The sequence below is a fragment of the Zalophus californianus genome, chromosome 4 (genome assembly GCF_009762305.2).
Source record: "Zalophus californianus isolate mZalCal1 chromosome 4, mZalCal1.pri.v2, whole genome shotgun sequence".
Taxonomy (NCBI): Eukaryota; Metazoa; Chordata; class Mammalia; order Carnivora; family Otariidae; genus Zalophus; species Zalophus californianus.
In genome coordinates, this window is record NC_045598.1 from 100,940,204 (window position 1) to 101,084,382 (window position 144,179).

General features: G+C 44.3%; 3 protein-coding genes and 2 long non-coding RNA genes across 9 annotated transcripts; 3 read left to right on the forward strand and 2 right to left on the reverse strand.

Moving 5' to 3' along the window:
* Positions 1–12,594: 12,594 nt before the first annotated feature.
* Positions 12,595–45,281, forward strand: HAO2 (hydroxyacid oxidase 2). 2 transcript variants are annotated; one of them, XM_027570644.2, is made up of 8 exons: positions 12,595–12,728; positions 22,713–22,851; positions 24,758–24,909; positions 26,733–27,016; positions 28,368–28,577; positions 32,791–32,949; positions 33,314–33,383; positions 45,148–45,281. In XM_027570644.2, the coding sequence occupies exons 1-8, from the start codon at positions 12,638–12,640 to the stop codon at positions 45,201–45,203; spliced, it is 1,161 nt and encodes a 386-aa protein (XP_027426445.2). In that variant the 5' UTR covers positions 12,595–12,637; the 3' UTR covers positions 45,204–45,281. The 2 variants fall into 2 exon arrangements, with proteins under 2 accessions (XP_027426445.2, XP_027426454.2); XM_027570653.2 differs by lacking the exons at positions 32,791–32,949; positions 33,314–33,383; positions 45,148–45,281 and adding an exon at positions 32,040–32,176.
* A 33-nt stretch (positions 45,282–45,314) lies between these two features.
* LOC113909478 lies at positions 45,315–70,823 on the reverse strand. Its single transcript, XR_003515749.2, has 3 exons — positions 68,338–70,823; positions 49,348–49,443; positions 45,315–45,437 (listed from the first exon to the last, which is right to left on the reverse strand). It is a non-coding gene; the product is annotated as an uncharacterized LOC113909478 (long non-coding RNA).
* HSD3B2 (hydroxy-delta-5-steroid dehydrogenase, 3 beta- and steroid delta-isomerase 2) lies at positions 66,571–74,395 on the forward strand. 2 transcript variants are annotated; one of them, XM_027570665.1, is made up of 4 exons: positions 66,571–66,725; positions 66,851–67,068; positions 70,830–70,994; positions 73,169–74,393. In XM_027570665.1, the coding sequence occupies exons 2-4, from the start codon at positions 66,924–66,926 to the stop codon at positions 73,978–73,980; spliced, it is 1,122 nt and encodes a 373-aa protein (XP_027426466.1). In that variant the 5' UTR covers positions 66,571–66,725; positions 66,851–66,923; the 3' UTR covers positions 73,981–74,393. The 2 variants fall into 2 exon arrangements, with proteins under 2 accessions (XP_027426466.1, XP_027426478.1); XM_027570677.1 differs by having other exon boundaries at positions 66,575–66,725; positions 66,897–67,068; positions 73,169–74,395.
* A 13,248-nt stretch (positions 74,396–87,643) lies between these two features.
* ZNF697 (zinc finger protein 697) lies at positions 87,644–115,969 on the reverse strand. Of its 3 annotated transcripts, XM_027567868.2 has the most exons (3): positions 115,833–115,969; positions 93,797–94,077; positions 87,644–92,394 (listed from the first exon to the last, which is right to left on the reverse strand). In XM_027567868.2, exons 2-3 carry the CDS (start codon positions 94,038–94,040, stop codon positions 90,968–90,970), a joined length of 1,671 nt encoding a protein of 556 aa, XP_027423669.2. In that variant the 5' UTR covers positions 94,041–94,077; positions 115,833–115,969; the 3' UTR covers positions 87,644–90,967. The 3 variants fall into 3 exon arrangements, with proteins under 3 accessions (XP_027423669.2, XP_027423683.2, XP_027423675.2); XM_027567882.2 differs by lacking the exons at positions 93,797–94,077; positions 115,833–115,969 and adding an exon at positions 93,615–93,789; XM_027567874.2 differs by lacking the exons at positions 93,797–94,077; positions 115,833–115,969 and adding an exon at positions 93,373–93,574.
* LOC113908021 lies at positions 92,424–96,880 on the forward strand. The gene is made up of 3 exons (XR_003515341.2): positions 92,424–92,867; positions 93,541–93,655; positions 94,045–96,880. It is a non-coding gene; the product is annotated as an uncharacterized LOC113908021 (long non-coding RNA).
* Positions 115,970–144,179: the final 28,210 nt, after the last annotated feature.

The following is a 144,179-nucleotide window of genomic DNA, read 5'->3' on the forward strand; positions in this document are numbered from 1 at the left end:
ATGAATAGACAGAAAAATATGCTTCAAGTGAAAACAAGACAAAACATCAGAAAAAGGACCTTAAAGAAATAGAAATAAGAAATCTACCTGATAGAGGTCAAAGTAATGGTCATAACAATGCTCACTGAACTCAGGAGAAGAAAGAATAAACACAGTCAGAACTTGAAAAAGGAGAAAGAAAAGATTGGAGAATACCAAACAGAAATTGCAGAGCTGAAGAATATAATCGCTGAACTGAAAACTATGCTACAGTAGTTCAACAGCAAAATGCTGTTGGATGAAGCAGAAGAATGGATTAATGACCTGGAAAACAGGGCAGTGGACATCACCTAAACAGGGCAGGAAAAAGAAAAAAGAATTTTAAATTTTTTTTAAGATTTTATTTATTTGAGAGAGGGAATGAGATAGAGAGAGCATGAGAGGGGGGAGGGTCAGAGGGAGAAGCAGACTCCCCGATGAGCAGGGAGCCCGATGTGGGCCTTGATCCCTGAACTCCAGGATCATGACCTGAGCCGAAGGCAGTCGCCCAACCAACTGAGCCACCCAGGCGCCCAGAAAAAATAATTTTAAAAAGCAAAGATAGCTTAAGGGATATATGTGAACCTTATGGTAACCACAAAGCAAAAATCCATAGTAGATACACAAAAGACGGTGAGAAAGAAATTTAAACATAACACTAAAGGAAATCACCAAACCACAAGGGAAGAGAGCAACAGAAGAAGAAAGGAACAGAGAGGAACTACAACTACAACCAGAAAACAAACAAAATGGCAATAAGTACATACCTATCAAAAATTACTTTAAATGTAAATGCACTAAATTCTCTGGTCAAAGGACAGAGAATGACTAAATGGATAAAAAAAAAAAAAAACCAACCTACATGTTGCCTACAAGAGACTTGCTTCAGATCTAAGGACACACACAGACTGGAAGTAAAGGGGTAGAAAAAGATGTTCCATGCAAATGGAAGTGAAAAGAAAGCTGGTGTAGCAGTAATTATATCAACCAAAATAAACGTTAAAACAAAGGCTGTAAGAATAAATAAAGAAGGGCATTATATGATTGAAAAAAAGTCAATCTTGGGGTGCCTGGGTTGTTCAGTCATTAAACATCTGCCTTTGGCTCAGGTCATGATCCCAGGGTCCTGGGATTGAGCCCTGCATCAGGAAGCCTGCTACGCACCCTGCTTGTGTTCCCTCTCTTGCTGTGTCTCTGTCAAACAAATAAATAAAATCTTAAAAAAAAAAAGTCAATCCAAAAAGTATATATAACACTTGTAAATATATGCACCCAACACAGAAGCACCTAAATATATAAAGTGAATATTAACAGACCTAAAGGGAGAAATTGACAGCAATACAATAATAGTAGGGGACCTTAATACCCTACTTTCATCAATAGATGGATCATCCAGACAGAAAACCAAAAATGAAGCATCAACCATCCGAAATTTTAGACCAGATGGACTTAATAGATATATACAGAAAATTTCATCCCAAAGCAGCAGAATACACATTTTTCTCAAGTGCATGTAGAACATTCTCCAGGATAGATCACATGTTAGGCCATATAACACAACTCAATAAATTCAAGAAGATTGAAATCATATCAAGCATCCTTTCTGACCACAATGGTGTAAAGCCAGAAATCAATTACAGAAAGAAAACTGGAAAAAAATGGCAATTACATGAAGATTAAACAACATGCTACTGAAGAACCATTAGGTCAACAAAAAAAATCAAAGGAGAAAGTTTAAAAATACCCAGAGACAAATGAAAATGGAAATTCAACAGTACAAAATCTATGGGATGCAGCAAAAGCAGTTTTAAGAGGGAAGTTTATAGCAATATAGGCCTACATCAAGAAACAAGAAAAATCTCAAATAAACAATCTAACTATACACCTAAGGGAACCAAAAAAAAAAAGAAGAAACAAAGCTCAAAGTTAATAGGAGAAAGGAAATAATAAAGATCAGAGTGACATAAATGAAATAGAGACTAAAAAACAATTAGAAAAGTCAATGAAACTAAGAACTGGTTCTCTGAAAAGATAAAGCTTTTCTCTGAAAAGGAAAATTGACAAACTTTTAACTAGACTCACCATGTAAAAAAAAGAGAGGGGTTAAGTAAATAAAATAAAAAATGAAAGAGGAAAAGTTACAATTGGTATCACAGGAATACAAAGGCTCATAAGAGACTACTACAAACAATTATATGCCAAACAAATTGGACAATCTAGAAGAAATAGATACATTCCTAGAAACATACAATCTTCCAAGACTGAATCAGGAAGAAATAGAAAATCTGAATAGACTGATTATTAGTAAAGAGATTGAAGCAGTAATCAAAAATATCCCAAAAAAACAAAGTCCAGGACCAGAATTCACCAGGTGAATTCTAACAGATATTCAAAGAAGATTTAATACCTATCATTCTCGAACTCTTCCAAAAAATTAAAGAGGAGAAATGTTTCCAAAATTCAGTTTACAAGGCCAGTATTACCCTGATATCAAAACCAGACAAGGAGAGCACAAAAAAAGAAAATTACAGGCCAATATCCCTGATGAATATAGATGGAAAAAATCCTCAACAAAAATATTAGCAAACCGAAATCCATAATACATTAAAAGGATAATATATCATGATCAAGTGGGATTTATTCCAGAGATGCAAGGATGGTTCAACACCCACAAAGTGATCAACATGATATACCACATTAACACAATGAAGGATAAAAACTATATGATCATCTCAATACATGCAGAAAATGCATTCAACAAAACTCAACATCCATTTATGATAAAAACTCTCAACAATGTGGGTATAGAAGGGAATGTTCCTTAATATAATAAAGTCCATACATGACAAACCCACAGCTGACATCATAGTGGTGAAAAGCTGAAAGCTTTTCCTCTAAGGTCAGGAACAAGACAAGAATACCCACTTTCACCACTTTTATTTAACATAGTATTGAAAGTCCTACTAGCCATAGCAATTAGGCAAGAAAAAGAATAAAAGTCATCTAAATTAGAAAGGCAGAAGTAAAACTGTCACTATTTGCAGATGACACAATACTATACACAGAAAATCTTAAAGACTTTACCAAAAAATGATTAGAACTAATAAATGAATTCAGTAAAGTTGCAGGATACAAAATCAATATACAGAAATTTGTTGCATTTCTATACACTAGTAATTAACTATCAGAAAGAGAAATTTAAAAAAAAATCAATCCCATTTACAATTGCATCAAAAAGAATAAAATACCTAGAAACAAATTTAACCAAGAAGGTAAAAGACCTGTATACTGAAAACTATAAAGCATTGATGAAAGAAATTGAAGAAGGTACAAATAAGTGGAAAGATCTTCCATGTTCATGGATTAGAAGACATTGTTAAAATGTCTGTCTTACCCAAAGCAATCTATAGATTCAATGCAACTCCTATCAATATCCTAATGGCATTTTTCACAGAATTAGAACAAATAATTCTAAAATTTCTATGGCGCTGCAGAAGACCCCAAATAGCCAAAGCAATCTTGAGAAAGAAGAACAAAGCTAAAAGTATCATGCTCCCTGATTTCAAACTATACTATGAAGCTATAGTAATCAAAACATTGGCATTGGCATAAAAACAGACAAACAGACCGTTGGAATAGGATACAGAGCCCAGAAACAAGCCCACACAAATATGGTAAGTTAATTTAAGACAAAGGGGTCAAGAATATACAATGGGGAAAGGACAATTTCTTCGGTAAATGATGTTGAGAAAACTGGACAGCTACATGCAAAAGAATGAAACTAGACCACTATCCATACACCATACACAAAAATTAATTCAAAATGGATTAAAGACTTGAAGGTAAAACCTCAAACCATAAAATCTGTAGAAGGAAACAAAGTGGTGATCTCCTTGACATTGGTCTGAGCAATGTTTTTTGGATAACTCCAAAAGCAAAGGAAATCAAAAGAAAACATTTTAAAATGAGACTATACCAAACTAAACAGCTCTTGCACAGTGAATGAAAGTATCAACAAAACAAAAAAGAACCTACTGAATGAGAGAAGATATTTGCAAATCATATAACCAATTAGGGGTTAATATCCAAAATATATAAAGAACTCATACAACCCAATAACAAAAGCAAACAAACCTGATTAAAAAATGGGCAAAGGATCTAAATAGACATTTTTCCAAAGAACACATGTAGATTGCCGACAGGCACATGAGAAGATGTTTAACATCACTAATTATCTATCACAGAAACACAAATCAAAATCACAATGAGTTATCACCTCACACCTGTTAAAAGGGCTATAATCAAAAAGAAAAGAAATAAGTGTTAGGGAGGATGTGGAGAAAAGGGAATCCTTATATAACATTGGTGGGAATGTAAATTGGTACAGCCACTATGGAAAACTGTATGGAGATTCCTCAAAAAATTAAGAATAGAACTACCATATGATTCAGCAATTCCACTTTTGGGTATTTATCTGAAGAAAATGAAAACACTAATTCAAAAAGATATATGCACCAGCATATATATGCAGCATTATTTACAATAGCCAAGATATGGAAACAACCAAGGTGTCCATCAATGGGTGAATGGATAAAGAAAATGGATAAAGAAATTGTGGTATATGTTCATAATGGAATATTACTCAGCCTTTAAAAAGAAGGAAATCTTGCCATTTGTAACAATATGGATAGACCTTGAGAATATTATGCTAAGCAAAATAAGTCAGTCCAAATACCGTGTGATTTCCACTTATATGTGGAATCTAAAAAAACAAAACATATGAACAAACAAAACAAAACAAAAACAAACTCATAGATACAGAAAAGAGAATGGTGGTTTTGGGGGGAAGGAGATTGAGGGGGAGTTAAATGGATGAAGGGGTTCAATTATATGGTGATGGATGGTAACTCTACTTAAGGTGATCACTTCGTAGTGTATACATATATCAAATTATAGTGTTGTAATTGTGTCTGAAACATATAATGTTATATACCAATTTTACATCAATAAAAATAATTTAAATATAAAACAAAACCTAGGGGGAAAAGCTATTTGGTATCTAAAAGTTAAGCTATTCAAAGGGTTATAAAAAACAATGTCTATAAATATTGCATGTCAATTCTACCTCAATAAACAAACAAAAAAAACAAAAGAAGAAAACCCCAATGTCTATAAAATATCAATTTCATTTTATTGTTCTCCAATCACTTGTGTATTGGGTCTTTATAAGCAAGAGAGTGAGAATGTTTAGAATGTGTTTAATTCCACTGAATTTGAACACTAAACACAAAGTACTAAGATCTTGGTATTAAACTGAGGTCTGGCTCTTCCTAGCTGTACACCCTTGAGTCAGCTTCTTATCCTTTCTGAGCCTTAGTTTCCTCAGCTGTAAAACCCATAACCCCTACCACAAAATGTTGTTCTGGAACTCAAAAGGCACAATCCCTGTGAGATTTGAATGAGGTGCTCCTTCTCTGACCGCACTGATGGATTCTCTCCCAGAGTACCTTGTTTATTATTTGGAATTGGTAGGGTCTGACTGCCTTGCTTACTCTGCTAATAAAAAGTATTAAAATAGCTATAATTAAAAGGAAATCACATGGGAGATGTATTAAACCAGTAGATTTCCATGGTCTTTGAACATTTCTCTCACTGCCCAGTTCCGCATGTCTTCCACCTGACTCGTGGGCTAAAGAAGCAAACATCTTCATGCTGCAGCTTCCACTGCCCCAGCTGCCCCCACCATACCGACCTTCCCACCAGGCAGAGGGCCTCCTTCCTCTTTTTTTCCTGAACTGTCTGCCCCCAGTTCTTTTTACTGTGTGCTTGCCCCTCCCCTCTATCCTGAAATCCACAGTCCTTATGGAGAGCAGGGGCCTTGATAACCTCAGTTGTCTTTCTGCGGTCACCACCTTTTGTCCCTCCTCTGGTGGAAAGGGACTCCTTTGGACCCCTTTTCATCTCTGCATCTTAGGAAACCCCTGGCCCCAATCAGTTAACTCATCTTATTCTCTTATGGCAAATTCTCCTCCCCCCATTGTGCACCCACCCATTCCCAATGCTATTGTACCTTCTAGTACCAGGTCCAACTTCAACTACCTCTCTGAGGGTCGTGTTCTCATTTACATATATTTAAATAACATGTAAGTCACACATGTGGGAGTTACATATGTATTATATGTAATACATACACATGTACATATATAAATCCAACATAGCACTTGACACTTTGGAGGCCTTTGATTTTGCCTCTGTCTCATATTCCCTATCTACCTGTTCAGTACAGTAGCCATCGGTCACATACGGCTATTTAAATTGTAATTAATTCATGTTGAGTAAAATTTAGAATTCAGTTCTTCAGTCACACTAGCCACATTTCAATGCTCAGTAGCCACATGTGGCTGGTGGCCCTCTGGGAACATCACTAATGTTCTATTGGGCAGCATCCCTCCATCTCATTTGTCCGGTCTTTCTGTGTCTCTCCATATTATTATCACATCCTTAGGAACCCAGAGGGATCTACTTTCACTTCTAGAAAGTACTCATTCTTGTTCGACTCCGTTCAGCAAAACCCAAGATGAAGATCGGTCACAGCACAGGCAAGGCCTTATCCCAGGTTCTGGCTGGCACAGAATGGAGAAGGCTGTTTTCCAGCAGTGAGAAGGAACTCCAGTTCACTGTTCCCCCTCACCGAGCTTCAGCCCCCGGCCTCTGCACGGGTGCTTGATACTCTGAGTGAACAGCAGCGATGACATGTTTAATGAAAGGTAAATATTTACGGTCAGTCTCCAGCAGATGTGCTCTGTGGGTGGGTGTGAGGACAGTTGGGTCAGCAAGGTCATCTGCGTAGATGCTGGGATCCCATCGTGGTCACCCTGTTTGTCACTTGCTATGCTGCTGTATGCCGAAACTTGACCCTGTTGCTCTGAAATCAGAACAGGTAGGGAACCAAGCAGTCGAGATGCTGTGAGCAGACATCCAACGCCCGGGGACAGCAGTGTGCTTGGACCTGGAACAACATTCCTTGCGCTGCTTTTGGAAACTCCCAGAGCTGCACAGAAAGAGCCATCCAGTCTCCTGGGCTGCAGCTGGCATCTAGTGGAAAGACAGGGAAGCCGCTGCTGTGCAAAAGTACTTGGCCCTCACACAGGGAGAGCCCCATCCAGACCTCACCCTACACTGTGGGGTTTGCATTCGACACCCCTGCTCTAACCAGAGCTCTTGCCAGCAAACGGAGAAGCCATAAGAATGGAAAGATGTCGCTCCAGCTCACCCAGACAGCACCCACAGTATTGGTTCTCAGCACTATCAGACCCAACGCCCTCTTTATGTGATATATAGTTCTTGCCCCCCCCACCATCCTATAATTAACTTCATAGATAAAATATACCTACCTATGCACATTATTATAAAAAATCAATATAATGTCCTAACTGTAATATAAAGGGGAAACATAGTAGCATGTGACTTTTCAAAATGTGTTTCCACGGGTATATATTCATGCATGAACAAACTAGAACATATAATTGGGTCACATGCTTGCACCTACGTAGAAGGATTGTGAACTTAAGAGAAGTAAGAACATCAGAAGCCACTCTCTACAAGAAATGCGGGAAAGTAAAAGAGCAAAAATACAGGTGCACACTAGAATAAAACCTTGTACTCTGATAAATCCTAGCAGACCAACCTGGTTATTTGTATCTAATAAGATAAAAGAAAATCACTTTCATGGAAGAGAAAAGGATACGGGTTTCCCATTGGGATCAGTGAAGAATGAAAATGGGACACCAATTTCGGGAGGGAAGACACAAGGGATGATCAAGAATTCAGCAGAAGCCGGAACTCAGGAAGAACCAGAAAGAGATGCAGGTGCTGAGAATCCACGGAAGCACGGAGGGGAGGGCTGAGAATCCCCCACTCATGGAAGGTGGGAGCCAAAGCAGGCTTATCTGCTGTGTAGTGTTCAAAAGAGGGTGGCCCCAGGTGACCCGGGTTACCTATCACAGCCCAGTCACTGTTGCTGTCACCTTGTGAGCTTTATCAGCGGGACGTGGTGCCTAGTTCAACAAAGGTGGGCTGTCGATTGAGTGGCTCTGCCATTTGAAAAAACTGCCATCTGGTTAGGGGCATCCTTGTGTGTCCCAAACCAGTAGCCTGCCTAACAATGAGGCTCCCATTTACTGAGCACCCATGGTGATAGGTGCTTTACACACATTACCTGATTCTTGTAACAACCTTGTAAGGTATTCTCTTGTTACCTTCACTTTACAGGGATGAAAACCCAAATTTGGAAAGTTAAGTAAATAACACAGCCAAGGGGCACCTGGATGCCTCGGTCAGTTAAAGGGTTAAAGCGTCTGCCTTCGGCTCAGGTCATGATCCCAGGGTGCTGGGATCGAGCCCCGCATCGGGCTCCCTGCTCAGCGGGAAGCCTGCTTCTCCCTCTCCCACTCCCCCTGCTTGTGTTTCCTCTCTCTCTCTGTCTCTCTCTGCAAATAAATGAATAAAATCTTAAAAAAAAAAAAAAAAAGTAACACAGTCAAGCTTTTGGTAGGATGTGGCAGTCAGGATTTGAATGCAGCTGTATCTCATTTGAATCTCACACCCACCGTAGCAGGAAGGAGGGGAGAAATAAGAATTATTGTTCCCACTTGGTTTTGCGTGACCTGACGCCAAGAGAAGTGACATGACTCACCAAATGCCACCTAGCTGGCCTGCCATGTCCCTATCCTGACAGCAAAGTCTCTATCTTCCACAGCACTTAACATATTATCTTGGGATCTTTACTTCATATCTTATTTTAGGGATCTCAGAAATCAGCCGCAATCTTCAGCAAATTAAAGTCAACTCTACGGGCAGGATATGAGCATGGTAAATCATCAACTGTTTCATAACAGACCAGAAATTTAAATGTCATTTAGGGCATTTAGTTAAGATCTGTGCTCAGTATGGGAACAATTAGCTAACGGACTGCAAATAAATTTCTCTGATTACCCAGGAATGGTATAGTGACTTGTTGTAAAGGCACTCTTCAATTTGAGGGTGATCTGGCCTGAACATCTGTCATCAAATCGGTTGTTGGGTTTGATCCTGCATGGTGGGCTGAGCTGTATTGCCTTCCTCCTTTATTGCTCCTTGGACATCCTTCCTAATTTTGCATGCTGTGTCTAAGGTCCCAGTGAGGGGAAACCCCTTTTTCTAACAAGGGTACTAAAGTATGAAGCATCTCCGAGGAAAAGAACACTCAGAAATCTGTTTCTGAGACCCATTGTTATGGTTCTTTGAACCGTTCTAAGTGGTGACTATGTGCTAACAGAACAAACTTAGGCCAAGCCAAAGAACTAAAACTTTCGTACTCTGGGCTTGGGAATGTGAAATGGTATGACCACTTGGAAGAAGTTTTTCTAACAAAGGTAAAAATATAACTACTCTGTTACTCAGCAGTTTTACTTTTGGGCATCTATCCAAGAGAAATAAAAATGTGTTCACAAAAAGAATAGTAGAGTGGGGCACCTCAGTCGGAAGAGCATGTGACTCTTGATCTCGGGTTTTGAGTTCAATCCCCATGTTGGGTGTAGAGCTTACTTAAAAATAAAATATTTAAAAAAAAGACTTGTGTAGAAAAGTTCATAGCACTTCTATTCATAGTAACCCCCAAACTGGTTAACAACCCAAATGCCCACCTACAGGGTAATGAATAAACAAATTTGAGTTCTGCTAACATAATAGAACAACACTAAGCAATGAAAAAAGGATAAACTACTCATACAAGCAGCAACATAGATGAATCTCAAAAGCATTTTGTTGAGTGAAAGAAGCTAAACATGCATAAATAATCATTTAATGGATTCCCATAAATTAAAGTTCTAGAACAGGCAAAACTAAGCCACAGTGATAGAAATCAGAGCAGAAATCATTGCTGTGGGTGGGAGGGCACTGACTGGGAAGAAACAGGAAAATTTCTGTGGTGGAAATATCCAACAACTTGACTGTGTCAGAGGTTATACCAGTTTTGTCAAAATCCATCAAACTGTACATTTAAAGTGAGTTTGTTTTATTATGTGTAAATTATACTAGAACTTAAAAAAGTGAAACCTAAGACGGTTTCAGCAACTGGGAGACCATAACTGTGTCTTATTTCTGCTCCTGCCTTCTCTTGCATTTCTTTTCTCATGCCTCAGACTTTTGAGTGACCAAGAATCATACAGTGGAAATAATTAGGGTTGAGAGCCTGGGGCGATGGGGTAGAACTGTAGCTTAATGTTTAAAATTATAGTCAACCCATGATTCTAGGAAGTAGATCCGGTTTGTGGATCAAATAGGCTTGAGAACAACCAATGCTTGCTGCCACCTCCCAGCAAAGTATAGGAATGCCAGGCAGCACGATCACAGAGCCTGAATTTCCCTACTTCAAGGAATGAACCTTGAGTGCACACAGAATACTTCCAAGGAAAGAAGACTTGCAAATTCAGTGTATCAAGGGGAAAGAAGAAGGGCAGTTTCAGGCAGCTGCTTTCCAGAGGCACCAAAAACTCTTCTTACCCCTAGTGGTATGGCAGGCGTGGTGGGTCCATTTGAGCCCAAGGTAGCTCACTCAGCATTCACAATGGCGGACTCCAGTGAGAGTCAGCGGTGTGGTGGTATGTGGGCAAGGAGCTGGAGGGCTGTTCGGAATCTTGGGACTTAATAAAGCTGACTGTATCAACAGAATGTGTGATCACTTGGAATTTGGCCCCTGAATCTACTCATGTCATTGCAAGTTCAGAAATGTGAACCTCAGTCAGCAGTCCAGAAACCAAAGATATCCTGACCTTTGCATTAAATTGGCCCTACTCTTCCGGTGCCACCCATAGGAGAAAGGAAAAAGAGGAGGGTGAAGTGGGTAAAAATGGGAATGAATGAGGCTGGCTGCATGCTATGCCTGTTTCTTTGAGCATTCAGGTTGTATCACTTGTTTCCTAACTCTACAACAAACTATCATCCTGTGCCCATTGTGTGCCAGGCCCTACGCTGGGCAGTGGGATTCTAGAGTCAATACAACATGGTTTCTGGTCTCAAGGAACTCAAAATTCTGCAAAAGCCACCACCATAATGGACCCCCTGGAGTAGAGTGTGACAAGTTTCACACACACATACACACACACACATGAGTCAGCTCTGTCTGGTAGACTGGGGAAGGCTTCATGGATGGGTAGACACATCAATTCAGTGTTACAGACAAGTAGGAGCAATGAGAATATTCCAGAAAGAAGGAACAGCAAGTACAAGGCAGAGGCATGAAAACAATGTGTTTTGGTGCAAGTAGAGGCAAACGTTAGTCACCTTGGAAGAGAGGATGCTCCTTAGCTCAGTGATCAGATTCAAAATGTTCCCAAAACACTGTAGTAGATTCAAACTTGAGAATCTACTTTCAACCAGATTCAAGCTATGAATCGAGTTATGAGACCTATATGTTGTATCTATTACGAGACCCTTAAAAGCATTCACTGATTTACTTCTCATTAAAGTGTGGGAAATGTTATAGAAAACTGAAATATAGAGAAATTAAGTGGCCACAGATTTGAGCTCAGGCATTATGCTCCAGGGGCTGGGCTCCTAACCCCTACAACTAATGTCCCCTGGAAGGGAAGGACACGATCCAAGATTGGAAAATGGCAATGGAAAGTCTGGATCAGGGGACAGTGAGCAGGCCAGGTGTTGGGGGAGCTGACCGTGGGCATGGCCTAGAGGCTGATGGTGGAGTGAAAATTGCTGTGGAATTTCCAGATCCCAGAGTATGGGCCCTTTGAAAAGCATTTCTGAGGTCACACTGCCATCTAGTGGTAACACAACAGGTAGCAATTACTCTCCAAGCAAAAGCAGTATAGAGTAGCCAGTGGGGAAGATATAACAAATCCGCAGCAAAGTGATATTTTTGCTCCAACCACAGATCCTAAAAGATAGACAAATCCCACTCCCGTGGTCCACAGAATTGCCTACAATCTTCACATGCCACCGAATGGTGGCTGCAGGCTAGAGTCAAATCCCTACTCTGCTCCTTAGGGAAGAAAGGGCAAGTTAAATAACTTCATTTTCTCTTCTGAAAAGATGCGGAAAATAATATCTGCCCATATGGCTGCAGGTGACGATCGAGTAAAATAATGCAGGCAATATGTCAGGCCCATTGTAAGCACTTAATAAATGTTCATTTTTGTTACACTACTAAGGAGATGTGACAAGAGCTGGGGCATGCCCAGAGGGAAGGACCCGGACAAATGATTTTTAAATTATTGACATTTTAAATTATTTTAAATTATTCAGTGAACAACCCCAGACAATCCTTTCCTTTACAACACAGATGCTTTTGTAATTCTCCACCTGAAATCACCTGCTCCCTTTCTGAAACCATCTTTGACGAATTGGGAAACTATATGGCTTGGGAGCATAGAAGCAACTATTTTAGTTTGGAGTTTAATTGTGTAATCAAACTCACTCAAATTTGAGATGACTTTGCAAAACCCACAAAGTTCATTTCAAGATTAACCTTGTGCTGACCTAGTTGCTCATTTACTTCCAAGCTGGAAAATTAACTTATTACCTTGAATTGCTTCTGAACTCAAGGAGTTGTGGGTAGTGACCTATGTCTCCTGCCACATCCAGCGGTAAGCCAGGTTTCCAACAGCTGCCTCTGGACACCACTCTCCCCAGGGACTGGAAGACGCTAGCATCAGGTTTGTTCCTTGGTATCTTCTGTGCGCTTGAAAGGGGGAAGCAGATCAAACGGCAAGAGGTCTAGAAGAGAGGCGGGAGACTGTGTGGGCGTTAGAGGTGCTGATCGTGAGTTTTCAAGGGGAGCGATGTGGCCAAAAGGGGCTGTATAGAGACAGGTCAAGGGACACTGGGGGGACTGGCAAAGGAAGGTTTTGCTTTAAAGACACTACAGAGAAGGTTATGCCTAGCGAAGTTAAGTCTTAGAAACCACTCAATGGAATATTTATGGGTGTCCGTCAGAGGGAAAAGCCCCAGCCCTCGGGAATGTACACTGTAACTTGACCATTGCTTCCTGATTACTGGCAGAAGAAACCAGTGACATGGTTATCACTTCCAAAAGGCAGAGAAGTCAACTTTTCTCAAACAATTGGACTGGGGTAGTTTCTTTGAGAAATAAGCTTGCACGGAACTAGGTACCAATTCCCTCCAATGCAGAGCCTTCTGGGATTGCGACTGGGTCAGACCGAATCTGCAGATCAATCTGGAGGAAACTGCCCAAGAACCATGATTGAGTCAGTGTGGTATTGGTAAAAAGATAGACAAATAGATCAGTGGAGCAAAATAGAGAGTCTTGAAATAGAATCAAAGGAGAAATGACTTTCTGCGTTCTCCTATCTCCAAACAGGAAGCAAAAGTCCCCAAACTTTACTCTTAACCACTAGGCTATTCTGCATTTTATAGGATCCTTTCATTTGTACAAGATCTCTAAGATAGTCACTTCCTCACTTTATGGGTAAGCTGAGAATTGGAGCTTGTCTAAACCAGATGGAGTAGAACATCATCTATGGATATTACCTGAGAAGCAATGGGAATATTCCTAAATCCCCTGATAACTTCCCCCAGGAAAGGACTCCTGTTAACTCTATGCCGTAGCAACTAACAGAGAATGAGCTATTAAAGTCTGTCTTCTTTGACTATAAGCTTCTTGAGAGCAGAGATTGACATCCTAAAAGGTTTTTTTTTTTTTTATATCTTTATTGTTCGGCACAATGCCTAGTTATGTATGTATTAGTTAGGTTTGGCTGTGCTGTAGTAGAGAATAAACCCTGAGGTCTTCGTGAGTTAATACATGAGTATTTATTTTTTTGTTCAGACAAGATCAGCTGATCTCCAGGGCTACTCCTGTCCGAATGGTGATTCAGGGACCAAAGCTGCCTTTATCTTACAGCTATGGCTTCCGGGGAGCACGGCCTCTACTTCGTTGTAGCCAAAAGAAGAGGAAGATGAAGGGCCGCACATCAGTTCTTAAATTCCTGGCCCAGGATTTAACACGTTATTCCCCCCCCTAGCCCACTGGCCAGAACGAGTTGCAGAGCCCTGCCTATCTCTTAGCAACTGGGAGATGTCAGGGAGCTTATGAGGAGCAGTAAAGTTCTCTGACTTCCTGGCTCACTGTGTGTACTCGGTAAATCGTGTTGGATAAACTAACCAGTAGACCTGACACAGGGTCTAAATTATGCTAGCACAGAACTGAAGCAACTTGTAACCTCCAGAGCCTCAGATGAGAATGCACATGTCATCGACAAGGGGAATAATGCACAGGAAGCTACCATTTATTGAGGACTACTCTACATGAGGCCCTGTTCTAGGAACTTTACATGGGCTATAGTGTTTAGTCCTCACAAGGGCCCTATAGGATCCTTAATATTCTTCCATTACGAACCACTTTTTCACAAAACCATGGTGAGCAAGTAGCAGAGCTGAGGTTGGAGCCAAGTGGGCCAAGTTACAAAGCTTAGGAGAGTCTATCTTCTTGACTTCACGGACTCCCTCAGCTATTAATGCCTTAGGGAACATTATTAGCCACTGAAAGCAATACCCTTCAGAAAGACAGTCGGAGTCACTGCCCTAGCGAGAGGTGCTAGGAGGAAGGCAAAGAGAGACAGGGCTCCATTCCATAGCTGGTCTTCCGCATTTCCAACGGCTCTCTGCCTTTTCTCATCTCTCTCCTGCTACCTCCTCCTAGGGACTACCACTCTCAGACAGAAATGCCCCTGTAAGACCTAAAGTCAGTGGTGAGAAGAATAGAGTTCAGAGCTTGTTCTGAACATTCATGTAGTTTGCGATGTCTGTTTCACACACGCCGTCTGTTTGAGCAAATGAAGAGGCAGGAGCAGTGATCTCCACCTGGAACATCTTTCCCAAAAGCCTAGATTGTGTGAGAATTGGCCAAGCTCACTTTATGCGGCTCTCCCAACCTGTAAAACAGAGACCCGAATGTGTCCTAATGCACCACTAAGTACTCCATCCCAGCTCAACTATGTCCACAGCAAGTCAGAAGGATTCCTGGTCAGCTTTGCTATTTTCATCTTGTGCACACAGATAATTCACCTGGCTTCTCTGGGTTTTAATTTTTTCATCTATAAAATGGGATTGTTGCACATCTACTCTCTGATCACTGTCTCCCTGGGTTATTGTGGGCATCTAATGGAATAATATATGGAAGACTGCTTTTAGATTGCTAGATTGTTTACCTGCTTAACTGGTTATTGTTTATGACCAGCCAAATAATGAAATTTTCTTACTTTCTGATTGAGTTGCAGCTTGTTGAGGGAACTTGTCGAGCAAAGCTACATATGCCCATGGCCCTTAAATGCCAACTCTCTCATTCTAGAAACCACACTTGGCTGTACACATTTGCTTTTTTTTATGATGCTTAAGAGCCAGGCCATGGAAGGCAGAACATATTACCACATGTGTGATGTGGGGCAAAGTATTAATTAACTAATCTCTCTGAACTTCAGTTTTCTCACATGTGAAATGGGGATAATGACATTTGTGTTTGGGAATTATTATAAGGGTTGAAATAGTAATGCACATAAAACGAGCTACATGGTGCATGGCACATCATAAAGCACTTGATAAATGGCTGCGATTTTATTGTCATTTTATTATCAAGGAGCCATCATGCTGTCTCCAAGGGTCTTTGTGTAATCAAATTATTCCCCTGCTCAATAGAATTAGAAAATCCCCAACCTTTCAAAACACCATATGAGTACTTGGATCAATGTCTCCCACTATGCCCTAAACAGTCTCCAACGCCCCCATAGAAAGCACACAATTTATAACATGGCTGTGCTCCAAAACTCTACTTGGAAGTTATTTGGAACTCAACACATATTTTCCCATAGAAAGAATGCTATTAAAATAGTGGTTGGATTCCCAGGTCACTGGAAATACCCACTTGATTTGCAAAGTAGCAGAAAATTGGCATATTTGCAATGCAAAAAGCATAAAGCAATGCTGTTGCATTGCTAGTCATAGGCTGAAACTGAAAACCAAGAAAATTATGTAATACAGAGTTTCTTTTACTTTTCGTAAATGGTGGAGATGAGGAAAAGTGGGCTTAATTAGAGGAGGTGAGAATAAGTAAAGAATATTAACTTTTTTTTTTTTTACATTTTTGTTCTTAATCCAAGAGACTACATCACACTAATCTCATCCACCACAGTGGAGTTATTTTTGGTTTGCAAACAGAAAAGGGAAAGAAATGGGAAAGATCCTGGAAATGGAAGCGGAGGTGAGAAAGACTTCCCGGGGTGGGAGGGGGTAGAAATCAGTCAATGGTTTGGATAAACTGAGGAAGGAGGAAGAAGCAAACACAGGTAGTAAGATGGATTCCCAGGGTCTGGGAGCAGGGAACACAGGTTGGGTGAGAGGCCACACCCTCTTGTAGAAGGGAAGGGGTGTTGTGACCCATCAAACAGGTCCCCACTGAAGCCATGGCTGTAGGCTTTGCAGCCACTCTCCTTGAGGCTGTCACCACATATACAGTGATTAAAGCACTTCCAGCCAACCTTGAACAGTGTAATCCCTCAGACAAGGTCCCCAAAGTATAGCCTTGATGTTATCTCTCCCGCTCCATTGAGAAACTTGGCATAAGTTCCCAGGGGACCAGGCCAGAGGGTCTTCAAGGACACCACCTTTCATCATCAAACACTTGCACCTGGAGCTGGACCCTCATAGGTGGCGCTCCAGGACCAGAGCAGCTTGTAGAAAAAGAGACCTCAAGGTTGGGGGTCAAGAGGGAAGGAAGGCTGTGAGTACCCAGCTACTTGATGTTAGGAAATAAGCCCAAATGATGTGCTGGTTCCCCGTCCTGAACTATACTGCCATGAAGTAAATGGTGGACTAGAATGTTAACACGTCCTCATCTAAATGAGGTCTTTGCATTTACTGGCCAGGGAAGCACAGAATGTGAAGGTCCTCAAGGACCTGAGCCCAACCTTTAATTTCTGGTGGCTTCAAACCTGGCAGAGATTAAAAAGAAATATATAAAAACCAATAGTTTTCAAATGACAGACTGAGGCCCAGGGAGAGGAAGTAACTTGCCTAAGCTCATATAACTCTAAGTGTCAGTAAGCTCCCCAAAGCAGGCTGCCTCTCCTGCTGCTGCCATCACTAGTCCACTGACCAGTTCACTGGTCCAGTTTGTGCTCTACCTCCAACCTCAGCCCTTCTGGCTGATATCGGCTAACCAAGTTGGGTCAGAAGGAGTAGAGGAGGACCTGGAATGATGAAATCCAGGGTAGATAAATCTCTGGAAGCCTTAGAATTTTTTTTTTTTTAAGATTTTATTTGTAAGCAATCTTTACACCCAATATGGGGCTCGAACTCACAACCCCGAGATCAAGAGTCTCCCGCTCCACCAACTGAGCCAGCCAGGAGCCCCTGGAAGCCTTAGGTTTATGCTGAGAAGCTAGGTCTCAAATAAGGAGCAGTGAATTCAGGTACCATTGCCAGGCTATCCAGGGGAAGTTGCAAGAGTCACCTAGTATATCAGCAAGAGCACTGAATGTGGAGATAGAAGACCTAGGTTAATTTTAAATTCGGCTAAGGTGTGAGTTTGCACACATTTCTCCCTCTCTCTGATGCAGCTCTTATTGTCTTCTAATCCTCTGTGGTCTTGTGGCCTGGGGAGGTGGGGCAGTGGGTAGCTGATGACCTAATTAGGCCACAATAGCTCCAGGGCAGGCATATCCCTAATATAAATGTGCTTCCCCTCAGAACCTCAAAAACTCCTTCAACTTGTGATAAACAAAGCTTCTGGGGTAAAACAAAGGCAGGAGTCATTCCCTATCATTCCTGCAGAAGAGGTTCTGCAGAACCAGAACATCCTACTCTTCATGGTAGAACATGAGCACAGGTCAGGAGAAGTTTAATTACTGAAAAGAAAAACCAACTAATGGGAGTAGTGGAGGGGTGGTAGGCTGAAGAAGAGAGATGATTATTACACAAAACAGAATAAAAAATTTTTTTAAATGGGCATCATGGCCCGGAAGGGGTCCTGAGTCCTCAATTCATACCGTGTTGAGGGCTCAGGAGAAAGACCAGAACTGATCCTGGGCTGATAGAAACCTAAGTCAATTCTCAGCAAATTTGACTAGGCTGGTGGCTGTCAGACCCGCACTGGGCCCCTTGTTCCCTCGCTGCCACATGAATGCAATCCTTGGTTCCTTAGGCCCCCCAGTGTTATGGGCACTCTGATTGATATCTGACCAGCTGTGCCTAGAAATCCAACTCCTCTACCCTGACCTTTCCTCCCCATTTGGAGCACTCTCTAGGAGTTCATGAGCCTCAGTCACAAGCATTGCTGATTCATGTCTTCTCTGGTCCTGACACTGACTGTGGTCCCAGCCCTGGACTCCCCCTCCCTCTACCACCACACATTCCACTACCAGGGCCTCCTCCTGCTGCCATGTCTCCCCTCCCAATGCTACCGTTGCTATAGTAATGGCTGTAGGCTTTGCAGCCACTCTCCTTGAGGCTGTCACCGCATATACAGTGATTAAAGCACTTCCAGCCAACCTTGAACAGTGTAATCCCTCAGACAAGGTCCCCAAAGTATAGCCTTGATGTTATCTCTCCCGCTCCATTGAGAAACTTGGCATAAGTTCCCAGGGGACCAGGCCAGAGGGTCTTCAAGGACACCACCTTTCATCATCAAACACTTGCACCTGGAGCTGGAACCTCAGAAGCAGCCTTTGCTCCCCCTTATATCCCAACGACCTGCCCTGTGATTTCCACCCTGACCTTTTTTACAGAACACCCTGGGGTTTCTCACACAAGTGGAAGCTCTGATAAACCAGATTCTTAAAGTGACACCAACATGAATTATGAGTCATCTAAAATCTTCAAAGACAGACAACTTGTTTATCTAGCCTAATTGCATTAGATCAAATGGCAATCTTGAAGAAAAGGTCTGCCTTGAAATACCTACTGGTCATAGTCTATGTCATTCTTTCTTTCTTTTTTTTTAGTTTTTTATTGTTATGTTAATCACCATACATTACATCATTAGGTTTTTTTCTTTCATTTTTTATTGTTATGTTAATCACCATACATTACATCATTAGTTTTTGATGTAGTGTTCCATGATTCATTGTTTGTGCATAACACCCAGTGCTCCACGCAGAACGTGCCCTCTTTAATACCCATCACCAGGCTAACCCATCCCCCCACCCCCCTCCCCTCTAGAACCCTCAGCTTGTTTTTCATTGTCCATCGTCTCTCATGGTTCGTCTCCCCCTCCGATTTCCCCTCCTTCATTCTTCCCCTCCTGCTATCTTCTTCTTCTTCTTTTTTTTTTCTTAACATATATTGCATTATTTGTTTCAGAGGCACAGATCTGTGATTCAACAGTCTTGCTATGTCATTCTTTCTTTCCCAGTCAGGGAAAACTGCTTGATCTTCCAGTCATGAGCAATGGGTACCACTGAATGTCCTTGTTCTTATGTTTGAGCTTTCTTATCTCCCATATGCTAGTTGTACCTCACCATTTTTTTACCAAGAGACAAAAAGCCTGAAGAAATTAAATGACCTACAATGAGCTAAAGTTCTTGCAAGAGACTTTTCTACCTTTCTACCCTTTTCTCCACTTTCTCTTCTTCTTGGGTAGTTGGGATAGAGGAGAAAAGAAGAAAAAATACTGCAGTGGAGATAAAATAAAATGGGAATACAAGAAAACACTCGATAACTTAGATCCTCCTTTGAATTCCTGGCAGCTTTAAGTCTGGTATGGATCAAACGGAGATACATAAAAACATATAGTGCTAAGTCTCCCTTCCTAATGTGGGGAAGGCTTTGAACAATGAAGTTGTCCTGTTCAACTAGAGGCCTCATATTGGACCTCTGATAAAAATAATGGGCTCAGTACTTTACTAAACTATGAAAAGAGAAAAATGCATCATAATTATATTTTCACCCTGCAAAATTATTTTAAATTCAATGAAACAAGTAGTTGATGTGAACCAACTATTTTGCTCTGCACCATGAAATCAAAAAAGGAGAATGTCTATCTTTAGGGGCTATCAGAAGACATGACTCTGAGGCTTCTCCTGTCATAATTTACTGACTGATCTTTCACAAGTTATTCCATATCCCGGGCCTCATTCTCTCCAAATGCAAAATGAAGACACGGATACCTTCTCTGTCTACTTCACAGGGAGGTAGAAAGGAAACAGTAGACAGAAAAAGAAATGGTAAATAGAAATGCCATAATAAAATATTTGGTGTATACAAAGATGCTGGGCATTTCTTTATTTCCAAAGAGTTTCCAGATACTCTCATTCCCACAATTCCAGTCAAGTAATTCTGAGTGAATCTGAGCCATCTCTCTTGGACTAGACCCAAGCTTTGTTGAGCTTTTATGCTAGAAATCTGCAGAAGAGTATTTCTGTGAGTGTGTAATGTATAGGAGATGGAGATTAGTTGAGACATTGGGAGTAGAAACCTGGTGGAGAATTCTCATCTGACAAGGCAGAAATGACAGATGGGGGAATGTTACATTCAAATAATGAACATTCACGAACAGCAACTCGCTGTCACATACCATCTGAACGCCTGGGGAGACAAAGCATGTTGGGGGTCCCAATTCAGGGATTCACTAGGAAGACACATAGGACACAGCATGTGGTTGAGGCTATGATTAATTACAGAGAAAGAATGAGAAGCAAAATTAGCAAAGGGAAAAGGCTCATGGGGCAAAATCTAGAGGGAAACAGGTATAAGTTTCCAAGAGTCCTCTCCCAGTGGAATTACACAAGATGCACTTAATTCCTCCAACCGTGAGTTGTGACAACATGTGTGAAGCATTGAACACCACAGAGGCTCATTTTAGAGACTCATTGCCCAAGGCTTTTTGTTGGGGGCTGGTCATATTGACATTCTCTGCCAAACCCATGCCAAAATTCTAGACCTTCGGAAGGAAAGCAGATGTTCAGCATAAACCACGTTGTTTGTACAGTTTAGACCAGTGAGCCATGCCATTCTTATCAGAGAGTAGTGGGAACCCTCTTGAAGTCCAAGTTCCCAGACTCCAACCAAGATCCAGCTTTGCAAGCAGGCCTTTCGAGGGCTAGCATTCTCGAGCCTGGTCTGTTAACTCTTATGTACACAGAGGTTTAAATCAGTGATCACAATACTGATGGATAAGTACAAGGAGAAATTCATTCAACCCAAATCACGGAGACTTGAAGGGTCGGGCAGGAATGAGATAAATTAGACATGGTTGCTGTACCTTGTCAAACTCAACTCAGCACCTCAATGACTCCTTGCCCACCCCACTGACAAAGTGCATTACCTATAAAAAGCTCTGTGGCTACGCTCCAAATTCCTCACTGCACATCCCAAGGGATGTTTTCTGCTTGCCATAACTTCTTTCTCCTTAGCCCCTTGGGTAGGTGTTTGAGGCTACTTCTCTGTTGGACTTGCCTAGATTCTGGCATGGTCCTGGATTCCCTCTACCAGTTCTGCCCCATCCTTACCCCCATCAGGATCCCCAACACTCCACATTTCATCTGACCTCCTTGGCCCCCTTGTCCATTAAAGGAGCTGCCCCATTCATGTTTGAAGTCTTAGTTCCTGGGACTTATCCCAGTCCCTCAGTCAATGACTTAAAACTCATTCCATTTCTACTGACAGCCTCTGGCTAATTTTCACCCCACTGCCAGCTGCCAGGGAGATGCCCCGGACTATGGACTACAGATTTCTCAGCCTTTCCTGCTGGGCCCCTCTCCTGCAGGAGCTCCACATGCTGTCCTTGACTGCAACCAGTGCCTTCAGCATCTCTGCAGCTAGAGTTCCCACTGTCCTCGCCCCTACTAGATGGATCTAGCCTCAAACCATGCCCTCTTTCCTCTTTAGGTGGGGCAGAGGGGGTATCAGAAGTACCAACCTCCAGGTTTACTTTAGAATGGGGGTGGGAATGAATGGAGGACACATATGCTGTTTTCTTGGTCTCAAAGTGAACATGTTCAATGACCCTGCCAAGGAGTCAAAAACGGTAAGCTTCTCCCTGATATCAGTCAGAGCCCCAAGCAATTCATTCATCCAGAGATTCCCAGGAACTCCTGGGAATAGTATCAGATTGGCCCCAATTTTCCCAGCCTGATGATCTCCTCCCCAAAAGGTAAGAAACGGCCCTTGGGCATGTTCAGGAAATGCTTGTAGTGATTCAAATGACAAGGAAAAACCACCCAGAAATGAAGCTGGTAAGACAGTTAGGAGCTGGTCCAGGAAAGCTGTGATGACCATCACAGGGGCATTTGATCAGACTTGCATTTCAGAAAGATCCAGGGACCTGGAGGGAGACGAGATAGAGAGGGAATCTGGAGGCTAGGAGACAAAGAGAAGAAGTTTCTGTAATAATCTTACAAGAGGTGGCATGGCCTCAACCGGATCTGAGGCCATGGAATTGTAGAGATGAGGGGACAAACATGAGGGATATTTAGAACACCAGATAATCAGCCTTTGGGTATGAGGAGTGGAAGAATGGAGGCATAGGGATCAGCATCTTTGGTAATACCTCCATTGGGATAAGGAATACACGGGGGTTATTGTTGAATCCAAACAGCTTCAGGCCATAGCCCCCACATTTACCCTCTCCTCTACATCTGACGCATTCTCAGTGTCTTGCTTGTTTGGTTTTGGTTTTTCCTTTGAAGGTCCAGAAATGCCCTTGGTGTGTTTGACAGACTTTCAGGCTTATGCCCAGGAGCATCTTTCTAAGTCAACTTGGGATTTTATTGAAGGAGGAGCTGATGAATGCTTCACCCATGATGACAACATGGCAGCATTTAAAAAGTCTGGTCTTCTGTATCCTTTCTCTTGTTAAGTTAAGGTGCACTGGGTGAGGGGTCCTTGGAAGGTAGCAACCCTGTTCTCTGCCTCCAAAGAACACAGAGTACTCAAGATATATCAATGGGTTTTGTTGTTATTGTTTTGGGTTTTGGGGGGTCTTCTTGGGGGCGCGCAGGTGGCCGGGGAGAGGATAAATGGAGAAAAAACATATCTTATTGCCTCTGCAGAACTAACACGAGTCACCCTCCCTCTGCATCCCAGCAACTCTGCCACCCAACAAGATAGGACAAGAGTCCAAGGTCACCAGTTATCTGGGCAGGGAGGAGAAGCTGGTGGGGTAGGCCTAAATCTCCTGAGTTCCTAAACTTCTGGCTTGAAGGAGATAATGTCTGTTGGGAGAGGGGACACAAGAAATATGGAGACCCAAAGAGTCTTTAAAAAAAAAAAAAGATTTTATTTCTTTATTAGTCAGAGAGCACAAGCAGGGGGAGCAGCAGGCAGAGGGAGAAGCAGGATCTCCACTGAACAGGGAGCCTGATGTAGGACTCAATCCTGGGACCCTGGGATCATGACCTGAGCCGAAGGCAGCCATTTAACCGACTGAGCCACCAGGCATCCCGAGACCCAAAGAGTCTTAAGGGTGAAAGGAGGTTGATTTCAAAGAAGAGCTGGGCTGGAACAGCAGCGGGTAGGGCACAGCGTGGTAAACAGCCCGCAGGCCACGTCGGGCCCACCGCCTGTTTTTGGATGGTCCATAAGCTAAGAATTTTTGTTTTCCATTTTTAAATGGTTGAAAAAAAACTAAAAGAAGAATGATAATTTGTTACAGGTGAAGATTATATAAAATTTGAATTTCAGTGTTTAAAAATAAAGTTTTATTAGAACCAGCCATGGTCAGTCATTTACATATTGTCTATGGCTGCTTTTGCATTACAACAGCAGATCTGAGTAACTGGGACAGACTGCATGGTCCACAGAGCCTAAAATATTTACTATCTTGCCCTTTACAAAACAGCTTGCTGCCCCCTATAATAGAGAGGTCAGGAGAAAACTGAAAAATGGGATGGAATGTGAACACAGCGTTCTGTATTTTCATCCTTGTTTGGCACTATACTAGGCCCCTTACTTGCTTTAGCTCATTTTGTCTTCATGAGACAATTATGGAGTTTGGATTATTCTCCCATTTCACAGATGAAGTGTGTATCTTACCCAAGTTTGTACAAACAATATATCTAGCAAAACCTTTCTACATTTGTATATGGGAATAATAATATTTTGTGAAAAATAAGGATTTTTGGACCCTGAGACTAAGTCTCTATTGGACTTAAAAGTGTGTTTTATATATTTATTATTTGTGAATTCCCTACCTTTTTCTAAAGCAGTAGTTAAGTCAAACCTTCCAATGAATTAGCTTCTAGTGAAAAACAAAATAAAACAAAACAAGCCCCCACCATGATCATTCTCTGGGATTTGTCCTCTTTTAGAGACCTTTTCTTACTTTATAGAGACTTGTTTCTAACCTATGAGCAAAGCGCCTAGAACTCCTTCCTGCTTATTCTTTTCTTTTCTAATCCTCGTTACGGTAAATCAATCAAAGCATCCAAGTGTTGAGAGTCTGCTCAGGAAGGCAAGACTCAAATACACAGATCTGTGCCAGAGCAAGGCCAGAAGTGGTATGGGCCACACATGCACTGGGAGTTTAGAGGAAGTGGGGTTAATGTGGGCCAGGATGTTGGGAAAGGCTTTCTGAAGGAAAGTTGGTCCGTGTGGCTTAATCAGCCAACTGACCCCACCAGAGGTTTCTTGGGACCCAGTCTGGTGTACACCTGCACCCAAATCTGGAGGCCCCAGCCCCACACAGCAGCTGCATGCTGGAGAGTAATAGAAGAATCTTTGTTGCCGGGCACAGAATCCGCCTCCGCCCCCGGTACCTGAGAGATGTGCAAGAGGTGGACACCCGGACCGCAGTCCAAGGGGAGGAGATCACGGCCCCCATTGGCATTGCGCCCACAGGTTTCCACTGCCTCGTCTGGCCAGACGGAGAAATGAGCACAGCCAGAGGTATGACCCAGCTTCACCTCGAGCCTCCCTTCCCAGGGGCCCTGAATTGTGCAGGTATCCTTCAGAACAATAGCAGGATTTCTCCCAGAGGGAGATTAGGGACAGCAATCTGGTCAGAATTAAGGAAGGATGTTCACATAACATTTCATCTCAGTTTGAGAAAATATCCATTTCCATCATAACAAATGGTTAGAAGCAGAGTGGCGCAGCGGAAGCGTGCTGGGCCCATAACAAATGGTTAGAGAGGGCGGCTACAGATGAAAAGATGTGGAAATCAAGCAGGTCATCTTGTCAAGGAGGGATGCAGGCCACTCACAGTCTGCGGGGGAGGGGTCCTCAGCGTGGCTTCAAGGATAGGGCTCTCGTTGACCTGACCGCTCATGGGCCAGGGCTGGGGATGAATGGTGAGTCTCTGAATTTCGGATGAGGAGAAAGTCATGACATGAGGTCTTAACAAAGCCCTGGGCAGGTGTTCCTGCCCAGATGTTGTGTTTCCCTTCTTGACTGACTTTGTTATCCTATTGCATATGTCTCCTTCCTAGTAGCCCCTTATTCTCTTCCCTCATCCCTCTGCACTAAAAAAAAAAAAAAAAAAGGAGAAGGAAGAGGGGAGGGGAAGGGCTGAAAATAGTCCTGTGACTCCCTTTATAATCTTTACTCTACGTCACATCTAGGAAATAATTCATTTGCAAGTTGCCCAGGACTTCCCTGGGATCTTTTCCTTTGACTCCATGATATAGGAAGCAATGAATCCAAGGATTCTGGAGCTGCAAGTGGCATCTGTCTGGTTAGGAGCCAAGTCTGGCTAGGCTCAATATGAATATCCTGTAGGACTATGACTGTTTTAACTAAATCTTCACGGTTGGACGTGTGGTGTTGTTTTTGTAGTGGGGCTGAAGAATGGAGTATCTCCTGTTGATGTTAGGAGTTGAAAATATTAAATCCTGATTAGGCCAGAGTCTCTGCCCGCGGGTTGTGGAGTGGTAGTGACATTGACCTACTGGAGAATCCTACTGAAAACAACAATCAGAGTAGGAAATGAGAAATATGCAGCAGTGTCAACATCACAGTCACTACCACCCTCGCCAACCTCGTGATCACTAAGCCTTTGTACGGCACATCACTTAGTAATTTTAAAAACGCTTCCAGGGGTGCCCGGGCGGCTCAGTGGGTTGAGCGTCAACTCGAACTCTGCTCTGGTCTTGATCTCAGGATCGTGAGCTCCACGCCCAGCCCTACTTAAAAAAATAATAATAATAAATAAAACACATAAAAACGCTTCCATATCTAGTATCGTGTTTAATCTCTCAGCAACCCTATAAGAGAGGTATTATTATTTCCCCCCATTTGACAGACAAAGAAAATGAGACTCAAGGCACACAGCTAAGAGTGGGGAGAACGAGGACTCTTCTAACTCAGATATCATGCTTTCTCCAGGACAGAGCTCAGCCTTCTCCCCTGGCATCACATTTCCTCACCCTTTGTCCTCTTTAGTTCCCTTCTGCTTCATCAGCGACTTCACGGGCAACCCATTCTCCCATCAGAAAGCTGCAGCATGTCCAACCAAAATCGTTCCGGGGACTGAATGACTTCTCCAGCCAGGAAACTTGACAGGGTCTGGAGGACAGGCTCTACAGCTGGGGAGGGGGGCGCTCCAGGGCTGACCAAATACCCCCTATGTCTCCTGCCGAGCAGAATGAAGTCAAGCTTTATCTCCACTCAGAGGGCAAACAGGCCAGAGGTGGCACAGACTGTGAGGGCTTCTCCCCTGAACCCAGAGCCCTGCCCTCCCTCCAACCTGAGTTGTGCTGTTGGCTTTGCAGCCGCCCAAGCAGCCGGGATCTGCTACATCACCAGCACCTATGCTAGCTGTCCCTTTGAAGACATTGCTGCCACAGCCCCCAGGGGCCTCAAGTGGTTCCAGCTCTATATGCAGCCAGACCGGCAGCTCAACAAGCAGCTGGTCCAGAGGGCTGAATCCCTGGGTTTCAAAGCTCTGGTCATCACTGTGGATGCACCCAAAATCGGCAACAGGCGACGTGACTTTCGAAACCAGCTGAACTTAAAGATGAACTTGTTGCTGAAAGACCTTCGCTCACCTAAAGAGGTAGGAAAGATACCAGATCCAATGGTCAGGCATGACAGGAGGCAAATATCCTCCCCTCCTTCCTCCCTTCTCTCTTGCTACAAAAAGTCACTGAGGACCTGGTCTTGCCAGACACTGCAGATGCTCCGGTTCAAACAGCAGATCTGGTTCCTGCTATCCAGAGCTACCAGGTGAGCAGGCTAGAACACAAAACGTCCTCAGTCCTGGAGCTACCCAACCTGTCCCCAGAAGTGTTCTGGCCAGGGCTGGTTGTTAAGAAATAGGAAAGCTATGGAAAAGGATTTTTCATGGCATTAGAGAGTAGATTAACCAAGTTCTTCCAACACTGTCTACACCATGGGACACTTAGCAGATGATCATTTTGGATGGCACATTTAGGTAAACCGACCTCCTGAAGAGGTTGCTCACAGACAAGGTGACTGGCCCACAGAGTGTAGCCTGCCCAGGCCTCTGACCCTGCTGCCTTGAGAACTGAGGGTCAGTACCTCTCGACACCTAGAACTCCTCCCTGGAACTGCAGTACACTTGTTTGGAATCTGAAATAGGTGACTGCAAAGGCCACTTCCCCATTAAAATCCTACAGTCAGATGAGATGGAATGCCCCAGAGCGAGAGAAAGTTTTGGCAACATTGGAGTCCCTTGGTTACATTAGAGATAATGATAACAGCCTTTTCAGCCACTGGGCGGCTGTGATACTCAGTCAAGTGACTCAACAGTTCTACTCATTAACCACAAATTAGCCTTGAAGTTTTCTGGAATCCTTATCTCAGATTCCAGAGACACATTGGGATTTACAGATATTTGATTCACATGGTGAGCCAAGGTTAGATATAAGGTAGTATCTGATTCAGGATTATCGAAGTATTTCTTAGTTCTTATAACCTTGGGCATATCTCAAGCATAACACGTTACATCGGCCTATAAATGCTTTTGTTTATCCCCTTCACTCAACTAAGCTCTGAGATTCTTTTAAAGTTGGGACTGTGTCACTGGGTATTATACACAACTAATGAATCATTGAACACTATATCAAAAACTAATGATGTACTCTATGTTGGCTAATTGAACTTAATAAAAAAAATAAAGTAGGGACTGTGTCTTATTTGTCTTTGTGTCCCCAGATCCTGGCATAATTATAGAACAGGGCACAATTAATGGTTAATGAATAAGCAGTTGAGATAGTAATTCTTTTGCACAAATTTTGTTAGGAAAAGGAGCTGGAAGTGTTGTTGATTCTGTTACTACTCTTTTAAGGCTTATGAAAGGTGGCTATCTGAATGTGTCTCGGTTTGGAATGGATCAAACAATCCTCAATGAGCTCAGGTCTAAGATTCTTTTTTCTTCCCCACAGAGATATTCAATGCCTTATTTCCAGATGTCCCCCATCGACTCATCCTTCTGCTGGAATGATCTCTCCTGGCTTCAGAGCATATCGCGATTGCCCATCATCCTTAAAGGGATCTTGACAAAAGAGGATGCAGAGTTAGCTGTGAAACACAATGTCCATGGCATCATTGTTTCCAACCATGGTGGGAGGCAGCTTGATGACGTTCCCGCTTCTGTAAGTAGGGTGACTTCAGAGGGGGTATGTGGGTGTGTGAGTGTGTGTGTGTGTGCTCGAGTATGCCTACAGCATGGTACTCTGTGCACTTTGGCCCACACTCCCCTCTCCCTTACCACATATGCTGGTATGTAACTGTTAATTGCAAGAACTTTTAATTATTAACAGTCTAGCGTGTGCCAGGTTATTTTTACAAACTTCACATACATCATCTCTAAATCTCACAACCATCCTGCAAGATGTATAGCATCATCACTCTTTTACAGATGGGGATCCTGGAGCTTAGAGATGTTAAGTAACTTGTCCAAGTTCACAAAGTTAGGCGAGACATTCCAAAGGCACTGAGGTCTCCTGCCTTCTGGAGGAAGTGTTCAGCTTAAAGCCTGCCTGTGTGCATGGAGTGTAACAACATATTTTCTCATATGACACATCTTGGGAAGGAACAGTACCTCACTTAAATGAATAAATAACCATTTTTCACAGTAAAACTAAAAAATGCCATATGAATCTTTTTCTAAAAATTTGTGACAGTCTGTGATTTTCCCCCAGCTTTTGAATTTATGTCCATTACAGACGAAAAGGAGGCAGGCAAAGGAAAGAATCTTTAAATGGGAATTATTTGTTGATTTATTTTCTTGGAGATATATAGCTTATATTTTTCAAGAGATTCTTCTATCACTACTTGATTTAAGTAAAGGAAGTGTGGGGTGGGGGCGCCTGGGTGACACAGTGGGTTGGGCTTCTGATTGTTGGTTTCGGCTCAAGTCATGATCTCGGGGTCGTGGGATAGAACCCCACGGCAGACTCTGCTCTCCCTGGGATTCTCTCTCCCTTTCCCTCTGCCCCTCCCGCTCATGCTTTCTCTCTTTCACCTCTCTCTAAAAATAAAAATCAATAAATTAAAAAAAAAGGAAGTGGGTTTTTTCTCTCTTTTGGCCTTTCTATTACATAAGTAAAACATGTTCACTGCAGATAAATTATAAAATGTACATATGCAAAAAGAAGAAGATAAAAATCACCCCTAATTTCATCACTATCACTAATGACAATATTTTGGGAATTGTTTTTTATCAACTTCTTAATGCAAAGATGACAGTTTAGGTTTAAAAAGCTATATACTATTTTGTAATTTTTCTCTTTTCACTTTATCAATATATTAAGAGCATCATTTCATTTCAGTATATATGTTTCTCTCATTTTTAATGGTGTAGAGCACAAAGGGACAATTTATATAACCAACTGCCTATTGTTGAACATCCGATGATTTCCAAGCCTTCACTATTTTAAACAACGCATCAATGACCATCCTTAAATCTTTAGCACAGTCTCAATTACTTCTTTAAGACGAATTCCAGGAAATGGAGAAGCCATATCAACCAGTTTGTACATTTCAAGGCTTGTGAAGCTTGGAGGCTTAAGGTGCCAATGACTCACCCCTTCCTCCCCACCAGGCTCTCACTGAGAGAGAACAGGCACAGAATAACAAGCCCACTTAGAGAATAAGGGGCACAGGTTACTGTAGCTCTCCATAAGAGCTGATTGAAGGGAACAGTTGGGCATCCCACTTCCCATCCCAAATTTTGACCTGTGACCCCAGGAGAAAGTAGATATGCAGAGCACATGCCAGCACTCTCACCCAACCCCTGCAAGGATGCCCCCAGGCCACCTCCCACACACCCAGAAACTGGCAGAACAGGATGCTATAAAGTATAACAGATCTTGAGCACTCCCAATTGTGCCTATGGGTAGGAACAGAAAACAAAATAGAGCCCACCACCAGCAAGCAGCAAATAGAGTAGAATGTTGACTCTTGAAATAACTCTAATAAAACAGTATGCAATAGGCTTATGAATCAGTTTAGCTAGTGTTGCTCCCTGGCGGGGAGGACTGAGTAATACATGGAGAAAGAGGCCGAGTAATTGCTCCCCACTGCACTTCCTCAATAGAGAATGACTGTTGGCAAAGGTAGGAACCAGAGAGAGAATTTCTCCTTCCGCATCATGCCGATCAACACGTCATTCTCCCAAGCCATCTGACTTAACAACCAAACCCAAGGGGACAGTGCCGAGATTGGTGTGAAGCTAGTGAGGTACCTCTGGCTCAAAATTTGAGAAGGTGCCAGAAAAACTTGTAAGATAAATAATAGTTTAGGGGTGCCTATGTGGCTCAGTTGTTAAGCGTCTGCCTTCCGTTCAGGTCATGATCCCAGGGTCCTGGGATCGAGTCCCACATCGGGCTCCCTGCTCAGCGGGAAGCCTGCTTCTCCCTCTCCCACTCCCCCTGCTTGTGTTCCCTCTCTCACTGTGTCTCCCTCTGTCAAGTAAATAAATAAAATCTTTTAAAAAAAGATAAATAATAGTTTAATGCACTATTTAAAAAAATTAAAATTAATGCAAAAAGTTCCATGGTGAACAAAATATCAACATTTTAAATAAAAATAGGATCTGTCCCTGTGCTTGCATAACCTGCCTCCACACATCTCTCTGTCATCCTGACCCCAGATCCAAAAAAAAATTATTTACAAAAACAAGCACTCACCCACCCTTGCTCCCAGGTCAAAGTTTGCCATTTGATTTTTAAATATTACATCCAAATGTTATTTATCTGAGTGTTTTAGCATTCCTTAAATTTTGTGCCTGAGGCCAATGCTTCACTCCTCTCACCCCAGACCCCTCCCTGTGAGGGGTATGACTCTTTGAAGCTCCCATCTCTAGAAGGTTCCATATATTTCCTGTATTTCTTCCTGGAACTGGAAAAAAGGGTCAGCTAGCTATTGTCCCCAGAAGGCTCTAATGAATGTCCTATTGTGACCTATCGAAAGTAACTCTAAAGCAATCCTGTACCCTAGGCTAAAATTGACTCCCTGGTCTGTTTCTCCAAATTCCATCAGCTCCATTGTCCAATACAGCTCACTGGAAGAGTTTGCACAGATGTGTTTATTTCTTTTTCCCAATATCATTGAAATATTCCAAATAATACCATGCTGGGGCTATAAAAATACTCCTTATCTGGACATGCATTCTCAGCAATTATCACATATAAGTCTAAAGTATTCAGTTCTCCTCCCCTTGTAAATTAGAGTACAAAGTTTTTTCCTCCCTGATTACATATTCTGCTCAGTCACCCAAAGGATCTCATTGAGATAGAATTGCCATTGATTCCTTCTGCAGCAGAAGTCCCCCAGGGCCCAGTTTCACCTCCTCTCCAGCTGTCTGTCCAAAAGGCATAGAACAGGAGCCCTGAGACAGTTCCAAAACTCTGTCCTCAAGGACCCTGCTCCCAGACTCTGCTGTCACCCCTCCTCTTAGACTCGGAGGTGCTCAGGACTACGGCTCAGTCTGGGGCACTGTGGGTTGGCAAGACCTGGTAGCTGCAGAGCCTGGAACAGGGGAGGCAAGGTGAGAGACAAAGTCTGGGGAGAAACCAGGTCAAGTGATAAGCTGATTTTGTTTTGCCTTTCAGAGTCTGCAACCCTACCTCGACAGCACTGCTGCTTGCATTCCCAACCCGTGTCTCAGATAACCCATACGGGAGTCAGGAACAAGTTGTTCAAATGTGATGTGTTAAGGAACAATGGGCATCCCAGTTACACAAGACAGGCTGTGGTCCAGACACATTTGCTTTACCAAAAGGACTCAGTGCCTTAGCAATGGAGAGCATTCCTACCTGTGCCGCCCTAGAAACAGAGAGGGCAGGAGAAAACCAAAAGTCAAAATGCACTTTAAAAAGAACATTAAAGTGAAGACCATAAATGGAAAATATCCCCTTTAGGATGTGAAGAGGAACCAAGAGTTTCTTCCAAGCTGTAGATGGTTGAACAAGGAGTCAGAGAGAAGCTACACTCTGTCAGGGCAGAAAATGGCAAGAGGGAGAGCCTGCAGAAAGTCCCTGGGGCTCACGGGATGCCTGGGTGGCTCAGTCGGTTAAGCATCTGCCTTCTGTTCAGGTCATGGTCCCAGGGTCCTGCTCAGTGTAGAGCCTGCTTCTCCCTCTCCCTCTGCCCCTCCTCCTGCTTGTGTGTGCACAGTCTCTCTCTCTCAAATAAATAAATAAAATCTCTTTAAAAAATAAAAAGAAAGTCCATGGGGCTCGGGAACATAGCTGCACTATACTTGGACTTCCTGTTCCTGACCCACATTGAGGGCACCTCTGCCCCATGATCCCCGAGAGTGAAAAATGGAAATCCCTCAAGCCGTGCATGTCTCTTTCTCAGATCGATGCCTTGACAGAAGTGGTGGCTGCCGTGAAAGGGAAAATGGAAGTGTACCTGGATGGTGGGATCCGAACTGGCAACGACGTGCTCAAGGCTCTGGCCCTTGGGGCTAAGTGTGTGTTTCTGGGGAGACCAGTCCTGTGGGGTCTTGCCTATAAGGTGAGAGTGGCACAGTGAAAACCAGTGGGAAGATACTGGGCTTCTCATTTGCTCCCGGGCTTTACTGTGGTTTGCCATCCAAGCTGAACTGTCGTTTCAGGTGCCACAGATCCCGAGGGACAGCTCCCCCTTGCCCGCCTCTCCCGCTTCCTCGGCAGGGCGTTTCACATTCTCAGGCCCCCTCACCCCCATCGTTTCCTCTTTGCTTCCCTGTCTTCCCCGTGTAGTTCCAATTTCACAGACATCCTTATCCTCCCCACTGCAGCTGGGAGCACACCTAGAACAGCTACTCAGCACCTGGGCAGAATGTTCTTCACTCTTCTTTTTGTCTCTCCCCACTCCCCCACCCCCATCTTGGGAGCAGGGTGAACATGGCGTTGAGGAAGTTCTGAACCTTATAAAAAATGAATTCCACACTTCCATGACCCTGACAGGTAAGTTTTCACAATTCTTTTCCTGATTTGGAGCTGAAGGCCTGAGGGCTACAGAACGGGAGTGGTGGCCCCTCCTTCTATTTCCCCTTCCCCAGCCCAGTGGCTGCCTAGAAGAGAGAGGAGGGAAGGGATGCCCCAGACAAAGATTGAACACAAACTCAAAAGGTGATACCTTTGCCACAAAAGCAAATGCAATTTCAGATTATGGGAAAAAGGGTCCCCCTGTGCTCTGGCCTGCTCAGATCACACAAGCAGGCTTGTTGGGTGTGGTTCTGTGAGTCATTTTTTCATACTCATGGGCTGTGGGGAGTTGAGAAATTATGTCAAGGAGGAAGCATGGAGGAAGTGGGGAGACAGATACAGCAGGAAGAGAGAAGGGGGAAACAGGAGAAGTGCCGTCCTGTATAACCAAAGCCAGAGAAACAGGAACATCTCGAAGTTCCATGCAGGTGGACTTCAGTCAAAAATGAAGTTATTGTAAAGTAGTGCTCATAAAAATTTATACGTTTTTAGCAAAGCCTGGGATCCCAGTGACCTATAAAATAGTAGTTCTCAACTAAGATCGACGATGATTGCCCTCTTCAGGAAGAATTGTTTTTAGAGTTTTGAGTTTATTTTTTTCCAGTTGGCACAAAGACTGCAGGGTGGATACTTCCGGTAGTTAGTGCTCAGAGGCTAGGAACACTAAATGTCCTAAAATGTCTGGAGAAGTCTCATAGAAAAGAATTATCTTACCCAAATGCCAATGGCCTATGGCTCTGTCTTTGATTGTCTTTGTCTGCTGTAGATCTAACTAATCACAATGTGAAAGGACAGACAAGATGAACCCCAATGAGACCTTCATTCACTCCTCAATTCTAAAATTTGGTAATAGCAGACACCGTCTCCAGAAGTAAGAAAATAATGAATCAAGAGCTCTGATGTGAAATTAAGACCGTTTTCATGCCATTAACTTATTTCCATAAATGTTACACAGCATCGGCCATGTACTGAGCACAAGGCAGGATGTCCAGGTTCTTCTCAAGTCTGGGTTCGGTCTGATATTTAGACAAGTGTCTTAGACTCAGTGTCCAAGTTATGTTAGTAGTGTCCATTGGGGTTGCAGACTCAACTTTTGGGCTTGAGTAATACAAATAGAAAACTTAGAGAAGCATTACTGCCAGCACCATCCTCCTTCCCACTGAGCAAGTTAATTAAAGAAAAAAAGAGGGGAAGAATAGATCAAGGCATGGAAGACAAGGACCATCAGCTTTGGACCAGAGCCATACTCTTCAGAGCCTGTGAAGATAAGTCAGTAAATGACTTGGTGTCACCCAGGCCCTCTTGTAAGGGAGGGGGAGGGCATGAGCATGAACAGATATCATATTGGTGTGTTTTGTCCCTGGGAGGGAGGGGCGTGAAGGATGGGTAGACCCATGAGCTTCTGCAGATTCCAGGAGGTTTAGATGACTTCTCCTGCTCCCCCAAATATTTTCTCCCATCCTTGCAAAATGATGTCTGATATTCTTTTAACAGAACCCTGTTGGGGGAATTCACAATAACAAAGCTTTTTTATCCTACCAAAAGTTTACACTTAACAACCCCTGGGGTAGGGGGCGGAGCAAGATGGCGCAGGAGTAGGAGACCTGGATTTCATCTGGTCTCATGAATTCAGCTGAATAGGGATCAAACCATTCTGAACACCTACGAACTCAACAGGAGATCAAAGAAAAGAATAGCAACAACTCTCTGAACAGAAAAGCAACCACTTTCTGGAAGGTAGGACTTATGGAGAAGTGAATCTGAGGTGATATTCAGGAGGATAGACGGCGGGGGAGGGGGCCTCCGTCTGCTGCTTCTGGCAAGTGATAGAGCCGCGGAGCACAAAATCGGAACTTTTAAGAAGTCGGCTCTGCTGAGGGACGTCGCTCCAGTGGCTAAGCGGGGGGGGGCGGGGGGGGTGGAACCCTCGAGGGACAGTGTGGTCTCAGGACCCTCAGGGTCACAGAAGGACCGGGGGTGCCTGAGTGTGGCACAGCTCCCAGGTATCGGAGCGGGGAAGCCGGCTGCAGAGACGGAGCCGAGGCGCAGGCTCTCAAGCTCGAGGTTGCCATAAACCGTGATCCGCGGCCCAGTCGGGCCACTGCTCCTCCAGCAGGGACCCAACAAGCGGCAGATCCAGGGAGACTCCCCTTCCTCCCCCGGGAGGAGCGGCGCGGGAGCGCACTGCAGGGATCTGCTGGGTTTGGAGACTCCACACGGGATCCGGTGCCAGAGATAGAAACGCTCAGTCACAGGCCGGGTGAGCACAGAGTGTGGCCAGAGACCAGGGAGATGGGAGTGACTTACTGCTTTTCTCTGGGGGCGCACTGAGGAGCGGGGCCCCGAGTTCTCGGCTCCTCCAGGGCAGAGATTGCGAGGCTGCCATTTTCACTCTCGTCCTCCAAAGCCATACAGAAAGCTTGCAGGGAACAAAAGCTCCCGAGAGCAAACCCGAGCAGATTACTTAGCCCAGATGGACAAGGGCGGGGCAATTCCGCCTCCGGCAAAGACATTTGGGAACCACGGCAACAGGCCCCTCCCCCAGAAGATCAGCAAGAACAGCCAGCCAAATCAGGGAAATCCAAATCAAAACCTCAATGAGATACCACCTCACACCAGTCAGAATGGCTAAAATTAACAAGTCAGGAAAAGACAGATATTCTCAGGGTGCGGAAAAGGGGAACCCTCCTACACTGTTGGTGGGAATGCAAGCTGGTGCAACCACTCTGGAAAACAGTATGGAGGTTCCTCAAAAAGTTGAAAATAGAGCTACCATACGATCCAGCAATTGCGCTACTGGGTATTTACCACAAAGATACAAATGTAGGGATCCGAAGGGGTACGTGCACCCCAATGATTATAGCAGCAATGTCCACAATAGCCAAACTGTGGAAAGAGCCAAGATGTCCATCGACAGATGAATGGATAAAGAAGAGGTGGTATATATACACAATGGAATATTATGCAGCCATCAAAAGGAATGAGATCTTGCCATTTGCAACGACGTAGATGGAACTGGACTGTGTTATGCTGAGTGAAATAAGTCAATCAGAGAAAGACATGTATCATATGACCTCACTGATATGAGGAATTCTTAATCTCAGGAAACAAACTGAGGGTTGCTGCAGTAGTGGGGGGTGGGAGGGATGGGGTGGCTGGGTGATAGACATTGGGGAGGGTATGTGCTATGGTGAGCGCTGTGAATTGTGCAAGACTGTTGAATCATAGATCTGTACTTCTGAAACAAATAATGCAACATATGTTAAGAAAAAAGAAAAAGAAGATAGCAGGAGGGGAAGAATAAAGGGGAGTAAGTCAGAGGGGGAGACGAACCATGAGAGACGATGGACTCTGAAAAACAAACTGAGGGTTCTAGAGGGGAGGAGAGTGGGGGGATGGGTTAGCCTGGTGATGGGTATTAAAGAGGGCACACTCTGCGTGGAACACTGGGTGTTATGCACAGACAATGAATCATGGAACACTACATCAAAAACTAATGGTGTAATGTATGGTGATTAACATAACAATAAAAAATTAAAAAAAAAAAAAAACAGCCAGCCAAGACCAAGTTTACCGATCAATGAGAACGGCAGAACTCCAGAGCTAGGGGAATACTGCACATAGAATTCATGGCTTTTTTACCATGATTCTTTAGTCTTTCAAAGTTAATTTTTTTAACTTTTTTTTTGAATTTTTCTTTTTCCCTTCTTCAACCAACAACTTATCAATCCCTTTTTTAAAAAAAACATTTTTATTTTTCACTTTTAGAGTCATATTCTATCCCTTCATAGTAGTTAACCTTATTTTTGGCATATATATATAAGTTGTTCTCTCTTTAAAACTTTGAGATTCGGTTTCTTCTAACAGATCAAAATATACCCTAAATCTCTAGTGTATGGCTTTGTTCTAGTCTCCTGCCTGATCACATTCTCTCCCCCCCCTTTTTTCTTTCTTTCTTTTTTTTTTAAATCCTCTTCTTTCTTTTTTCAAACAACTTATCTTTTCAATTCCTTTTATAAAATTTTTTATAATTTTCATCTTTACACTCATATTCCATCCCTTCATTGTATCAACCCTTATTTTGTACATATATAAGTCTTTCTTTCTTTAAAATTTTGGGAGGCACGTTCTTCTAACAAACCAAAATACACCCAAAATCTAGTGTGTGGCACTGATCTATGCACCAGTCTGATCATGTTTGATCATATTCTGTTTTTTTGTTTTGTTTTGTTCTGTTTTTGTTTGTTTTTATCTTTTTCTTTTTTCTCTCTCTCTTTCTTTTTTCTTTCTTTCCCTTTCTTTTCCCCTGGTTTCAGGTCTTTTCTGATTTTTTTAGAGTATATTTTCTGGGGACGTTGTTACCCTGTTAGCATTTTGTTCTCTCATTCATCTATTCTCCTCTGCACAAAATGACAAGACGGAAAAAATCAACAAAAAGAATAAGAGGTAGTACCATCTGCCAGGGACCTACTCAATACGGACATTAGTACGATGTCAGACTTAGAGTTCAGAATCATGATTTTAAAGATATTAGCTGAGCTTGAAAAAAGCATGGAAGTTATTAGAGAAACATTTCTGGAGAAATAAAAGAACTAAAACCTAACCAAGTCGAAATCAAAAAGGCTATTAATGAGGTGTAATAAAAAATGAGGGCACTAACCGCTAGGATAAATGAAGCAGAAGAGAGAATCAATGATATAGAAGACCATATGATGGAAAATAAAGAAACTGAGAAAAAGAGAGATAAACAACTACTGGATCACGAGGGCAAAATTCGAGAGATAAGTGATACCATAAGAAGAAACAACATTAGAATAATTGGGATCCCAGGAGAAGAAGAAAGAGAGGGGCAGAAGGTATATTGGAGCAAATTATAACAGAGAACTTCCCTAATGTGGGGAAGGAAACAGGCATCAAAATCCAGGAGGCACAGAGACCCCTCTCAAAATCAATAAAAATAGGTCAACATCCCAACATCTAACAGTAAAACTTACGAGCCTCAGAGACAAAGAGAAAATCCTGAAAGCAGCTTGGGAGAAGAGATCTATAACCTATAATGGTAGAAACATTAGATTGGCAACAGACCTATCCACAGAGACCTGGCAGGCCAGAAAGGACTGGCATGATATCTTCAGAGCACTAAACGAGAAAAATATGCAGCCAAGAATACTATATCCAGCTAGGCTATCATTGAAAATAGAAGGAGAGATAAAAAGCTTCCAGGAGAAACAAAAACTAAAGAAATTTGCAAACACGAAACCAGCCCTACAAGAAATATTGAAAGGGTCCTCTAAGCAAAGAGAGAGCCTAAAGGCAGCATAGACCAGAAAGGAACACAGACAATATACAGTAACAGTCACCTTACAGGCCATAGAATGGCACTAAATTCATATCTTTCAATAGTTACCCTGAATGTAAATGGGCTAAATGTCCCAATCAAAAGACACAGGCTATCACACTGGATTAAAAAACAAGACCCATCAATATGCTGTCTGCAAGAGACTCATTTAAGACACAAAGACACCCCCAGATTGAAAGTGAGGGAGTGGAAAACAATTTACCATGCTAATGGACACCAAAAGAAAGCTGGGGTGGCAATCCTTATATCAGACAACATTAGATTTTAAACCAAAGACTGTAATAAGAGATGACGAAGGACACTATATCCTACTTAAAGGGTCTATCCAACAAGAAGATCTAACAATTGTAAATATCTATGCCCCTAACATGGGAGCAGCCCATTATATAAAGCAATTAATAACAAAAGCAAAAAAACACATTGACAACAATACAATAATAGTGGGGGACTTTAACACCCCCCTCACTGAAATGGACAGATCATCTAAGCAAAAGATCAACAAGGAAATTAAGACTTTAATGACACACTGGACCAACTGGACCTCACAGATCTATTCATCCCAAAGCAACAGAATACACAGTCTTCTCTAGTGCCCGTGGAACATTCTCCAGAATAGATCACATCCTAGGTCACAAATCAGGTCTCAACTGGTACCAAAAGACTGGGATCATTCCCTGCATATTTTCAGACCACAAGGCTTTGAAACTAGAACTCAATCACAAGAGGAAAGTCGGAAAGAACTCAAATCCATGGAGGCTAAAGAGCATCCTACCAAAGAATGAATGGGTCAACCAGGAAATTAAAGAAGAATTTAAAAAATTAATGGAAACAAATGAAAATGAAAACACAACAGTTCAAAATCTTTGGGATGCAGCAAAGGCAGTCCTAAGAGGAAAGTATATAGCAATACAAGCCGTTCTCAAGAAACAAGAAAGGTCTCAAATACACAACCTAACCCTTCACCTAAAGGAGCTAGAGAAAAAACAGCAAATAAAGACTAAACCCAGCAGGAGAAGAGAAATAATAAAGATCAGAGCAGAAATCAATGAAATAGAAACCAAAAGAACAGTGAAACAGATCAACGAAACTAGAAGCTGGTTCTTTGAAAGAATTAACAAGATTGATAAACCCCTGGCCAGACTTATCAAAAAAAAGAGAGAAATGACCCAAATCAACAAAATCATGAGTGAAAGAGGAGAGATCACAACCAGCACCAAAGAAATACAAACAATTATAAGAACATATTATGAGCAACTCTATGCCAGCAAATTAGATAACCTGGAAGAAATGGATGCATTCCTAGAGATGTATCAACTACCAAAACTGAACCAGGAAGAAATAGAAAAACCTGAACAGACCTATAACCACTAAGGAAACTGAAGCAGTCATCAAAAATCTCCCAACAAACAAAAGCCCAGGGCCAGATGGCTTCCCAGGGGAATTCTACCAAACATTTAAAGAAGAATTAATACCTATTCTCCTGAAACTGTTCCAAAAAATAGAAAAGGAAGGAAAACCTCCAAACTCGTTTTATGAGGCCACCATTACCTTGATCCCCAAACCAAACAAAGACCCCATCAAAAAGGAGAATTACAGACCAATATCCTTGATGAACATGGATGCAAAAATTCTCATGAAAATACTAGCCAATAGGATCCAACAGTACATTAAAAGGATTATTCACCATGACCAAATTGGATTTATCCCTGGGCTGCAAGGTTGGTTCAACATCTGCAAATCAATCAATGTGATACAATACATTAACAAAAGAAAGAACAAGAATCCTATGATCCTCTCAATAGATGCAGAAAAAGCATTTGACAACGTACAACATCTTTTCTTGATCAAAACTCTTCAGAGTATAGGGATAGAGGGTACATGCCTCAATATCATAAAAGCCATCTATGAAAAACCTACAGTGAATATCATTCTCAATGGGAAAAAACTGAGAGCTTCCCCCCTAAGGTCAGGAACGCGGCAGGGATGTTCACTATCACCACTGCTATTCAACATAGTATTAGAAGTCCTAGCCACAGCAATCAGACAACAAAAAGAAATCAAAGGCATCCAAATTGGCAAAGAAGTCAATCTCTCACTGTTTGCAGATGATATGATACTTTATGTGGAAAACCCAAAAGACTCCACCCCAAAACTGCTAGAACTCATACAGGAATTCAGTAAAGTGGCAGGATATAAAATCAATGCACAGAAATCAGTGGCATTCCTATACACCAACAACAAGACAGAAGAGAGAGAAATTAAGGAGTCGATTCCACTTACAATTGCACCCAAAACTATAAGATACCTAGGAATAAATCTAACCAAAGAGGCAAAGGATCTGTACTCAGAAAACTATAAAATACTCATGAAAGAAATTGAGGAAGACACAAAGGAATGGAAAAACGTTCCATGCTCATGGATTGGAAGAACAAATAGTGTGAAGATGTCAATGCTACCTAGAGCAATCTACACATCAATGCAATCCCCATCAAAATACCATCGACTTTTTTCAAAGAAATGGAACAAAGAATACTAAAATTTGTATGGAACCAGAAGAGACCCCGAATAGCCAGAGGAATGTTGAAAAAGAAAAGCAAAGCTGGCGGCATCACAATTCCGGACTTCCAGCTCTATTACAAAGCTGTCATCATCAAGATAGTATGGTACTGGCACAAAAACAGACACGTAGATCAATGGAACAGAATAGAGAGCCCAGAAATGGACCCTCAACTCTATGGTCAACTAATCTTTGACAAAGCAAGAAAGAATGCTCAATGGAAAAAAGACAGTCTCTTCAACAAATGGTGTTGGGAAAATTGGACAGCCACATGCAGAAGAATGAAACTGGACCATTTCCTTACATCACACACAAAAATAGACTCCAAATGGTTGAAAGACCTCAGTGTGAGACAGGAGTCCATCAACATCCTAAAGAACACAGGCAGCAACCTCTTCGACCTCAGCCACAGCAACTTCTTCCTAGAAACATCGTCAAAGGCAAGGGAAGCAAGGGCAAAAATGAACTATTGGGATTTCATCAAGATAAAAAGCTTTTGCACAGCAAAAGAAACAGTCTACAAAACCAAAAGACAACCGTCAGAATGGGAGAAGATATTTGCAAATGACATATCAGATAAAGGGCTAGTATCCAAAATCTATAAAGAACTTATCAAACTCAACACCCAAAGAACAAATGATCCAATCAAGAAATGCGCAGAAGACATGAACAGACATATTTCCAAAGAAGACATCCAATTGGCCAACAGACACATGAAAAAGTGCTCAACATCGCTCGACATCAGGGAAATCCAAATCAAAACCTCAATGAGATATCACCTCACACCAGTCAGAATGGCTAAAATTAACAAGTCAGGAAACGACAGATGTTGGCGGGGATGCGGAGAAACGGGAACGCTCCTACACTGTTGGTGGGAATGCAAGCTGGTGCAACCACTCTGGAAAACAGTATGGAGGTTACTCAAAAAGTTGAAAATAGAGCTACCATACGATCCAGCAATTGCACTACTGGGTATTTACGCCAAAGATACAAATGTAGGGATCCGAAGGGGTACGTGCACCCCAATGTTTATGGCAGCGATGTCCACAATAGCCAAACTGTGGAAAGAGCCAAGATGTCCATCGACAGATGGATGGATAAAGAAGAAGTGGTATATATATACAATGGAGTATTATGCAGCCATCAAAAGGAATGAGATCTTGCCATTTGCAACGACGTGGATGGAACTGGAGGGTGTTATGCTGAGTGAAATAAGTCAATCAGAGAAAGACATGTATCATATGACCTCACTGATATGAAGAATTCTTAATCTCAGGAAACAAACTGAGGGTTGCTGGAGTGGGGGTGGGGTGGGAGGGATGGGGTGGCTGGGTGATAGACATTGGGTAGGGTATGTGCTATGGTGAGCACTGTGAATTGTGAAGACTGTTGAATCACAGATCTGTACCTCTGAAACAAATAATGCAATATATGTTAAGGAAAAAAAAAAGAACAAGATAGCAGGAGGGGAAGAATGAAGGGGGGGAAATCAGAGGGGGAGACGAACCATGAGAGACGATGGACAATGAAAAACAAACTGAGGGTTCTAGAAGGGAGGGGGGTGGGGGGATGGTTTAGCCTGGTGATGGGTATTAAAGAGGGCACGTTCTGCGTGGAGCTCTGTGTGTTATGCACAAACAATGAATCATGGAACACTACATCAAAAACTAATGGTGTAATGTATGGTGATTAACATAACAATAAAAAAATTTAAAGGGAAAAAAAATGACCAAGCATTCTAAAAAAAAACAATCGCTGGGGTAGAAATGGTGGCTGGAAAATCTCTTTCTGAAATAGAGTGGAGAACATCCTTTTTTAAAAGGGGCAGAGAAAAAACAGAATTGTGAGCCTGTTTAGGGCTGACAGTTTATATTACCCTCCTTCTAACTGTTGTACAATGAGAACATATTGTTTTATGCATATATAGAAAAATGAGTAATCACAAGCAAACATGGGACAGAGAAGGGGGAGGGAGAAAGAATAGGAAACTCAGGCAGAAGGGCATCCGTTGGCATCCTCTGCGTAAGTGTCTCTCCCCCAGGCTAGTCCATGGGAAGAAGGGATCTCAGGCGTGGGGCCTGGCTTTTGGTGGAACTCACTAAAATGCAAAATCATAATGTGAAAGCATCAAGATTCTGTCACCCCTTAGCCCTTCCACACACAATGCACATAAGATGTCTGACACAGAATCAGCACCCAGGAGGAAACAGTCATATGATTTATCTCTCCTAATTCCCCTGGAGATGTGTGACATTTTTCCCTAAAGACCCTGTAACATCACAGCCCTGGGAGAAGACCTCTATTTGCACTATTGCTGAAAGCAAAATAAGCTTAAAAAGTCATGGTTTTTCTCACCATGAGACCAATTGCTGAAAATATACTTATAGGAAGGTTAAAATCATGATCTGTCTTGAAAAATGTCCACATATAAATCATACCAACACAGGCTCACTAAAGTCTTATTCTTCATAAGGGAAGGAGGCTGAATTAAAAAGTATATGAACTTTCTTGAGGTTTATTGTTCAGAATTCCCTACTTCACTTCAAAGTAGCCAAAACATTTTAGTGTAAATATCCTCCGAATTTACAGTAATGAAAAAATTATAAATATGCATTCTCTCTCAAACTTCTACTGAGCCTCTGCCAAGGGCAGGGCAGTGCCCTTGGTATTGCATGAGACCCAGAAACCAATCTGATGAGAGTCGAATAAGTACAGAAACATTACCAAGGTTTATGGGTCAAACGGTCTCAAAATGGAGTCATAACATAATCTGGATGCAACTACTGAGACATTTTTACATCATTTAAATATGATTTTTATTACAATATATAACCGAAGATCATATTTTGGCATCCTCTGTGCTTCTTGAATAGGACTGCCTACTGTGAAGACCCACTATTCTTTGCCCTGGGGAAACCCAAAGCTCTTAAGACCACTGTCCATTCTGAGAAGAGCTGCCTCTGGTACCAAATTCCTGCTTCTACTGAATAAGTTCAGTTTGTAGGTTACTTATGCATCCCATGCCTGCCATTTCTGTCCACTACAGTCAACCCAGGCATGGTTTTTAGAGGGGAAATGAACCCTCTCATTAGTTATATTTTTGCAAGTAATACATTTTGCTAAAGCTGTGTTTTGGGAGGTGAAGATGCGCACATCATACATGTGGGGAAAACTTCGAATTAATCATTACACATCCTGGCATTCAAGTCTTTCTGCCTTATCATCACCAAGGATTTCCTGTCTACTCAAGGTTACAGCTCTCCAGTCTGCACCAACAGACTACCCCCTCTTTCTCCTTCCTCTTCGTGCTTCTTATCTGACGCCACTCTCTTCAGTCCCTGTGTCTAATCTCAGCTACAGTTCTAATTTTGCATTTTAGTTAAGATCCTCCACTAAAGAAGTGTTACATTTTGCAGCACGTTCCCTTAGAAGGCAACCACTGTATGAAATAATCATTCCATCTCTTATTCCTGACTCATATTCTTCCTTGACACATACTTCCTATATCCCTGAGCCTTATCAGCACTCAGATAAAGGTCAAGTGTATCTATGGCACATATTAATTGATTTTTCAAATGCTAAGATGGTGTTTCTATATTTTTACTATGCCATTTTGACATGGCTGTGTTGAAAGAGGACTTGGGCACAGGCTCACAAAATAATTCTCAAGGCAATCAGAATCACATTATTCCTCTGGTATCCATAATGTTTTTTCAGGGTGGGCACAAAGATCAAGTCAGGCTTGTTCCCATTGGATCATCCCATTACTCATGATGGGGTGGGTTACTGGTGTTTTAGAGAAATAAGCTTGTTAACTGTTCTTTTAGGTTGCCGGTCGGTTGCCGAGATCAATCAGGACCTGGTCCAGTTCTCCAGGTTGTAAAGAAAGAGGGCTTATGACCAGACTGCTGAGGTTGCCCACAGGGGGAAGACAAACTCATAGCGTGGTACATGATGCCTTCCTCCTTGACCCCATCCTATCCAGAGGCTCATCCCCTGCAAGTTCTATCATTCTACCCCTTGTGCTTCAGGCCCTCCAAACACCTCCTCTTCTTCAAATGTGACATGCTCTTCTTTGCCTCACTGCTTGTTATATGTTCTTGCTTAAAATCCTCCTCTGAAAGAAAAAATGTTAAAAAATTGATCAGGGGTGCCTGGATGGCTCAGTCATTAAGCATCTACCTTAGGCTCAGGTCATGATCCCAGCGTCCTGAGATCGAGCCCCACGTTAGGCTCCCTGCCCCGCGGGAGGCCTGCTTCTCCCTCTCCCACTCCCCCTGTTTGTGTTCCCTCTTTTGCTGTGTCTCTCTCTGTCAAATAAATAAATAAAATCTTTTAAAAAAAAAGTGGATCAACAATGACTGAAATATCTAGTGGATTAATTTTTTTTGCATATCCTATGTATCTCTATGAACCAACTATGGGAATTTACACTCTGCACAGAAGAGTTATATGTACAAAATATTCTCCCACCAAAATGCAAGCTGGTGCAACCACTCTGGAAAACAGTATGGAGGTTCCTCAAAAAGTTGAAAATAGAGCTACCCTATGATCCAGCAATTGCGCTACTGGGTATTTACCACAAAGATACAAATGTAGGGATCCGAAGGGGTACGTGCACCCCGATGTTTATAGCAGCAATGTCCACAATAGCCAAACTGTGGAAAGAGCCAAGATGCCCATCGACAGATGAATGGATAAAGAAGAGGTGGTATATATACACAATGGAATATTATGCAGCCATCAAAAGGAATGAGATCTTGCCATTTGCAATGACATGGATGGAACTGGACTGTGTTATGCTGAGTGAAATAAGTCAATCAGAGAAAGACATGTATCATATGACCTCATTGATAGGAGGAATTCTTAATCTCAGGAAACAAACTGAGGGTTGCTGGAGTGGTGGGGGGTGGGAGGGATGGGGTGGCTGGGTGATAGACATTGGGGAGGGTATGTGCTATGGTGAGCGCTGTGAATTGTGCAAGACTGTTGAATCACAGATCTGGACTTCTGAAACAAATAACGCAACATATTTTAAGAAAAAAGAAAAAGAAGAAGATAACAGTAGAGGAAGAAAAGGGGAGTATGTCAGAGGGGGAGACGAACCATGAGAGATGATGGACTCTGAAAAACAAACTGAGGGTTCTAGAGGGGAGGGGGGTAGGGGGATGGGTTAGCCTGGTGATGAGTATTAAAGAGGGCACGTTCTGTATGGAGCACTGGGTGTTGTGCACAAACAATGAATCATGGAACACTGCACCAAAAACTAATGATGTAATATATGGTGATTAACATAACAATAAAAAATTTAAAAAAAAAGACTGTTGAATCACAGATCTGTATTTCTGAAACAAATAATGCAACATATGTTAAGAAAAAAGAAAAAGAAGAAGATAGCAGGAGGGGAAGAATAAAGGGGAGTAAGTCAGAGGGGGAGACGAATCATGAGAGACGATGGACTCTGAAAAACAAACTGAGGGTTCTAGAGGGGAGGAGGGTGGGGGGATGGGTTAGCCTGGTGATGGGTATTAAAGAGGGCACATTCTGCGTGGAGCACTGGGTGTTATGCACAAACAATGAATCATGGAACACTACATCAAAAACTAATGATGTAATGTATGGTGATTAACATAACAATAAAAAATTTTTAAAAAAATATTCTCCCAACAAAATAATACTCCTATCTGTAGATAACAGGGAAATAATAGTTAAAAATATGGGCTTTGAAGTCATACACATCCTCTATATCTCTGTGAAATAACTATGGGAATTTGTACAGAAGAGCTATCCATATAAAATATTCCTCAACAAAAATCATCCTCTAGAGCTGTCTATCAAACAGGACAAGACAGACCAACCAGATGAAAGAAGGAAAGTAAATAAAGTGTAGTTAGAACACTTAGAAGAGCAGTAGATACTTTACAGAATCGTGGTCTTTGAAAAGAGGCTCAGGACCGGATTTAGATGACATTAATGGGTTGATAAAAGGAAAAAGGTAACTGACCGGGATCCCTGTGTTAGACCCAAACTTTTTATTCAGTTAAAAGTTCAAATTGGGGGGCGCCTGGGTGGCTCAGTCTTTAAGCGTCTGCCTTCGGCTCAGGTCATGATCCCAGGGTCCTGGGATCGAGCCCCGCATCAGGCTCCCTGCTCAGCAGGAAGCCTGCTTCTCCCTCTCCCACTCCCCCTGCTTGTGTTCCCACTCTCGCTGTGTCTCTCTCTGTCAAATAAATAAATATTATTTTAAAAAAAGTTCAAATTGGTTCCTGCACTGGTGTGCTTATGGTCAGTTTGAGGCCAAAGAGCAAGGATGGGGTGCTTGTGCTACACGTTTAGGGACACACTAAGGAAGTGCCATGTCCGAGGGCAACTGCCTGGCTGATACAGCAGTCACAATTGTACTATGGGACAGGAGGCCTACATGACCATGGGTCTGGAGATGACCCCTCAACACACTGACTGGAGTGGCCATGTGTGCCTTGAAAAAGATGGAAATTTCACATGATCAAAAAGGGATATAAGGCAGGCGTGATCCTGGTGTAGCCTAACTCATTTACTACTACAATCAGTCTTGGGAAATTTTTTACTTTAGTTCACAGAGCCAAGGCCAGAGACATGAAAGAACAGAGGAGCAAACAAAAGCCTAAAATATTTGTGTTCATGGCTTACAATGCTACAGGATCTTCTGACCCATCAAATGATGTCTTTCTGTGTAGTTCCCCTCCAAGAGAGGTATCTCCAAGAGAAGTAGCAAAAAGAGAGTTTTGATATGAGAGATTTGGGGACTCTGGAAACAAGTTAAAATAGAACATACCAGTCCTTCACCAGCAAATGAGAGAGATCTTTATTTCAATCATATTATATAATCCTACTGGATAGATGTAGGCTTTTTCAATACAGTATCAAAGAGCTAAACCAACTGAAAAGATTAAAGGCTGAGAAATATTCTGTTACTCAAGGGTCCCCAAGAACATGGACTCTAATGGTGGGCAGGCTCTGGGCAGATTCATGAGGGAACTGCACAATCTGGCCATTTCACGTAGTATGCAACCTCACCCAGACAGATTTTGCTCTTCTCTGGCCTATTCCTCAGCCCTCACACTCCTGTCATCCATTAGGACTCGGCATCATATATGGTGGGGCTTGGTGCTGATGGCCAGGTCATCTCTTCAACCCTGAAATCACCAGTTGGGGACTTAACTGTCATTCCAGATTGGTTTGGGGTAAGAGTGAGACAAATCACAATAGCATGTGGCATTAAGGCAATCTGGTCTATAGATAATGGAGTTAGCTTACTTTACAAGAGAATTTAGTACAAGTTTTCCCTGTACATATCTATCTTGGTGATAGCTGTGCACACATGTGTGTGCTATTTTTTAAGTGGCTTTTCCTTCTGACTCAGAGAGCTAGCTCCAAGGTTCCAAGGGAAATGTGCAAAGATATTATAAAGATAGTGCCAAAGGGCTGTTCTCATTGCCTCAGAAGTGTGGAGAGAGGAATTTCTACTGTCACCTGAAGAGATGCATATTAAATCTCAGAAGGGACTTCTTGACCCCCAAAAATGTCCTACACTAGAATGGATGGGTAAAGAAGGCAAAGAAACCTTCTCCACTGGAACGTTTTCAACAATTGAACAGAATACTGGGTATCTAAGAGATAAGCATTGTGTTCTGCTAAAGAGAATCAGCTTTAGAGTTGTCCCAGAGTCAGGCTGCTTGGACTCAGACTCTGGCTCCACTGTCCTCAAGATGTTTGGCAAGACTAAAAACATCTTTGTCTTTAGCTATTAAATAATAATACTAATCTTCTTGGATTCTTACTGTGAAAATAAATGATTTAGGGGACTTCTGCTTCCCAATCCAGGCTGTAGGAGCTTGGAATTCACCAGTCCATCCCAGCAAAGTAAAAAGCTTAACAAACTGAAAAATCAACAATTCCTCTAGATACCTCAGAAGAGTGAAGTCAGAGGGAAAAACCACTGTCCCCAAAATTGGAGAGACAGGCAAATACACACAAGCACAACTTACCTGAGCAGAAACCTCCATGAAAACGAGCAGGTTGTTACAGGTTCAGAACACCTACACTGTAATTGGTGAGATGCTGGAGGCTCTATGTGGGCAAGTCTGAAAGTTAAAATGGGGGCCCATTAATAGGAGGTCCCTGCCCCCATACTTTTGTTCTACCTCTAGGAACTCTACCAGGATCTCATGGTGAGTAGTAGAGAAAAATTCCCTAGAGCTTCCAGCAGGAGGAGGGAAAAGTAACCATTTTGAAATATATGAGAACATTCTGTTCTCAACAAGGCTAAGGTCAAGAGAAGCCATTTTTACCAGACACTAACCTGCTAGGGTTTTATCAGAGCCTAACTGACCTGGGAGGTGCAAAATACCCAACTCCAGCCCCCTGTAGTCACCCTGTCCCAGCAACATTGGTAAATGTCACAGTCAAGGGGCACAGGCTCACCAAAGACTGAGGCCTAATCATACAACTACAGAACACCCCCACACACAGACACACACATACACTTTACCACCACATCACTACAAGTCTACTTACCAGAGTTTCTTTTACCCATTACATCATATCTGGCTTTAAACAAAAAAATTTCAAGGCATACTGAAAGGCAAAAGATACCATTCGAAGAGACAGAACAAGCATCAGAACCAGACTCAGATATGGCAGTGATGTTGAAACTATCAGACCAGGAATTTAAAACAACTATGGTTAATATACTAAGAGCTCTAATGGACAAAGTAGACAACATGCAAGAACAGATGGGTTATTTAAGCAGAGAGATGAAAATTCTAAGAAAGAATAAAAAAGAAATGCTAAAGCTCAAAAACACTAACAGATCTGGAGAATGTCTTTGAAGAGCTCATCAACAGACTGTACGTGGTAAATATTTTAGGCTTTGTGGGCCATACAGTCTTGTACCTACTTAACTGCTGCTGTAGCATGAAAGCAGCCATAGACACCTCATAAACAAATGGGTGTGGCTATGTTCCAATAAAACTTTACTCACAAAAGCAGATGGTGGGCTGGACTTAGCTTGCAGGTTACAGTTTGCAACCCAATTTAGACCAGTTGGGTCTAAATTGATAAAATAATATCAAATATTAGGCATAATGCACAAAAAATTTTGTTCTCATACTCTTTCTCCTCTTTGCCTATCTGGTATCCCTCTAATACGAGATAGTCCCTGCCATCCTCCTTATTATCATTATTTAGAGGATTAATACACTGGGCATTGTGTTGAGCTATGGGTACTGCATTTCAAAGGGTTAATGCATTCTTTTAAGGACATTGTGTATTTCATGGAACTGTTTATAGAAAGTTCTAACTGATTGATTGATTTGTTGTTTGTAAGAGTTCTTTGGACCCATGGGAGGAAGGGCTGCTTAGCTAGGCTAATTAAGTTTCCAGGTTTGGTAGGTTTTTAAACAAGGGCTTATGTGGAGCGAATGAGCCTTTCCCCTTACACTTGTGGCCTACTGGCTGTCAATATTCCTCCCACCACCTGTCATTTGCCAGCTCCAGGAAGCAAAGTATACAAACTGTAACATATCACAAACTGTTTTTCTCCTGCCTCTTATGAAATCAACTGAGCACAAGATGGAACATGGGGTATGAATTTGAACCAGAAAGTTCTATTATAGCTAATAATCATGGACTTTCAGGGGTATCATACACTAGAGAGTGGCTGTACTCAGATGGACCATGGTATTTGTGCCTGGGATATGATCTGGAAAGAGGGTAATGTGATTTTCCCTTTTATTTCTCATTAGCCCATTATCTTCCCTCCATCTCCATACCATGACTTTAATGAGAGTTACCATCTTTTCTTTTAGACTTTCAAAATCCTTTCTTAATAGGTTTCTCTGTCTTCTAATCTAATCTAATCTGTTCTCCATACAGTACCCAGAGTGATCTTTTAAAAATGCAATTCTCATCATGCCACTGCGTGACTAAATTCCTTTTTGGGTTTCACTCTGCTCTTAGGAGAAAACCAAAATCATTGACATGAATTTCTCTAAAGTCTATTCATGCCCTGGCTTCAGCTCACCTCTGCAATTTCATCTAACTCCACTCTCTCCATGTTCTGGCATTTCAGCCACACTTGCATGGTTTACTTGCTTAAACAAATTCTCCACACAGCTCCCACCTAAGAGCCTTTACTTCTTTTGACATGCTATTGTCTATTGATCTTCTGTTTATAGTTTTGATTTCTTAAGTCTTTTTTTAACCTGTTAACCCCTTTACCCATTTCTCCTACCCCCACCTCTGGCAACCACCAATCTGTTCTCTGTATCTATGAGTTTGGTTGTTTTGTTTTTGTTTTTTAGATTCCACATATAAGAGAGATTGTACAGTATTCGTCTGTCTCTATCTGACTTATTTCATTTAGATAATGCCTTTGAGTTCCATCCATGGTATTACAAATGGCAAGACTTCCTTCTTTTTTATGGCTGAATAATATGTGTGTGTGTGTGTTTATCACAATGTCCTTATCCATTCTTCCATCAGTGCACATTAAGGTTGTTTCCATATACTGGCTACTGTAAATAATGCTGTATGAGTGTGGGACACAAATATCTTTTCATTTTAGTGTTTTCATTTTCTTTGGATAAATACCCAGAAATGGAATTGCTGGATCATATAGTATCCCACCCACCAGTGTATCTGTGGTAGTCACAGCTCAGCCATAACAGGAGGGCATGTGCAGCCCACACAGGGGACAACTGGTTCTTGTGACCAGGAGTTTTACACTACAGGGCACCACAGGACCCCTTCTACCTAAGGTCATTACTTTCAACATCAGGAGACATAGCCAACCTACAAACATAAAAAGTCAGACAAAATTAGAAAACAGATATGCTCCAAATAATATATTCTGAAATAAACCACAAAAAAAGATAAATGGAATAGAGATAAGCAATCTGCCTGATAAAAAGTTCAAAGTAATGGTCATAAAGATGCTCACTGAACTTGAGAGAAGAGTGGATAAAATCTGTGAGAACTTCAACAAAAAGACAGAGAATATAAAAAAGAACTAGTCAGAGCTGAAGAATACAATTGAAGTGAAAAACACACTAGAGGGAATCAACAACAGATTAGAAGATGCAGAAGAATGGATAACTGATTAGGGGGAGACAGGGTAAAAGAAAGCAACCAAGTTGAACGGCAACATTTAAAAAATGAGGATAGGTTAAGGAATTTCTGTGACAATATCAAGCATACTAACACCCATATTATACAGTTTCCAGAGGAGAAGAGAGAGATAAAAGGGCAAAAAACTTATTTAAAGAAATAATAGCTGAAAACTTCCCTAACCTGGAGAAGGAAATGGACCAGGAAAGACAAGGAAGCACAGAAACAAGATGAACCCAAAGAGGTCCACACCAAGATACATAATAATTAAAATGTCAAACCTAGAAATAAAGAGAGAATCCTAAAAGCTGCAAGAGAAAAGCAAACAGTTATGTACAAGGGAAATCTCATAAGACTATGAGCTGATTTTTTAATAGAAACTTTGCAAGCCAGAAGAAAGTGGCATTATATACTCAAAGTTCTGAAAGGAAAAAACCTACAACCAAGAATACCCTATCTGGTAAGGTTATCACTCAGAATTAAAAGAGAGATAAAGAGTTTCAAAAACAAACAATAGCTAACAGAGCTCATCACCACTAAAGCGGCCTTATAAGAAATATTAAATGGACTTCTTTAAGTGGAAAAGAAAAGGCTGTAACTAGAAGAAAGAAAATTATGAGGGGAAAAATTTCACTGATAAAAGCAAACATATAGTAATAGATCAATCGTTTATAAAGCTAGTATGAAGGTTAAAACACAGTAGTAAAATCAATTATATCTATAAAAATTAGTCAAGAGATTCACAAAATAAAAAGATGTAAAATGTGACACCATATATATAAAACAGGGAGTGGAGAGTAAAAATGTGTTTTTAGAATGCATTTGAGAACTTAAGCAAATATCAACTTAAACTGTTATATACATAGGGCGTTATATGTGAACTTCATGGTAACCACAAACTAAAAACCTATAATAGATACACACAAAAAAAGGGTAAGGAATGTCAGCATAACACTAAAGAAAGCCATTAAACCACAAGGGAAGAGAGAGATAGAAAAAGAAAGAGAACCACAAAAACAACAATAAAACAAGGAACAAAAAGGCAATACATACTTATGGATAATTACTTTAAATGTAAATGCCCCAATCAAAAGACATAGGGTGACCAAATGAATAAAAAAACAAGGTCCATCTATATGCTGCCTACCAGAGATTCACTGCAGACCTAAAGACACATACTGACTAAAAGTGAAGGGATGGCAGAAGATATTCCATGCAAGTGGAAGCAAAACAAAACAAAGCTTTTTGGGTTTAGCAATACTCAGATAAAATAAAGTTTAAACCAGACTGTAATGAGGGGAAAAAAGGGGCAATATCTAACAACAAAAGGATCAATTTACCAAGAGGATATTAAAAAAACAATTATAAATATCTATTCATCCAACATAGGAGGACCTAAATGTATAATGCAAATATTAACAGATATAAAGGGATAAATTGACAATAATATAATAATGGTAGGGGACTCTAACACCCCACTTAACATCAATGGATAGATAATTCAGACAGAAAATCAATAAGGAAACAGTTGTCTAATCAGAAAGTCAATAAGCAAATAGTAGTGGCTTTGAACAATGCATTAGACCAGATGGACTTAACAGATATATATACAGAAAATTCCATCAAAAAATAGCAGAATACACATTCTTTTCAAATGCATGTGGAACATTGTCCAGGATAGATAGATCACATGTCAAGCCACAAAACAAGTCTCAGTAAATTTTAAAAGACTGAAATCATGTCAAGCATCTTTTCTAATCACAATGGAATAAAACTAGATATTGATTGTAAGAAAGAACTAATAGAAATGTAAACACAGAGGCCAAACATGTTACTAAACAAACCAATGGGTCAATGAAGAAATCAAAGAGAAAATTTAAAAATACCTTGAGACAAATGAAAATGGAAATACAACATTCCAAAATCTTTGGGGCACAGCACAAACAGTTCTAAGAAGGAAGTTTACAGTTATACAGGCCTAACTCATGAAACAAGAAAAATCTCAAACAATCTAACCTACACCTAAAGGAGATAGAAAAAGAAGAGCAAACAAAGCCCAAAATTAGTAGAAAGAAGGAAATAATACATACAAGAGCAGAAATAAATAGAATAGAAACTAGGGGTGCCTGGGTGGCTCAGTTGGTTAAGTATCTGACTCTTGATTTCAGCTCAGGTCATGGTCTCGGGGTTGTGAGATCAAGCCCCATGTTGGGCTCCACACTGGGCATGAAGCCTGCTTAAGATTCTCTCTCTCTCTCTCCCTCTGCCCCCCCCAAAAAGAATAGAAACTAAAAAAAAAAAAAAAATAGTAAAGATCAATGAAACTAGGAGCTGTTTTTTTGAAAATATAAACAAAGTTGATAAAACTTTACTTTGACTCATCAAGAACAAAGAAAGGACCCAAATAAATAAAATCAGTAATGAAAGAGGAGAAGTTACAACAAACACCAGAGTACTACAAAGGATTATAAGAAAATAGTATGAAAATTATATGCCAACAAATTGGACTACTTAGAAAAAATGCATAAATTCCTAGAAACATACACTCTTCTAAAACTGAATCAAGAAAAAATAGAAAATCTGAACAAACTGATTACTAACAACAAAATTGACTCAGTAATCAAAAAAACTCCCAAAAAACGGAAGTCCAGGATCAGATGGTTTCACAGGTAAATTCTACCAAACATTTAAAGAAGAGTTAATACCTATCCTTCTCAAACTATTTCAAAAAAGAGAAGAGGAAGGAATGCTTCCAAATTCATTCTATGAGGTCAGCATTACCTTGATATCAAAACCAGACAAAGACACTACAAAAAATGATTACAGACCAATATCCCTGATGAGCATAGATGCAAAAAATCTTCAACAAAATGTTAGCAAACCGAATTCAAAAATACATGAAAAGAATCATCCACCATGATCAAGGGGGATTTATTACAAGAGTGGAAATATGGTTCAATATACACAAATCAATCAAGGTGACACATCACATTAGTAAAATCGTAAAATAAAAGATAAAATCATATGATTATCTCAATAGGTGCAGAAAAAGCATTTGAAACCATTCAACATCCATTTATGATAAAAGCAACAAAGTGGGTATAGATGGAACATACCTCAACATAATAAAGGCCATATAGAGACACCCATAGCTAACATCATACTCAATGTTTAAAAGCTTTCAGTTTTGGGCGCCTGGGTGGCTCAGTTGGTTAAGCGACTGCCTTCGGCTCAGGTCATGATCCTGGAGTCCCGGGATCGAGTCCCACATCGGGCTCCCTGCTCAGCAGGAAGTCTGCTTCTCCCTCTGACCCTCTTCCTTCTCGTGCTCTCTATCTCTCATTCTCTCTCTCTCAAATAAATAAATAAAATCTTTAAAAATAAATAAATAAAAGCTTTCAGTTTTTCCTCTAAGATAAGGAAAAAGACAAGGATGTCCACTCTCACCACTTTTATTCCACATAGTACTAGGAGTCCCAGCCACAGAAATCAGACAAAAAAAAAAAAGAACAAAAGCCAAACAAAGTGGTGAGGAAGAAGTGAAACTGTCACTACTTGCAGATGACATGATAGTATATATAAAAAACTTTAAAGACTCTACCAAAAAAACCATTATGACTAATAAATGAATTCAGTAAAGTATCAGGATACAAAATCAATATACAGAAATTTTTTGCATTTCGATACACTAACAACAAAATAGCAGAAAGGGAAATTAAGAAAACAATCTTACTTACAATTGCATCAAAAAGAATAAAATACCTAGGAATAAATTTAACCAAGGCAATGAAAGACTTGTACTCTGAAAACTGTAAGACAATAATGAAAGAAATCGAAGACAACACAAGCAAATGGCAAGATATACCATGCCATTAATTTTTATTATTAATAACAATTATTAATAGAATTAATATTGTTTAAAAGTCCATACTACCCAAAGTAATCTATAGATTCAATGCAATCCCTATCAAAATACCAATATTTTTCACAGAACTAAAGGAAAAAAAGGCCTAAAATTTGTATGGAACCATAAAAGACCCTGAATAGCCAAAGCAATCTTGAGAAAGATAAACAAGGCTAGAGGTATAATAATCCCAGTTTTCCAACTATACTACAAAGCTAAAGTAATCAAAACATTATGGCACAAAAACAGACACATAGACCAATGGAAGACAAGTGAGAGCCCAGATATAAACCCACACTTCTATGGTCAATTAATCAATGACAAAGAAGTCAAGAATACACAATGGGAAAGAGAGTCTATTCGATAAATATTTCTGAGAAAACTATACAGCTACATGCAAAAGAACGAAATTGGACCACTTTCTCACACCATACACAAAAATAAACTCAAAACAGATTAAAGACTTAAATATAAGACCTGAACCCATAAAACTCCTAAGAGAAAACATAGGTAGTAAACTCATGGACATCAGCCTTAGCAATATTTTTCTGGATATTTCTCCCCAGGCAAGGGAAACAAAAGCAAATATAACCAAATGGGACTACATCAAGCTAAAAATCTCTTGCACAGTGAAGGAAACCATCACCAAAACAAAAAGGTAACCTACAGAATGGGGGAAGGTATCTGCCAATGATGTATCCAATAACAGCTTAATATTCAAAAATGTATAAAGAACTCACACAACCCAATACCAAAAAAGCAAATAATCTGATTTAAAAAATGGACAGGGGATATGAATAGACATTTTTCCAAAGAAGACATACAGATGGTCAACAGACAAATGAAAAATGCTCAACATCTCTAGTCATCAGGGAAATGCAAATTAAAACCACAGTGAGATATTACCTCACACCAGTAAGAATGGTAGTGTCAAAAAGACAAGAAATAATAAGTGTTGACAAGGATGTGGAGAAAAGGGAACACTTGTACACTGTTGGTGGGAATGTAAATTGGTGCAGCCACTATGGAAAACAATATGGAGTTTCCTCAAAAAATTAAAAATAGAAGTATATTATCCAATATCCAATAATCCAAGAAAATAAAAGCATTGAGACGATATGTGCATCTCTATGTTTACTGCAGTATTATCTACAACAGTCAAGATATGGAAGCAACGTAAGTGTCTATTGATAGATGAATGCATAAGAAAGATGAGGTATATATACCCAATGGAATATTACTCGGTGACAAAAAAGAAAGAAATCTTGCCATTCACAACATGGAATCCTAGAGATTATTATGCTAAGTGAAATAAGTCAGACAGAGAAAGACAAATACCGTATGATTTCACTTATATGCGGAATCTAAAAAACAAAACAAACAAAAACAGAAACACTCATAAATACAGAGAACAAACTGGTGGTTGCCAGAAGGGAAGGAGTGGGGGGATGGGTTTAATAGGTGAAGGAGAGTAAGTGGCACAAACTTCCAGCTATAAAATAAGTCACAGGATGAAAAGTACAGCATAGGGAATATAGTCAATAATATTATAATAATTTTGTATAGTAACAGATGGTAACTGCACTTCTTGTGGTGATCATTACATAATGTATAGAATTATTGAATCACTATGTTATACACCTAAAACTAATATAACATTGTATATCAACTACACTTCAATAAAAAGACAATCTGTCAAAACTCACACAAGAAGAAAGAGACAATCTGAATAGGCTTATATCTATTGAAGAAATTGAATCAATAATTAATAACCTTCCAAAACAGAAAGCAGCAGGTCCAGATGGGTTCACTGGTGAATTCTACAAAACATTTAAGGAAGAAATTACACTAATTTTCTACAATCTCTTCTAGAAGATAGTTGCAAAAGGAATATGTCCTAACTCATTCTGAAACCAGTATTACCCTAATACCAGAACCAGACAAAGACATTACAAGAAAAGGAAACAACAAACCAATATCTCTCAAAACACAGATGCAAAATACTCAACAAAATATTAGCAAATCAAATTCAACAATACATAAAAATAATTATACAACACAACCAAGTGGGATTTATCCCAGGTATGCAAGACTGGTTCAATATTCAAAAATGATTTAATGTAATCTATCACATTTACAGGCTAAAGAAGAAAAATCACATGATTATGTCAATAGATGCATAAAAAGCATCTGATAAAGTCAAATACCCATCCATAAGAAAAACCCTCAGCAAACTAGGACTAGAGGGGAACTTCCTCAACCTGATAAAGAACATCTACAAAGAACCTACAGCTATCATCCATACTTAATGGTGAGAAATTCAAAGTTGTCTCACTAAGATCAGGAACAAGGAAAGGATGTCCCCTTTCATCATCCCTTTTCAGCATCATACTGAAAGTCCTAACTAATAAGACAAGAAAAGGAAATAAAAGGTGTACAGATTAGGAAGGAGTAAATAAAACTCTGTTTGTTTGCAAATGACATGATTACCTAAGTAGAAAATCCAAAAGAATACACACACACACACACAAAATCTTCTTAGAGCTAATAAGCAATTACAACAAGGCTAAGGTTAACAACAAAAGTCACCCACCTTCTTATATACCAGTAATGAACAAGTGGAATTTGGAAATAAAAACACAATTCCATTTACATTAGCAACCAAGAAAAGTAAATACTTAGGTATAAATCTAACAAAAAAATCTGTACAAAATCTATATGAGGAAAATTACAAAACTCTGAGTAAAGACATCAAAGAGGAACTAAATAAATGGAGAGATGTTCCATGTTATGGATAGAAAGACCCAATATGTCAAGACATCAGGTCTTTCCAACTTGATCTATGGATTCAAATATAATCTCAATAAAAATCCCAGCAAGTTATTTTGTGGATATTCACAAACTGATTCTAAAGTTTATATGGCTAGTCAAAAGACCCAGAATAGCCAACATAATATTAAAGGAGAAGAAAAAGTTGTAGGATTGTCACTACCCAAGTTCAAGCCTTACTATAAATCTCCAATAATGAAGACAGTGTGTATGGGTGAAAGAATAGATAAACAGATTATCATGGAACAGAATAGAGAGCCCAGAAATAAACCCATGTAAATATAGTCACCTGATCTTTGACAAAGGAGTAAAGGCAACACAGTGGAGAAAAGATGATCTTTTAAACAAATAGTGCTAGAACAACTGAACACCCACATGCAAAAAAAAAAAAAAAAGAATCTAGACACTGACTTTATACCTTCACAAAGATATTAACTCAAAATGGATCACAGACCTAAATGCAAAACCAAAAACTCTTAGAACATAACATAGAGGAGGAAATCTAGCTGACCTTGGGTATGGCAATGACTTTTTAGATACAACACCAAAGGCACAATCCATGAAAGAAATCATTGATAATGTGGGCTTCACTAAAATTAAGAACTTCTCTGAGAAAGAAATTGTTAAGAGAATAAGAAGACAAGTCACAGACTGGGAGAAAAATTTACAAAATATGTATCTGATAAGGAATGTTATCCAAAATTTACCAGAACTCTTAGAACTCAACAATAAGAAAGCGAATAACCTAATTTTAAAATGAGCAAAAGGCCTGAACAGACTCTTCACCAAAGAAGACATAGAAATAGCAAATAAGCATATGAAATGATGCTCCACATCGTATGTCATTAGGGAGCTACAAATTGAAATAACAGAGATACTACTTCATACTAATTAAGTTGGCAAAAAATCCAAAACACTGACAAGACCAAATGTTGATGAGGATGTAGAGCAACAGGAATGCTCAGCATTAGTGGTAGGAATACGAAATGGTAAAACCACTTTGGAAGACAGTTTGGCAGTTTCTTATAAAACCAAACATACTCATACCATCAGATCCAGCAATTGTGCTCCTTGGTATTTACCCAAATAAGTAGAAAACTTCTGTCCACACAAAAACCTGTACATGCAAGTTTGTAGGAGCTTTATTCATAATCAACAAAATTTGGGAGCAACCAACCTTTAGTAGGAACATGGATAAAATGGGGTACATCCACTCAATGGAATACTGTTCAGAGCTAAAAAAAAAAAAAAATGAGCTAACAAGCCATGAAAAGACATGGAGAGACCTTAAATACATATTACTAAGTGAAAGAAGCCAATCCAAAAAGGTGCATACTATATTATTCCAACAACATGACATTCTGGGAAAGGCAAAACTATAAACACAGTAGTTAAAAGATCAGTGGTTGCCAAGAATTAGGGGAGAGGAGGGGATAACTAGGTGGATCAGAAAGAACTTTTGGGGCAGTGAAACTCTTCTATATGATATTGTAATAGTAGAAGCATGCCATTTTGCATTTGTTATTAGCTCTAGAATGGACAACACCAAGAGTGAACTCTAATGTAAACTATGGACTTTCAATGATAACACAATATGCCACTTCATTGATTTTAACAAATATACCACTCTGGTGTAGGATGTTGATAATGGGTCAGGCTGTGCATGTATACACGGGAATTCTTTGTACTTTCTGCCTGATTTTGCTGTGAACTTAAAAATGTTCTAAAAATATAGTTTGTATTGAAAATGAAATGAGATATTACATGAAGTTTCCACACATAAGGAGCTTGGAAGTCACCACTCCATCCTAACAATGGGTGAAAAAGGTGAACAAACTGAAAGATTAATAACTCTTCTTGGATCTATAAAAGAGGGGAGACTACAGGGCAAATTGCTGCCTCCAAGACTGGAGAGACAGACAGGCAGATATGGGGAGTCCCATTAATATGGGAAGCTTTCTAATACACTTAGTTCTGTGGTCACTGCTCTCTTCTATTTCCTTTTACGTGTTAGTCCATAAGGTTTTCAAAAGCATTAAGACATTTTGGAAGACCTTGATTGTCCATGTATCCATTCATTCATTCATTCATTAAGTGCCTATAATGTGTCAAATGATGTGTATTTCTTATGGGAATATAAAGATATATAAGACATAGACACTTCATCCAGTCAAACGTTCAACAATTTTTGAACATCTACTGTGCTCCATGCACTGTGCTAGGTATTAAGTATTCAGCAATGAAGGGAGCATCCCATTTCAAAAACAGTGTGACAACCACAGCAACAAACTCTTGACCCCACTGGCTTTAACATGTCTCTAGGGAGATCTTCATGGTGCAACTCCTTGAAAAGGTGAGGGTTTTGTTTGTTTGTTGGGTTTTTTTTTTTTTTTGTAGTCACTCTCTTAACTTCTTTTGGACTCAATGCACTCCAATTGCACTTTCAATCCAACACATTCCAGTAGGATTTTCAACATACCTTTTCATGAAAATTGCTCTTACCAAGTTAACTATGAACTCCATGTTGCCAGAACCAAAGGTAAGTTCTTTTTGTCATGGCATTTGATGCCCAGCACCATTCAACACGGTTGACCACACTTTCCTTCTGGAAATACTTTCTTCACTTGACTTTCATAGAGGCACACTCTTCCAGTTTTCCTCCTGCCTCACACTGCTCCTGCTCAGGCTCCTTAACTGGCATCTCTTCCTCTGTTCAACCTCTAAACATTATCATCTCTGTCCCAGGATTTAGTCCTGAGGCTTTTCCTTTTATCCATGAATATTCTCACCGTACAGTTCATCTAATCCTGTGACTTTAAACTTATTGTATGTTTCCATTTCCCAAAACTTACCTCTCTAGATGGCATAAGGGGCATAATTGTCCTAAAGTGATCCAGGAGTTTAGCAAGGTACCAAGAAGAGGGATCCACTCTTCCTGGCATGAAGGACTATATCCTGAATTGCTCTCTGGGGAACCAGTGGCTTTCTTCCCAAACCCAGACCGTCTGGCACCAACATCATGTGCGTTGCTCTGTTGACAAAGCTGCTCTCTGTGTTTATCTGATACAAACATAGAATAAAGGAGGCTAGTGTCCCTACACTGGAATGCAGACCCACACTGTGCACCACTTATGCATCAGTGTAGAATGGAAGGATGGGAAAATCATGCCTTCTATTTCTTTGCCAATTCTTGGTCTTTGTGAGTTTTCCTAACACAACATATTGGTTAACCCATGTTATGGCATATTGGGGAATTCTCAAACTCTCATGTCAACTGGTAGTGATGCAGATGGGCCACACCTTACATGACACGTCCTGATCTTCCCTGAGCGCATAGACTCTCCAGCTGTCCCAGCACCATTTGCTTTAAAAAAAATCCTTTTCCTCTGTTGAATTTACTTGGCATCTTTGTCAAAATCAAGTGGCCATATGAATGTAAATTATTAACTCACACCACAGGCAAAAATTCCCTCAAAATGGATCATAGACCTAAATGTAAAGGCTGAAACTATACAACCCTTGGAAGAAGACATAGGTGAAAATTTTTATGACCTTGGGTTGGACAAAAACATGAGTGATAAAAGAAAAACAAATTAAGATTTATTGATTGATTTTAAGGAAAGAGTGCACCTGCGAGCAGAGGGAAGGGCAGAGGGAGAACATCTTCAAGCAGACCCCCTGCTGGGTGTGGAGCCCAGTGCAGGGCTCAGTCTCACGACCCATGAGATCATGACTTCAGCTGAAACCAAGAGTCCACGTTCAGCCAACTGAGCCACCCAGCTCCCCCCAAAGAAAAGAATTTTTAAATGGGATTTCAACAAGATTAAAAATGTTTATGCTTCAAAAGACACCACTAAGAAAACGAAAAGATAAGCCACAGACTGGACAAAATGTTTTCAAATCATTTATCTGTGGAAATTAATAAAAAGAAATTTCATTTAGGATGGAGTCAGTAGGCCAACAGGGGGAGAGCTTATGCCCAACCACTCATTGTCAATTGCATACCCAACAGGAGATGCACCTTGTAGGTAGATACCACTTTACTACTCCAAAAGGCTTTCCTCCTCCCCCAGCAGGAGCCCAGCCAATGAGACTGTCACAGCTCAATCAATGAAAAGTTACTATGCTTCAAAATGGAAGTTTGCTCCAATGGACTTTCTGTTTATAACAGTGTCCCAGCTTCCCCTTTTCTTCAAAAAAAAAAAAAAGTGTTCTTATTCTTTGTTCTATCCACTTGCCTATGGTTCTGTCCTAGCTTGCTTGTCTAGGATTGCAGTTCTCTGCTATTCCTGAATAAACCCGTTTTTTGCTGGTAAAATAACTGATAGTTTTATTTTTTAGGTTAATATATCTATTAAAGAACTTGTATCCAGAATATGAAGTACTCCTACAACCCACCAATAGGAACGTAAATAACCCAACTGAAAATGGGCAAAAGATTTGAACAGATATTTCACCTAAAAGGTATAGGAATATCCAATAAACACATACTCAGCATCATTTGCATTAGGGAAATGCAAATCAAAAGCATGATGAGACACCACTTCTTACCCACTAGGACAGCTATAATTAAAAAAAAAAAAAGGTGCACAATAACAGTTGAAGAAGTGAAGAAACAATGTGGAAAAAAATTGAAACGTTCACTCAATAATGGTGGGAAGTGTAGCCATTTTGAAAGAAGTTTGGCGCCTTCTTAAGTTAAAGATAAATTTACCGTATGCCTCAGTGATTTCACTCCTACCTATCTACTCAAGAGAAATGAAAACATAGGTCTATACAAACACTTTATGTGGATATTCATAACAGCTTTCTCTGTAATAGTCCAAAAAGTGGGAAAATTCCAATTACCAACCAACTGGTGAACCAATAAACCAAATATGGTATATCCATACAATGGAATAGTATTCAGCACCTAAAAGGAATGAAATATGGACACATGCTACAACAGAGATGAACCTCAAAAGTATATTATGCTTACCGCATGGAGCACTGGGTGTTATACGCAAACAATGAATCATGGAACACTACATCAAAAACTAATGATGCAATGTATGGTGATTAACATAACATAATAATAAAAAAAGAATATTTGCTTAGAGGAAAAAAAAGTGTATTATGCTAAGTAAAACAAACCAGAGGCAAAAGACAAAATATTGTATGACTCCATTCATATGATGTCCTGAAAAGGCAAATTCACAGAGTCAGAAAGTCAACTTGAAGTTGCCTAGAGATGAGGAGTGGCCGCTAATGGGCACAAGAGATCTTCTGGGGGTGACAGAAATGTTTCAAAACAGGATTGTGGTGATGGTTACACGAGCCCATAATTTTATTTAAAATAGTAGATTACATACTTAAAGTAAGTGGATTTTATGGCATGTAAATTATATACCAATAAAGCTGTTTGGAAATAAAAGATATGTGATATTGTGGCCCCATCTGCCTTGCCCTTCATTTATTTCTCATTTTCTATGGAATTTATAGAATTTATTCCACTCAGAGCCTCTAAACTCTTGTTGTGCTGGCTTTTTGGCTGAAAGCGATTCCCAAAGAGACACTGGCTAAATTCTGCCAGCCTCCAACACTTCCAACAGCTAGAGGAATGAGTACCCCAGTCCTGAACAGGACAGGGGATGTGTATGGTTCACTTATAGCATTACTCTAGCAGGCAAAGCTGTATGATGCACATTGGTAGCCTCAGGAAGGGCTCCACAGGTCTTCAGAGAACAAGCTACTACAACTCAGGGACTACAGCCCAACTTCCCTAGACAAGTGTGTTTGCAGCACGAGGAGTCAGGTCTCAAGTGGGAAGAGGAGAATGGCCACAACACAAGGAGAAAGAGAGACCCAGAGGAGGGTGTCAAACCCAATCTTTGTGGGGCATTTTTCCCAACAATTTAAGAAAACATTCTTTTCAAGCGCATGTGGTGTTTTCACCAGGATCATACGCTAGACTTCAAAACAAGTCTCCATAAATATCTAAGAGTCAAAATCACATAGAGTGTATGCTCTGACCACAACAGTATTAAATTAGAAGTCAATTAAAAACAAGATATTTAGAAAATCCCCAATTTTTGAAATTAAACAACATACTTTGGAATAACTCATGTGTTAAAGAGGAAATCACAGGTAAATTAGAAAATATTTTTACCTGAATGATGATAAAAATCCAATACATCAAAATTGTTGGATGTGGCTAACCCAGTGTTTAGAGAAACATTTATAGCTTTAAGTGTCAAAAGAAAAGGAGTAAAATCAATAAGCTTTAACCCTAAGAACCTTGAAAAGCAAGAGTAAATTGAAGCCAAAGCAGATAAAAGGAAACAGATTATTAAAAGAAGTTGATGGAAGAGAAAAGGGACAAACAATAGAGAAATACAACAGTAAATTTTTCTGTAATCCACACAGAAAATTTAGTTTCACATGGGTTCTATATGTAAATGTATATCTGGAACCACAAAGACGTTAGGAGAAAAAAATAGAAGAGCATCTATTGGGACTAAAAATCAGAAAGTCATCGCTTCTGGGGTAGATTGGTGGGGGGAGGTGGGAACTGACCGGAAAGGGGCAGGAAAGAACTTTTTGAGGTGAAGGAAATGTTCCATATGTTGTCTTGGGTGGTGGTTACAATGGTGTATGTAATTGTCAAGGTTCATTGAACTAACACTTAAGATCTGGACATTTTAATGCATGTAAATCACATCTCAATTTTTTAAAGTAGAAAAAAAGAGCTTATGGTGGTGGTATTTGGACACCTCTGGGGCACAGGCTCCAAAAGCATTCACAGCATCCTCTGAGACTCTGCGGAGAGTGGTTTTGCAACCAAAATGTGAGATGTGTGCAAACGTCCATAAGATCCACTGTGGCCACAACTACAGACACCTATTCTCATTATCCAATTCACAGAACTAAACAGTTATCACTAGAGAGCTTCCCTTCAATGGAGATCTTCCTCCCCACCCCAGAGCTCTCCAAAGGTTGCCAGGATTGAGGTTCTGGATATATGGGGTTGGAAAGAAAGTCCCTTCCCATAGAACTTCAAGGGTGACTGGAGCTGCCACCATTGCAAAGGTCTATACTGTGCAAGAGAGTAACATTTCAAATGGTACTCTGAGAGAGGAGGTAATGGACTACACAGTGGATTTTCTCCCCAGATGCATTTACTTCACAAGGCAAAAATTCCCATTGTGCTGGCAGATTTCGCCTTTCATTTAAATCCACAGACTGTGGAGCCCAGACACCTGGCACCGACTGCCGGATGTCTTGTTGCGGGGAGAACCAAGCCTTTATCACACTGTGGCCCTGAAATATGCTTCCTGTGCCTGGGAGGAATGAGAGATATGTTAAAGGTCACTACTTTTGGGGGAGGAGGGAACATGGAGAAGACATGAGCAATGAGTATGTGGTAAGAGTTCAAGGTGAAAAGGCTGAGCCAGGAACAAGAGTGCATAAAACTCCAGTCCTGCCTTTGGGAGATAAGGAGACCAGAACCCAGGCTCTTGCAATTGGCTTCCAACAGTCTAACAGGTTAGAGCTTTCTCATTTTCTTTCAACTATTCCTGGGCATGGGAGTTTTGCAAAAACAGAGTGGAGGGAACAAAATGGTTTTTGTAAACCTATAACGACTTGACCTCTCTTTCTGACCATCCCAGGGTCACCCTGTAATCTAATCTGGCCCCCATTTTTCTGTTCCTGGAGAGTGCTTCTTGGCAACCAGATTTGACCATGGCTGGGTGGAGCTGCCTTGTGACAGGTGCAGGAGGGTTTCTGGGTCAGAGGATCGTTCGCTTGTTGGTGGAGGAGAATGAGCTGCAGGAGATCCGGGCACTGGACAAAGTCTTCAGACCAGAACAGCGGGAGGAATTTTCTAGTAAGTGAACCTGAGTTCATGGGTGGGTAGCTCCATCTTAACCCCCGCACAGGTATGGGGAAGGGGTTTTTGTCTAGCAAGTCAAGGAAAGTTGTAGCCAAACTGAGGCTGATCCCCTGTCCAAAGTCATCAGAAAGGAAATCACCGGTGGTGTGGTATAAGAGATACAGGGCTGTCAGGAGCCTGGGTCTGACCCTGATCCGGAACTAGAGATCCGGATGACTGTAGGCCAGCCACTCTGGCCTCTAGGTCTCTTTTCTTCTCATTTATAAAATCACGTATCTCTCCCTTGTCAACAACTCTTTAATGTTCTGAAGATTGTGGACTTGGCAATGGCCGTGCAATATCTGCATAGGGCAAGCAAGCCCTGTTAACCTGGAGACCCTACCAGGGGGTCCCTGCCCCTCTTGATTGCCCTGGTCTTTCTGTGGCTTCATTCAACATCTCCAGTGAATGTGAAGCTGAGTGTGTGTGTGTGTGTGTGTGTGTGTGTGTGTGTGTGTGTGAGAGAGAGAGAGAGAGAGGAGAGGGAGGAAGGTGAAGAGGACACACAGCGTGGGAGGGAGCCAGAGACAGAGTGTGAGGCTCCAGAGTGTGGATTCCTCATGTGGATTCCCTGTATATCTCTTCTTCCCATTTGTCCCTGCTCATCACCACAAGAAAAGTGACTGCAGAATCTGCTCACTGCTCTGCTGTTTTCCCAGACTGCTGCCCCTGGTGCAAAAGCAAAAGCTAGATTTATAAAACCCGTTTCACCCCCCAAATCCTCAAAACAGCCCTGTGAGGAAAGTAGGAACGGGGTCTCACCCAACAGGATGTTGAGGAAATTGAGGTATACGAAGGTAAAGCGACTTGCGGAGGCCCTCTGATTAACAGACCTCAAGGCTCGGAGTAGAGCCTCATCACAGACGCCCCAGTCATAGGGCTCCAGGGCTGCCTCTTGGCAAAGTGAGTCTTCAGTCTCTCCCATTTCCCCACTGTGTGTCCCCAAAGCAATCCCTGTCCCCCTCCCCAGCCCCTGCGGTCTGGACATCAACACGCAGGCCCCGGGTGCCCAAAAGACCCCACCTCCCCACACGGAGCCCACCCACCCACACCCGCCCTCCAGGACTGCGAGCATCACTCTTCTCCTCTTCTTTCCTGTGCTCTGAACATCTCAGATGTCTTATTTTCTCTACCCTCTGCTTCAACGATGCCTCTGATGAACACACACGAACATACATGATCAACATCAACTGTTTGCAACCCTTACGTCTCAGTAATACTTACGGTCTGACAGCTGTTGCCCGGGAAAGGCAATGTTCAACCTAGACGAAGGGTTCCCCTGTGTGAGCAGTCAGGTGGTGTCTGGGACAGGCAAGGGCTCTGTACAGATCACAATGGAGAATCCTCACAGTGGTCGTTCTGTGCCAGGCACTGTGCTCAGTGTTCTACGCGTGTCAACTCATTTGCTCCTCATAACATCCCTGGGGATGGGTAATATCATCTTCTTTTTTGAAGGTGAGAAAGCAGGCACAGAAAGGTGTCTTAGTCTGTCAAAGCTGCACAACAAGATACCACAGGCTGGGTGGCTTAAACCCACCAGAAATTTTATTTCTCACAATTCTGGGGGCAAAAATCCAAGCGCAAAGCAGAGTCAGGCTCTGGTGAGAGCCCCCTTCCTGGTTCAGAGTCTGTGTCTTCTTGCTGTGCCCTCACACCGTACAAGGGGAGAGGGCTCTCTCTGGGATCTCATTTATAAGAATACTGATCCGCTTCATGAGGGTCAAACCCTCACGACCTGACCACCTTCCAAAGGCCCCATCTCCTAACAATATCACATTGGCATTAGGATTTCGACACATGAATTTGGAGGGACACAAACACTCAAACCACAGCAAAGACTAACTTGTTCAAGGTCCCCCAGCTGAAAAATGGCAACACTGGAATTGAACCCGAAGGTCTAACTGCAGAGGCTGTGCTCTTAGCCACTCATTTGTCTAGTAGTTTCTCTTTGGGCCTCCCTACAACGCAGTCCACACCACACCAGCAAGTGTACGTTCGAGCTTCGCAGAATACTGGTCCCGTCCACAGAGCCTCGAGGAGGGAGGGAGCTATGCCTCCACCACCAAGACATCTGCAGCGCCCTCTTCTGGTCTCTCTGCACCCTTGCAAACTAATAGGTTGACCTGAGCCTGTCTGCTGAAGTCAGCAGCAAAGAGACAGAAGAAGGGGCGGGGAGGCAGATGTGGAGACACAATCGGAGAAAATCCTACTGATTCCCAGCAGCTTCTCCCCTGCCATTCTCCCACTTCACGGCCTTCTTGGAGCTGCCCAACCATGGGAACTAGCTCAGGGCAGAGCAAACTTGGCAGAGGCTTAGGGAGGGAGAGCAGATGGTTCTTCCAAGTTGTAACCCAGGAAGGAAATTTCCCTGCCCTGAATTTTTCACTCTGAGTTTCTCTCTCACTGTTCTCTGGTCTCCATTGCCGATTTCAGTTAAATTATCTTATCCTTTAAATACATACATACATTGACTTATCCTTAATCTGCCTCAGGAAAAAAAAAAAAGCGCGAGTCTTGCACTTGAGTGACAGGGGAAAGAGAACAAAGCTTGAAGGCAGGGAGCAGGCTTGAGTCTTCACTGGAAGTGTGACTTAGACCTGCCCCTTCTCCTGTCTCCTCCTGAGTTGCCTTGCCTGTATAGTGGAAATTGGAATACCTATGTCATGAGATAGCTGTGAAAGAAAAATCAGAACGCTGTGAAAGTTGTGTGCAAAGCAGAACACACAAAATAAGTGTAGGGTATTTATCCAAACTGCATGTAGCGCCATGTTTAGGTCACGGGCTCGTTTGAGGGGATGATGTTATTGGCAGTGCTGCCGCTTCCGGTGGATTTCAGAGGCGCTGAAGACCCTGAGGTTGAATCCACTGTTCTTAGCTAGATGGCCAGAAAGTTAGTCCCTTGGTGGCTGACTCATTTTCAGCACTGATGTCTGCTTTAGATGATATCTAATAAGGTTTTTTTTTTCCAGTTAAACCTCTCATTTGGGCCCATCCTAAATTCCCTGTCACTGGCTTCACTATCCTTCTGGTCACCTAAGCAGGAAATACTCAGGTTGACATGGGCTCTTCCTCTTCCTGTCGGCCCCTCTCCAGTAAGAACAAGGACCCGGCTGCATAAGGTCTGAAAAGTCAAGCCTGTGTGTCCCTCCCCTTCCCTGCTTCTGCTGTGGGAGCCCTGGTTCTGTCCTCCTCGGAACTTTGCTGCAGACATTCTCTCGATGAATCTCTCGATTGCTTTGCTCTCTCTTAGATGCACCACACCGATCCATTTTATGTACTGCAGCCAGGGTTGGCTGTACCTACACCACAACTCTGTTTATGTTTCTCTTCTTGTGCCAAATCCAGGCGGGATTCCTCATTCCCTACAGAATTAAATTCAAATTCTTTCCTCTTATATCCATGCTCCATAATCACCCCACTCTCCTTAATGAATTTTATGAACTTCCCATGAATCTCTTTAACAATTTGCATCCCAGGCATACTTGACTCCTCACTGCACAAATTCTTTTTTTTTTTTTTAAGAATAAAATGGGGTGGAAACGGATGTTTGCTCTTTCCCAATAAATGCTATACATTCTGACTTCTGTGCCTTTGTTTAATTGTTCCTTCCATGGATTAATCTCCCATCTCTGCCCTCTCCCTGGGTAAACACCACCTTTATCAGGAAACTTCCAGATCCAGAAAGCCTTCCAATGATCTGATTCATGTTCACACAGAGCTCCAGAGCAAGACCAAGGTGATCATGGTGGAAGGAGACATTCTGGATGAGCAGTGCCTGAAGAGAGCCTGCCAGGGCACCTCGGTTGTCATTCACACCGCTTCTGTCATTGACGTCATGAATGTCCTTCACCGAGAGACCATCATGAATGTCAATCTGAAGGGTATAGTATCCCAGGGAGGATATGGAGTGAGGTGGGGGAATGAGGCTCAGAAAACAGACCAGGAAGGGAGGAGAGGCCCCCATCACTGAACACCCACTGAGCCTGCTCCAGCTCCTTTTTCTTATCACCCCTGAGAGATTCAAGGCTGTTATGCTCAGTGTTTTAGATGAGGAACCTGGGGCTGAGCAAAGCTAAGAAACTTGTCCAAGTCCCCCTGAGTAGGAAAGCTAGAATTTAAACCCACACCCGTGTGTCTCCAAAGGCCACAAAATCTCTCTTTACTGCAGCTTCAATCAAGCATGGACTCCAAGCTAACCTTGAACTCTCGTGATCCAACTACCTTCTGCTTCCCTGGGCGAGGACCAGATCTTACAAGTGCCTCCCTGGTCATCATTTTAGCCCTTCTGTGTGCCTCTAAGCTGGTGGTCACACAGTAAGGCCAAGAACTAAGAGCTCTGTGATAGGAAGGGCCCCCGTGTCCACTGTGAGCGAAGGGCCACAGCTCCAGGCCAGTTTCCTTCAGGCAGGACTCCTGTGCAGGATCACCCAGCGTAATGAGAACATCTAGCACCTTCCTGCTCACCCCAAAGAAGGATTCCTCTCAAGAGACCTGCAAAGCTAGTTCATAGCAGTCTGGCACAACAGAATCACCCAGGACTGGCCTTCCCATGATATCTTCTTAATGATAATAGCTTCCCCTTCTCCATAAGAGTACTTCTTCAGCTCACTGCTGGGTCTGCTATTAAAGGGTCGTTTTTAGCTAGGTGCCCAAAGTACACCCTCCTTAGATCCTCATCCCTTAAATGCCTGGTGGTTCTTTCTGGATTGTGGCTTTCCAACTACTTTAAAACTAGACACCTTTATGTAAGGGATTAGCTTAAATCCCTTATTAGCTTCACATGCAAAGTCATCCTTCTGAGCCCTGGAGGCCAGTCTCTCTAGGACCACAGTGTCCCAACCCCCATTCACATCTGGTTCTCCTGCCCTGCTCTACAAAGTTAGTCGTTAGACAGAGGCTCCTTTTCTAAAGCAACTCATTGCTTTAGGGTCTCCAGCCTAAAGTAGCACAATCTCAAAAAAGACCCTTTCTAGTTTCTGCTTAGCCATACCCTCACCACTCCCACACTGCAAGGAGGGTGCTGCTAAATTAACCAAGTTTTCCTTTTTAGCCCCCTCTGCTAATTCCTGCTCCCCAGGACCCCCAACAACAGGGGATTTGAAATCCCTGAGAAGTGGTAGAGGCATCAGTTAATTAAAATTAATGTCAATTCCAGGTTTAGAAGATACTTCAAATAATGGTCATTTTTCCCTTTGCGGGTCAATTGACCCCAAATTTTCTCAGCCTCTAGATTTGATTTTTTTTAAAAAATGAGTCTGTCTCTCCCAAAAATCAAATTGCACAAAGACCTTAAAAAAGGATTGTTTTTAATACCAAAAAAAAAAAAGAGAGAGAGAGAGAGAAATAAAAAGGATGCTTTGCGGGGAAAGTTCTTTCTCGTAGAGAAGGCGCTCTGCATTACTTCCCCCAGCTAACTGGATTCTGCAAGATCTTCTCGTTATAGGTATTAACCACCAGAGGGCACACTTCCCCTTCTGGTTCTCCACCAAGGTCAACATTGATGGCCAGTGCCAGGCTCCAGAATTCTAAGTAAAAGGAAGGTTTATCACCCTCACTTTTCAGACCTGGGTAAAGGGAGTCACAGTCAGAATTAGGAGTGGCCTTTGTAGGGAGCATTCAATCAGGACTAGGTAAAATTCCAGTCCATATTCTGAGAGTATGGCCTCATATTTTTTTTTTTTTATTTAAAATAAACTGTTTTTAACGAAGTGGTAGGGATAAATGATAATTTTCTAATGTCTTCACTCAGCGAAATATAAAATGGCAACCCTCTGTCCTTTTCCAGAATTCAAAGTACACACACAGGTCCAGGAAATCCAAAAAGCCTAGAAATTCTTGCTCTCCAGAACCCAAAGTTCAGCGTCTTCTCATTTTTGCAATTTTGCATTTTTCCTATGGTTATAGCATGTTCAGATCTTAGGCCGGAGACACAGAGGAATGCACTCCTGATCTGCAATAACCACCTCACTTGGGGGGAGGCGGTGGACATGGTCTGTGGGCATGGTTGGGCCTTTGGGTTATTTGTTGACACTGACGGTGTACTCCCCACGGGCAGGTACCCAGCTCCTGTTGGAAGCCTGTGCCCAGGCTAACGTGCCGATCTTCATCTATACCAGTACCATAGAGGTGGCTGGGCCCAACTCCTACAGGGAGATCATCCAGAATGGCCATGAAGAAAAGCATCTCGAATCAAGATGGTCTGCTCCATACCCCTACAGCAAAAAGCTTGCAGAGAAGGCAGTGCTGGCTGCTAATGGGTGGGCTCTTAAAAATGGCGGCACCCTGCACACTTGTGCCTTAAGGCCCATGTATATCTATGGGGAAGGGAGCATATTCCTTTATAACTACATATACAAGGCCCTGAGGAACAATGGCATCCTGACGCATCATAGCAAGTTCTCTGTAGTCAATCCTGTCTATGTTGGCAATGCGGCCTGGGCTCACATTCTGGCCTTGAGGGCCCTACGGGACCCCAAGAAGGCCCCAAGCGTCCAAGGACAGTTCTATTACATCTCAGATGACACACCTCACCAGAGCTATGATGACCTCAATTACACTTTGAGCAAGGAATGGGGCTTCTCCCTTGATTCCAGAATGAGCCTTCCTATATTTCTGGAGTACTGGCTTGCCTTCCTACTGGAAATAGTGAGCTTCCTGCTCAGTCCAATTTACAAATATCAACCCCCCTTCAACCGCCACACAGTGACATTGTTAAATAGTGTATTTACCTTCTCCTATAAGAAAGCTCAGAGGGATCTGGGGTATAAGCCACTCTTCAGCTGGGAGGAAGCCAAGCAGAAAACCATGGAGTGGATTGGCTCCCTGGTGAAACAGCACAGAGAGACCCTAAAAATGAAGACTCACTGATCTGGGGGTGAGAAAGACGTAGACGCAGATGTTGTTGGGAGACGGCTATCGAGCTCTCCCCTCTGGCATCGTATGGAAAGAAACACGGCCATGAGCCCAGGTCATACTGTCTCCCTTTTACAAGATGGCCGTCTTACTGTTTTCCTCCTCCCACCGGAAAACTTCCGAGTCCCTGGTCCAATCGGAAGCTTTCTGTCCTGCCCACGCTCCAGAGGACAGAGAAGGAGATTTGCTGCAGCTCCTAATACAAAAGTCTCTGCTGCTGGCTCTGAGCTATTCGGGCCTCTTTCATGTAGAGTTTTGCCTATTATTTCCATTCCCTTTGTTATGTGTGAAGCATTTATCTTTTACAAATTCCTATTCCTACATGCAGCTCAGTGAAAAGAGTAATAAACATTTTAATGCCTAATCTGGAGGACGCTGTGGTTGATGTGAATACATACCTTCCTCCTTCCCCCTCCATTTCTAGGGGGATGGAATGGAGGTGGGCAGAAGTGTCTGGAGGGGGGGAATTAAGTTGGACTAAGCACCTGTTATGTTCCAGGCAAATATCACTTCATTTAACCCTCTTCAGAAACCTCGAGGTTGGGATCCTTACTGACTTTTATTGATAAGGAAACTTGATCATCAGATGCCACTCACTAACTGCTAAGTGACCAGGACGTTTAGCCCAGAAAGACTGATTTGAAAGCCTCTATCTGTCCACTGAATCTTGCAGCCCCGAACTGCCTAAATTTACAGCTCGGTGGGGGTGGGGTGGAGGGGTTTGTCAGTGGTGCAGCAGAGCGCAGGCAGGAGTGTGCCCTGCTGCTCCTTGGGGGAGGCTGGCTCCTTTGGGCCACCTCCTTCTTGCCCAGCCCCGTGCAGGAGGCTCCCTAGGACCCAGGAGAAGCCCTGAGGGGCAGCTGGGAGGGCCTGCAAGCCCTTGCCCGATGGCCTGGGCAGGGGAAGGAGAAGCAGAGACTTAACCAGCCTCTACCGCCAATGTCAGTGTCCTTGAAGACCCCTAGGACCCACCGGGGCCACCCTGGCAATTCATAGCCAGTATCTAACCTTTCAAATCACATCATGAAACCACACCAGGGGTTCCCAGGAAAGTAAAGGGGACAGGTGTGAACGCCCCTAAAACTTTGTCTCCTGCGCAGCGCAAGAGATAGAGGGGTCTACTACCCCCTCCCCCGCTCCCCCCAGAATCAGCTCCTCCCTACTCTTTTCTCCTCTTCCCTTCTCTCCCTTACACTGTCTGCTGTGAGGAAGCTCTATCCCTCTCCCTCCTTAGCTTCTGTCCTTTCCCTCCATCTTCCCCTTCATCACTGGCCTTCTCAGTCGCCCTCAGGAGAGGAGGCCAACCAAGGCAGGTGTGGGGACTTGAATGATGACACAGTCGGCAACTGAACACAGGACCAACAGTCAAAGGAAACACTTTCAGGGCCAGCAGAGGCCGCGTGGCCTGAAGCAGATGAGGACGTGGCTGTCGGGCTCAGAGAGTGGGAGGTGAGAGCTGCCTGTCTCCTTACTGGGCTGTTGCCCATCTTTATGAACCAGAGCCACAGAAGAGTCACACACAACATCCGGATGGCTTCTTTCTTACCCGGGGAATGTACCGATTATGAATTCAGTTGAATTTGATTACCCCAAAGGAGATAATTTATGCTTTCATTCTAAGGAGAAAGGGGAAGAATATTCTGGTGGGGATGAAGGTTTCTATCACCTTCAAAACCCCAAGGGCCGGAGGATCAGCAGGGGGCATCAGAGCAGAGTGGCCCATATGATGGGGGTAGGTGAGAATGAAACACTCCCTCCGGCCTCCCTGCAGGGCACAGAGCACAAGAGGTAGCCCCTGTCCAGCTCCTGGGTGGTGCACCCACTTTCACACGTGTGTGCCAGGAGCCAGCGAAGGGAAGAAGGGTGGTAGAATCTGGGACGAGGGCCCCTCAGCTGAGTTTTTAGCCTAATGAGATTCCATATCTCTGAACCCACCAGGGCAGGGAAGGAGCACTGTGGCCAGAGGGCAAGGGAGGGCAGTGTGAGCAGAGACAGAGGAGAGGGCATGTGACCAGCTGGTGGTCTAGCTGAATAAGCATAAAGGCCTTGGAATGTTTGGGCCCAAGACGTTGGCCCTTCTTACTTATAGTGGGCACAGAACTGAGGGCTTCCGGCCTTTAGAGCTAATGCACGGAAGCCCCCTTCCCTCCTCCCTCCCTCTTCCCTCTGCTCCCCTGCTCCCTCTCCCTCCCTCCCTCCCCCCCATCTCCTCCCCCTTCCTTCCTCCTCACCTCTGTCTCAGTCTCCATCCCCTTCTCCCCGCTTTTCTTTCCTGGCCCCCCTCCCCCACCTGGATGCAGCACAGAGTAAGGTGAATGAAGGAATGAAAGGGCAGGTAAGTGCTCAGCCACCCAGTTAAGCCCTAAGGGTAGGTGAGTCCAGGGAACGGAGCTCACCTGATGGGGGTTGGGGGAGGAGCCCCAGAGAGCAGTGGGGCCTCAGCTAGGCCTTTAAGGGTGGGTGGGGCTTGGGTAGAAGAGTGAGGTGTTCCAGACAGATGAGGAGCCTGAGCAGTGGTGCCAAGGAGAGGGTGAAGGGGAGTGAGGAGGCTGGCCTGCCAGGTGGGAAGGGTTTACCCCAGGGGAGCTTAGATCGGTTAGGGTGTCATACAGGATAATGAGGCTGGCCTCAGGGCAGAGGGGGATGGGGCAGGTGGGTGAGTGGCTGGGGGAAGGGCCCACAGGAAGGTGGGGGGGGGCCTGAAGGGGTGAGAGGGGGCGAGGTGGACTGGAAGACCAGCCAGACCAGCTGTTGTAGAAACCCAGAGACCCTGTCTTTCACCCCACATATAAAATTCTCAATTACTTTATTAACATACAAAGAACAATAACAAAAACTGACCTCTCATTAGTAAGTCAAAATACCCAAGAAAGAGCTGAAGTCTGGGACGAGGGCAGGGCAGCTCTGGGATTAGGATGGGCTTCCTCATGCCTGGCATCCCTACAGCTCCAGGCAGTCTGGCTCACCCTGAAATGGATGAAGCTATTGGGGGAGGTCATGGAAGAGATGTGACTGTTGATTGACCCTCAAGCTGGACCAGGGCTCTAGGAGGCTCCTCACCCCCTCCCCTGTCCTTGGAATGCGGGCCCTGCTTGCCTTTCCCATTCCCAGAGGCTGCTCCAAGGACACAGCCTTGAGATAATGATGTGGTGTTGAGAACACCTGTCCAGTATCCATGACCGAACCCAGAGAAGGCCTCCATATAAACTTTTAAGATCTGGCAGGTGGGTGCAAGGATCCATTCGTCTTGGGGCCACCCAAGACAAGCCTCATAAGTAAGGTCCCTTTGCTTCTTACAACTGCCACCTACCAACCTGGAGTGGCCTCTTAGGTCTCTCCCTGCCCTCTGATTATAGGAATCGGCTACAGATTACACCCTTACACCCGGGAAGCGCCCATGAGGATGGCGAGCCAAGTCTGTATCACAGTTCGTGTGAATATTCATGCTTTTTCCCTGAAGATATTTCAATGTGTGCAATTACAAAGTGCTGGCCCAGAGCCTCCTGGGGGTGTTATGTAATATATGATATTACCTTATTACCTTATTAAAATCTAAAAGAAATCTGAATTTCAAAGCACATCTAGCCCCTAGAGTTTTGGACTAAAGATCATGGACTGCCGGTGGCCAAATTATGTGCCGGGTATTTCTTTACACATTTTAGCTAATAATCCTCAAACATCACTCAAAAGCAGGTACTCTTAATATCCTGACATCTGAGGAAATGGCAGCACAGAGAGGTAAATAATTTGCTCGAGGTCATCCAGTGAGTTTGTGGTTCAGGCATAGTAATCAAAGGACTTCCAGGGGTCTACATGAAAATATGAAACTTACATGCCTGTCTGAGCCAGTCCCCGGGATTGTGAGTCAGGCTAGAGCTGAGAGGCCTTGGGGAATGGTGGGGACTGTGGTGTGCAGGAGACCACACACTCTCTGCTCCTGGGAGGAGAGGCTGCAGCGCTCCTGCTGATTCAGGCCTGGGATGCACCCCAAGTTCCCAGATCTTTGGACTCGCCAAGGAAAGCAAAACCTTCCCAATCTTTATATGAAATTTCTTGATTTCTAAATATTGGCACCTAATTCTAAATTTCGAAAACAGTGTGAGGATCAGCTCTGAGAATGTGTGGGCTGGTGCTGCAATTGTATTTGTAATATTTTATCTCTTCGAGAGTGGGCAGCCCGCAGTGATCCTTCTTGGCGGTAGGTCCTGAGTCTACATTACAGCATAATTTGTACTTTTCTGTATGTTTGATATTGGTTATCATTTTTTGAACAAATTAATTTTGATTAAAAAAAAAGTGAAAACCAATGAAACACATCTGTGGGCCAGACCCACAGCTAAGGCTTCCAGTGCTCCATCTCTGTTCCCAGGCTTGTGGGGGCAGTAAAATATCATACAGGGCAGGTACATACACAGTAAAATGTACAAAGGCCGTTAGAAAGAGGATCCCAGGGGTGCCTGGGTGGTTCAGTCAGTTGGCGGCTGCCTTCAGCTCAGGTCATGATCCCAGGGTCCCTGGATCAGTGGGGAGCCTGCTTCTCCCTCTCCCTCTGCTGCTCCCCCTGCTTGTGCTCTCTCTCTGACAAATAAAATAAAATCTTCAAAAAGAAAGAAAGAAAGAAAGAAAGAAAGAAAGAAAGAAAGAAAGAAAGAAAGAAAGAAAGAAAGAAAGAAAGAGAAAGAAAGAAAGAAAGAAAGAAAGAAAGAAAGAAAGAAAGGAAGGAAGGAAGGAAGGAAGGAAGGAAGGAAGGAAGAGAAAGAAAGAAAGAAAGAAAGAAAGAAAGAAAGAAAGAAAGAAAGAAAGAAAGAAAGAAAGAAAGAAAGAAAGAAAAAAAGAGAGAAAGAGAGAAAGAAAGAAAAAGAAAGAAAGAAAGAAAGAAAGAAAGAAAGAAAGAAAGAAAGAAAGAAAGAAAGAAAGAAAGAAAGAAAGGAAGGAAGGAAGGAAGGAAGGAAGGAAGGAAGGAAGGAAGGAAGGAAGGAAGGAAGGAAGGAAGGAAGGAAGGAAGAAAGAAAGGAAGAAAGAAAGAAAAAATATCCCATCGGGGTAAGGGACTCAATAAAGCACTTGCATTTGGGCTGAATACTGAAAGATGAGTAGAATTTCAACAGACAGAAATGGGGGGGGAATGTGTCCCAGGCAGGGGCAAGGAAGTCTGCCAAGTCACAGAGGTGGGAAAAGGGAGTCCCTTTTAGGTGGTATGGACAGACCAGAGAGCATAGGTGTAGGGGAGAACGGAAGACACACCTGGAAAGACATGATGGGAAAAGACCAGGGTCACCTTGGGTCACCGCTAGGAGATACTCTGCCTCCTTCCTTCTTTCCTCTCAGAGCAGGATTCCATTCCCCTTCTTAAAGACTGTTTGACATTTAGCTACTTTACAGGTAATATGCCTCAGCTTCTGTGGAAAATTATACTCGTTAAGGGCAAAGAGCATGTCTCCATGTCCCCACTAGCAATGAATATTGACAGGCCAAAGAACTTGGAGATTATTCAGTATGCACTCGGCAACCTGTTCAGCTGTCCCTGGAAGATTACTTTGGCACCCGTGGGTAGGATGGATTGGAAGAGATTAAGAGGATACTTCAAGAATCTCGGTCCATCTATACAATGGAATATTACTCAGCCATCAGAAAGGATGAATACCCAACTTTTACATCAACATGGATGGGACTGGAGATTATGCTAAGTGAAATAAGTCAAGCAGAGAAAGCCAATTATCATATGGTTTCACTTATTTGTGGAACATAAGGAATGGCATGGAGGACATTAGGAGAAGGAAGGGAAAAATGAAGGGGGGGGAAATCGGAGGGGGAGATGAACCATGACAGAATGGACTCTGAGAAACAAACAGGGTTTTAGAGGGGAGGGGGTGGGGGATGAGTTAGCCTGGTGATGGGTATTAAGGAGGGCACGTACTGCATGGAGCACTGGGTGTTATACGAAAACAATGAAGCGTGGATCACCACATCAAAAACTAATGATGTATTGTATGGTGACTAACATAACATAATAAAATTTAAAAAAAAATCTCGGCAAGAAATAAAGCCCTGATTTATGTTAACAAATTGGGACACAGAGGGCAACTGGGGCCAACCTGAGGTGGAACAGACGCTACTTCAGGAAATGCCTGAGCAGGGTCACAACACCCCCTATGCACCCACTTTCCCAAGCCAGAAACCTGGGAGGTCCTTCGCCCCCTCTCCCTCCAGCCTATCAGTCAGTCCTACCCATTTCCCCTCCAAAGTGCCTGCTGAGTGTGTCCCCACCCTCCTTAGGAACATGGCCTGGTTTAGGCCCTCATTATCTCTTGCCCGGCCTCCCTGCCTCAGAGAGTCACCATGAAATCCACTTGCATCCTTGTTGCCAGAGTTGTCTACCCAACACCAAATCTGACCACGTCGCCCCCTACCTGAAAACCAACCAGGACCCTTAGGATAGCCCTGAGTGTCTTAGGATAACGGATAAGGCCCTTCGAGATCTAGGCCCTGCCCACCTCTCTGGACTACTATGTTGTCAGCAGTTCCTGCCCTATCTCCAGATTCCCCAACTTTACGCTCCAGCGATAGGCCAGGGTTTGGCACTTCTTGCAAACATTACGCTGTTACATGCTCCCACGCTAAAGCCCAGTGTCCCTCCTGCTCAGACCTTGCCCAGCTCCTGCCGACACATCCTTCTCAAGTGCTTATTCACCATCCAAAGCTTCCATCTCACCATCCGTGGGCCGTGTGCGTATCTAACTGCCTGGTGATTATTTGTATAGTCTGCCCTCGACCGCCACGCTGTCTTGTCCTTGAGGGCAGCCACTTGCCATTTCACCTCTGTGTCCCTAGTACCTGGGCCAGTGCCTGACACAAAGCAGGCACACACACGGACAGCAGACTGACAGGGAGACACATGGGTGGTTGGATGGACAGACAGATGGATGGATAGATATGCAGACAAAACACAAACAAACGGAATTGCTGAGATGGGGAGGGAAGGGAGTCAGGGAGGCAGAAGGAATGAGAAAACAAGAAGGAATTTAAAGATAACGTCAAGAAATTAATGAACCTGAAGAAGCAGGGGGTGTGGGGACGCAGGAGCAATCCATCTGCACTGTATGAAGAGTGAGCAATTGAAAGAAATGTGAGAGGGAAAGACATTTATGAAGGCAGAATGTAACTGGCAAGATTTTTAAGGGGACTGGAAATTAGATGTGCAATCTGAAACAAGGTAATGCCCAGAGAGTTTTTATACTACAAAAATAAGGACACTCTCGTTTTAAAAACTGAATTCAGAAGAAAATCTCATCAGAAAAAAAAAGTAAATCTCTCATTCCTTAAGTGATTAAAGTGGTTACTTAGAGTGCTTCTTAAAGCATCAAGGGACTCTGAAGGAGTTTGCAGGGAGTCCTCCTTTATCATGGGATCCCACACAAGGGTAATGGGGAGGGAATGGGAGTTGGTGTTTCCAGGCATGAAAGAGACTCATTATGATGGAGTGTGGGGGGGGACTAACAAAAAGTGGATTGGCCACTCTGTCCCCAAGGGCAGGGGACCCTGGGGTCAGTTGCAAACTCTAGAACAGTCACCAGTCTGTTCTAGAAACCTGAAGCTCCCCACTAATAAAGAGTGCAGTCTTTCCTCAAGAAACAGAAGAACCTGCACGAGTGAAGTCAGCCCTTCTCCCAAAATAGGTGCTGGCAACAGTGGGTGGGCACATCGCCTGCTGGCCCTGTCATCATCTTAGCATGGACCCTGCCCTTATTGAGGTAGGAATATCCGTTTCATGTGCCAGGATCGAAAGTCCCCCTCGCACCAGCTGGAATCTGTAAAGTTGCCCGCTCAGTTACGAGCAGGGTGGTTTCGTGGACATGAGGCTGGTGCAGTCACGGGGACCCTGTGTCTGGCATACCACTCCGCCATGGGGCCTCATATTTGATTTTGCACCAAGCCTTGGGAACTAAGTAGCTAGTCCTGATTATGAGCATTTCTTTCACCAGTAGGCAAAACAACTCCCTCCTAATCACGGGTAAACAAGGGAGGCTCCCTGTCCCGTCCCCAGGACAGATCAAAGTGTTTGTGGAATTCAAATTTTAGGGCTAATATAAGCCTTAGAGATTCCAGCTTTTAGCTATGGGCTCCTTCCCTTCCTCATTTCACAAATGAGGAAACTGAAGCCTGAGAAGTAAAGTGACTTTCCCAAGGTCACCCATAAATCAGTAGCAGAGCTGGGCTAGGGTGCAGGCCTCTCAAGAACACACTAGAATCCCCATGGTAACAAAAAGAGGAAAGTTTATAGCAGGGGTGTCTGGGGCCAGGCAACATAGAGTTTGAGCAGTGCAGCATATCGAGGGTGGGGGGATTTTTATAGCTTCTGACACCTCTCAAACCCGCACCTGAACACACTCCAGTCACACCCACCACACTCGCACCATGGCCACTCCTGCCGGAAACACAGGCCTGTTTCCTGGCACCCTTCCCTCAGCCAACTTGTCCCTCAGCCAACGCCTCCCCTAGAGAGTCTCCAGTCTTCCAGGGAGGGGTGAAGCGTGTCTCTCCACTAGGCACTTGTCACAGTCCAGGTGGTTGCTTATTAACTTGTCTGTCTCCCTAACTAGACGGTGGACTCTAGAAGACACCGTGAGGACCCCGTGCTGACGACCTGCACACAGCTGTATTCCCACCTGTGTCTGACCCAGAGCGAGCGCTCAGTCAATGCATAAGGAATGAAGGAAGGAAGATGAGGTTCCTAAAGAAAGAGATTCTGGAAGCATCTGGGTGGCTCAGTTGGTTCAGCGACCGGTTCTTGATTTTGGCTCAGGTCATGAGCTCAGGGTCCTGGGATCGAGCCCTGCATCCGGCTCCATGCTCAGTGTGGAGTCTGCTTGGGATTCTGTCTCCCTCTCCTCTGCCCCTTCTGCTGCTCTCCGTCTCTCTAAAATAAATAATCTTTAAAAAGGAAAAAAGGAAAGGAAAGAAAAGACATGAAAAGAAAAGAAAAGAACAGAAAAGAAAAAAAAGACAAGACAAGACAAGTTCTCTGGACCAGAATAAACAGGGTTGTAGGGAGTGGAGTGAAGGGTGTCCCAAGTATGAGTTCCCCTAAACAAGACAAGTCTAGACTCTATACCCACCTGGACTGGTGACCTTGTAATTGCTGCCCTGAGTTTGGCCTGAGGGCACAGGGCTCAGAACAGGTAGGAGAGGCACAGCCTCCTGGAGGCCCAAAGGGCACAGAGCCAGGAGTCTGCCCTCCCAATATATTTGCTAAAGAAAAAGAAATAGGGATAAGAGAGAATATTTGGAAAGAGGGCAGAGGGCAGGCTTAACCGGCACACCAGATCCTTCTGTGGAGCCCATGCAGCCCAGCCCAGCTCATGGGTTGCCAGTCTTGCAGGAACAGAGACATGCAGGTGCTCCCCAGGACAGGAACAAAAGTAGCCAGGGCAAGGGAGGACTGCAGAAGGGGGAAGACGGAGGCAAAAGAGAAGAGACTATTCTCTCTCTTTGGAAGCTTCCATTTCTGCAAACGAGAGTGAACATCTTGTTTGCTTTCTTTCACATTGTTTCTCATTCACCTGTTCTCTTTCGATTTGGGTCTTTTTCTCTAAGTTACTCAACTCTCTTTACTCTCCTGGGTCTGTTTCCTTACTGCAAAATGACGGCTGGGGCCCATTTCCATGGTCCATCCCAATGATACCGGAACAGTAAGTGGTCGCACTTGGCGTCTGGCTCCTCATCTGTACAGGGCACCGTACCCCCCCCCCCCCCGATCGTGGACGACCGAGGCCAGACAGAGCAGGAGTCCACCGGAGAGCTCCCTCCCTCCTCTGTAGTCAGGTAACAGCTGAGCCCCAGAGCCTAATGCAGACTTAGACAAGCTTTTGTGGCATTGTGTTGAGCTATGGATGGTTCCCAAGTTTTAAGCTCTCTGACCACCACTAGACACTAGAGTGGGGAGAGTCCATAGAGATGGTGTCGCTGGAAGAGGAAAACAGGCCCAGAGAAATCAGAGCCTTGCTCGAGAGCACAGCCAGCAAAGGCCGGAACTCTGTCCCGCGCTCCTCCCTCAAGGGATGGCAGGACCGGTTCCTCTGTTCTTCCTCTGTCCCCAGGAAAGGAAGGCCACGGTCACCCATACCCTCATCCTTCCCCCCACCACCAGCACTTCCTCAGGAGCTGGAAATCTGAGAGGATGCAGTTCTGCATACAAGCAACTGCTTTTCTCCTCCTTCTAGGCCCCCAGGAGCTAGGATACGAGACAACCGCGCTGAGACTTTTGTTTCCTAACATTTGCACAGCCCCTAGACCTTCTGGAAGCTTCACGTTTGTGATTTTGTTTGCTCTTCTCCCCACACCTCACACCTGCATCTTTCCTCTGGACAGACAAGGACAAGATCAAGTCCCCCTGTGGTGCCCAGCCTAGGCTGTGGCAACGTTAGGCAGTGGTTGCCTCAGTCTGGCGGCCTTCTGGCTGTGAAGTCACGTCCATGATTCCTACTGTGTCCATTAACATTAACCCAGAGAGCAGTAGATCCACTTCAGTGGAAGCCCGGGGGTGGTCCTTGTGTATCAAAGTCCCGGCTTTACTCAGGCATCTTCGAACGCTAGACCTGACAGAAGGAAGGGTCTAGCCAGGTCCCTTAGCAGCCCCTTGCTTCGTTAACCCCTCCAAGGTCACACTGCCTCTTTCCCCCACCCGCCAAAGCCAGATAAAATGGACACTGCCCAATTTGCCGCAGCAGTGACCCCGGCATATGTCCTCAGCAGAGAGTCTGTTTCAGCCTGAGCCTTTGCTGGAGGCCCCATCTTGCCCCGGCATTAACACCTGATGCCTTGGTATTCGGGAGTTCTTCCTTCCCCCACCAGGGGCCAAATCCCAAAAGTCACACTTCCGGTTTGCAAAATAATTCACCACCGGGAAGCTGGATTTGATGTTAGGCAGGGAACAAAACCAGCCTTCCCCTTCCCTGTTCTGGAGCATTAGAACATGTGAGAGTCTCTCTGTGTCTCATACCTATACCCCCAGCATCAAGCACGCCAGCACAGGGGCACTTGGTGTGCTTATGGAATGAGCCTCTCTGGGTCTCTGCTCTTAACTAGCCACAGCCTCGGGGGACCGGGGAGGCCGCCCATACGCAGGAAATGTGTCCAGGACATTCTGGGAACATCTCTGCAGAAGAACCACTCCAGCCCTCGTGGGTCAGGGAAGACATCTCAGGGGAGCCTCTTCTGTGATTAAATGACATCAAACCACTTCCAGGGAGTCCCTAGTTTCCAGCAACTGGTGAGGCCTGGGACCATTCAGTCCTTTCACTTAGCATGAAACCCCTCCAAATAGAGATGTGCGGAGGCCAGCTTGGTACATCAAACTTGCCACCCAACTCTTTGGTTTCTGGAGCTAAGCATCTATGGCGATGAGGCAGGTCACCAGGGGGACGGGGGACGCAGACAAGTCTGGGAACAGTCACCTGGATCCCCCTGGGGCAGTTGGAAACTGAAAACAATGGGAATGGGCTTTGGGTGAGCAGAGGTGACCTTGAAACATAGGCGGGCAGCAGGGAACTGTAACCTGCAGACACTTGAGGCTCTGGCCAGGAAAGAGAGGAGCCCAACGCTAGTGTGTTCAAGCTGGAGACCTGTTGGGTGAGCTCCTCCCCTTTCCCTCCAGAAGCAAAATTCAGAAAACAACTCTATTGCCAAGGGCAGCTCAGAAAAGGAGTAATGCATGGAATTTTGCTTTGTTAAGTGAGCTGAGAGGGAATGAAGATCAGAAAGAAGGGAAGGCAGGCAGTCTGTGATTGGCAAAGACCAAGAAAGGCCAGCAGCAGCCTTTGATGCCACCCCCCCCAACCCCCCGCATTATCTGATGAACAGCAAAAACAGGCCCTTCTCTTGGCCCTTACTTATGATCTACGTGGGGAAGGTGTACATGAAAAGGAGGCCTAGCCGGAGTGGACAGACAGCAAAGCCTGCTGATCTGACAATGCCCTTTGTCTCTATACCCCTAGGCAGAGGAGAGGATGTGAGGCTTATTCCTTTTACTTACTGCAATCCCCAAGAAAGAAAGAAGGTACCTGATTGGTCCTATAGACTTCTCAATCCCAGTTGCACATAAAAGTTGCCTAAGAGGCCTACATAAAATTACACGTGCTTGGACTTCAATTGTTCAATGTCTGGAACAATTACTTGGTTGTTGTTGGGTTTTTTGTTGTTGTTTAGGGGCAGAAAGGGGCAGAGGGAGAGGGAGAGAGAATCTTATGCGGTCTCCACTCCCAGCATGGTGCCGACCGTGGGGCTCGATCTCACCGCCCTAAGATCAAGATTTAGACGCTTAGCCGACTGAGCCACCCAGGAGCCCAGGGGAGGGCTGGGGGGGGGGCTTGAAGCGGGGAGGGGTTGTTGGTTTTTAAAGCTCTCCAGCTAATTCTACTATGTAGTTAAGGTTAAAGTAATGAAATCTTGATCTCAAACCAATTCAGCCCAAAGAATTCCAAGTTGACCAGATACATCCTCTCCACCTGGAACACAGAGTTCTGCTCTAACAGCAAGTTCAGGCTCGGCGTCCCTTCGTGGCATAGCCCCTAAGTCCAGGTTCATGGCTCTGTCCCCACAGAGCCCTGAACAAATACTTCAAATACTTGGTTTAGTAGTTTTCCTAGGGACCAGGAGCTAGACTTGTGGCTGCTTCAAATCCGAATACTCAGGTTTAGGGAGAAATGTTGCAATCCCAGAATGGAGTGGCTCCTTCCACAACCAGGACCCAGCATTCACTGGTCCTGCCAGGCAGAAAAGGGCTGGCAGACATTCACACAAGGAGGTGGTTGTGATCATTACAAGAAAATAAAGTGCTTTTCACGCTTCATCTTTTCTATTTCTTGGACTTATAAACTGCTTATAAACTGCTGTTTCATTGTTTCCCCGAGGTTGGGCACAAACCAGTTAAAAAATATTTGAAGTAAAAGGCCAGTCTAGCTGATAAGTTCCATTCAACATTATCAGTAGCCATTAAGTTACATTTCTGAGAGCTGAGGGAAAGAAAATACTTTGTGATGTGATTCGGGAATACATTTTTTTTTTTAATAGATTAGAGGTGAGACCTAAGACTGCCTCCCTTCCCCATATCGACTCCCCCGCCCCACTCCCCACTACCTGCTGTCAAAATGTCCCACAGATTGGTTCCTACAAGGAATGAAGAAATCAATACCCATGGCATAGCATTAACACATTTCCCAAACTCCTAACGCCACAAGAGTACAGAAGTGCCCCTGCTGAATTATTGGTTAAAATGGGCAGAGTATATAGACATCAGCCAGTTCCAGGATGATGTAGGATCCACCTGAACATTCCAACATAGGAGTCAGCAACCTTTGTCCGTAAAGATCCAGAGAGTAAACATTTTAGGATTGTGGGCCATGAACCCTCTGTCACAAAGACTCAGCCTTGCTGTTATCGGGCAAAAGCAGACACAGACAATATGTAAGCAAGGTTGTATGCACAGGACTATAATCCAAAACATTTTACTTGCAAAGAGAGGCAGGCTAGATTCGGTAGTTTGCTGACCCCTGTTCTACCAGACAATAAGCTTCCATTTACTGATCTCAGTGATATTTAATAGATGACAAAGAAGAAAGAATGACATGGAAAAAGACTGATATGGATTTAATGACAAATATTCCATATTGGTTGCTGAACACCAGAACGCTGTCCAAGGAATCATCATTAAATAAAACAACCTGAAAATAAGGCAATTCTCACATATACAAGCACACACTCACACAAAACCTGTTACTTTAAGGATCATTAAATTATTCACTATTTTAACAAACAGCTGTAAAATAACATTACAGTGAAGGAAAATGTGCACAAACTTCAGAAACACAGTTCAGATTGTCTATGAACACAGGTTCTTCATCTGTACTTTTCCACATATGTACAGCCTCTTGATCCTGAAGAAACCACATGGCTCAAGGGGTTAACTTCTCATCTTCTCTTTCCAACTCAGAGCTCAAGATTGAACCAAGCCATTTAACCTGACGAAACTGCTCCAGCTTTTGCTAAGGAAGAGTAGCCTGAACTTGACCAAACTCCCCAGGAAACAAATGATACACTTGCCTCCACCGTCATGAATGAGCTGATGGAAGGAATCTTCAAATCAACATTTTTAAGGGTGAACCATAGTTAATGGGGTTTGCTGAAGAAAAAATATTATTCTCCAACTAGAATACAAGAAACAACCTCCTGACTGCATTTAAATTCACTTAATGCAGCTATGTTCCCTGAAGAATTGTAAGAAAAACGGAATCACATTTTAAATGCACCATGAGAGTAGGGGTGTTGGTGGTTGGGCTGTTTTCTTCTGCTGAGGGATTTGCTCATCAAAGGGATACTGAAGTGGTAGCTGCCTCTCTTATCCATGGTACTTGAAAGAGAGGTCCATGAAATCCAAACATTTCCACTGCCACCAAATTATTTTATATTAGCTTCAATCTCATTTCCATGTTGAATTCTTTCTTGAAAGCTGCCCATACGTAACATAGCTGATGCAGACGAGACGGTACAACAGAGTACAATGGCAGCAAAAGGCCAAATAACCCATAAAGTGGATAATCAATCCATGAATAATCAAAAGTTGCATGAGATTTCATAGGCACAGACTTGAGAGAACTTAAAACGGCTGGAAGAGGTAGATGTGCATAAAAAAAACACGCAAAGGAATAAGATTACCTACAAACTGGCTATATTATTTTCAAAGGAGTCCTATACACTTAGTATTCAGAGTAAAGAGTCAGAATAAATAATGGACATTTACTTTGTTCATATTACTCAACTAAAAGAAAATAAAGAATTAGTGTGTTGCAAAATTACCTTTTGAAAATCTATTTGCATTTGTAAATAACAATAAACTGATTAAGAGGGCAAGATCAACAGGCATTATACAAGCCCAGAATTCTCAGGATTTTTTTTTTAGAAGGTGTTTTTATAAGGACAAAAACATGCTTCCCTACAGTCCCCGAAGAGGTTCTTTGCTAAAATACAACTGATCAAGTATAAATTACCAGCATTCACAGAAAGTCTGCTGAAACTGTAAAAACAATCTTGCAGTTTTTCTTCTTTTCCTTCAAGTGTGTCCAACAGTTTGTGAAGATGCTTCCATGAAAAGTACAGGAAAACTAACAATCACTGGTGAAGAAAACAGGATTGCTTTCCACAGCTCTAACTTCTAAAGGCTAACCTAGGGGTGGGATTTTCAGCATAGGTAACCGAAATCTGTACAAGAGTCATCTAACTACAGCCCCCTACTAGAAACAGAACAAACCTAAGACACCCAAATTACGTGACAAAGACCAGCTTTGTCAACAAGGACATCTTTGGCCCTTCTAGACTAGCCTTAAGTTTTCCACAAAGCATAAGAATTTTCAGTGTCTTTATTTTATGATATAAATCATGACAGGAAGTCTTTCTAGCAGCTGAGCTGGAGAACACAAAAGGTCAGACCATGCCTATCCCCACGGTCATCAGTCCCTCTTCCGAACAGCCTGCTGTACTCCTATCCCCAGGTCTTCCCTACGACAGGGGTCATAATACTGATCTACCTCACAGAGATGTGAGAAACAACTATCATTAAATAGCGTAAAGCACTTTACAAATATAAAAGTGCTATTTTGGCATTTATATAACCAGAAAACATTCATTGCTTGTGCTATTTGGCAATTTTGCACTTAGACCTCTCCCTGCTTGTGCCTTCCTTGTGTAAAGCCTTGAGCTTTCTGCTGTGCCTCCCTGTGTAGATAAAAGATATTTCTACTCAGACCAAAAGCCCTTATCAATATGGATGGAGGTGGCTGTTCAATTATCTCCCCCATTACTACCAAGGGGAAGGGGGGCACTGGATACAGAGTGAAGGCAAATGAGACAAAGAAGCCTTGTACCCCAACATGTGAACATTTGCTCTCCTGGATTTCCCACATAAGGCTAGCAAAACTCTGAGCTAGATGACTTTTGTAGTAGGTCACTGGGGCAACTGTTGCTGATTTGAGATTCACTTCAAACAAGCATCATGCTGACCTGGCAAAGGGAAAGTCACACACAGCTGGGATTGTTTCATTTCCCTGCACTTAGAAGATCACAAGCGAGACCTGAAATACCGGGCTCGGCACACACCTAACACCTGACATCCACAAAGACCACCCTGACCCAGCATGAACCTAGACTACCTTAAAGGAAGTGGCAAAGAACCAGGGGCAGGACCAAGATTTCCCGGGTGATCTTAAAGCCAGTTATAAACGAATTCCCAAACCTCGATTTCGTCCTTGAAATCAGAGTGTGTAAGCTTTCCTGCCCATTTTCCCCTGGATGCCTCAAAATAGCAGCTAACCGTGGCTCAGAGAAAGGAAGGGAAGAATATGCAAAATATCCTCTCCTAGAAGATCGACAAGGTTCCTCTTACTTTTCATGAGACTATAGCTGATGTGGGAGGGCAGGACAAAACAGTGGCTTAACACCTGGTGAGACCAGGATAGAATTAATCATACCCGCCTTTTATTTTACCCCATGATCCTCTAACCCCCACACCCTCTCCCGATTCCCACAGGCCCTCACAGCCCGAACTTCTGTTGCCGGCCATCCCGTTCACTCCCCTACTCCCCTTCTTCAAGGTCCTCAAAGTGCCTGCTCTTCACCCCCTACTTTGTGTATTTGAAGAAGGCATCGCTCAAGCACATCTCCCAAACATGTCCTCGCTGGGGGGGCGGCAGGCAAAACATGACACCCCAAAAGAACAACGCTGACTCAACCCTCCCCTCCAAGACCCCCTAACACCAAACTTGACTCCCCGATCACTCTCGGATTGTCCCTCCCGCCCCTTCCCATTTCTTCCTACGCGGTCTATCCCCAGAACGGCTACTCCCCACATGCTCCCCGAGGGCAGTGTGTCCCCCAACCCCAACGCGACCCAGCCCTAGCACAAGTGCAACTTCTGGTGCTGCGCCAGGTGCGTTTTGTAGCGGAAGCCCTTGCCACAGCCCGCGCACTTGTGCGGCTTGTTGCCGGTGTGGATGCGGCGGTGGCGGATCAGGTGCGAGCTCTGGATGAAGCTCTTGCCGCACTCGATGCACGTGTAGGGCTTCTCGCCCGTGTGCGTGCGCTGGTGCTGCGTGAGCGTCGAGAAGTCGCTGAAGCGCTTCTCGCACTGGCCGCAGCGGAAGGGCTTCTCGCCCGTGTGCACGCGCAGGTGGTTCACCAGGTGCGAGTTGCGCCCGAAGCCCTTGCCGCACTCGCGGCACACGTAGGGCCGCTCGCCCGAGTGCGTACGCTTGTGCGTGAAGAGGTGCGAGCTGACGCTGAAGGTCTCGCCGCACTCGGAGCACATGTAGGGCTTCTCGCCCGTGTGCACGCGCTGGTGCTTCACCAGGTCCGAGCGCCAGCTGAAGCGCTTGCCGCACTCGCCGCAGCCGTGCGGCTTCTCGCCCGTGTGGATGCGCTGGTGGTTGGCCAGGTGCGAGCGGCGCACGAAGCCCTTGCCGCACTCGCCGCAGGCGAAGGGCCGCAGCGCCGCCGCCCCCGCGCCGCTGGCCGCCGCGTGCGCGCGCCGGTGGCTCAGCAGGTGCGAGCTGAGGCTGAAGGCCTCACCGCACTCGGGGCACGGGTAGGGCTTCTCGCCCGTGTGCAGGCGCCGGTGCTTCAGCAGGTCGGCGCGCCAGCTGAAGCTCTTGCCGCAGTCGGCGCACAGGTTGGGCCGCTCGCCCGTATGCAGGCGCAGGTGGTTGGTCAGGTAGGTGTTGCGGCTGAAGCCCTTGCCGCACTCCCCGCACCGGAAGGGCTTCTCGCGCGGGGGCCGGGCCAGCGCGGGCCCCGCCCCGAAGCCCCCCGCCACGCCCACGCCCACGCCCACCATCCCCACCACAGCGCCGCACTCGCCCGCGAAGCCGAAGGGCTCCAGGCTGGCGGCGGCGGCGGCCTCCGCCAGGCGGTGGATCCGCTGGTGCTGCAGGAAGGCGGCGCCCGGGCTGAAGCTCTCCCCGCAGTCGGGGCAGATGGTGGGCGCGTCCATGATGCTGGCCATCAGGCTGTCGAGCTCCCCGAGGTCCATGGCCATGGGGTGATGGAGCCGGCGGAAGCGGCGGTGGGCCGCCTTGTCGCTCCGGTGCCGACTGCCCAGGGAGAGGTGCCGTCTCCAGGGAAGCATGGGAGGGGGCGGCTGCTCCTCTTCGTCGAGCCGGTTCTCTCCAGCGCTCTCCTCTTCCTCCTCCTCCTCCTCTTCCCGGGGGCTCCGGGAAATGCTGTCGGACTCAGACAGTCCTGGGAACATCGCCATCTCTGCTACACCAGATTGGTAATCATCATCTTCGCGGAGAGCAGCCCCTTCTTCCTCACTCAGCAGCCCCTCTGCAACAGAGAAGGTGGCATGGGGGTGACTATACTTGGCGCTCAAAAGGTAAACCCAGAGAAAGCCAGTCTCAATAAGGGTGCGGGCCGCGGAGTAATTCCCTCCCCCAGATACTCTCAACCTCTCTCTCCAAGGCCCCCATGATTCCAGCCTCCTTCCCACCTGGTGCCTCTTGGAGAAGGCCTACAGGAGAGTGTGCTCTGAAACCCAGGCAAACAAATCTCACTCACCCGCCCCCTTGGCTGTCCAGTTCTTCTGGCAACTGTCTCTGGGGCCCAGGCCCCACCCATTGTACCTGCTGAGCAGAGCCATCTGAAGGCCTGACAGTCTGCTTGAAATGGGCCAGCTGGGACTCTGTGGGGTCTCGGAAGAGATTAGCTCACTCACAGCTCCCAATGCCTTTCAAGGACCTGGCCTCAAAAGACAAGGCCACTCCAGCCAACCACAGGAAAAGATCACCTGTCCTAACGAGGTAATGGGCTGATTTTTAAAATATAACTTGTTGCGGGTGGGACAACAAACCAAACACACCCCAGCTTAAGGGCTTTCCTATGTAAGCCAGGCAGGAGGAGTGAGCATAGGACCTAGAGCTGGTGATCCCAGCTTAGAGACTTCCAGAACATACACCTGTCTGTCTCTGGCTGCTTACCTCCGAGCATAGGGTACTCCAGAAAGTTACTGAGCTAGGAAAGACTAGGTGTTGTGCACACTGCAGGGGAGAGCAGCAGAAGTCTGGGATGCGTCACAGGGGAGGGGATGTAACCTCATTAGTCTTGACCATAAGGGATTGCCATTCATTTCTGTCCCCAAGCCATGCAGAGCGGTATAAGGCAACGATCGCCCAGAGATGGGACCGGGGAGGTGGATGGAGGGGGAGGGCCAGCACTCCCTCTTTCCAGGTCAGGAACAGCAAGGGATTTAGCAGAGGCCTCGAGCACTTTGGGCATCAGCCACATAAACCTGGGCAGGTCACTTACCACTGAGTTTCCTTATCTGCAAACAAAGATGATGGTGACTGGAACTGCAAACATCTGCATACTTTGTTAGCTCAGGGCTGCGCTAAGCAGCTCATCCGTACTCCCCCCAACAGCCTGATGAGGTAGGTTCTGATGTTAGCTGTGTTCCCTTCTGGTGTTAATTTCTAGCAGTGTTCTGTACACCATAAAGTGATGCGCCAGCGAAGTTACCCTCTTCATCCACATCTACCAGAACAGCTCACCTCAGACTGGACTGAAGAAAAGGATGTTCCTCAGGCTTAAGGTTGTAATTCTGTAATCCATGTTAATGGTCTCCGCTAGAGGGCTCTCCCACAAATAATGCTGTGGCTGGTTCTAACTCTAGAGGCGCTAGAAATAACTGTGAGGGGGGGCAACTTCCATGGAAATGCCAGCTTTTCCTCACCTGGGCAGATGTCAGACACCAGACCCCTCTCCTCTGGGTCCCCGCCCAGGGCGTCATCATGTGGGTTGGAGCCCAGATCCTGCTCTGGGGGGCCTTCTCTCTTGTCTGCATCCTGTGGCTTAGAGCCCATTCCTCTTTCTTCTGGGTCCCGTTCCCTGTCTTCAGAGTTCTCAAAATCAGAGCCCATCCCTTGGTCTGCTGAGTCCTGGGCTTCACACACACCCTGTTTATTTTCTTGTTCCATCCAGGAAGAACAGCACAAGGGAGGTGACCGGGGACCCCTGTTCCAGACAAAACACAGATAAAGGTCAGGTCAGTCTGGCCTCACCCCCTCACCATATCTGGCTTTGGATTCCGTGAAAATCGGTGGCTCGGTCCAAGAAAATGTGTAGAGTTCCAAGCCCCAGATGACAAATCTCTGTTCCACCTCACATTTTAAGATGCACAGAACCAAGCACAAAGGAGGCTGGTCTGGGTGGCATGGGAACAGTGGCAACTCCTTCTGAGACCCCGTGCCAACTCTCACTGGATTGGATACAGTTTCATCTCCTTCCATCTCTGAAGTGGATTAACATGGCTTTTTAGCCTTATTAAGTGGCTGTTTCCATTTTTCGGCTGAGAAAACATAAAGCTCGAAAAGAACGACCCCATCAGCCTTAGACCAAATTGTAAGCAGTAAGGTGGGGATTAAACCAGTGAGGACCTGCTGCTTTCCTGCACGCAGTGAGTCAAGAGAATTCAAGCTCTAGCCGGGCTGCTGGGGGGTGGAAGAGGGTGTAGGGACCCTCTGTGTTAGAAGCCATCTCTATAGCCTCATTATGTATTTTGCCTTATTAGATCCTTTCATTGTAGGGAGCCCCGAACAGGAAAGTGACAACTGGTAACCCCATCTACAGCACAGGCCAACATGTGAATTGTAGGAAGAAAATGACATCAGGTTCCTAAACCCTTTGTGGATGTCAGGTTTACATTTAAAGGTCCCTTGCCAAGACGGAGCAGTTGAGCCAAAAATAATCGACTTCTGCCATCCATCACTCTTACGGCTTAGCTCAAGGCAGCAAAGCAGATTATCAGTCAAGGATCTTGAACTGAGACTTTGAAGTGTCCAGCGCTGTCTGGCTCAGCAGCCCCAAACAGGACTCACACGAATGCGTCTGAGCAAGATGCTCTTTCCTTGGCTGGGAGCTCTTCCTGCCTGTTGAGAGGACTTTCCCCAAGGCAGCCCTGGCTCTGCACTCTTGCCAGTCTTACTCCAGGGCCCAAGGCAAGTCAGTTCGCCTCTGCTTGTCTCAGTATCCTCATCAGTAGTGCAAGCAGGACAATGCTACTTAACCTTTCTCCCAGGGAGGATGTCAAAGGAGACATTAAAATGGGCTTTGGAAAACACCGTAGAGAGGAATTGATACTTGGGAGTTTTACACATGTGGAATACACATTCTTTCTCTTTCTCGGTCCTGATGCCATCCCAGCACACCTCAGACATACTGGCACCACCATAATTTTGGCAGACTCATTGCCCTACCTAGCATAGTCTACAATTTCTCAGAGATGAGGATGTACTCCCTGGATTAGAGTGAAAAATCAAGCCTGTCCCTTAAACATCATCAGAAAATGGCCGTGTCTGAGACTGTTCAGTCAACAGTGTCCTGGAATGTAGCTGAGTTTCTTTAGAATAGATACAGTCTAAAATGACAGGTTCCAAACACTCAGGATTAGGCTCTACGAGAAAGTCTCATTAAAGCTATAAACGTTTTGAGAGGAATATTACACAAGAGACTGTTGACCCTAAATCACTTCCACCCATAACTCTCTTTGCCTCCTGGAGCTCAGACTCTGTAACAAGTACATCGCTTGAGTCTGCATATATAACACACCCCTAGGGCTAGAGGTGGGGAGGTAAGAGTAGGGTTTTCAAACATGTGACCTATTGGTTTGCTAGTGGCTAAAAGCAGAGAAGGGGCGGGGGACCTAATCTCAGACCAGCAAGTAGAATTCTACATCAATAAAATCATCAAATAAGCATGTCACCAGAAACTCCTAAAACTAAAATGGCAGGGCCTGGTGCCTGGGATGGCACAGAAGTTGACCACAGCTCTCCACCCAGAAGGGTGGGCGTTAGGGTTCCACCCCGGAAAGCAGAGCAGCTTAGGGTTTCTCCTCTAACCCCTTTTTTAAAAAGGACACCACACCTTCTTAGTACCTCAGGCACAGCAAAAAACAGAAGGAGAGTACTTTCTGATTTGTGATTTCTCAGAAACCAAGAGATAATTCATACCAGAGATATTAAACGAAGAAACATAGCTTTTATAGATTTAAGGGGGAAGAAGGAAAAGAGGCAGAGGCTGAGATCCCCAGTTGGGGCGAGAATATAGAAGTTCACAGCTACCACACTCAGAAGATTCTGAGCTCCCAAAGGGAACATGCCCAGATCCTCATTCACACCAGGAGAGGTAAGATTAGGTATGCTCTATAAAGAGTAGGAAGCTCCTATCACCTAGAGGGACACCATTCATGGAGCAACATCCACTCAGATTTCTTTAAGAGTGAACTATGTTAGAGGAGACCTGGAAATCTGCATGGCCCACAATATGGATTCAGTTCCATTCACGCTATCCCATCATGAGGTTCCAGGCAGCTACCAAGTAATAGAGAAGACTATTTAGAAGTAAGGAAAGGCAGTCATGATATATCGTTAGATGAAAACTAGTTTTTTTAAATCTCATTTTATTAATTAGTATGCATACTATATAATATACATACACACACATATATATATTTACACATGTATATACAGATTCAGAGGAAAATCAGAACATTATTGAGGTGTTAATCAAACATCTCTTGGTCACTTCTAAGGGTTTTGCACCATTTAATCTAAACAACTCAATGATGCAGGGTATAATGTTCAACTTCAGAGACACATGAAGAAACAGGCAAATAAGTTGTGACTAGCTCAAGGTCATACAAATCACCAGGGACACAGCAGGGATTCAAACCCCTGCAGGATAGTTCCAGTGCCCATATTCTTAGCCCAAAGCTGGTGTGTTGCTTGGGATCACTTTTCCTTTTTGTGAACATCTGTATTTTCTGTAATAAAGATGTAAATTTTTTTATCAGCAAAAAAGCCAACTTTGTTTTTAATGTGATAAAATACACTGAAGGAAAAGCTATATTATTTTAGAAACAACAAGGAGACAAGGACAGAAACTGTGCTTATCTCAATCTATGAAAGACAATTTTCAGAAGTGTTATCTAAACACTGTGGTATAACTGAAGTGTCAGCCAGTAGATCTGTAAGTACATTTTGTTCCAACGCCTTTCCCATTCATTCTCAAAATAAAAACTAGCAACATGTTTTCTTGGGCAAGGCCAGGGGTGGATAATGAATGGGTGGCAGGGCACTGTGAGAGATTTGCGGCTACACTGACCTAGGTTCAAATTCTCTGCTCTGTCAGCTACTTTACCTTGTGCAAGTTCCTTAACCTTGCTCATCTTCAGATTCTGCATCGATAAAAACTGTACTGCCACCTATGAGACTTGCTTATGTCCTATAGGGTTTGTAAAAGCAGCAGGCGTAGAGAGAGACACAATAAATGGTAGCTGTAATGTTACGAAACTTAAGCGAACTTCTTGATTTAAAAAATTATGTATACACACACATACCCCTCCTCAGTTGAAGGTTACAGCTGTATTCACCAAGAATGGCCTTTGGCAAGTACATCACAGAGCTTCCTGTGGCCTCGATGCTAAAAGCTCTGTAACCAACAGCCCACCCTGCGGACACAAGAGCCAGCAAGAGGGCCTGGGGTGAGGGAGGAAGGTGCAGTTCCACAGTGGTTTGGAGATGTTGATATACATCCTGCATTCAGAAAGTACAAGCTGAATAAACCCAGACGCTGCTGGAGGGGCTGGCCACCACCACAGAAGAAAGAGAAGTCTGGGGGGAGGCAGGGGGGGGGGGGCGCAGAAAACCAAACAGGTACTGGTGAGGGCAGTGAGGAATGAATTCTGCAACTAGCTCTAATCATTGAACAAGCAGCCATGGGGAGGAGCCCCCGTTTTTGGCCACAGCACAGCCACTGTGCTGTGTGACTGAGTATTTGCCCTCCTGGGCTTCTGTTCCATGAGGAGGTTGGGTCTGAATGTACCCGAGTCCTCTTCTAGCTTGTCCTAGGACATGCAGGAGAGAGTTCATCCAAGGACGCATCACTGTCAGGGCCATGAGACATTTTCATGTTTACTCAACTAGCACAGCAAAGCTATTAACGCGCCAAACGCCCCCCACCAACACCACAGCTTTCTCTGGGGTGCAGGACACTCCAGGGTGGGATCAGTCAGCTCTGCCAAGACTGCTCAAAGCCTGGTTTCTAGAATTTGCAATATTTTCATGTCCCCTCCCAACTCCATGCCCCCCAACTCCAAAAAGAGTCTTGCTCATTGCCCTGGAAAGTCACTAGGGAGATGCTCAAGTACCTTCTAGACAAATCCAACCCCACTGGAAAGATGAATCAGATCAATGTGAAGCTAAAGCCACAGAGTGGAAGTAAATGGGGTAAAGTATGCTGGAAGGAGGTGTGGAGGGAAGGAAGAGAGGGAATTGCGGTGGGGGAAGAGGAAGTGAGCGCATTTTCCCAGGGGCCCCCTCTGGGGCTATGTGCAAAACCTAGCCCTTTTCCAGAAGCGGGAGCCCCACCACTTTATGGAGTCAACTGTACTTCCTGGGAGCAGGCTGGGGCGGACAAGCGCCCCTCTCCCTCACCTTCCTGAAAGACAAGGCACTGGCCGTCATTCTCCAGGGCATCTGGCACAGGACCCCACACGCGCATCCACCTCTGGCCAGGGTGGGCGGAGTAGCATGAGGTGCCCCCCAGGCCCCTGCTGTGAGACGGTCTCCCCCGTGGGCCATGCAGCTCATTTGACTCTAATAATCCAGTAATTCTGGGAGGCAAACACGGAGGGCCACCCACCCAGTTCTACATATACAGAACACCGAGGCTCGGCAGATGAGCTCCCGGTATTGTGAGGAGTCCAGCCAGCATGTCCTGGCCCCTTGCCTTGGCATTGCTGCCCGGAAAGGGCACGCTGAGCCTGGGAAGCCGCGGGGAGGTGGGGGGGGAGCAGAGCATGGCCCACCCAGGGCCCTGGGCAGGTGGAGGGGTCGGCCGGCGTGCAGACCTCCCCCTATAGGCTCCTGGCCGGGCCGGGTGGGGGAGTCATGTGCCATGGCCACTACCAGGTGGCCGGGAGCCCAGGCCAGCAGGGCTGTCATGTCAGGGGAAGGAAGTGGCTGGGCAGAGGGCCAGGAGCGGCTCCCACTCCGCCTCCTCCAGGCTGCAGCGCCTTTCCGGTCTCCCTGTCCTCTCGAGGGTGCCTTCCTTACCTCAGCGTCGGCAGGCCGGCCTCCCCGCCTCCCCCACAGCCGCCCAAAGCCTCCAGCCTTCACTTCCCACGCCCCCTGCGCACCAGCCGCTCCCTGGGGAGAGTTTCCATAGCAGAGGCCCGGGCAGGGACGCCCGACTGGGGAGAATGCTGGAAAAACAATTTAAGTCTGCGGTTCAAAAGGCTGAACTCATGACCATAACTGGGGTCTAACCAGGGATTCCAGGGGGTTAATCATTTGTCAGTCCTCAGCACCAACTGAGTAAACGGTCAACCAGCACTAGCCTCTCTGGGGAGATGGACATCAGGGTCCTGCGTCCTCATGGTGAGCCTGTGGTTAGAAAGAACCCCAAGGGCAAAGAAATCCCCCTGACCCTATTAGCCTGGATGCCTCCAGTGATCAAGAAGAGTGTGTCCACATCCACAGGGGGCAGCTGACTTCCCCAGTCACACACCCAGACGGTCCAACCCAAAATGCCAACCCTCCCGAGTGGCAGGCTGCCACATGAGGTGAACGTTAATTTCCCACAGAAAGCCAAAAGATTACTGCAGCTAACTACTGAGTACTCACCAGACAGGAGAAGCTAAAAATAATACGGTTTCTTCCTTGTGGTTACTGCTTTTTTACCTGGAGGGAAAAGCCCAAGTTGAAAAAAGAGAAAGGCTCAAACCAAGGCAACAGAGAAATCAATTTACAATCCCATTGGCCAGAGCTAGTCTGAGATGCCTTCCAATCTCTTTGGTCAAGAATAGCTCAAATGTCCTTGGGGTCAGGCATTTCCTGTCTGTTGGTTGTGCTGGAGCCCCTCAGTTTGGCCAGAGGGCCTCAGCTTGTCACAGCTGTCAAGTCTTCACCATCACCCTCCTCCCTCTGCAAAAAATAAGAATTCCTGAAATTCAGAGGCAGATTCTGAGGGCCCTCAAAGTGAGACCATCTGCCCTTCGAGGAGAAGAAATGAAAGCTGCAGGTTCTAATGCAATTTACTCATCGATGCTTTACACTGAAATGATTAGAATGTCCTACCTGATGCACAGAGTATCCCCTCTATTCATGATTTTTTTCTTCACTGTGCTTGGCATTGTACCACCACCCCTACTGTATACATCCTCGGCTTCTTTTCTGATCTAGCACTCGGGCAGTCCTCAGAAGAACGGTTTCAGATACCTCCTCGGTAGCTGGGTCAAATGTTCGACATTTGTTATTTCACGGAAACATCAAGTTGGAAATCCCTTAGCTCTAACTCCTTCTACAGACAGGAAAGTGAGGCTTGGAAAGGGAAAATGACCAGGTCAGGAACCAAAAGACAGCTTGCTAGAAGAGTTATGGCCAGAATCTCAATTTTCTGATGGCCTCTCCAGTGATCTTTCCATCCTTTTAATAGAAAACACCACTTCAAAAACAGCCAGCTAGATAAATCCAGGGCATATACCGACTTGCTTTTTTTTCCCCCCCACACCATTTGTCAGCATTCTCCAGAGAAACAAAACCAACGGGATGTGCATACAGGGAGTTACTATAAGGGATTGGCCCATGTGATTATAGAGACTGACAAGTCCAAAATCTACAGGGTGGGCCAGCAGGCTGGAGATCCAGAAAAGCTGATACTACAGTTCTAGTCCAAAGGACTGTCTGCTGGAGAATTCCTCCTTACTTAGGGAAATCAGTCTTCTTGTTCTAGTCAGGCCTTCAACTGACTGGATGAGGCCCACCCATATTATGGAGAGCAATCTGCTTTACTCAAAACCTACCAATTTAAATGTTAATCTCACCCCAAAACTCTGTCGCAGAAACACCCAGAATGTTAGATCAAGTATCTGTGTACCTATTGGCTCAGCCAAGTTGATGCATAAAATTAATCATTACACACAATAAAAAAAAGTCTACAATAATCCCATAAGTCAAAACTTACTCATTAAAAACATCTTCCTTTTTATAAAAACCATTCCTATATATGGATAGTTGAACGGGGTGTGTGTGTACTCTACAGGACAACAGGGAAGAATCAAAATTAATCTTAACTGAAGAGCTACACAGATACATATATGGATACAGGCACACACTCCCACTGCAGAGACAGACAAAGTTTAACAATCTGTTTCACTAAAGGACAAAAGAGAAAGCCGACTTAGAATGCACAGCAGGTGTATGTGGGATATGGAAGTTGTTAACAAACAGCTTTCTTCTGGAGAGTTGATGCTGGAATCCTTGTTAAGGTTACCAGATGGGGCCAGGGGACCACAGAAGTCTTTTCCACCCCAGATGATCCCGTGATCATATTTCCACTGGAATGAACAGTCCTCAAGAGGATGCTCACCACAACAGGGAGAGAGGAGCGTTGGGACCAAAGGGTTTGATGCATATGTTCAATCACCCCAGTTTCCCTCTACAGATTCAACAGGCAAAACCGCTCTTCCATTTCTCTGCCCAAAATAACTGTTTGGTGGTGTTGATAAAGAATGGCTGGTGTTCCAGCCCAGTTCATTTCAGCAGTGGGTGACGCCTCTGCATGCAATCTGCCAAGGTGTCTTCAAACAAAGAGAGAGCAGGAATAAAAATGTAGCGACGTCTCCTGATGCTTCCATTTCCCTGCCTAATTAAATTGTAAACTCTAGAGCTAGGCTGTTTTCAGCAAAAAGTGAAACATTTATATACACTGACAACCCCCTTTTTAACAAGTACGTACTTGCGCATTACTCTTATTTCCTTAAAAATAACATTATCAGCAAAACCCAGATCATAGGAACTATAAGAGACACATCAACAACGATGAGAAAATTAGCAAGAACGATAAAGAGAAAGGAAGGAAACCTGTATGTCGAAAAACTGGAGATGAATCCACCAACATCAGTGCATAGACCTTATTTGAATCCCAGTTCAACGAAAGTACAAAAACAAATTATAAGACAGTCGGGAAATTGCCAATGCTGATTAGATATTTGATAGTAAGAAACTCGTTCATTTTTTAAGGTGTTGGTGTTGGGAGTAAATTTACAAAGGTAAAGGTATACACCATGAAATATTTACAGGGGGAAATGGTATGTCTGGAATTTGCTTCATTTGAAATGAAATGTCTGGAATTCCAGGACAAAGGGGAGTGAGCAGGGATGCAGATGAAACAAGATGGCCATCCACTGATCACTGGTGAAGCTGAAACCTACTTTCGTGTTTGCTAGAAAAGTTATTAACAAAAAGTTTTAAAATAGAAAATGTACATTTTTGTTTCTGAAATTGAAGGTTGATTAGATTCATTTAAATTCTGAACAGACTGTAATCAATGGTCAGTGACTTCCACAAAAGAACGAGCTTGCTTTTACGAAGTATGCCAAATCAGGACAGATTACAATGAGACCTGGGGGCAGAGGCAGTGGGGTAAAGAGATTAAAGGACCTTAACTTCGATGCTTTTGAGATTTTTTTTTCTTTTTATGAGACAGAAGAAGAGCTGTTAGATGCAAACAGAATCAGGAAACGGTGTCCACTTTCATCTACTTTTGTATTTCCAAAGAACTCAGAAAAGGATCTTGCCACAGCCGGTGCTTATTTATTTCCACCATTAGCTCAGCAACTTTATACCGAAGACCAAGGGGGAAATAAACCTGGCTAGGAGTCCGCGAGAGGAATGCTTTATCCCCAGGAAAGTCAAAGCGATGAAATGATGTGAGTGAGTATCCAACAGACTGAGTACACCGATAATTGGTCATCCCCAGAATGATCTTCTAAGGGCATGAAAAATGTTAAGGTGTGTGTCGGTAAAAAGGGAGCTAATACACGAACTAGTGATGTATGAAAATGTGATCTCCATGAGATGAACTCGGGCAGGGACAGAATTACTTTACTGGCCCAAACAGAACTTTTAAATTTAGATAGTGTACTTCTCAGAGAAATGCCATCCCAAATTTACTCACACCAAGTTACAAAGAGAGCAGCAAGAAGGTATCATGTTCCCACTTTAAGTTGGAAACCAGAAGCTCACAGATCTCATCCGTTTTAGCGAAGGGTACACGGAACTTGTCACGGGTCACAGCTTTCCCCCAGGAAGTGGCATGCTTGTCAAGGACACTGTTGTCCAGGGCTCATTCACAGCTCCAATACCATAGTTCCCAAGCCATTTGTGAGGCTCAGACCCTTCGAGTTCCTTAGGTCCCCTTTACCTCCAGCTCCTAGCATTTCCTGGAGAGAGCAGCAGTCCTGTACAAGCTTGGAAATAGAATAATGGTATTTTTCTTGTGCGTGGGTTCTTAGCCTGAGGGCCTTCAGAGTCCATGAACTCTCTGAAACCTTTTGTTGAAGGTGTCGGCAGCAACTTTCTTCTGATGAGAAGACCCATGGCTTTTTTTCCCTTGGACTCTGAAAGGATTCACAGCGTACAAACAAAACAAAAACCCAGCAATAAACCATTGCAACACAGGACTCACGATACTTTCCCTAGCATACTATTTCAGAAATCCACAATGGTTTTGGGGAAGAGGGACAAAAGCCCACAGCACCACCTTATGCCACGAAATCTTTTGGTGGGTTGGTGGAGAAGAGAAGATACTGACAGCAGATCCAAAATCAGGTGGTAGCAGAGACAAAAATGCCAGTTAATTTCAAATAAGGGCTAGAGCAGAATGAGGGGTGCAGCAAGAGGGCAACCTGCCTGATCGGTTTGCTGGTCTCATCCAGCACCCTATTTTACAGATGCATCAGGCAACAGAGTCTCAGAAAGGTTAAGTGAATTAGCCATGAATGTACCAGTTAAGGGCAGACTCAAGCTTAAATCACTGACATCGCAACTTTTGTTCCAAATCCCCTTTCTATTCAACCCCACAGCCTATGGTGCTTGGCTGAAACTCTCACGATGATGCTTTGCCGCCACACCCCCATCATTACCTCACCTGCTTTTCACTTCCTCATCACTTGTGTTACAGGGCAGGTGCACTAAGAGGGCCTTAAGTAGCTCTTCAAGCCTCTAACACACTGCTTCTCTGGGATGTAGCTAATTTATACAAGTTTGACCCTGGGTTTATGGCTCCCAATCAGCTGCTTACTTGGCCAGTGAGTCAAAGCACATTAATCAAGCCATTACCTACCCAGGACACAAAATGCTTTGTTAGCTAATCCTCCTTTTCTCAAATGAAAAAGAACTAAAATCTGGCCAAAGTTGCCAACTCATTCCTAACAAATCTTCAAAGTGTTCGCAAAGTCATCCAGCCTGCAAATAATAACTTGGAAATACCCAGGTGAAAAAAGGGGGATTCTGGGAGTATCAAAAAACTCCACAATATCAGGAGCCCTGGTTCACACCTAAGGGCAAGTAAAAAAGTCTACCCCCCATACTCATCCAACATGACCCATTACTACAAAGACAGTTTCTCAGATTCACCCTCTTTTCTGTTACATCTTTTCACTCCTGCTGTAATAGCTCTGCATTCCCTGTGTGGGAGGCGATGCAGAAGCAGGCCAGGTGGTGGGAGCAGGCCAACCCCCAAGCTAAATTTTGCTGAAGAGACAATATCCACAGACAATGGACAATCTCACGATTTTTTGTTGTTGTTGCTGAATAGGTCTTTAAAGTATCCCTCAAATGAGGACTAGGGGAAAATCGGTGGCTTGTTTGAATTCACAAAGGTAGTGAGTTGGTGGCAGAATTGTGACTACCATCCAGGTTCTATGATTCCTTGGAAGTTCAATCTCCCCTGCACGGAACTCTCCCAGCCAGCTCTAACATATTTATGGGTTTAGTGCTCTGGATTTACTGATACAGCACTTCCTTGTTCTCTTCCAGACTCCTGCTATTTTTTTTTTTTCTATTTTAATTATCTTGCCTCTAAAAAAACCACAGAAAATGTTCTTCAAACTTATCTTCGTGTGATGCTTTGAAATTGTCTCTGATTTAACTTTTTCTTAGACAAAACAGACATCTTACTGGCTAGAATAAAGCAGTCATTTGAATGAGCTTTGACTTAATGGAGTGTTATGGTAAACAGTTAATGATTCCAAGTCCTTGGTACAGCATTTGAAAGAAAAGTCATCATGAGAGAGGGAGAGAGGGTTAGAGAGAAAAGAAAGCCCAGGAAGCGTCAACCTGAAGAATTAGTATTGGTTATGCCATTTTAAAACAATTTTAAAAGACATTCTTCTATCAAACTATGAAACTCTAAGAAGGGGCACTTTTCCCTCACATTATCATCTTTTAAATGCCCCAAACCAATGATCAAGCTATACTACATTCCCTTCTGCAGTGCCATTTTTTGGCCAACAAGTTTCACAGGCTCCCGGGACATGGAGGGATCGCTGCCAGTGAGCCCTGATACACCGCTTCATCATCACCACACACATCGGTTTCCCAGTTAACTGTGGGCTTCCCAGGTGTGAGCCGCCTCAGCAGACAGGATTAACTGCTAACATTTCGAGAGTCAGGCTCACATCAGTACCGGCTCTAATTTTCAAACTTCCAAATCCAAAGGTCTCTTCTCCTCTGATCTTGCCATTGTTTAAATTAATAAAGGGAAACCTCGCTAAAGTAGAGTCTGGAGGTAGAAGGAGAGGCTCAAAGAGACAACCCTGCTACTCAAGTCAATTAAAGGGAGCATTGTCAATTACAGACCCCAACAGGGAAAGATGTACATTGAATTTCCTGCAAGAAATCAACTACCCCGCAACTCAGCCAATGAGAAAGGGTCACCAGCCTAGACTTGGGACTTTTCTGCAGCTGACCTGAATTCAAAACAACCTCTGTCCACTTCCTTCTTCTTCTCCATCAAATAATGTTCCTCTCCTTTGTTTCTTAGACTTGCCTATGGTTTTGCCATAGCTTTCATGTCTCAAATTACAGTTCTCTACTTTTCCCAAAGAAACCCATTTTGCTAGTAAAATAACTGACTTTCATTTTTAAGGTTAACACCATCAACACTGTAAAGTGCTTGGCACACATAACAGGGATTCGATAAATGGCTGCAGAAATCCTGTTGAGACACTTTCCTTGGAAATTCTCTCCTTCCTGAGCATCCATGTTATTTACACTGTCCCAGTCCTTCTCATGATCACTTACCACTTTGTCTCCTCTTCTTAACTCCTAAAACAAGTCAACCCCCAAGGTTCTTGTTTACATTTTCTTCTCTCACCTCTCAATCGCCCAGCCCTTTTCCCTAGTTTTAAATAAACACCTCTGTCCAGAGACCTCAGTAATTTGAACCTCTTGCCCCCAGCCCTGATATGCACTCCAGGTCCATGTTTCTAATGATGCACTAAGCATCACAACGGAGGAGCTTTAATACCCCTCCTTGTCCTGACGTGCTGCCCTGCATGTCACATGGGACACAGGACAGGAGGCATCAACAGACCTGGGTTCAAGTAGAAGTTTGCCACTTATATGTCATTTGCCCCTAGGACAGTTACTTACCTAAGGTATAGTTTGCTCATCTATGCAATGAGAAAAACAAGTGACCTTCAACGGCCATTGTGAAGACTAAATGAGTTTCCATTTGTAAGGTAACCATTTGTAATTTCCAATGTAATCTGACCTTCATCACACCAAAAAACAGTAGTCCTTTTCCCCAATCTTTATTACAAATCAGCTCCTCACAGTGCCCATTTCTGTTAATGCTTCTCTGTCCTTACTCGAGGAGAGGCTCAAAACCCTTGAGTCTGACCCTTCGTCACCCCTTTCAATCAAATCAATTGCCTGGTCCTTCCTTTTACTTCTTTCCTTTTTCTGTGGCCACTATCATCGCCATAGACACTCTCACCAGTTACATCCACCTGCTGGATGTAACCACTGCTGGATCCATCTTAAAACATAGTTGCCACTCCATTCATATCCCCTGCTCCCAAACCTCTAATTGACTCTGCCAGAGTCCTCAAAGAAGCACAAACTCCAAGTCCTCAAGAATGTAGCCTAAGTTACCTCTCCCTGACCTCTCATCAGCTAACCCCAGGCAAAAGGGATTGCTTTATGCCCTCAGCAGAAGGTTCCTCCTCAGAGAACAGCAGGATGCAGTCTCTCCTTTCCTGGAGGGAAGCAATACCTAGAGTGGTTAAAAGCTCAGATTCTGGAGCCACGACACTTGTACGAATCCAGCCTCTAGCTCTATAACCTTAAGCAAGTTGCTCTTCGAGCCTTGGTTTTTCTCATCTATAAAATGGGTCACAACTGTATGTACTCTGTAGGATTATCGTTAAGTGCTCAGAGAGGATTATTATTGTTTCACGTCATATGACTCTTTAAGGTACTTTTCCTTATCTTATTCTATCTGATATTAGTTTTTAAAATATAACCAGAGTTACAATAATTTCTATCTCCCTCCCACCTCCCAAGGGCCAGAGCTCCTGTTGGGCACATAATGATTTACTCACTTTGGTTATCCCACACATAATGAGCCCTCAAATATTTCTTGAAATGGATAGAATTAGGTGTACTTATTTCTCTCCCTCAGTCTCAAAGGGAAGAACTAACAAGACCAGGAAACGTAGTGATCTGGCCAAGATCACATCAGGTAAGGCAGAGCCCTAGAAACACCCTAGCTCTCCTAACAGGATCCAGTAACCTGTCAGCATCAAGAGCCAAGCATGCTTAATTATCCTGCTGAATAAGTAGACATGATAGAAAGTGGTGATTAGCTTCAGAAGTCAGACAGAATGTTCTCGAAAAAGGAGCCTGCATCCCTTGGCCCAATGCCAGCACCCCTTGTTTGCATCCAATTGCCCCGCAGGAGTTCTTCCCTCCACTCCAAGATTTTAACACTCAGTTCAGCTCTGCAAAGAACAGAGGTGGTACAGAGCTGTGTTCGTGTTTATGGTGGGAAATGCCACTAGACTCTGCCAGTCGGCCAGGCCTCTCTCTCACCCCTGGAGGAAAGACAGGACTAGAATTAACAAAAATTAAATGATGACTGAAAAAAGACTAACAACTTCAGAAGTTGCTTCGTTGGGGAGGGGGTCTGTGGGGAGCACAACAGGAAGCACAATCAAATACAAGAAAAATTGATATTTAACACTGAAAGTGTCTACTCAGACCAAAGCGTATTCTCTGGCAGTTTTCAAGAGTTTTGTGTGTTTTGGTTTGGTTTTTACTACTATAGGAAAGGCATGCATGTCTTGATTTCTCTTCTCACCTACATGCAGTCATCAGCCTAGAAACCCCTTTTCCTAAGGGTCCAGAATTAAGCTACGAGACACACATAGGCTCTCGAAGGAGTTTGTAAAAAGGGTACATGCTCTACAGAAAGTAGGAGACCAGAAATATTCACCAAACTACCAATTCAATGAATACACACAGTACCTAGTAGAGAGTAGGGAAACAGGAATTAAAGAGTTCCTATAGCAACTGCCCCCAAGCTAGTCCAGGCTGAGGCCACAGTCTGGTAGAATTCAATTGACATTTACCTTATTTAAAAAAAAAAAAAAAAAGTAGGGGAGCATTTCTTCAGGTTTATTTCACATGTGATTTCTCATTTCTGGGGTAAGCTGGTTTTACATTAAAATGGATCTGGCACATGTACACTCACCAAAAAGAAAAAAAAAACAGAAAAGTTCATATATATATAAAAAAAAATATCAAGAGAATAAGAAGACAAACCAGACTGCGAGAGGATATTTGCAAAAGACACACCTGATACAGGACTGTTATCTAAAATATACTAAGAACCCTTAACACTTAACAGTAAGAAAATGAACTACTTGATTTAAAAAGGGGCAGCAGATCTAAACAGTTCACCAAAGATCTATAGATGGCAAATAAGCCCTGTAAAGAGATGTTCAACGAGATATGTCATCAGGGATCCACACATTAAAACAACAACATACCACCACGCAGTTATCAGAATAGCAAAAAATTTAGAACACTGAGAACACCAAATGCTGGTGAGGATGCAGAGGAACAAGAACTCTGCTGCTAAGAATGCAAAATGGGACAGCCGCTTCGGAAGACAGATTGGCAGTTTCTTACAAAACTAAGCATTTCATCCCATATAATCCAATATTCTCACTCCTTGGTATTTATACAATATACAAATTATATTTATATGACTCATATGTAAATGAGTTAAAAACTTATATCCACACATAAAAACCTGCACACGGAGGTTTACAGCAGCTTGATGCATAATCACCAAAACTTGGAAGCAACCAAAATGTCCTTCAACAGATCAACAGACAAACTGCAGCACCTCCAGAAAACAGAATATTGTTCAAAGCTAATAAGAAATGAGCTTTCAAGTCAGGACAAGCCATAGGGGGACGTCTATTACTAAGTGAAAAGAAGCCAATCTGAAAAGGCTACATACTCTATGATTCCAACTATATGACCTTCTGGAAAAGGCAAACTACGGAGATGGTAAAAGGAACAGTGTTTGCCAGGAGTTAGAGGGGAGAGAAGGATGTTTTAGGGCAGTGTAACTATTCTGTTTGATACTAGGATGTCATTCTACATTTATCAATACTCCTGGAATGTACAACCCCAAGAGTGAACGCTAAAATACACCGTGGACGTTGGGTGATAATGATGTGTCGATACAGAGTCATGGATTTTAACATACCACTCTGGTATGGGAGGTTGATAAAGGGGGAGGCTGTGCATTTGTAGGGGCAGGGGACACACTGGAACTCTCTCTACTTTGTGCTCCACCTTGCTGTGAACCTAAAACTGATCTCAAAATAAGGCTACCTTTTACAAAATTGTATCTATTTCTCTGCTTACAGAACATATAAGCATGCACCCTTTGCCACACCTCACTGTAGAAAATTGGCAATGCCAATTTTCATATTAGGAAAAAATCAAAATGAAATGTTTTAAAATATAACACATTCATTCACCTAACAAAGTTAACGAACATTTACCATGTGCTACCCATTATTCTGGGTTCTGCTCTTTGGAGGTTACATTCTAACGCAATAATCTTAAAAATGCACTGCTTTTTTTTTTTTTTAAGATTTTTTAAAATTTATTTGAGAGAGAGAGAGAGAGCACAAGCAGGGGGAGGGACAGAGAGAGAGGGAGAAGCAGGCTTCCTGCTGAGCAGGGAGCCGAACACGGGGCTCGATCCCAGACCTGAGCTGAAGGCAGATGCTTAACCCACTGAGCCACCCAGGTGTCCCAAAAATCTACTGCTCTTAAAATCACCTACTGCTACCAGAAATCACTGTCAACACCTGGCTGAGAGATTATCAGAAAAAGAGAGAAAAGACCAGGAAAAAAAAGAGTGATCCTTTGAAATACACAAAGGTTCCTAGGTACGGTGGGCGGGAAAAGTCAACAAATGACAATGTGTTCTTCCACTAGTGCCCCGCCTAAGTGTTATCAAGCAACAAAGGTGTGCTAACCACTTGAATATGCACAGCACTGAGATAAAAGTGACACCTTTCTTATTAATAAAACCCAGGAAGAACGGCTCCTGTTTTCTAACTTAACAGTAAGATCCTAATGAAGCTCTCCGAAGACAATACATATCTAAAATGCCTCTCTGAATACAACTAGGCCCTTTCCCCCTAACTACATATATTTTAGCAAATTAAAGCTGCAGGTATAGGGCTATATAAGATGCACACTTTGCCCTTTGCAGGAAGGGACACGAAGACTTGCATGTGGCCCTTCCACACACCTAGTTGGAACACTGTTGCTAGCCTATGGAGACACAGTCAATGACTTGCCGAACAAATGTAGGAATCCCAAGAACTATCCTATTTGCCTTTAAAATGACTCATGTGCTTAATAACAACCCCACGGCACACTGTGTTTATACCCAGGCTTCCAGAGTGCTGTGTAGTCTTAAGGTCAGGGGAAAAGGTGGCAGTCAGCCTGGGGAGATGGATGCAATCTTGTGGTGGGTAAAAGCCTTTTCCACCCGAAGAGGAAAGGCCGCTAACCATTTTACCATCCCCATTAATACATGATGCGATAAAGCCCAAATCCATACCCCACCCAAGTGATGCTACTCTCCCAGAGGTAAAAATGGGATGAACTCTCTTCCTTCCTCACCCTAGCCTTACTTCCTGCTTCCCCCAACCGTATCTGCAGAAGCAGGGAAACTTCTGATCTCAGATGTGCAACAGAAGGCCCTTCCTACAAGATTATGGTAGAGGTGGGCATGACATCAAGGGGGGGGAGGCCCTGGAGCCAAGGCCCCACCCATACTACCCAATATCAATAAAACACCATCATCACTTAGCAGTGATGCTGTTAGTCAAGCTGAAGCTCGTGAAACTCAGCAACACACAGGTCCGCTCTGGTGTATTTCCAGAAGGTGTTTTTAATTTTTAAATTGGGCATGGAGTCCAACATGCGGCTTGAACTCACGACCCTGAGATCAAGACCTGAGCTGAGATACCTGAGCTGACATCAAGAGTTGGATGCTTAATTGACTGAGCCACCCAGGTGCCCAGAAGGTGCTTATTTCTTGTGGCAGTCACGTGAAAAGGATGAAAATTCACTAAGAAAATGATCCCTCTGACCTCTCTCCCAAACTGTCAGCATGCAAATGATGTTTCGTGTCTATATTTCGGCATTTTCCGTCATTACCAATTTATTGTCAACTCAACTCAGTTCCTGAAGGTCCACCGTCCGCCAGGCTGTGTTCTGGACATACAGTCCCTGCCATGCACAGGGAATATGCAAATATTCCCACACAGTGTGGGGGCTTATTCCGGCTTGCTTTCATCAGGAAGACCTTGAGCTCCAGGTATTTCAGACAATGCAAAAAATTAGAGAGGCTGCATGTGACCTGGAGTGTCAGGAAAGGCGGCTTGGAAAAGGGTAAGTCTTGGCCAGGAGGGAGGAACAGAAAGAATTCAGACAGTCTGGGAGAGACCGGAAAAGGATTCCAGGCAAACAGTTGTGTGCTCCACGGTCTTATTAGGGGTTCCTGAACCTGAGCTTTCTAACTGACGCCCATGGGCGTTCAAGGGCGTAAGAACAATGAATTTATGAAAAACCAGTGCCTCTCAGAATGAGATCCGCTAGGATGAATTTAAAAACCCAACGGTGTTCCCGGTAGGAAATCTGGAAAGTGAGGGATCTCAGAGGAAGAAGGAAAAGAGACCTGGCAATTTTCTCAGGGTAAGCAAAGATCCACCCATTCTGAACAGGATTGGGAGTCAACAGACCCAAATTCCAGCCTATCTCTAGATCAGAAACTGGGACTTGAAGCAAGTTTCTTAACTTCCCTCTGGGCCCCCATTTCCTCAGTTTTTGAATGGAGATAATAATATGTAAGTTATCAGATCAGGGCAATGTATGGAAATTACCCAGTTCAACAGTCGATACACAGATGTTCAATAAACCATTAACTGTTGCTGTCATCACCTAAAAAAGGAAGCATGAAAAGCTGTCCAGTTAGGGTTAAGTGAGGGACTACAAGATGGCAGCAACTTTGCGGAAAATCTGAGAGTCTGCTCTGCCTTGCACTTTTATACACAACTAGTTTTAATCCTGGTAGGCGGCTCGGGCTATAAAAAAAAACCAAAGCAACATGACATGTCAGTGGTTTCACTGCAAAATACTAGGATGGCCTCTGTGACGCTGCTTTCTAGAAAGCACATCTCAACTTAGGGAACAGTCACCTTCCTCAGTCCAGGAGCCAGGTGAGAAGTCACTAATTACCCACCTGGGATTAATCCATTCTAAACCCTGTCTATAAGAGTTTGAAAACATAGGCTGGCAAAGAACCTATTCAACAAACTTTAAATGAATGTCTTTGTACTAGACACTATGATAGATCCTTTTAGGGCCTCTTAATCCAGGAGCACAAGGAAAAGCACCAGACAATCACAAACCAGATGCTTTAGATTCACAATTGCAAGGAATCCTCACCAGTCTATGAGAAAGGCTTCATCCCTTTTTTTATAGAAAAGGAAAGAGAAAAATTAAGACATATGCATTGTTTCACTCAATCCTCATTTACTCATGCATTTCAAACAAATATCTGTTCTGCACTGCTAGGTATAAAGCACCGGGTAGAGAGAGCCATTGCCTTCAAGTGGTTTACAGTCTGAAGGGCATAAAATTAACATCTAGCTATCACAAGACCAACCAGAGATGTGAGTCATCCAAAGGATACAAAGTACCATGGGGATGAGATGAATTCTGACTGGGAGGTCTGGGGAAGACTTCCAGAAGCATACTACATCAGCTGGGCTAGGATTTGCAGAAACTAATCAGAGGCGGTGCAGGGATGCCTAACAAGCATGGAATTCAACCTGGTGGAGACACACTGGTGGAAGACGGTCTGTGGCGTCTGGAAATGGGGAGCTGTTTGCTGCAAGAATGGGTAGGTATGCTGCCGTGCCCTGGATCCAACGGAGGGCTGAGGTAGGCGGGCACAGAACCGTGAAGGGTTTTGCATGCCAAACAAAGGAGGTACTTATACTGAGTACATTAACATTACACAGTGCCAAGAAACCTGTTGGGGCGGGGGGGGGGGGGGGGGGGGGGGGCAAAAAAAGAAGGAAAAGAAGTCGGATCTTAGATACAAAGAAAAGCCCACATACCATTGGCATAGCTTCAGGCTCCAGACCTCTTAAAACGGCACTGCAGTTTTGGGGAGGGAGGGTTCCACTCTCCCTGAGCAGGCAGTATCTTTCTTGTCTTAATTTATCATCTTTATCATCAACCTTTGCCCTATCTCCTTCCCTTAACTGGATGCTAGAAATTAGGCAAACATGTAGATTCTGAGGAAACCCAAAGAGCTTTTCTTAGGGGGTGGGGGGAGGAAATGTGGTACAACTCCCATCAGCCTTAGTCATACACCTTCAGTGAGATCAGCCCCACCGCCTCACTCCAGCGGCATCAGCTGGTTTGCCTCAGTCTGATTTGTTTCCATTTACCTCCTTAATCCCAGTGGTTTTTGAAGGCCATCAGTGTTCTCCTGTGTGTAACGTAAAGGGTGGCCTGACTTCCCATTTCTCACTTTGCTTCACTCTGGTGCCATCTTATTCTCTTTGGGGCCCACCTGGAATTCTGACATCAAATTCTCCCCCAACAACCACCTCCATACACACACACACACACACACACACAGCCAAAATGTTCCAGCTAGAAATCATCTTCCAAACTGACAGAACTCTTCTCCTTTATTTTGCCATCCTAAGGCCCTCAGCCTGGACAACTGGGTTTCCCCCTCCCCCCACCCCATTCTTACCTTACCTTCCGATGCTTCATCTCTCCTACAGAAATCAGTGTCGATAGTGTGGTTCTCCCTACAAACCATTTATACAAGGTGCAGGGCTCTGTGCCCTACCACATCCTCCTTACCATGAGCCTTGGATGCTCCTACCTCACCACCCAAGTGGCATTTTTAAAGGTCCATTTGGCTCTTAAAATATATTCCACATTAACTAATATCCATATGTTGGCTTGTTAAGAGAAGGCAGTGACCATCTGGGTACAGCACTTAAAAAAAAAAAAAAGAGGGGAAGGGGAAAAAGAAACAGAGGTCCAAGCGAGTTCAGATACAGCAGTAACACTTGGGCCGCGTTCAAAGTTGCCCACTCATCCATCACAGCTCCTCCAAAACTATTAACTTGCTAGCCATTATCTGACCGCCTTCACCACACCCTCAGTCCCCCAGGGAAGAGGATAAGGCCAGAGTGGATGCAGCGTATTCATGTCACCCCACAGGTAAAGGACGAATAGGTCCGCTATAAAGGCGGGATACAACATGACCAAATTGAATCCAGCCTGGCGCTCATGTAGCAAGGGGTGGGTGATTCACTACTGGGGGGAGGCGGACAGTTGGGAAAAAGGAAAATCGTGGAAAGTCCCAGAGGAAGTGGTAACCCGATTCTCGAAGCCTGGCCAGAACGTACACTGGCTCTTAGGTACACTCAGCGCCCCTGTTGCCGCTGCCCACCCCAACCTCTCTACTCGCCCTCTCCTCCCAACACGCGCCTCCCCATGCCTCCACTCACAGCATTATCCTTGCGTGAACGGATCACCTTTGCCCCGTTCGCTACCCATCCATCGGCATACATGGACATCTGGGGTTGGGAAGTCTACCAGAGCTAAACGGCCACCCTCCGGGGCGACGAGCTGCTGCCCATCTCCCCACCCACTCATCCTTATTGTGCCATTTGCCCAGTCTGATGGCAGCGCAAGCCGCGGACGTGAGTCGGCTAGAATGCAGCGGAGAGGGCAAAGGAAGAGCACATTTCACAGGGACCCAAGATGACCCGCTGCCCCCACCTTGGAGTGCCCTACCCCCACCCCTCCAGCTTGGAGTCGGGGCTGGGGGAGCAGACAGACAAGGGGAGGGAAGCACACTCGGTCCCTGTCCGCAGCTGCACACAAAGCCTTTCACCTTCTCCTTGCCTTCCAAGCTCCTCCCTGGGCTTCGCTTTTCCGAGGGTCTCGGATGCCCCCTTCGGTGGTCGGCGGGACGGTCCCACCGGCTCTCGCCGCTCTGCCTCCTCCTCCCTCGCGTCTCAGCCGCCTCCTCCCCGCCCCTCCGCCACAGACCCCGGAGGGAGCTCAGCCCCGGGCTCCGGGGCCGCAAGAGCACCCCACGCGCGCGGGGCCCCTGCGCCCCCGGGCAGCGGACAGCGGTCCAGCGTGCGCTGCACAACTTCGCCCAACCGCTCCGCCACCCGCTCCCAGGCGCACAGCCCATCCCCGCAGCGGTCGGGTCGGGTCGCGAGTAACCCCAGCCCCAGGCGGTCGTGAGCCCAGCCGCAGCCGCGCTCCTACCTGCGCGGCGGCGAGGAGCGAGGGCAGCGCGCGCCCCGGCCGGAGCCCCGCGCCGCGGCGCGTCTGCCCGTGTGCGGCGGCTGCAGCAGCTGCAACGGCCGCGGGCTGGCTGGCAGACTGGCTGGCTGCCCGACTGACTCCTCACTGGGGCTTCCTGTAGGGCTGGACAAAGGACATTTCCTGGGAGGAGCAGGGGAATGTTCCCAGCATGCCTCGATTTGTAGTTCCTGAGGACTTCCTGCCACCACGGCAGCGGGCGCCCGGCAGGCCGCCCCGGCCGGACCCGGACCCGGCACGCGAGGACACGCGCTCGCTCCTTCCCTCGGCGCTCCAGGGCGGGGAGCGGCGGGGGCGTCGCGCCCTGGGTCCCGCCCCGCGGCCCCAGCGGAGCGCGGCTCCGCGCGCCCGGGTCCGCGCTCCCCGTGAACGCGTCCGCCCCCGATAGCTGGTGGCCTGCCGCGGAGCCTTCGCGGGGTGCGGGAGGACTCTGGGGTGGGAGCGGCCTTTTCTTCAGAGAGGGGGAAGTTTGGGGTGGGTTCGCTTTGAGTTGTCTTGTTTTTTCAGTAGATTTTCTTTTTCTTTTTCCTTGTCTTTTTTAAACCGCCGGAATCCTGCTGGGGGCGGATTAAAGAACTTGACTGCTCACCAGGAATTCAGGTTCCCTAAGATCTTGGCCCTTCATCCTTAACACCATAAGAGCTGATTGTTTCCAGATCCTGACCCGGTGACATTGCTCTCTCAGATATTGGCCTTGTCCCAGGCATCTTTTCAAGAAAAGTAATTAAATTAAGCGATTGAAAACAAATTACATGAATTAACTCCAAGACACGTTAAAAAAAAAACAAAACAAAACAAAAATCCCACAAACCCTGTGCTGCTGATTTAGGAGCGTGCCGGAATTTCTGCTTCTCTTTCTCTCATTCACCTTTGGGATTCGGTTTCGTCGGCCCTATGAACAGACGCGATGGCCACTGTATGGCCTTCTGTATTGGGGGTTTAGGGAAGGAGGGCACTGACTGTAAGAGAGAACTCCACTTCCAGCCCAGCCTATCAAGAGTCTTCAACATCCTCCACAAATTCCTGTCTAATTCTGGAACTGCATATCCGGGACCCTCGTGGGAAAAATCAAGGAAGGGCCACATGGAGACTTAATGACGAAAAGCAGTGCTCTCTCCTAAGGAGGGTAATCAGAATGTAATGGATGGAGCTAGGAAAGGAAGAATTCCAGCATGCTCCAAAATGTGTTTGAAAGTAATCAGAGAGAAGATCATAATGACCCTGCCTAGCCACTTGGCCTCTCTCATTTCAAATGCACGTGAATTAGAACAAATGCATGAGGGATTCAGTGTGCATTTAAGAAAAGTGCATCCACTTTGCTGCTGTAGTTCTTTCTCTGGAGATACTTAACCACAGGGATAAGATGGGCTGGATCCATTTAAGGTGTAGCAATGGTGAAAAGTGTGCAGATATGATTACCTACCTCCCCAAAGTTCCTGCTGCATGTCACCCTGTTGACTGTCCACCTAAATTAATTGTGCTGTGATCCTTGCATTTGCCAGACCCTACAAATTACTGCTTCCTAAGGGTTTGCAGTCTGGTAACATTCCAGTGAAACTGCCCCCTCCACCACCACCGAGAAAAAAAAGATAATTGATAATCATTTGGCAAATCCAGCGACCTCTTGTAGTGTTCAGTTTGAAAAGATGAAACACTTGCTGTAGCATTTAACATTGCCTGCTACGCCCTCAGCAAAGCTATTTTCTGCCTTCCTTCTAATATAGCACACTCTCCTCATTCTCCTCCTACATTTCTAAGTTAGCTCAAGATACCTAAAATTTCACTCGTCTCCATCCCATACCAAACCTGTCTCTTTGTTGCCAACCCAGGTTAACTGGTGACTTCAGTAAAGATCTATTTAACACTTACTACATGTTAGTCACCATGCCCGGAGTAGACATATGTTAACATTCCACTGTAAGACATTTACTGAGTAAGTTCTGTCTTAACCCTCAAGAAGTTCATATTCCTGGGCTCCATGCCGGGTGTGGAGCCTACTTAAAAAAAAAAAAAAAAAAAAAAAGTTTATACTCCAGCTGACATCACACAGACAGTTACCACATAATATTTAAGTGCTATAACAGAGCCATACACAGAGGTTTGTGTTCTCAGACGGCAGTGCTCTTTCTGTAAACTCTTTTGTTCCAGCAAGTTGAGGAGTGGGTCAGCAATGGCCAGAGGAGGGATCAAGAGGCCGAGAAATGCAAATAGAGTACATAGGGACACTCACTTAGTGTGTGAAATTTGGTTGTGAAGGGGTGGGAAGGAAATAGGGTCTAAGGGGAAGACAGTTTCTGTTTGTGGGCTTTTTATTTGTTTAGTTTTTAAGATGAGAGCTCCTTGGGGATGTTTAAAAGCTGATGGGAAAGTTCTAGGAGAGAGGCAGAGGGTGAAGACAGAGGAGGGAGGAAGGAGAGAGATCAGGCATTCAACAAATACTTGTTGAATTAACTAATTCCTGTTACATATCATTGCTGAAGATGTTGAGATGGACATTAATAAATTGCACATTCCCAGCTAATATCGGCAAAGTCTGAGACCAGACAGAAATGACATTCCTTTCTCCCTCTGTCATGTATCCTCCCCCGCCCTTCAGGGCCTCAGGGGAGGTAGTAGGGCGTGAGGAGAGGGAAACAAGGGCTCCCTGATGTCACAGGATGGAGGTCAAGTTTTCCAATTCTACAACAGGTTCCAAAGGCACATGGCAACTTCAGAAAAGTATACACTTTTCAGCCTGTGGGTTTAATTTTTTAATTAAGCAAATATTTGGGACGCCTGGGTGGCTCAGTCAGTTAAGTTGCTGCCTTTGGCTCAGGTCATGATCCCAGGGTCATGGGATCCAGCCCCACTTCAGGCTCCTTGCTCAGAGGGGAGCCTGCTTCTCCCTCTCCCTCTGCTGCTCCCCCTGCTTGTGCTTGCTCTCTCTCTCTCTGTCTCTGTCAAATAAATAAATAAAATATTTTTTAAAAATTAAGCGAATTTTACCCTCGCCTTTTTCCCCCCTTCACTTTGAGATAGAATAGGTAACTATACTCATCCTCACTTTTTAAAATGAGAATTGAACCTGAAGAGATTTGCCTACGTGTTTTAAGCTTTCAAGCATAAGGTGGACATCTGTTGTTTCCTTACCCTCACAAGCATCCAATCCTCCCCGCCACACACACTTTTTTTGGTAACAGCATCTTTGGGGAAACAATCCCCTTTCCACCTTAGTCCTTACCATTTTGAGAGGGGCTCTGCTTCAGTGGTGGGTACATAATCAGCCCCTACCAGCTACTTCGTTCCATTGCTGTACAAAGAATAAGCTACTAGAGGAAGCAGAGCTGAGAACGGTGGGTGTGTGCCTGCAGGTGCACACACGCACAAGGGCAACATAGAGATAGAGAGACTGAGATCAAGAATGCATGCACAAGCAAATCCTTATGATACTGTCTGATCACTCCTGAAGCCAAGGTAACCCTAGATTTTTTTGTTAGATGAGCCAGAACATTCCCTTTTGGGCTTAAGCTATTTTGAGTTAAGTTCCATCTCTTGCAGCCAAGAGAGTTCTCTACAGCTGAGTATGGGGTGCTGTCGTGCAGATCCCTCGATGTGCAACTGGCTAAGTTGAGGAAGGATGAGAGGCAAAAGGACCCCTCTGTACCAGGCTAGGGAACTGGAAATCCTTGTGATGTGGTAGTCAGAACACTGAATGAAAGGTCTCCAGGTCCCAGCATTTCAAGGGTGGAGTTTTAGAGGTCTTGATTGACAAATGTCAGCATTTTAGAAGGCTTGGACTGCTTGCAGAGTCTATAAATATTCAAAAGAAAGAGACATGGTAATGTTGAAAGTGGCCTCTGCAGAAGCAGGGAGGAAGAAATTACAGCTTGGCTAAAAGACGCTCTTTCTGACTCTAGCCAGTAAACCCAAAGGGTCAAGAGTCAGATATATTGAGCTATGCCACGATGAAGAAAGGAAATTCTCTGCCCTTTCCAGAGTAACAGCAAAGGCAGGAAAGCTAAAAACAACAACAACAACAACAACAACAACAACTCATCATGGAAAGACTGTGTCCAGGGTCTACATCAAATTCCTCCTGCTGTGCCATCCCTGCCTGAGAAAGGGAAGAATTAACCACATTTTAAGTAGGGTGACCATAGAATTTATCATCCAAAATGGGACAGTTTGGAGTGTGGGGAGGGTGCTATTAATAATTACACCTGAATGACAGCTCTAAAGCAGATCACCCTAATGAAAAGAGCTCACCACTAGGATCCAGCCTTGCATCAAGAGGCCAATCTGTCAGTCCTCCTCAATCCCAGTTAATTGTTTCCAATTGCCCCTAGGCAGAGGTCAAGATGGTGGCCATTAAACTGAAGACTGGAGAGTGAATCAACCCGAAGGTTCTTCATTAAAAGACAGAAAGCTCCAGGCCAGGGTCTGGAGTGTAGATGAACTCCAACATTGCTGAGCTACAATGGCAAGTGGGTGGCTAAAGCAGTTCAGTCCTGAGAACGGAAACCCTCCCCAATTCCCACTGCAGTTATGGTCACTGATGAAAATAATCAATCAGAATCTTTCTCAAGAGTTAAGGTGGAGACAGGTCCATTGGCCCAACAACTCAATCCCTTTCGCGAGCAGGTAATTCTTGCTATTTCTAATTAGCAGAGTTGAATGCATCCTATAGGACAGTCTCACTGCTTATTATTTTCCCTTTCCTTTGCTTTCAAGTAGGAGTTGCCCTATTTTCCCTTCTAGCACTTTACACGGACTGTGTGGGGAATCATCAGATTTGTAGTGTCGCCAGGAGGTATCAGAAAGAACAGAAATCACTTAAAGGTCAGGGACTAGGAACTAGACCCAAAGTAAAGTTCTCTCCCTTTGGAGTGTGGGTGAGTACCTTTTCATGCATGCATAGAATCTTTACATGCTATTAAGTGGGAACATTTTTTAAATCATGTGTATGGAAGAAAGGAAGCCAAGAGATGGACTGTAGGGCACAGCTCTTATTTTTGGCTGGCTCAGCTTGCATTTCTCTTCTTAGAATAAATGCCTTAATTTTCCTTCGGGGGAACTCTCCGTCTCTCAACTTCAGTTTTGTCTAGAATAGCCTTTCACCTTCCCCACCTCTACCTCTTGGTCCCGCAGCTCCAGGGCTAGGTCTGTAACCCAGCGGGCCAGTCGGCACTCCCACAGACCAGTGATGGGTTCAGAATAGGCAACTGACCCAGAAGCTAAGGTTAAAGAAGCCCTCTTTTTCTATTGGAGCTGCTAATTGAAAAGACCACATAAATCTGAAGAGGCTAGAGGCTGGAGGCTGAACGTGGCATCAAAACAGAAAAGAGTGGAGAAGAGGGAAAGACAGAGAAAGAGAGAGAAGTTTGAGATCTTGAATTCAACCTGTCCCTGTACTTGTCAGATGTATGAATGATTAAATGTCCCTAACCCTAACTGTGTTCATTTATCTAATTGAATTGGATGTCTACCCACTTCAACAGAAGTAGCTCTAACTAAACTCCTCCGAGAATGTTTTTTGGTGTCTCTTGTGGTAAAAATACTCAGGAAAGAGGGAGGGAAGCAGGAGGCAAGAATGGGCTGACCTGGACCGTGCATCAGTGAACTGTTCTTTTTTTTTTTTTTTTTAAAGATTTTATTTATTTATTGAGAGAGAGAGACAGAATGGTAGAGAGCATGAGAGAGAGGAAGGTCAGAGGGAGAAGCAGACCCCCTGCTGAGCAGGGAGCCCGATGCGGGACTCGATCCCGGGACTCCAGGATCATGACCTGAGCCGAAGGCAGTCGCTTAACCGACTGAGCCACGCAGGCGCCCCTCGGTGAACTGTTCTTTTTCTCAGTAGACACCTGTACCCGCTCTCTAATTCCATCATCCAGGCTGCTTAGGACTGTGTGTGGGAAATGGACCACTTTCTAGGGTCAAAATGACACAGAACACGAGGATCAGTCAGTGCCTGACTTGGAAGAGATAAGACATGTTCTCATCCTTCTATCGGCACATTTGCTGAAAAATAAACAACAACAACAAAAGATTGTCAACCCTTACGGTTATTGTGTAACTTGGCTTGTTTATTACTAGGTAACATACAGCTTTGCTTTTTTTGTTCTTATGTTTTGTTTTCTGGTGGCATCTAGCTTCTTCTTCCTAAGCCCTAAAACTTGGATTCCCACATCTGGGCCTTTCTTCCTCCTCTGCCTAGAGCTGGCTCTCCACCATCAGTCCCAACCTTTTTGTGGATAGCTACTTCCCACCCTGAACCTAACTGTCCCCTCCTTATAGAGAGCTTCTCAGACCACTCTATCTACAGTAGACTCCCCTTCTTTCTCTCAGTCCTTTGTTTTTCTCATGTTTGAAACACTTTAATAAACTTTGTTTTCCTGTGTTTTGTCTCTCCGGTGCAGCTAGCTAGGAAACTCTGGAGAGTGTGGTCTGTGTCTCTCTGATTCATAGTTTTGTCCCAAGAGTCTAGCACAGTGCTCAGCTCCTACAGCAGGAATTCAAAAGGTACTTGGTGAATGCATTTAATGAAGAAATATTTTTTTAAGCACCTGTTGAGGAGCATTCATGTTCATGGTGGGCAACTTATCTTAGATACACTGTTTTATTTTTTTTATTATTTTTTTAAAGATTTTATCCATTTACTTGTCAGAGAGAAGGAGAGGGAGAGCACAAGCAGGGGGAGCGGCAGGCAGAGGGAGATGCAGGCTCCCCGCTGAGCAGGGAGCCGGATGTGGGACTCAAACCCAGGACCCCCGGGATCATGACCTGAGCTGAAGGCAGACACTTAACCCACTGAGCCACCCAGGTGCCCCAGATCCACTCTTTTAAAGTACACTTCTTATTAAAGTATAATGTGTAAAAAATGAAGATTTCATTAAAGTAAAATATGCAGATATCGAAGACTATCTTATTTCCTAGACCAGAATCTGGGGATGGGATAAGTGAGAGCATTTTCCATCCGATCAAAGGAAATAGAGGGAGGAGAAAGGAATGCTTTTGCCGCGATTAACTTGGCTGAGGGCTAGCTCTAGAACAGTCTGCCTCCTACAAATGTTTCCCCTAGCATGATCACAAGACTTTGTTTCCTAGCTGGGCTCCAAATAGCTTAGAACCTCTTGTCCCTCAAGGATGGGTAGAAGAGGAAAATAAATTGTGAGTACTGGGAAAAATTAGGTTAATATAGGCCAAGGTATATCTTTCAGGCACCTCTGTACTTCAATAACTAGAAAGATATTTAGTTCACTAAGTTTTTAAAACAAATCTGTATCTGATTTAATGTAGAAACTTTAGATGCCCCCTCCCTAAGATTAGAAGCAGGATAAGAATACCCAATACCACTGCTACTCTTCAAGATGGTACTGGAAATCTATGCAACCCAACATGACAAGAATATCAAAGGTATAAACATTAAAGAAGAAGTAGCAAAGCTGTTATTTGCAGATGATATGATCATCTACATGGAATTCATCATAAACCAGGAACCATCTATTTAACGTTCACAAATAGGCTCTATTTCACAAATAAGGAGGCTCTGAGAGGCTACATTAGGCCAAGGTTATTCAGAAGTAAGCCTCAGAAGCTGAATTTTAGCCCACGAGGCAGGAATGAGAACATTTGGTGTGGGAGTGTGAAGGGCAGAGCCGGGAAGCTCCACCCAGCAGCCCTCCACCCATGCCTGCACCCTTTGTGCACAGTGCTCAGCACTGGGGACACCAAAATGACAGCCACAGGTCCTGATGGCAATCTGGTGAAAGACACATGGGGAGCACACGGGGAGAGAACTCTGTGAGTGGGCTTACGTGGCAAGCGATCGGGGCACAAAAGAAACTGGGCTTGTCAGAGTTTGCTTTCCCAGGGGTGATACCAGAGCCGAGTCTTGGAGAAGAACAGAAGGGCACTCCCAGCAAGGACAAAGACCGAGGGGCCATAGCAGAGGGGGTGGGGCAGGATGGTCCTGCAAGATGACAGAGGCTAGAGAATCAGCATGAGCTCAGGTCCTAAAAGACACTGTGAGCCACGTGGAAGAGTGTGGACAGTGGATGCAACACTGGGGTAATGAGACAGACTGGAAAAGAAAGTATCTATAAGGGTGGACAGACTGGAAAGAACATGGCTCAGCCCTCACAGCTGAATGAGGAAGTGGGATTAAACTGTTTTATTTTCTTTGTGTCTGCACTCGACAGCAATGATTACTTCCGTTGTCATGCTCATTTTCCTATCCTTTACCACAGCTTTTTAAAGGGTATTACCAAAACTTTATCCTATGCTGAATAAGATTACATTAAGCCTCCAACCGACTTGGCTAGTACCCCCCACCCACTCATCATCTTTTCTCCTTGACCCTTATGGTTTCATCACTGGGTTTATTATCTCCGGTCAAGCAAGAGGGTCACCCAATATGGCTTCAATGAAACAGAAAAGAAAAATCCATTTATTCAACAAATATTTACAGAGCATTTATAGTGCCGGGATACCACAGTAAATAAAATATGGTTTCTACTCTGAAGGAGCTTACAGGCTTGAGTTGACCAAACAGATAATAATATTTAACACCAGAATCAGCAAACATTATATGATACTGTGTGCCAAGCTGTGTTCTTCCATACAGGAATCTGTCAATCAATCATTTAATTCTCCGGACAACCCTATGAGGCAGGTTGTATGAGACATCCCCACCATCTTACCCGACCTAGTGGGCCTGGAAGCCCAACAGCATAGCTCCAGTGTCTGGGATTCACTTTAATGGCCTAATGACAATCTAGTGTGATAAATGATATGATGCAGACATGTTGCATTAGGGAAACATTCAGGGTAATTCTGGCACCTAACCCAGTCTTAGGGGTTAGGAGCCATTTTCTGGAAAACTTTCAAGCCAAGCCTGAAAGGGGCAGTAGGAGTTAGCCAGGTGACAGAGGAAAGGAAGGAGGTGATTCTGGGTCAAAGGAATACTAAGTGCAAAGTCTCAGAGGCCAGAAACAGCTTGGCACCCATTGTACAGCATCCTGGAAGGCCAAATGAGGTCCGGATAAGGGAGTGACAGCGGGGGTGGGGAGGAATAGAAGTTAAGTTGGCTGATTTAGATCTTAACATTTAGTGCTAGAAGAAAACACGTAGACAAGACACCGGAACTAAGTTCCAGAAAATCCTGAGTTCAAATATTATATCCCTTTCAAGACATGATGACTTTTTTTTTTCAAGCCAAAATTTGAATGACTTTTTTTGGATTTGTGGATTCATTTAATATCTTAGAAAAGTATTTCTTATTAACCCCATGGAGTTATGTGTTTAACCATTCATCTTTGTTGAAAGGAATAGAATTGCATTAAAATCAGGGTGCCTGGGTGGTTCAGTTGGTTAAGCGACTGCCTTTGGCTCAGATCATGATTCTGGAGTCCCAGGATCGAGTCCTGCATGAGGCTCCCTGCTCGGCAGGGAGTCTGCTTCTCCCTCTGACCCTCCCCCCTCTCATGCTCTCTCTCATTCTCTAATAAATAAAATCTTTTTTTAAAAAAAGAATTTCATTAAAATCAATATAAAATCACTCCTACAAGTCAGTTACTACCACGATTGAACCATCATTCTTAAATTCAACATGTATTTACTGAGGACCTACCATATGTCAGGCCTGGTGTGTGACACCAGAGGACACCTCAGTGAAGACAGGTCCATGAGCTTGCGCAATGCATACTTCAGCAAATCCTGAGTATCTTAGAAGTCTAAAACCATGATTTTCATATTTGTAGAATATATAAAAAAATTTTTAAGATTTTATTTATTTATTTAATTGACACAGAGAGAGAGACAGCGAGAGAGGGAACACAAGCAGGGGGAGGGTCAGAGGGAGAAGCAGGCTTCCCGTGGAGCAGGGAGCCCGATGCGGGGCTCGATCCCAGGACCCCGAGATCATGACCTGAGCTGAAGGCAGTCGCTTAACCAACTGAGCCACCCAGGCGCCCCTTCATATTTGTAGAATATATAAAATTTTTTGTCCAAAGATCTCATCTTACAAAATAAAGAAACTAAAGAGGCTAAGTGATTTACCCACATTCACACGACTCAGTATAATGCAGTGCTGGGGACTTGACCCAGAATCACATACTTCCAGGTGATTGCTCTTTCCAGGAGCACTCTACTCACTTGTATCTCCTGAGCCACGGGTTCAAGAGGAGTGTTTGACAAGAAGCCAAGTAGTGCTGTAAGTCAGTATTCTCACTGGACTATTTCTTGAGCAAGCTAATATTCTCTCCCTCTCATGAGATAACAGCCTAGAAAAAGCCAACATTGTCCAATTTACAAAAATGTTTTCACATTCATTATCTCGTCCGAGCTTCAAGTGATCCTATGAGGTAGACTCCATAGATGTTAATCTCCATGCAGACGAGGAAACGGAGCTTTAGAGTTTCCCTGACAAAGAGCCAGGAGGTCAGGGTCAGCTGCCCCAGGCCACAATCCATAGAGGCACTGAAACTACCCTGGAATTAATCAGAGATTCCGTGTCATTTAACTCAGATTTCCACCAACGCTCTCAACAAAAGTGATGAAATGTAAATTGTTTCTATTCTCACTCAAGAAGTTAAGTGTCCTTGGATAAAAATATAAAAACACTCCCTGGTCTGTGGATGTACCTTAGTGGAGATTTTCTGTGATACATACATGCATGTTTCTTGGTGTAACTAAAGTCTTGTCCCAACCCCAAGAAGACGTGAAGCTGGCAGCTGACTTCTGAAACTCATGTATGACAAGGCACAGAGAATGAGAGATTTTTTTAAGTATAAATTTTAATCCCTTCGTTATATCTCCCATGGAGTCACGTAATTGGAAATGAAAACTAAAGAAAAAACAAAGATTGCAGTAATGCGGTTAAGTGTTTTGTGGGTGTCAAAGCCAATAAATAAATAATAGAAAGGAAAGGTAAAAAAATATACTCGGGTTATAGATGATACAAGAGAAGTGTGAGTACATCCTTGCTATTAAGGAATTAGAACAATAAGGTATTCAGATGAAAAATGAAGTCACTCTTCACATACCACGGGCGGTCTTGCTACTCCCACAGTGATTTAAGAAAAATATTTCCTTTAGGAAACATATCTTGAACAAGACTGCAATTATATCCAAGTAAGTTTTCACTGCCTTTGGTGAGTGTGAGTGACTAATGCTTTCCAGTTATGGGCGCTGGGAAAACTGCGCCACAAAAGATAATTCCAAACAAGTAAAATATTCTGCTGTAGTTTGTACATATAATAAACTCCTTTATTTGAGCATAGAGAGAGATTTGATTTTTCTTAATGGAACTAACCGTCAGTGTTCACCAGCCCTCCCTATTAAAGACTATGAATTTGAAGGGACCCCAAATGATCCAGGGTCTGGATCCGCCCTCTGGGCCTCAGTTCGTTTGCTGAGGCTCCGTTCTTTTACCCCTACAGTTTTTCGCTTGAAATTCTTTGCTTCTTCCACTACCATATTTCCCATCCCAAATGCCCAGAGTCCTGATAGACTGCGCCACAGAACACTCGCACTCTATTTTATTCTGATTTTTTTAAGTTGAAATGCAATCAATATACAATATTATATTAGTTTCAGGTGTACAACATGTTGGTTTGACAATTCTGTACATTACTCGATGTCCGCTACGACAAGTGTTGTCACCATCTGCCACTATACAACACTATTACAAACTATGGACTGTGTTCCCTGTGCTGTACTCTTCATCCCTGCTACGTATTTATTTATAACTGGAAGTTCATACCTCTTAATCCTCCTCACCTATTTTGCCTATCACCCCACCCACTTCCCCACTGGTAAGAAACAGTTTGTTCTGTGTTTTAAACTCCAGATTGGCCTCGAAGCTTCTTGGGGCAGGAATCCGGCCTCGCGTTTATCCTCACCTGCCTCCCCCACTGAGCCGCAGCGTTGTGCTGTGCACAGAGTGGGTTCAGAAGCACCTGGAGGAGTGTAACCCTCCCCTTTCTCTTCTACAGAACTCAGAGTAACTGCTCAGCAGCCGCACGGGCACGGCCCAGAGCAGATGCAGAGTTCATATTTTCCCAGCATGGAGGTAAGGGGCCCTCAGCTCTGTGGGCTCTCCTCCACAAACTCATTCAGCTTTCCTGGTCCTGCTTCCCAAAGTAGACTTTCCTTGGTCCTATAGTTAGTACTCCAGCTGCACCTAGCTCCTGGCTTAACTTCCTGGTCACTTTCAGCCAGAAATCCTTTCTGGTCCAGGATTTTATGGACACTCTTCTCTCTGATTTTTGCTAACTTTGCTTCCTCCTCCTACTCCAGGATTCACTGTACGACCTTCTGTTTCTTCTGGCTGCTCCCAGAGGCACTTAATCCATTACCAGTGGACTCTTTAATAGTTGCTTTAATCATTAACACTTCTAATTATTTATGGCGATTACCCACACCAGCCCACGAAATGGGAAATTCTTTCCTGGCATGGTTGTGTCTTATGTGTTTTGATCATACCTGCATGTTCTCCTGCCTGGAACAGAATCTGTAACTCTAGAGATAAAATAGTGTGGGGTTTTTGTTTGTTTTTTTTTTTCCTGTGAGATTCTACTCATGGTCATTTGCTTTGGCTATTGAATATAAACAAACCAGTTTAACAGCTTTAAAAGGTCAGCTGAAAAAGGAACCAGTCAATCTGTGTACACATTAAAAATAAATGGAAGAGTTATGGAGAGTTATTATATCTTATGTCAAGACTTTTTTTTTTTTGGAGGCTGAGGGGAATGCAGTGCCAGGTGGGAGGTGGACAGTTCATTGGGATTGTGCCTTGAGACACATCTGTTGGGATATTTGGGTTGACTCCATTTAAAGACGCCAGAAAATTAGAACAAGGGTGTGTGCCAGGCTGGGGTCTCGAAGTTAAAGATTATGTGAAAGGTTTTGAAGGCATAGAAACCAGGAGAATAACTATTCTAAGAATTCAGACAGTTATATATAGAATGCAGTCTTAACTAGAAGCCAGGGATAAAACCTCACAGTCACCAGAAAACACCTGATGGTTCCAATCAGGTGAAAAATTGTCTGACCAAGTACAGAGGGAAAGAGACAGAAGCTATAAAGCCAGAGTTCTGTGAATCAGACTGGATTAAATGCCCATGGTTAATACCAGTAGCTTCTCCATCTGTATATTGCTTACATCAACCCAGTTCCTCATCCTACAGTAGAGTCAGTTTTTAAATCTGAAATCTCAACTGTGTTCTGGACCAATAAACAGCTGAGGAGGTGTAGGGAAGAAAGGCATAGGTGGGGGGACTAACCTCCAGCCCCAAGGTAACAATAGAGCAAAAAGGAGTTGCTGGATTCTCTTGGAGGTGGCAGATGAAGGAACCTATTGTTACCAGAGAGAGTTTCCTACCCAAGAGACCCTGAGGCATTACACCAGCAGACTAGGGTGCATGACTGTTTCTCAACTCTGTCTCCAGTTTGAAACCACATGTCTGCTGTAAATGGTGTTTGGAGAGAAGGGGACAAGATGAAATATCTGTTTTTCTGCTTCCTGTGTCTCTATAAAAATACAAGTGCTGTGGGCAGGGTATTCATCATCTACTTTCTTGGTAACCCCTCAGACCACCATGGGCCACTTTGTGGTGCTGATGATATGGTCAGGGAGGATGGTTCACGCATAGCAGTGGGTGGACAAGGGCCCAGTCGGTCCTAAATGTTTAGATCTGGTGCCCACCTAGGGACAGAGCTTTGGAAAATAATGGCTGGTGATTATTAAGAGCTTCATATGTGCGAGAGACTGCGCTAAGATGTATCTTTAAATGTATCTCCTCATTTACTCCTCACAACAAACCAGTTAGGCATGACTGTTTTTTCTATTGTAAATGTGAGGACATGGAAGCTCAGAGAGGCTCAGTAACTTACCCAAGGTCACAGAGCCGGTAACTAATAGAGTTAGATTTCAAAATTAATTTCAAATCCAGGTCTGACTCCAGATCTCAGCAGCAGTGATTACACTGTGTTGTCCTAGGAAAGGCACCTGAAGGGAAATCTAATAATGCAGTCCTAGATTTAAAAAATAAGGGAAAGATGCTTATTTCTCTGCAACTTTCCCCCTCCCCAGTTTTCTTCATTTGATCCCATTTTACACCCCATATCCAGATGGGCCAAGATTGTGCTTTCATTTGCATGCTGAGTTGTATAGAAGGGTGAACAGAGTTTGTTTCCATGCAAGAATGCTCATCAGGCAAATGGACCTGCCATTCCATAGTACCAACGTGGATGACACAGTCTACCCGGGTGTGGAACGTGGTGCGGACAGTCCTCACACTCAGGAAGTTTACAACCTCCTGTAGAAGATAAGACGTGCATATCTAAAAGATCATCCAAGGCAGCATACGATAAACGCTAAATCAACAGGAAGGAGAACTGCTCTCCAGGATGGAGGAGGGAGAGATCGCTTCTGAATGTGCAGTCCAGGCAGAATTCCTGGAGACAGGAGCTGAAGAGCGAGGGAGGATATTTACCTGGAGGCAGTGATATCAAAAAATGGAGGCATGGAGTGAGGAAGCAACAGGTGTGTTTGGGAGCAGTGGGAGCACCTGCTCTACTCTCACTACACTCACCAGATAGGAGCAGGAGGAAGACAGGAAAGGCAAGCTGAAATTAGATTGTGCAGAGTCCCCGAAACAGTGCAAAGTAGTTTGGGTTTATTATAAGAAATGAGATCCACAAAATAAAACACCAAGCCCATGTGGGCACTTGATAAACTGGGAGGTTGTTGTACACTTAGGGCAGAAAGGGCAAGGCATTTGGAAAGAAAGTTGCCTCTGAGTCAAGGTCTAGGTGTGCCACTTACTAGCAGTATGACTTAGGCTAGTTACTTAATATTTCTGAGTTTTCATTTATTCATCAGTGAAATGCAAATAGCCCCCATATCCTATGGCTATAGATCAGGAGTCAGCAAGCCCTTTCTGTTATAGGTCAGATTGTAAATCCTTGGGACAATATATGCCATATGGTCACTGCTATTGTCCGGTGAAGGCACATAGCAATACGTAGACAGATGAGTGTGGCCATGTTCCAGTAAAATTTTACTTACAAAAACAGTCAGACAGTCAAATCTGACATGTGGGTCATAGTTTGCTAACCCCTGTTATTGAGGATTAAGTGAAATAATATCTGTAAAACATCTAGAATAAGATAGACTTTAAATAACCGTTCCCGAATCTGCTAATTACTTTTGCCCCCCAGAGTGTCTTGTCCCCGCATTACCATGCTCTGATGTAGTTGATACATATGTGTATATTCTTGATCACTTCTTTTTCTGTAGTGCGGACCATAACATTTTCCCATAAAAATGGACTTCAAAACTAATAGATTATTTAGGGTATTATTTGCTAAGAGCATAAAGGAAAGGGATCTTTCTGGTCCTAATCATAAATGATAGCCATGTCCAGTCGCTAGGCTGAGAGGGCATGAGGCAGTACCCTCCCTTTTCTTGCCACTCAAGGCTAAGAAAAAAAGCACTGAATTCCACCTGCTGAATTTGGAATAGAACTGCATGGAGAATTTGGAATGAACGGGTGCCCCCTGATGGAGATTTACAGAACTTGGTGGATTCTGTTTGACTCTTCCAACTAGGATTAACCAAGGTGAAAGTACCATGTAAGCAGTCTACTCTTTACATGTCCCCGCACATATGACCTCATTTGATGAGCAACTGTGTTGTGGGGTGATTCCGCTCCAGAGGAAACTGAAAAAGAAGTGGTTAAGGACTGGGCTAAGGTCACACTCCATGAGGTGGAACAGTAGAGAGAGAGAGAGAGGTTAGGTGGTAGGGATGGACCCAGAGGAGGCTTACCAGAGCACATAGTGGGAGATTTGCCCACCCCCACAGTTGTACCAATTGCCAACACGGTGACACATTGAACTACAGTTAGAAACCATCAGCCCACCTCCCTGAAACCCATCCACTGCAAAAGAATTCTAATTGAGCTTGATATGCTCTAGGCTAAGGAGCCTTCCAGCTGATAAGCCCAACTACACCACAGGATGACCTTGGGTTCTTTACCCAAGTCAGCAGTTAGAGTCAAGAGACACTCATTGCAGCTGGCTCATTATCCCCTTCCCTCCTTGATGACAAGTCACTTTCTTAGTTGCTGAGTGAGGTTTGTTGGCTATGGGACCAAGGTACGGTCACCCCCAAGTCCTCAGGTAGTCACCCAGGAAAGAACTAGAAGCACAAGGTGCAAGAAGTAAGCAGGGCCATGTTAAAGGGAGAGAAACCAGCTCTGTTCCCTACAGTAAAATCTCAATAAATTGCACATCTGATTCATCTTTGAACTATTTGAATAACAGGATTTGCAAGGTAAATGAAAAGCAAAACCAAGATTGTGGTAGAAAATGTTTAACTTAAGAAAACAGATCTGGAAAAAAACAGGTCTGAAGCAAGTTGAGTACAAATCCCAAGGAGTCTTATTTGTTCCTTAAAGTAGTGGTTCTCAAATTCAGCTCCTACTTTTTCCATAAACAGGAAGGTCTTTTGAACTGACTTTGAACCAAATGTTGTCATTTCCCCAGAAAAAAAATTAATGGGAAAATTCTCGATTCTATCCATAATTGTTTATCTTTCACTTATACTAGAATCTAGTATCAGCACAAAAGTATTCCAGGAGTGAATATTTAATATAGCAGTATTTTATGTTTTTTGTGGGGAGAGGGTAGTTTTTCACTGTTATTGTTGTTTTTGGTTTTAGTGAAGAGTACTTTGACTTCAGGCTGTTCCTCGCCTAGGTATATTTAAGGATCACTGCTTAAAATCAACATGCTCCCAGCGTGTTATCTGAGAGCAATGTGCTAGTTACTGTTTTATTAATCTTGAGCCTTGTCTAATGACAAGGAGTCTTCCAATTGAATGCACTTTAGCCAATTCAACCTCTTGTTTACTTCACTCTGAAGCTAATGGAATGAGGATTTTCTCTGCTTGGTTGATACCCATTGTAAAGATTTGGGCCTTCCATCTGATCCCAGGATCTTTGCTGATGGAACACCAGAAAGCTCAAGCTGTCCACAGCCAATGTCCAATCACCTCTCTTTGGTGATGATCTGTGGCTCACATTCTGATCATCTGGCTCACTTCCTGTGAGTCTTGCCTTTATGAATGTGACCTGGTGTGGAAAGCCAGCAGACTCCAGCTTTGGACTCTTCAAGAATTAGCTAGACATGTTTCCTGTTGGCCAGGAAGAATTGGGTCTGCCAAGTTTAGGACAGACTCTTCAGCTGACTGTGGGTCCAAGTTTCTTTTAATTCTCAATTTCTCAATTTTCTTGTCAAGGTCTAGCCAATAGGCTTGCTTGTAGAGATAAGCAAAAGTGTCCTCTAAAGGTCCTGTGTGTGCTCTGGGCAGATCAGCTTCTTCTTCTTCTTCTTTTTTTTTTTTTTTATTAAGACTTATTTATTTGACAAAGAGAGACATAGCAAGAGAGGGAACACAAGCAGGGGGAGTGGGAGAGGGAGAAGCAGGCTTACCACGGAGCAGGGAGCCCGATGCAGGACTCGATACCAGGACCCTGGGATCATGACCTGAGCCGAAGGCAGACACCCAACCGACTGAGCCACCCAGGCGCCCCCAGATCAGCTTCTTACTTGCCATGGAAAATTGGGGGAAAATTAAGACGGATGTCCAGCTGTCTCTGGCAGAGCCCATTCTGGGTCCCAGAAGCCAGGTTGGTAGGGTAACCGATCATCTTGGTTTGCCTGGGACTGAGGAGGCTTTGGGGACATGGGACTTTCCACGTTAACACTGGGAAAATCTTGGGCACACTGGGATAAGTTGGTTACCCTACTGGTTAGAAGGAACTAGACTCTTGTAACAGGGGTTCAGAAACATACAGACTATCTAGGGAACTGGAGAATCCTGAGGGAGGCAGAACAGTAGCGACTCTCATCTGGCCCCTAGAAACAAATGACCTAGAATAAGGAAGTACGTCTAGGATGGGGTCTGAGCAGTAGCATCTGGAGTTACAAGGAGCAGCTGTTCCAGCCATCATATAGAACAGTTATTTCTACCCTCCTCCCAGTCCCTCATCATTCCCAGGGTACCTGTGAGTCCTAGGAGGGTAGACATGCTAGGATTGTATATCTAAGGGCTCACAGAGTGCAACTATGGGGGTCTTCCTAAAAGAACTGGACATGTGGATGTCCTGGCCAGAGAGACAAGAGCATAGAAGACTGGGACAAAGAGACTCTGATGTCCAGAGAAGCACAGCAGTGGCAAGACCAGGACCCAGAAGTGATCAAGGTGACAGTAGACAACAGAGGAGAGGGTTAACAGGGGCTCCAGCAATATATGAGGTGAGGGTGTGACTTCTGGAAATCTCAGAGGGATTGACCACCAAAACCTGGTGATTCCGCTGAAGTTCTTTATTCCTGGGGAATTCTCAGAAAGAGTTGGAGAAATGAACAGTGAAAAAAACAAAAGCCTTCTGGCTAGTCAGCAGTGGTGGGCATTAAGGATCAAGATTTCGATTATTACTATACATGGGACCCTGGGCTATAATTACATAAAACTGCCTAATAAAGCTTGGGAGATACAGACTATAATTACATTATATTTCTTTTCAAAAGTAAACTTTCCATTGAAGTGCACGTACTTACAGAAAACACACTCATCACAGGGGTACAGCCCAGTGAATTTCCCAAAGAGAACACATCTGTGCAGTCAAAATCCAGATTAGGAAACAAAATGTTATTAGCATCCCAGAAGCCCACCTTGTGCCCCCTCCCAGTTACTGCCCCCCTCCTGAGAGTAACTGCTAACCTGACTTCCAACACCATACATTAAATCTGTGTGTCTGTGAATTTTATGTAATTGGAAGTGCCCATAACTCCTTTGTTTTCCTTCTTTCTCCCAACATTACATTTACAAGGCCCACCCATGTTGTTTTGTGGAGGTTGTGGTTTATTTATTGTCATTGCTGTATGGAATTTTGTTACAAATATACCACTATTTATTTATCCATTCTACCTCCGTTGGGCATTTGGGTTATTTCCAGTTTGAGCCTGTTATGAATAGGGCTGCCATGGTCTTTCTACTACATGCATTTCTACTACATACATGTAAACATATGATGCATTTCTGCTGAGTATTCACCTAAGAGGGGCTGCTAGGTCATTAGGTGTATATGTATGCTCAGTCTTTGAAGATACTCTCAAAACAGTTTTCCAAAGTGGTCATGCAATTGACACTCTTCCAAACAATGTTTGAGAGTCCCAGTCACTTTATATCCTTTGTTGCACCGTTTTTGTTTTTTGTTTTTGTTTTGTTTCACTTTGGCCATTCTGGTGGGTGTGAAGTATACATAAAACTTCGAGTTTCATTTTCAGATCTGGCAGTTTCCCTGGACTGTGCCTCCCAATTATCAAGATTTTTCTGGAATTTGGCCAAATGGAGTCCTCACTATAAAGATCCAAATGACTCTCTGAGATATTGTCTTTCTGCATATGTGTGTAAAACATTTGGCTTACAGGAAAAGCATGTCCTCGTTTTCAAGGCTTTAGGTCCTTTCACCTTCCAAATGCAAGAGCAAAACCAAAAGAGAACAAAACCAAGGGCAGATGGAAGGGTGGTCCTGGAAGAACTTTTCCTTTCCTTCCTGAGCTAGTTTTTTAATAAGACACCTGCAGGAGGGCTCAGTGCTAACACTTTCACTAGAGTGCACATCATCTCTTTAGATATTTGGCTACTATGGCATAACATATGGACCTTTCATTTAGTCTGCACATCTCAGAGCGGAGATTATTGCTAGAGACCTACAGCCAAGCCAGTATTAGCTGAAGAGCCGCAAGGCTTTCCTTGTAACTGATCTTGAAAGGGAAGACTGTTTTCTCATAGACCATATTTCTCTAGGGGCAGATGTGTTAATTTAAGTGGAAAGCATCTATTAGGACCAAATTGCAGACAACAAAACAAGTCTGGGGTGGCATGGGGATTTCATGAGTCTCTACTCTAGGGATCAATATATAGAATGTGCATGTTTGGCTTTCTGTGTTTGTTACCACCTTTGGCCTAGGGAGTTTGAATTCTGCCAAACTGTTTTCCCCTTTACATTAATCATTGACTTAGCTGTCTCCAAAGTATTAGCATACTTGGGCTGGTATATTAGAGCATTGACAAGATTGAAAGGGAATGTGGCCTAAAAAAATATGTTGGGCTTTTTTTTAATAAACTGAAACCAGATTTATGCCTTTGTGCAAAATGGGCTTCACTCTTCCAGGCTAGTAACAAGGACAGTTAAGAAACTGTAAGCAAGGGGCGCCTGGGTGGCTCAGTCAGTTAAGTGGCTGGCTCTTGATTTTGGCTGGGGCATGATCTCTGGGTCATGAGATCAAGCCCCACATCGGGCTCCATGCTGGGTGCAGATCCTGCTTAAGATTATTTCTCTCTCTCTCTCTCTCTCTCTCCTTCTGCAACCCCCCCCAAAAAAAACTGCAAACAAGAACAAGTGTTGGTGAGGATGTGGAGAAAGGGAAACCCTCTTGCACTGTTGGGAATGCAAATTGGTACAGCCACTGTGGAAAACAGTATAGAGTTTCCTCAGAAAGTTAAAAATAGATCTACCCTATGATCCAGTAATTTCACTACTGGGTATTTACCCAAAAAATAGAAAAACATGAATTCTGTTTATAGCAGCATTATCTACAATAGCCAAATTATAGAAGTAGCCCAAGCATACAACCACAGATGACTGGATAAAGAAGGCATGGTGTATATATATTCAATGGAATATTATTCAGCCATAGAAAGAATGAGATCTTGCCATTTGTCACAACATGGATAGAGCTAGAGAGTATAATGCTAAGCAAAGTAAGTCAGCCAGAGAAAAATAAGTACCACATGATTTCACTCATATGTGGAATTTAAGAAATAAAACTAACAAGCAACGGGGAAAAAAAGGGGGAGAAAGGGACAAACCAAGAAACAGACTCTTACCTCTAGAGAACACACTGATGGTTACCAGGGGGGAGGTGGGTGGGAGGAATGGCTGAAACAGGTGATGGGGATTAAGGAGGGCACTTGTGATGAGCACCAGGTGATGTCTGGAAGTGGTGAATCATTATATTGTACACCTGTAACTAATATAATGTTATACGTTGACTATACTGGAATTAAAATAAAAAAAAACCCTGCAAGCAAAAACCATGACCATGTTAATGAAGAAGCATGTGAAATGAAACGAGAAAGAGGTTACCTGAAAAACATTTACGAATTATATTATTAGTTTTTTCCTCAAGATCACTTAGGTATCATAAAGCCTGTTGGGAAAGTCTGGGTTTGGCTGCAGGGAGCAAACTGGGGACACGGTTACCCCGTGGTTATCCAAGGGACTGCCTCTTCGCACCTGCTAATGTCACAGATTATGTACAATAGACCTGAATCGGACTATATACCTCTGGAGGGCAGGATTAGTTATTCACTCAGAAAAACTCATTAAGCACCTGCCAGTGTTATGGAACCTGGACTGGATCACCCGACGGAAGAACCAAGCGGCACCCGGAGATCTTGGAGGTTAGGAGGTTTATTTAACACTGACGGGCTCAGAGGAGAGTGGTCTCCAAAGGCCTGAGCCCCAAGCACAAACAAAGGGGGAAATTTATACACATCTACTTCCACATACTTGGCACTTGTGGTGTGTGTGTGAATTGGGGCAGGGAGAAGAACCCAGAAGAGCCCCGGGGGCAAGGACTGGGACTCTCTTGCTGGCTCGGTCAGCCATCTTAGGACACAGATTTTCCTTATCATTCCCCCCTTTGATGCCCCTTTAAACACCTAGTTTAGAGGGCATCATTCTGTTTGGTTCTGAGGGTTGACTGCAAGGCTTGGGGCAAACACGGACTTAAATCATAAACTTAACAGCACACCAGGTAGCAGAAGACCAGGACTGACTGGGGCCAGGAAAACCATGGTGAAATGCGCTCAGGAGTAGACAACAGAGGGCCAGTAAAAGTGGGATCTATGACCTTAGGTAGCAGCCTCTGTGGGAAAGTCCAGTCAGGAGGGGCAACAGCGTAGAGTCCGACTACCAAGATGAGGGAAATCATGCTGAAGCCAGAGTGGGTTCTCGAAGTCTGGCTGGACTCTCCACTGGTGCGGCTCCTCATCCAAATGCTGAGCCTTCTTCTTTCTTCCAATCTTTGACCCAAACTGAGTCCCCTGTCTGGAAGGAGTGTACCTGAGACCCTAAGGAGATTGGGGCCCTCTCGATGGTGTAGTTTTGTAATTTATTTAGGGTGGCCCCCAGGGCCTGAAGCTGCTCCTTTATCCCTTTATCTCCAACCTGATGCAAATTTTCTGGAAGGCTTTCCAAGCACGGGGGAGGCTGTCCGTATATTAATTTGAATGGGGAGAAACCTGATGTCCCGGGTGTGCAGCGAGCACGCAGGAGAGCTAGGGGTAGCAGATACGGCCATGGGAGGTTAGTCTCCTGACAAAACTTTGCCGAGGTTCCCTTGAGGGTGCGATTCATTCACTCCACTGTTCAGAGACCCCGTCTCCTCTTGCCTTGGGTTCTATCGGAGGCTAGTTGTCCAGTGGGCTCAAAGGTTACCTGAGCCCTAAGCTTGGAGAGTATGTCTCGGCCTAGGAGAGGGATGGGGCAATCAGGCAGACAAAGGAATTCATGTCAGACCTTGTGGCCCCCGAGTTCACACTGGTGAGCCTGGCAAAATGGTTGTTGTACTGCCCCGTGCCAGTGGCCCCAAGGATGGTCACAGTCCTTTTGCTGAAGGGGCCACTGGGAGGTGACAACAGAGTGCTCGGCCCCAGTAGCAACCATAAAAGTCACTGGTTGGCTCCCCACCTTCATTCTGACCGTGGGCTCATGGGGGCCAAGGAGGAAAGAGCCAGGTCCCCCTCAGTCTGAGTCCATTCCCGCAAGGCCTATGAGGTCCTCCTTTCAGAGTTCTTCCTTGTAGTGGCTGGGCATTCATTTTTCCAATGCCCTTTCTCTTTACAGTAGGGACATTAATCCCTTGCCAAGGGGGTTCTGGGCTTCCCCCTTTCGGTGGTTGGTGTTTTCCCGTCTTTGTGTTGTCCTTTTCTTTCAGGGCGGCAGCGAGGAGGCTGACTTTCTTTTTCATCTTTTTGTCAGCTTCCCGTTTGGCTGCGACCTCCATGTTCATGTAGACCTTATTGCCAATTTCTGTTAGTTGGGTAATGTTCATCCCCACAAAACCCTCTAGTTTCTGAAGTTTTTTTCCGATGTCTGGGGCGGCCTGAGCCACGAAGGAGGTGATTACCATCTGTTGGCTTTCCTATGCCTCAGGGTCAAATGGAGTGTATATCCTGTAGGCTTCACATAGCCTTTCATAGTAGTTCCCGGGGGACTCCCCTGGTTTTTGAGTGACCAAGGATACCTTAGTCACGTTCATGGGTTTCTTAGCTCCTACTCGGTTTCCCCGGAGGAGGGTCTCCTGGTACCGGCAGATGTGGGCCTGTCCCTCAGTTGTGGTGAAGTCCCATGCTGGGCGCTCTTCGGGTGCGGCCGTATTAGCCCAGGCAGCAGGGTCGATGACTCCTGCTGGTGCGTGCTCTTCCAGGTACTGCCGTGCACCTTTCATTATTCTCCTCCTTTCTTCTGTGTTAAACAGAGTGCGGAGTAACTGTTGGCAGTCTTCCCAGGTTGGCCGATGAGTCTGGAAGAGGGGTACCATGGCCTGTGGTTTCTCAGTTAAGGAGGTCGGTGGTGGAGAAGGGCTGATAATACATCATGGAACGGCCGGGTTGGACCATCCCATCTTCATCGCGCCTCTCGGGTTCCCACGTCTCTTGTACCAGCATTTGGAGGGCGCTTGTGCTCAGTCTGGGGCACAGCCTGGCTGCTGGGCCTGGAGAAAGTGGATCCTTTGGGCCTAGGGGTACCAGTGAAACTGATGGCAGCAGAGTGTCTGGAGCTGAGGGGCCAGGTGTAGACGGTCTTGGGGGTATGTACGGTGGGGGCACGTTCGGTTTGTCCTCGGGATCTCTGACTAGGATTTGTGGAGACTGGGGCTTTTGTTGATTTTCTTTAGGTTGCTTGGATGAGGCGATTAAGACCCTGGCCTGTCCCTGCCTATTGCAAGCGAATCGCACCCAGTGGGGAAGGGTCTGAGCAATTCCTAGCCAGGAGTCAATGTACGGAAACTGGTCAGGGTGTCCTGGTTCTCCTGTTAGGATTTGCCATACTCAGTGAATCATTGGGACATCCAATGTCCCTTCTGAAGGCCACCCAACATCAAAGGTGGGCCATTCCAATTCATATAGGGTTCTCAACTTGCCGGGGTTCATCCTGACTCCATAATCTCTCAAAAACTCCTTTCCCTGAACTTTGGGGCCGGTGAGCAGTGTGGAGTCTCCAGGTGATGTTGAGAGATTTGGAGGAGGGTGCCCGGATAGCAGGTTATGCAGTAACCACAACCACTGAAGTCCTAGAAGCTAGGACTGTACAATGTCTGCCACAAATGTGGGTCACTATGGATTATTAATGGCAGGCCGAATGGGGGCACGATCTCCTGCAAGAGGACTTTAGCTACTTCCCGGCTTTGCTCCGTCCTGGTTGGGAAGGCTTCGACCTACCCAGAGTATGTGCATACTATTACTAAGAGATATCTGAACCTCCTGCTCGGCTGCACATCTGTGAAGTCTACCTCTAGATCTTCGAAGGGGGTTGCTCCCATCCTCTGGACACCGGGCGGGGGCTGTGGTGCAGACCGAGCATTATTTTTAGCACATGTTATGCATCGTTCCCTCGTTGCTTGGCATAGTGCTGGCAGCTGACTGATTTAGTAGTGCTTCTTAAGAAGACCTCTAATGCAGTTTTTCCCAGATGAGTGAGTTGGTGGTGTTCCTTGACTAGATGCCCTCCAGTTGCTGTTGGAACAGCATCCACCATCCCTTTTCAGTCAGGGTGGTTCCCTCAGCCATGGCCCATTCCTTTTCCTTTTTAGTGTAACTGGGTGGAGGGACTTGTTCTGGGGGTGTTAGGGCCATGGGGAGGGAAGGGGCTCTGTCCATGTCCTCACTGGCTGCGGTCTTGGCTGCCTCATCTGCCAGACGGTTTCCCTGCACTATGGGGTCGTCTCCTTTCTGGTGTCCCTTACAGTGCAGGATTGCTATTTCCTTTGGAAGCCAGATGGCTTTGAGGAGTCTCAGTAGCTCCTCCTTGTTCTTAATAGCTTTTCCTGTGGCAGTTAGGAGGCCCCTTTCCTTGTAGATGGCTCCATGTATATGTACAGTAGCAAAGGCATACCAAGAGGCAGTATAGATGTTGACCCACTTGCCTTCACTGAGGGTGAGGGCTCGGACTAAGGCATATAACTCAGCCCGTTGAGCTGACCATCCAGCTGGTAATGCCTTAGCTTCTAGGACTTCAGTGGTTGTGGTTATGGCATAACTCGCTTTCTGGGCACCCTCCTGTAGGTAACTGCTGCCATAGCTGAACAGTGTGAGCTCTGGATTCTTTATGGCTTGATCCTGCAGATCTGGATGGCTCACGTAGACTTCATCAGTCACCTCGGAGCAGTCACGGTCTGGTTCGCCCTCTTCTGTGGAGAGAAGGGTTGCTGGATTTAATGTCCTTACTCTTTCGAGGGTGACCCACGGGTTTTCACAGAGGAGCCCTTGGTATTGTGCTAGCCGAGAGTTGGAAAGGACGTGGTGTCCCTGTGCGTTCATGAGGGACACAACTGCATGAGGAAACTGGATGTTAAGTTCTCACCCTAGGGTAAGTTTGTCCGCCTCCTTGATGAGTAGGATTGTGGCTGCCAGCACCCTGAGGCACGGTGGCCATCCCGCTGCCATGGGGTCCAGCTTCTTTGACAGGTAAGCAACTGGCCGTTGCCAGGGTCCAACAGTCTGGGTGAGTACCCCGAGCGCTATTTTTTCCAGGCGGGGTGTTCTCGATCTGGTCCCCCTAAGAGATCATAAAGGGGTCTTGCTATTGCCGAGAACCCAGGGCTCCAGATGCAGCAGAATCCTGCAGCCCCCAGGAATTCTCACAGGCCCCTTTTTGTCTGGGGCTGTGGCAGGGAGATGATGACCCTTTTCCTCTCTGGCCCTAGTTCTCTTTTCCTTTGGGTGAGGAGGAAACCAAGGTATTGAACCTGTTGTTGGCAGATTTGTGCCTTCTTCCATTGAGGCTCGGTATCCCGAGTCTAACAGTTTTTTTCTGAGCCACTTGGATGTCCCCAGGGGTTGCTTTTTAAACACAAAGAAACACACAGCTTCTGGGACATTCCTCCCATCCCGGGGGTTGCTTTTTAAACACACAGCTTCTGGGATATTCCCCCCATCCCACCCATTTTGATTCAGTGGGTTTGCATAGGCCGGATAGTATTAATCACAACACGTGCCCTATGTAATACCCATCACCTGGCTACCCCATCCCCCAAATAGTTGCCTTTTTAACAAGGTCCTCCCAGGTGACTCTTACAAAGGAGGTTTGGAAACAATGTCTAAGCCTTGCTGTTCAGAGTGCGGCCAGTGGACCAGCAGGATCTGTATGGCCTGGGGTATCTTGTTTAAATCGCCAATGTCAGCCCTACCCCAGACAGACAACAGGAATCTGCCTTTGAACAGTGTAGTAGCTTGGCTTTTGATCTGACCTCTTCTCTGTTTTCCTTTTAGTGGGGTTCCTCCCTCGACTTCCTTGCCCCAGTCCTCTCCAGAAGAGCCAGTGTCCCCTGCCTTTCCCTACCTGAGACCTGTCCCATCCCTGGGGGATGCTCGCCCCAACCTCCCACCACCCAGAGATGGCAGGGAAAGGTGTTCTGTGAAGCTAAAAAAACCCAAACAGCTGGAGATCTTGCCTTGCTAGAGAAGGCCAATTTGACTCCCAGGCCCTCCAACCTCCGCAAATTCCAGACCCCCAGGCCTGTCTCATGATCTCAATTTTGGTTGCTCCACTTTGTCTCCATCAAGTGTTCTGAATCATTTCACACATGATTGGCCTTAGGCAATTTGGCCAGACCTTTGATCATGGTCTCTAGAACCGTAGGTTTACTCTGCCCTGACCCCATGGTGATGTCCCCGTGTGTGGTGGCGCAGAGACAGACAAAGGGGGGGTGCCTCTTGAGATGAGGAGACCAATCAGATGCCTGTCTGGCTGTGTCCTGAAGGAGCTTAGGTGAGGCTTAGCCATATCGGTCTCAGCGTCGTGACTTACGCTCGGAAACTATTCCGATGCCGCCACAGACCGTATGCCTTTCACCACGGAATCGCAGACAGGCCCACTCAGACTCCATAGGCTTCTGGGGACCTTAAGGGTGCCCACTCGTGGAATCACAGAATCAGTCTGCTTGAGCAAGCCAGGTCAGACTGCACAGTCACTCACACATTCACTCCAGAAGTTATTACATTTCCTCCCTAGGACTCCCTACCTGTGAGACCTCTAAGAGGTCTCTGGGACGTGATCAGGCTCCCCTTCCACCCCAATGGGGGTGGGTCTGTCTGGGTCCTGGGGCCCTGGGCCTTACCGGAATCCGACGTCAGGACCAGGTCCTCACCTGGCAAGTCTACTTGAGTCCGGCGGGAACAACGGAGCGGGGCCTGCCAGAGGCGACCAGGGCGGGAGACTGCCGAAAATTAGGCAGGGCACGCCTTCTCCGCTAGGATCCCTCCTTCCGTCACCACCCCACCGTTGCCCCAAACCGGTGGCAACAATGGGCCAGTGCAGTTGGGTTTCCCGGTCAGGGGACCCAAATGTTCCGGAACCTGGACTGGATCGGCCGATGGAAGAGCCAAGCGGCACCCGGAGATCTTGGAGGATAGGAGGTTTATTTAATGCCAGCGGGCTCAGAGAAGAGTGGTCTCCAAAGGTCTGAGCCCCAAGCACAAACAAAGGGGGCAATTTATACACTTCTATTTCCGCATACTTGGCACTTCGGGCGCGTGCGCGAAGCGGGGCAGGGGGAAGAACCCGGGAGAGTCCGGGGGGAATGACTGGGCCTCTCTCGCTGGCTCAGTAGGCCGTCTTCGGACACAGATTTTCCTTATCAGCAGATCCTGCGGATGGCAAGATGATGCTTCCCACTGTCAGACCTTCCTAGTGCCACTTGTGTGAATCCTTGACTAGTCCCGCTCTCAGACTCCTGGCAGCTCTTCTCCTCTGGAGACCCCCTATGCTTTCATTCCACAGATGTTTTCAGCTCCTACATAGTTCCAGGTGCTATGCCGGAGGCTGAAGGTACCAACTGTTTACGGTCGTTACACTGCTAAGGGAAACATAGGCGTGTGGACAAGTACATACAAGAAAATGTTACAGGTGTCTTGGATGGATGTGTGTATGGCATTCAGTGGGGCACCAA

Bases quoted from the DNA above. Each gene is read 5' to 3' on its own strand.
- ZNF697 (XM_027567868.2), bottom strand. From the start codon at position 94,040: ATGGAACAAGAAAATAAACAGGGTGTGTGTGAAGCCCAGGACTCAGCA. The intron at 92,395-93,796 runs GTGAGGAAAAGC...TCTCTGTTGCAG, and splicing joins GGTGTCTGACATCTGCCCAG to AGGGGCTGCTGAGTGAGGAA.
- HAO2 (XM_027570644.2), top strand. From the start codon at position 12,638: ATGTCTCCTGCCACATCCAGCGGTAAGCCAGGTTTCCAACAGCTGCCT. The intron at 12,729-22,712 runs GTTTGTTCCTTG...TTTCCTTTGAAG, and splicing joins CTGGAAGACGCTAGCATCAG to GTCCAGAAATGCCCTTGGTG. The intron at 22,852-24,757 runs GTCTGGTCTTCT...TGCCGGGCACAG, and splicing joins AACATGGCAGCATTTAAAAA to AATCCGCCTCCGCCCCCGGT.
- HSD3B2 (XM_027570665.1), top strand. From the start codon at position 66,924: ATGGCTGGGTGGAGCTGCCTTGTGACAGGTGCAGGAGGGTTTCTGGGT. The intron at 67,069-70,829 runs GTAAGTGAACCT...ATGTTCACACAG, and splicing joins ACAGCGGGAGGAATTTTCTA to AGCTCCAGAGCAAGACCAAG. The intron at 70,995-73,168 runs GTATAGTATCCC...CCCCACGGGCAG, and splicing joins CATGAATGTCAATCTGAAGG to GTACCCAGCTCCTGTTGGAA.